The sequence below is a fragment of the Cherax quadricarinatus genome, chromosome 70, assembly GCF_038502225.1.
Source record: "Cherax quadricarinatus isolate ZL_2023a chromosome 70, ASM3850222v1, whole genome shotgun sequence".
NCBI lineage: Eukaryota > Metazoa > Arthropoda > Malacostraca > Decapoda > Parastacidae > Cherax > Cherax quadricarinatus.
The window spans coordinates 10,589,172-10,733,350 of NC_091361.1; the positions used below are offsets into that span (position 1 = coordinate 10,589,172).

At 40.8% G+C, this 144,179-nt stretch overlaps 1 protein-coding gene across 3 annotated transcripts; it reads left to right on the forward strand.

Moving 5' to 3' along the window:
• The first annotated feature begins 1,385 nt into the window (after positions 1–1,385).
• LOC138854801 (gastrula zinc finger protein XlCGF57.1-like) lies at positions 1,386–85,742 on the forward strand. Of its 3 annotated transcripts, none has more exons than XM_070099895.1 (3): positions 1,400–1,492; positions 70,889–71,087; positions 81,080–85,742. In XM_070099895.1, exon 3 carries the CDS (start codon positions 82,686–82,688, stop codon positions 83,670–83,672), a length of 987 nt encoding a protein of 328 aa, XP_069955996.1. In that variant the 5' UTR covers positions 1,400–1,492; positions 70,889–71,087; positions 81,080–82,685; the 3' UTR covers positions 83,673–85,742. The 3 variants fall into 3 exon arrangements, with proteins under 3 accessions (XP_069955994.1, XP_069955996.1, XP_069955995.1); XM_070099894.1 differs by having other exon boundaries at positions 1,406–1,492; positions 70,886–71,087; XM_070099893.1 differs by lacking the exon at positions 70,889–71,087 and having other exon boundaries at positions 1,386–1,492.
• Positions 85,743–144,179: the final 58,437 nt, after the last annotated feature.

Below are 144,179 nucleotides of genomic sequence, written 5' to 3' on the forward strand. Positions count from 1 at the left end.
CCTTTTATTAATTCCCGTTTTCCATTTATACACATCAATAATATCCTTCCCAATTTTACGTCTTTGTAGAGAATACAGATTCAGGGCTCTCAATCCTCATAAGGAAGACTTCTGATACATGGGATCAACTTTGTCATCCTCCTTTGTACATTTTCCAGTGCATTTACATCCATTCTGTAATACGGTGACCAAAAGTGTGCAGCATAATCTAAATGAGGTCTAACCGAAGATATATAGATGGAAGGTCATATATCACCGATGACTTTTTCACCAAGTTATTCAGTTTAAGTAAGTAAGTTGCACATTTTCATGCCTGTTGTCGTGTAAATTACCTACCATGACAACCCCACAAAGTCAAAGTGAGAGTAAAGAAGAGAATAAATCAATTTTCCTGACAGTATCTACGAAGTAGAGTTAAGAAGAAAGATACTCAAAAAGAGTTATAAATGGAGGACAGTTAATAAAATTCCTTCAAGAAAGCCGCAACCTTCCGTACCTCTGGATAACACTTGCTGTCTCCACACACATCCCAGGTACAAATTCATAACACAATTTCCAACAGTTCTTGAAGCATTCCACTAAAATTACTTCCATGTTACTGAGGTCTACAGTGAATTATTACAAATTTATGTGTTCCAGACATATTTTGTGTGACCTTATTCATGTCTGTTTCGTTAATGGATTACACGAAGGTCCATAATAATAATAATAATAAAAAAATCTTTATTTACTACAAGTACATGTACATGGTACACAGTCCTAGCTGACAACAATGACATACTACCGTATAGAAAGTCCCTTGTTATGGTCCGCATTTCGGGCAAATTAGGTCAGTGTCCCAGGATGCGACCCACACCAGTCGACTAACACCCAGGTACCCATTTTACTGATGGGGAACATAGACAACAGGTGGAAAGAAACAGGCCCAATGTTTCTACTCTGGCTGGGAATCGAACCAAGGCCCTCGCCGTGTGAAGCGAGAGCGTTAACCACCAGGCCACCAGAGCCTGTTTACCACCGGTCAAGAATATTTTATTCTCAGATTTACTTAGGCATATTGGGTTTAAAGTTTACAAGAGAAATATACTCATCAGACTGCAAACAAAGTGTGATTTCATTTTTCTTGATTTATCAACATTTTGAAAGGCCCGCCAGAGCTGCTCACCTGCATGGCCGATATTTTGCGGCTTCACGCTACATCCGGTCAACCACAGGAATACGTGATGGCGTCTCTGTCTAAATTTTAAGCTGTGATGTACAACAATTTAAAGGAACAATGTTATTTTTACTAACAATATTTTTCCATTAGTATAACCCTAGAGACGAGGTTAGAGGGAAGAATAGAGAGACAGGAAAAAAATACAGCTCCAGATGCAGAGGACCTTACTGACAACAACAACAACAACAACAACAACAATCTTCAACACTTGTCATCACAGCGGCATCACAACACTTATCACAACTCTTCCTCTTACTATAAGAAACCTCTCAGGTAACTATATCATAACAAAGCCTAGAAGTTAACTTCAAACTTAATAAAGAAACAGATGAAGACACAAGAAGCACATAAATAAGAGAGAACAACAAACAAAATGACATGTAAGGAATTACACCACAAGAACACTGGTAATTAATTTATTCTTAATAACCTAGTGTAGGGCGTGAGACACCAGTGTAGGGCGTGAGACACCAGTGTAGGGCGTGAGACACCAGTGTAGGGCGTGAGACACCAGTGTAGGGCGTGAGACACCAGTGTAGGGCGTGAGACACCAGTGTAGGGCGTGAGACACCAGTGTAGGGCGTGAGACACCAGTGTAGGGCGTGAGACACCAGTGTAGGGCGTGAGACACCAGTGTAGGGCGTGAGACAGCAGTGTAGGGTGTGAGACACCAGTGTAGGGCGTGAGACAGCAGTGTAGGGCGTGAGACAGCAGTGTAGGATGTGAGACAGCAGTGTAGGACGTGAGAGCAGTGTAGGACGTGAGACAGCAGTGTAGGGCGTGAGACCAGTGTAGGGCGTGAGACAGCAGTGTAGGGCGTGAGACAGCAGTGTAGGGCGTGAGACAGCAGTGTAGGGCGTGAGACAGCAGTGTAGGGCGTGAGACAGCAGTGTAGGACGTGAGACAGCAGTGTAGGACGTGAGACAGCAGTGTAGGACGTGAGACAGCAGTGTAGGACGTGAGACAGCAATGTAGGGCGTGACACCAGTGTAGGGCGTGAGACAGCAGTGTAGGGCGTGAGACAGCAGTGTAGGACGTGAGACAGCAGTGTAGGACGTGAGACAGCAGTGTAGGACGTGAGACAGCAGTGTAGGACGTGAGACAGCAGTGTAGGACGTGAGACAGCAGTGTAGGACGTGTGAGACAGCAGTGTAGGATGTGAGACAGCAGTGTAGGACGTGAGACAGCAGTGTAGGACGTGAGACAGCAGTGTACGGCGTGAGACAGCAGTGTAGGACGTGAGACAGCAGTGTAGGGCGTGAGACAGCAGTGTAGGACGTGAGACAGCAGTGTAGGACGTGAGACAGCAGTGTAGGACGTGAGACAGCAGTGTAGGACGTGAGACAGCAGTGTAGGACGTGAGACAGGTGTAGGACGTGAGACAGGAGTGTAGGGCGTGAGACAGCAGTGTAGGACGTGAGACAGCAGTGTAGGACGTGAGACAGCAGTGTAGGACGTGAGACAGCAGTGTAGGACGTGAGACAGCAGTGTAGGACGTGAGACAGCAGTGTAGGACGTGAGACAGGAGTGTAGGGCGTGAGAGCAGTGTAGGACGTGAGACAGCAGTGTAGGGCGTGAGACAGCAGTGTAGGCCGTGAGACAGCAGTGTAGGCCGTGAGACAGCAGTGTAAGCCGTGAGACAGCAGTGTAGGCCGTGAGACAGCAGTGTAGGCCATGAGACCAGTGTAGGCCGTGAGACAGCAGTGTAGGCAGTGAGACAGAAGTGTAGGGCGTGAAACAGCAGTGTAGGCCGTGAGACAGCAGTGTAGGGCGTGAGACAGCAGTGTAGCCCGTGAGACAGGAGTGTAGGGCATGACAGCAGTGTATGGCGTGAGACAGCAGTGTAGGGCGTGAGACAGCAGTGTAGGGCATGACAGCAGTGTAGGGCGTGAGACAGCAGTGTAGGGCGTGAGACAGCAGTGTAGGACGTGAGACAGCAGTGTAGGACGTGAGACAGCAGTGTAGGGCGTGAGACAGGAGAGTAGGGCGTGAGACAGCAGTGTAGGGCGTGAGACAGCAGTGTAGGGCGTGAGACAGCAGTGTAGGGCGTGAGACAGCAGTGTAGGGCGTGAGACAGGAGTGTAGGGCATGAGACAGGAGTGTAGGGCGTGAGACAGGAGTGTAGGGCGTGAGGCAGCAGTGTAGGGCGTGAGGCAGCAGTGTAGGGCGTGAGGCAGCAGTGTAGGGCGTGAGACAGCAGTGTAGGCCGTGAGACAGCAGAGTAGGGCGTGAGACAGCAGTGTAGGCCGAGAGACAGCAGTGTAGGGCGTGAGACAGTAGTGTAGGGCATGACAGCAGTGTAGGGCGTGAGACAGCAGTGTAGGGCGTGAGACAGCAGTGTAGGGCGTGAGACGGAAGTGTAGGGCGTGAGACGGTGATGTAGGGCTTGAGACAGCAGCATAGGCCGTGAGACAGCAGCGTAGGCCGTGAGACAGCAGTGTAGGCCGTGAGACAGCAGTGTAGGCCGTGAGACAGCAGTGTAGGCCGTGAGACAGCAGTGTAGGCAGTGAGACAGAAGTGTAGGCAGTGAGACAGAAGTGTAGGGCGTGAAACAGCAGTGTAGGCCGCGAGACAGCAGTGTAGGGCGTGAGACAGCAGTGTAGGGCGTAAGACAGCAGTGTAGGGCATGAGACAAGTGTGGGGCGTGAGACAGCAGTGTAGGGCATGAGACAGCAGTGTAATGCGTGAGACAGCAGTGTAGGGCGTGAGACAAGAGTGTAGGGCGTGAGACAGGAGTGTAGGCCGTGAGACGGCAGTGTAGGGCGTGAGACAGGAGTGTAGGGCGTGAGACAGGTGTGTAGGCCGTGAAACAGCAGTGTAGGCCGTGAGACAGGAGTGTAGGCCGTGGCCCGGTGTCCTGGTGTCTAGAGCTCTCGCTTCACACACGGAGGGCCCGGGTTCGATTCTCGGCGGGTGGAAGCATTTCGACACGTTTCCTTACACCTGTTGTCCTGTTCACCTAGCAGCAAATAGGTACCTTGGTGTTAGTCGACTGGTGTGGGTCGCATCCTGGGGGACAAGATTGAGGACCCCAATGGAAATAAGTTAAGACAGTCCTCGATGACGCACTGACTTTCTTGGGTTATCCTGGGTGGCTAACCCTCCGGGGTTAAAAATCCGAACGAAATCTTATCTTATCTTAGACAGCAGTGTAGGCCGTGAGACAGCAGTGCACGCCATGAGACAGATGTATAGGCGGTGAAATAGCAGTGTAGGCCGTGAGATAGGAGTGTAGGCCGTGACACAGGAGTGTAGGCTGTGAGACAGGAGTGTAGGGCGTGAGACGAGTGTAGGGCGTGAGACAGCAGTGTAGGGCGTGAGACATCAGTGTAGGGCGTGAAAAAGCAGTGTAAGCCGTGAGACAGCAGTGTAGGGCGTGAGACGGCAGTGTAGGCCGTGAGACAGGAGTGTAGGGCGTGAGACAGCAGTGTAGGCTGTGAGACCAGTGTAGGGCGTGAGACAGCAGTGTAGGGCGTGAAACAGGAGTGTAGGGCGAGAGATAGCAGTGTAGGGCGTGAGACAGCAGTGTAGGGCGTGAGATAGTGTAGGGCGTGAGATAGTGTAGGGTGTGAGATAGCAGTGTAGGGCGTGAGACAGCAGTGTATGGCGTGAGACAGCAGTGTAGGGCGTGAGACAGCAGTGTAGGGCGTGAGATAACAGTGTAGGGCGTGAGACAGGAGTGTAGGGCGTGAGATAGTGTAGGGCGAGATAGTGTAGGGTGTGAGACAGCAGTGTAGGGCGTGAGACAGGAATGTAGGGCGTAAGACAGGAATGTAGGGCGTGATATAGCAGTGTAGGGCGTGAGACAGCAGTGTAGGGCGTGATACAGCATTGTAGTGCGTAAGATGGCAGCGTAGGGCGTGAGATAGTGTAGGGCGTGAGGCAGCAGTGTAGGGCGTGAGACAGCAGTGTATGGCCTGAGTCAGCAATGTAGGGCATGAGACAGGATTGTAGGGTGTGAGACAGCAGTGTAGGGTGTGAGACAGATGTAGGGCGTGAGATAGTGAAGGGCATGAAACAGCAGTGTAGGGATTGAGAGAGCAATGTAGGGCGTGAGAAAGGAGTGTAGGGCGTGAAAAAGCAGTGTAGGGCGTCAGATAGCAGTGTAGGGCATGAGACAGCAGTGTAGAGCGTGAGATAGCAGTGAAGGGCGTGAGACAGGAGTGCAGGGCGTGAGATAGCAGTGTAGGGCATGAGACAGGAGTGTAGGGCATGACATAGCAGTGTTGGCCATGAGACAGGAGTGTTGGGCGTGAGATAGCAATGTAGGGCGTGAGACAGGAGTGTAGGGAGTGAGATAGCAGTGTAGGGCGTGAGACAGCAGTGTAGGGCGTGAGACAGCAGTGTAGGGCGTGAGACAGCATTGAAGGATGTGAGATGGCAGTGTACGGCATGACATAGCAGTGTAGGGCGTGAGATAGCAGTGTAGGGCATGAGACAGCAGTGTAGGGCGTGAGATAGCAGTGTAGGGCGTGAGACAGGAGTGTAGGGAGTGAGATAGCAGTGTAGGGTGTGAGACAGCAGTGTAGGGCGTGAGATAGCAGTGTAGGTCGTGAGATAGGAGTGTAGGGCATGACATAGCAGTGTTGGCCATGAGACAGGAGTGTAGGGCGTGAGATAGCAGTGTAGGGTGTGAGACAGGAGTGTAGGGAGTGAGATAGCAGTGTAGGGTGTGAGACAGCAGTGTAGGGCGTGAGACAGCAGTGTAGGGCGTGAGACAGCATTGAAGGATGTGAGATGGCAGTGTACGGCATGAGATAGCAGTGTAGGGCGTGAGACAGCAATGTAACGAGAGAGACAGCAGTGTAGTGCGTGAGATAGCAGTGTAGGCCATGAGACAGCAGTGTAATGAGTGAAACAGCAGTGTAGGGTATGAGATAGCAGTGTAGGGCGTGAGATAGCAGTGTAGGCCGTGAGACAGCAGTGTAGAGCGTGAGACAGCAGTATAGCCGATGATGACTCTCTTCAGGTCGCTTATTCTTTTTAAGCTGGAATGTTGCTGCACACTAACAGTACGTTTGGAGGCAGGTGAAATTGCTGACCTAGAAAATGTACAGAGAACCTTCACGGCGCACATAACTGAGATATAACACCTCAATTACTGGGAGCCCTTGAAGTTCCTGAACCTGTACTCCCTGGAACGCAGGCGGGAGAGATACATGATTATATACACCTGGAAAGTCCTAGAGGGACTAGTACCAAACTTGCGCACGAGAATCGCTCACTACGAAAGCAAAAGACTCAGCAGACGATGCAACATCCCCCCAATGAAAAGCATGGGTGTCACTAGCACGTTAAGAGACAACACAGTGTCATGGGCCCAAGACTGTTCAACTGCCTCCAAGCATACATAAGGGGGATTACCAGTAGACTCCTGGCTGTCTTCAAGCAGGCACTGGACAAGGACCTAAAGTCGGTACCTCACCAGCCGGGCTGTGGTTCGTACATTGGGTGGTGTGCAGCCAGCAGTAACAACCTAGTTGATCAGGCCCTGATCCACCATGAGGCCTGATCAGAGACCGGGCCGCGGAAGTGTTGACCCCCGGAACTCTCTCCAGCTAATAGGGCGTGAGACTGCAGTGCAAGGAGGGAGGCAACAGTGTAGGGTGTGAGCAGTGTAGGGCATGAGACAGCAGTGTAAAGCATGAGACACCGGTGTAGGGCATGAGACAGCAGTGTTGGGCGTGAGACAGCAGTGTAGGGCGTGAGACAGAAGTGTAGCACGTGAGACAGCAGTGTAGGGTGTGAGACAGCAATGTAGGGTGTGAGACAGCAGTGTAGGGCGTGAGACAGCAGTGTAGGGCGTGAGACAATGTAGGGTGTGAGACAGCAGTGTAGGGCGTGAGATAACAGTGTAGGGCGTGAGACAGCAGTGTAGTGCGTGAGATGGCAGTGTAGGGCGTGAGACAACAGTGTAGGGTGTGAGACAGCAGTGTAGGGTGTGAGACAGCAGTGTAGGGGGTGAGATAGCAGTGTAGGGCGTGAGACAGCAGTGTAGTGCGTGAGACAGCAGTGTAGGGCGTGACACAGCATTGTAGAGCGTGAGACAGCAGTGTAGTGAGTGAGACAGCAGTGTAGGGCGTGAGATAGCAATGTAGGGCGTTAGACAGCAGTGTAGGTTGTGTGAGACAGCAGTGTAGGATGTGAGACAGCAGTGTAGGGCGTGAGATAGCAGTGTAGAGTATGAGACAGCAGTGTTAAGAGGGAGACAGCAGTGCAGGGCATGAGGTAACAGTGTAGGGCATGAGGCAGCAGTGTAGGGCATGAGACAGCAGTGTAGGGCGTAAGACAGCAGTGTAGGGCGTGAGATAGCACAGTAGGGCGTGAGATAGCAGTGTAGGGCGTGAGACAGCAGTGTAGGGTGTGAGACAGCAGTGTAAGGTGTGAGACAGCAGTGTAAGGAGGGAGATAGCACTGTAGGGCATGAGAACATAAGAACATAAGAATGAAGGAACACTGCAGAAGGCCTACTGGCCCATGCGAGGCAGGTCCAAGTCTCCTACCGGCTTAAGCCAATGCACCCAACCTAGTCAGGTCAGGTCACATTGACTTAAGGGAGGAACACGGCAACCGACCTGGTAGCACAAGCTATCACGTCTAACTCACACCCACCCACATCTACTCATGTATTTATCCAACCTATTTTTAAAGCTACACAACGTTCTAGCCTCTATAACGGTACTTGGGAGTTTGTTCCACTCATCCACAACTCTATTACCAAACCAGTACTTTCCTATATCCTTCCTGAATCTGAATTTTTCCAACTTAAAACCATTGCTGCGAGTCCTGTCTAGGCTAGATATTTTCAGCACACTATTTACATCCCCTTTATTTATTCCTGTCTTCCATTTATACACCTCAATCATATCCCCCCTAATTCTACGTCTTTCTAGAGAGTGCAGTTTCAGGGCCCTTAGTCTATCCTCATAGGGAAGGTTTCTGATACATGGGATCAACTTTGTCATCCTCCTTTGTACATTTTCCAGAGAATTTATATCCATTCTGTAATACGGTGACCAAAACTGTGCAGCATAATCTAAATGAGGCCTAACCAAGGATGTATAGAGTTGAAGAACAACCTGAGGACTCCTATTATTTATGCTTCTTGATATGAAGCCAAGGATTCTATTAGCTTTATTGCGAACACTTATGCACTGTTGTCTTGGTTTCAGATTACTGCTAACCAGAACTCCTAAATCTTTTTCGCAATCCGTAATATTAAGATCTACATTATTTAGTTTATATGTGGCATGGTTATTGTCCTGTCCAACATTTAGAACTTTGCATTTGTCTATATTAAACTGCATCTGCCACTTCTCCGACCACTGCATCAGTCTATTCAAATCTTCCTGGAGTGCTCGAATGTCCTCGTCAGAATGAATTCGACGGCCTATTTTGGTGTCATCGGCAAACTTGCCGATGTCGCTCTTAATGCCCTCATCTATGTCGTTTATGTAGATTGTGAACAGCAGGGGGCCCAACACTGACCCCTGTGGAACACCGCTCGTGACACTTCCCCATTCTGATTTCTCCCCATTTATGCAAACTCTCTGCTGCCTATTTGTCAACCATGCCTCTATCCAGGAAAAAATTTCTCCTCCTATTCCATGTGCTTTAATTTTCCTCAACAGTCTCTGATGTGGGACCCTGTCAAAAGCCTTACTGAAGTCCATATACACAATATCATATTCATTACCATGATCTACCTCCTCAAATACCTTAGTGAAAAAAGTTAATAAATTCGTAAGGCAGGAACGCCCCTTTGTAAAACCATGCTGAGATTCGTTGATTAATTTATGCTTTTCAAGGTGGCTACGAACTGCCTCGGCAATTATTGATTCCATAAATTTTCCCACTATGGAGGTCAGGCTTATTGGTCTATAGTTCGAAGCTAAGGACCTGTCACCTGTTTTGAAAATAGGTATCACATTTGCCATTTTCCACTTATCTGGCACCATGCCAGTTTGTAGTGATATGTTGAAAAGATTAGCCAAAGGTGTGCTAAGCTCCTCTTTACATTCCTTTAGAACCCTTGCATACAGTTCATCAGGGCCTGGGGATTTGTTAGGTTTTAATTTATCTATTTGCCTAAGGACCATGTCACTTGTGACCCTAATAGTGCACAGTTTATTATCGTCCTGTTCTACATAATTTATCATTACTGGAATATCGCTGGTATCCTCCTGTGTAAAAACTGAGAGGAAGTATGTGTTAAAAATTCTACACATTTCCTTATCACTGTCAGTGAGCTGACCCGAGGAACTTTTGAGTGGGCCTATCTTGTCCCTGATCTTACTTCTGTATACCTGAAAGAATCCTTTTGGGTTAGTCTTCGATTCTCTTGCAACTTTAACCTCATAATCTCTTTTTGCTTTTCTAATTCCCTTTTTTATTTCTCTCTTTAACTGAATATATCGATTTCTCAATTGCCCCTCTCCTCTTTTGATTTGCCTATATATGCCTCTCTTTTGACCAATCAGATATTTTAATCTATTGTTCATCCATTTAGGATCATTTTTGTTTGATCTGATTTCCCTATTTGGAACATAATTTGACTGAGCAGCTAGAACTATGCCCTGGAAAGCATCATATCGGCAACCATCACCACCTACCTGACCCTTAGTCAGGTCATTCCAGTTCAGCCCACCTAAGTAATTTTTCAGTCCTATGAAATCAGCCAAGCGAAAGTCAGGGACGGAGACTTGATTGCCATTATTAGGGGAATTCCATGATATATTAAAACTGAGTGATTTGTGATCACTTTCCCCAAGCTCATCATTAACCTCAAGATTATTAATTAGTGTTTCCCTACTGGCAAGAACCAAGTCAAGGAGGTTATTTCCCCTAGTTGGCTCTGTCACAAACTGTTTTAAAAAACAATCCTGGATCGTATCAAGAAAGTCACCTGACTCTAAATTTCCTGTCAAATTGCTCCAGTCAATCTGTCTATAGTTGAAATCTCCCATTAGCACAACATTTTCGTATGTAGATGCCTTACGAATTTCGTCCCATAGAAGTTTACTGCACTCCCTATCAAGATTTGGGGCCCTGTAAATCACACCCAAAATTAGTTTTTCTCGGCCCTCGAGAAGCTGTAACCAAACAGATTCAGTGGCTGACGCTTCTAATTTAATATCTTGTCTAACACAACAATTTAAATTGTCTCTGACATACATCGCTACTCCACCACCTTTCCTGTTGACCCTGTCGGTGTGGAATAATTTATAGCCTTGTATGTGACATTCAGAGGGCATCTCTCTATCTTTCAGATTGAGCCAGGTCTCTGTTATAGCAATAATATCTATGTTTCCTGCACTTGCAATTAATCTTAGCTCATCTATCTTATTTCTTACACTCCTGCTATTAGTATAGTAAACCTTAAGGGAGCTAGTCCCTTGCTGCCCTCTGCTGTCCCCCTTTGTTTGCTGACCTGATCTATTGTCTTTATTTATAACTTCATGCTGAATGCCTTTTATACATTTACTGTTTCCAACCCAAGTGTTGCAACCTGCTTGTTTCCCACACACACCCATACCTCTATCTTCCATCAGTTTAAAATCATAGGCATTTCACCAATGGCCTTCTCAATCGAGTCTGCAAGTGCTACCACCCCAGCCCCAGAGAGATGTACCCCATCCCTTGCATACATATCATGTTTGCCATAAAAGTTGTTCCAGTTGTCAATGAATGGGATTGCAAGTTCCTTGCAGTATCTGTCTAGCCAGCAATTTACACCAATTGCCCTAGACAACCATTCATTTCCTACTCCCCTTCTAGCCAAGATGCTACATATGATTGGGATCCCTCCCTTAGACTTAATGAAATCTATAGCTGACCTGTACTTATCTAGCAGCTCTTCTCTCCTACCCTTCCCAATATCATTTCCACCAGCACTGAGACAGATAATGGGCTTGTTCCCATTACCTGACATGATATTATCCAGCCTGTTGAGACAGCAGTGTAGGGCGTGAGACAGCAGTGTAAGGAGGGAGACAGTAGTGTAGGGCATGAGACAGCAGTGTAGGACATGAGACAGCAATGTAAGGAGGGAGACAGCAGTGTAGGGCATGAGGCAGCAGTGTAGAGCGTGAGACACGAGTGTAGGGCGTGAGACAGCAGTGTAGGGCATGAGACAGCAGTGTAGGGCGTGAGACAGCAGTGTAGGGCGTGAGACAGCAGTGTAGGGCGTGAGACAGCAGTGTGAGGCATGAGAAAGCAGTGTGAGGCGTGATAGAGCAATGTAAGGAGGAAGACAGTAGTGTAGGGCGTGAGAGAGTAGTGTAAGGCGTGAGACAGCAGTGTAGGGCGTGAGACAGCAATGTAGGGCGTGAGACAGCAGTGTAGGGCGTGAGACAGCAGTGTAGGGCGTGAGACAGCAGTGTAAGGCGTGAGACAGGAGTGTAGGACATGAGACAGCAGTGTAGGGAGGGAGACAGTAGTGTAGGGTGTGAGACAGCAGTGTAAGGAGGGAGACAGTAGTGTAGGGCTTGAGACAGCAGTGTAGGGCATGAGACAGCAATGTAAGGAGGGAGACAGCAGTGTAGGGTGTGAGACAGCAGTGTTATGGCGTGAGATAGCAATGCAAGGAGGGAGACAGCAGTGTTATGGCGTGAGACAGCAATGCAAGGAGGGAGACAGCAGTGTAGGGCATGAGACAGGAGTGTAAGGCGTGATAGAGCATTGTAAGGAGGAAGACAGCAGTGTAGGGCGTGGGACAGTAGTGTAGGGCGTCAGGCAGCAGTGTAGGGCGTGAGACAGCAGTGCAGGGCGTGAGACAGCAGTGTAGGGCGTGAGACAACAGTGTAAGGCGTGAGTGAGACAGCAGTTTAGGGAGGGAGACAGTAGTGTAGGGCGTGAGACAGCAGTGTAAGAAGGGAGACAGTAGTTTAGGGCGTGAGACAGCAGTGTAGGCATGAGACAGCAATGTAAGGAGGGAGACAGCAGTGTAGGGCGTGAGACAGCAGTGTTATGGAGTGAGACAGCAATGCAAGGAGGGAGACAGCAATGTAGGGCATGAGGCAGCAGTGTAGAGCGTGAGACAGGAGTGTAAGGAGGAAGACAGCAGTGTAGGGCGTGAGACAGTAGTGTAGATCGTGAGACAGCAATGTAGGGCGTGAGACAGCACTGTAGGACGTGAGACAGCAGTGTAGGGCGTGAGACAGCAGTGTAAGGCATGAGACAGCAGTGTAGGGCATGAGACAGCAGTGTAAGGCGTGAGACAGCAGTGTAGGATGTGAGACAGCAGAGTAGGGTGTGAGACACGAGTGTAAAGAGGAAGACAGCAGTGTAGGTCGTGAGACAGCAGTGTAGATCGTGAGACAGCAGTGTAGGGCATGAGGCAGCAATGTAAGGAGGGAGGCAGCAGTGTCTGGTGTGAGACAGCAGTGTAGGGCGTGAGACAGCAGTGTAGGGCATGAAACAGCAGTGCAGGGTGTGAGATATCAGTGTAGGATGTGAGACAGGAGTGTAAGGAGGGAGAGAGCAGCGTAGGGCGTGAGACAGCAATGTAGGGTGTGAGATAGCAATGTAGGGTGTGAGATAGCAGTGTAGGGCATGAGACAGCATTTAGGGCATGAGAGTGCAGTGTAGGGTGTGAGAGATCAGTGTTGGAGGGAGACAGCAGTGTATTGCATGAGGCAGCAGTGTAGGGTGTAGAGACAATAGTGTAGGGCATGAGACAGAAATGTAGAGTTTGAGAGAGCAGTGTAGGGTGTGTGACAGCATTGTAGGGCGTGAGACAGCAGTGTGTTGCATGAAACAGCAGTGTAGGGAGTGAGACAGCAGTGTAGGGTGTGTGACAGCAGTGTAGCACATGAGAGTGCAGTGTAGTGTTTGTGTCACAAGTGTAGGGTGTGTGAGACAGCAGTGTAGGATGTGAGACAGCAGTGTAGGGTGTGAGACAGGAGTGTAAAGAGGAAGACAGCAGTGTAGGTCGTGGTCCAGCAGTGTAGGGCATGAGACAGCAGTGTAGGACATGAGACAGCAGTGTGAGGCATGAGAGAGCAATGTATTTATTTTTTTATTTAATGTCTTTGCAAACAGTACATTGAGATTTTATATTCACAATAGTGGGTTGCAGTGCAAAGAGTTTATTATGCCTAGGCATTATGGGCCAGCTTAACATTATTGGCTTACAGTCTACTTAACACTAAGGAGTATATTATAGTTGTACAGTAGGATAGTAATTATTTCATAGTTGTACAGTAGAATATTAATTATGAATGAATCAAAATTTGTATAATACAAAGATATATTTATATTCGAACAGACTTTTTGAGAACACAATGATTCAATTATATTCCTGTCAACAATGGATAAAAGGTTCAAAGTGATTGTTTCAGTTATGATGTGGGAGTACATAGGTGAGTATGTGTGTACTGAGTATTTAGCATTTAGTCTAGGGTGATTAAGTGGTTTTTGAGAAGTCTTAAATTGATTTTCAGACTGGGTTACTTTAATATCTTCTGGTAATGAATTCCATATTTTGGGGCCCTTTATGTGCAGAGTTTTTACACAGTGTGATATGGACATGAAGTACATCAAAAAGAGATCTGTGTCTTGTGCTGTGGTCATGTGTCCTGTTTAGGATGGTGAGGAGAAGTTTAAGTGGAGGGTTTATATTTGCATGTATTGTTCTGTGTATGTAGTAGGCACATGAATAAGTATGGAAGTTCTTAATGGTGAGCAGATTCAGACTTTTGAAAATTGGTGGAGTATGCTGGCGTGAGTGGGAATTTGTTATCATTCTTACTGCTGCCTTTTGCTGGGTTATTAGGGGTTTTAGGTGATTGGATGTTATTGATCCCCATGCACAAATTCCATATGTAAGATAAGGGTATATGAGTGAATGGTACAGTGCCAGGAGAGCTGATTGTGGAACGTAGTACCTTATCTTTGATAGTATGCCTACAGTCTTGGAGATTTTCTTGGTGATTTGTTGTAAGTGTGTCCAGAACTTAAGGCTACTCTCATGGTGGATACCTAGGAAATTTCCCTCTGTGAGTCTTGTGACTGATGATCCATTTAGTGTTATGTTAATTGGATCATTTGCAGCTTTGTTTCCAAACTGAATGAAATAGGTTTTATCAGTGTTCAGGGCAAGTTTGTTAGTCATCATCCAGGCAGATATTTTCTGTAATTCAGCATTGACTGTGTTTGCTAGTATGACTGTATTTGGGTGGGAAAAGACATAAGTAGTGTCATCTGCAAATAATATGGGTTTGAGTAGCTGTGATGCATTTGGTAGATCATTGATGTAGATGAGAAAGAGGAGTGGTCCAAGGACGCTTCCTTGTGGGACTCCTACTGTAATTGGTTGAGTGGAAGAGTTTGCATCTTTTGCATACACACATAGAGTTCTGTTTCTAAGGTATGATTTTAGGTAGTTGAGGGAGTGGCCTCTGATACCATAGTGCATTAATTTGGAGTACAGCAGTTCATGGTCGACTGTATCGAAAGCTTTACGTAAATCAATGAAAATCCCCAGCGGGACTTCTTTCTTTTCAAGTGCGGTATATATTAGTTCTAGCACGTGTATGATAGCATCATTTGTGCTTTTATTATTCCTGAATCCAAAGTGACAAGGGTTTAATATGTTGTGTGAAACGAGGTAGGAATAGATCCGTCTATGAATTAATTTTTCAAAGATTTTAGAGAGCAGTGGTAAGTTAGATATTGGTCTATAGTTATTCAAGTCAGCTTGGTCACCTCCTTTATGGATTGGAGTGACCCTTGCTATTTTGAGGATTGTTGGGAAGGTAGATGATTCAATGGATTTGTTAAAGAGCATTGCAATAATTGGTGACAATGCTTGAGAAGCTTTTTTGTATATAAAAGCAGGCAAGTTGTTAATGTCTCCTGCCTTGTTTTTAAGGGTGTTTATGATGAGCATAACTTCAATGGGGTTGGTTGGAGCTAGGAATAGCGTATTTGGGTAGGTACCTATGAGGTAGTCTGATGGACGGGTGTTTGTGCTTGGTATTTTGTTTGCTAGGTTTTTTCCTATGGTGGAGAAGAAAACATTAAGTCTGTTTGCTGTTTCAGTTGGAGTTAGTAGGGGTTCATCTGATTTTGTTAGTTTGATTGTTTTGTTTTTGGATAACTTTTTAGTTCCAAGAATTTCAGATAGAGTTTTCCAGGTTTTTTTCATATCACCTTTAATGTTATGTAATCTATTTTCATAATACAACTTTTTTGACCTTATCAGGCTGGTAAGTGCTGACGAGTAACTTTTCGACTGTTCTCTAGTTATTGTGTGTGCAGTTAGTGTATTTTCAATTGCATTATTGCTCAAGGCCCAAAACTATCTTTTGCTAGCTACTACGAACTACCTCATATTATTTTTACTTTTTATAGTACAATAAATTGCTCAACTTATTATATATGTATAACAAATCAGTCGTCACGTGAGGTCACAGACCCTGAGCTGCTTTGGGGATTAGTGTGGACGGTTACAAAGCATGGCTTGCTTCTGCAGTGTTTTAAAAATTGAGGTTGGAGAGTTGAAGGAGGAGGTCTTGCTTCTCCAGGAGGAGATTAGGAGGCTGAAGGACCACTTCAATGGGTCTGGGAGAGAGTGTGAGGTGGCTGGAGTTGGGGGAATGAGGCTTCAAGTGAGGTGCAGTCTGTCTCTCGCTGTGAGGAGGCTGTAGTTGGGGAGGTAGCAACGGCTACCAGCAGTGAGGTGCAGTCCAGCACCTGCTACAAGTGGCGAGTGGTTCACAGTAATGGAAGGCGCATCAGAGTAAGGAAAGTTAAGAGTGAAGATCTGAAGGTAGGAAATCGCTTCTCTGTTCTTCAGGATGAATGTACTTCAGTGGCCAGTGAAGGTAAGGGTACTACTGCCCCTGCTAATGGAGGTAAGCGCATTCTTGTGGTTGGTGACTCTCAGGTAAGATATATTGACCGTGCTTTTTGTAATAGGAATAAGAAGATGAGAGATAGAGTGTGCTTCCCTGGAGCTGGTGTTGGGGACATTGTCAACAGGCTGGATAATATCATGTCAGGTAATGGGAACAAGCCCATTATCTGTCTCAGTGCTGGTGGAAATGATATTGGGAAGGGTAGGAGAGAAGAGCTGCTAGATAAGTACAGGTCAGCTATAGATTTCATTAAGTCTAAGGGAGGGATCCCAATCATATGTAGCATCTTGCCTAGAAGGGGAGTAGGAAATGAATGGTTGTCTAGGGCAATTGGTGTAAATTGCTGGCTAGACAGATACTGCAAGGAACTTGCAATCCCATTCATTGACAACTGGAACAACTTTTATGGCAAACATGATATGTATGCAAGGGATGGGGTACATCTCTCTGGGGCTGGGGTGGTAGCACTTGCAGACTCGATTGAGAAGGCCATTGGTGAAATGCCTATGATTTTAAACTGATGGAAGATAGAGGTATGGGTGTGTGTGGGAAACAAGCAGGTTGCAACACTTGGGTTGGAAACAGTAAATGTATAAAAGGCATTCAGCATGAAGTTATAAATAAAGACAATAGATCAGGTCAGCAAACAAAGGGGGACAGCAGAGGGCAGCAAGGGACTAGCTCCCTTAAGGTTTACTATACTAATAGCAGGAGTGTAAGAAATAAGATAGATGAGCTAAGATTAATTGCAAGTGCAGGAAACATAGATATTATTGCTATAACAGAGACCTGGCTCAATCTGAAAGATAGAGAGATGCCCTCTGAATGTCACATACAAGGCTATAAATTATTCCACACTGACAGGGTCAACAGGAAAGGTGGTGGAGTAGCGATGTATGTCAGAGACAATTTAAATTGTTGTGTTAGACAAGATATTAAATTAGAAGCGTCAGCCACTGAATCTGTTTGGTTACAGCTTCTCGAGGGCCGAGAAAAACTAATTTTGGGTGTGATTTACAGGGCCCCAAATCTTGATAGGGAGTGCAGTAAACTTCTATGGGACGAAATTCATAAGGCATCTACATACGAAAATGTTGTGCTAATGGGAGATTTCAACTATAGACAGATTGACTGGAGCAATTTGACAGGAAATTTAGAGTCAGGTGACTTTCTTGATACGATCCAGGATTGTTTTTTAAAACAGTTTGTGACAGAGCCAACTAGGGGAAATAACCTCCTTGACTTGGTTCTTGCCAGTAGGGAAACACTAATTAATAATCTTGAGGTTAATGATGAGCTTGGGGAAAGTGATCACAAATCACTCAGTTTTAATATATCATGGAATTCCCCTAATAATGGCAATCAAGTCTCCGTCCCTGACTTTCGCTTGGCTGATTTCATAGGACTGAAAAATTACTTAGGTGGGCTGAACTGGAATGACCTGACTAAGGGTCAGGTAGGTGGTGACGGTTGCCGATATGATGCTTTCCAGGGCATAGTTCTAGCTGCTCAGTCAAATTATGTTCCAAATAGGGATATCAGATCAAACAAAAATGATCCTAAATGGATGAACAATAGATTAAAATATCTGATTGGTCAAAAGAGAGGCATATATAGGCAAATCAAAAGAGGAGAGGGGCAATTGAGAAATCGATATATTCAGTTAAAGAGAGAAATAAAAAAGGGAATTAGAAAAGCAAAAAGAGATTATGAGGTTAAAGTTGCAAGAGAATCGAAGACTAACCCAAAAGGATTCTTTCAGGTATACAGAAGTAAGATCAGGGACAAGATAGGCCCACTCAAAAGTTCCTCGGGTCAGCTCACTGACAGTGATAAGGAAATGTGTAGAATTTTTAACACATACTTCCTCTCAGTTTTTACACAAGAGGATACCAGCGATATTCCAGTAATGAAAAATTATGTAGAACAGGACGATAATAAACTGTGCACTATTAGGGTCACAAGTGACATGGTCCTTAGGCAAATAGATAAATTAAAACCTAACAAATCCCCAGGCCTTGATGAACTGTATGCAAGGGTTCTAAAGGAATGTAAAGAGGAGCTTAGCACACCTTTGGCTAATCTTTTCAACATATCACTACAAACTGGCATGGTGCCAGATAAGTGGAAAATGGCAAATGTGATACCTATTTTCAAAACAGGTGACAGGTCCTTAGCTTTGAACTATAGACCAATAAGCCTGACCTCCATAGTGGGAAAATTTATGGAATCAATAATTGCCGAGGCAGTTCGTAGCCACCTTGAAAAGCATAAATTAATCAACGAATCTCAGCATGGTTTTACAAAGGGGCGTTCCTGCCTTACGAATTTATTAACTTTTTTCACTAAGGTATTTGAGGAGGTAGATCATGGTAATGAATATGATATTGTGTATATGGACTTCAGTAAGGCTTTTGACAGGGTCCCACATCAGAGACTGTTGAGGAAAATTAAAGCACATGGAATAGGAGGAGAAATTTTTTCCTGGATAGAGGCATGGTTGACAAATAGGCAGCAGAGAGTTTGCATAAATGGGGAGAAATCAGAGTGGGGAAGTGTCACGAGCGGTGTTCCACAGGGGTCAGTGTTGGGCCCCCTGCTGTTCACAATCTACATAAACGACATAGATGAGGGCATAAAGAGCGACATCGGCAAGTTTGCCGATGACACCAAAATAGGCCGTCGAATTCATTCTGACGAGGACATTCGAGCACTCCAGGAAGATTTGAATAGACTGATGCAGTGGTCGGAGAAGTGGCAGATGCAGTTTAATATAGACAAATGCAAAGTTCTAAATGTTGGACAGGACAATAACCATGCCACATATAAACTAAAAAATGTAGATCTTAATATTACGGATTGCGAAAAATATTTAGGAGTTCTGGTTAGCAGTAATCTGAAACCAAGACAACAGTGCATAAGTGTTCGCAATAAAGCTAATAGAATCCTTGGCTTCATATCAAGAAGCATAAATAATAGGAGTCCTCAGGTTGTTCTTCAACTCTATACATCCTTGGTTAGGCCTCATTTAGATTATGCTGCACAGTTTTGGTCACCGTATTACAGAATGGATATAAATTCTCTGGAAAATGTACAAAGGAGGATGACAAAGTTGATCCCATGTATCAGAAACCTTCCCTATGAGGATAGACTAAGGGCCCTGAAACTGCACTCTCTAGAAAGACGTAGAATTAGGGGGGATATGATTGAGGTGTATAAATGGAAGACAGGAATAAATAAAGGGGATGTAAATAGTGTGCTGAAAATATCTAGCCTAGACAGGACTCGCAGCAATGGTTTTAAGTTGGAAAAATTCAGATTCAGGAAGGATATAGGAAAGTACTGGTTTGGTAATAGAGTTGTGGATGAGTGGAACAAACTCCCAAGTACCGTTATAGAGGCTAGAACGTTGTGTAGCTTTAAAAATAGGTTGGATAAATACATGAGTAGATGTGGGTGGGTGTGAGTTAGACGTGATAGCTTGTGCTACCAGGTCGGTTGCCGTGTTCCTCCCTTAAGTCAATGTGACCTGACCTGACTAGGTTGGGTGCATTGGCTTAAGCCGGTAGGAGACTTGGACCTGCCTCGCATGGGCCAGTAGGCCTTCTGCAGTGTTCCTTCGTTCTTATGTTCTTATGTTCTTATGTTCAATATCATATCATAGTGACTATCTGCCATTTTAACTTTGTTTACCATTATTTAATTTAGTCCCTTATATATTTTCTCCTTTATTTTAGCTTTATTTTAGCTTTACATAACAACCTTAGTTCATATATTCACAATTGTTAAAATAATCAAGGTGCTATTCTCAGGTGCTAAAGCGTAATAAGTTCACTATTTTGCCATTATATTCCCTAGCTCATTTATTTGATTACCATTTTATTTGTTCACAATTTTTTTTAGTCCCCTTTTTTATTGTCTCCTTTATTTTAGCTTTAAAGAACTACCTTAGCTCAAATTTTTACATTTGTTAAAATAATTCAGGTGCTATTTTATAGCTTTAAAATATTTACTTTGTCTTATACTTAATTCTAACTATAGATTCACTATAAATTTTATGATTACAAGCATTGATCCTGATACCAACCTCTTATTGATTGACTTAAATGAATCAAACAGTAACTGTAATTACTACACAGCAAAACAATCAAGACACCCTTCTCCTGCATTATTCTTACTGAGACCTGGCTTAAGCAGGACACAATAGATATCTACCCTCTACCAGGATACACAGCAATTCACAACTGCAGACCAAACTAAGTTGGGGGTGGTATTGCAATCTATTACTCTAACCAGTTATCTTGTATTAGCACCACTTGCTTTAGTGATGAATATGGGGAATACATTTTTGCTAATTTTACTGTAAAAAACCTTAAGACACCTATAACAATCGGTGCCATTTACTGGATACCTCACACAAACATCCCAAATTTCAGTGAGAAATTAAAGTCACTAATAACAAACAGACAAATGAATAAGCACCACCTTCTCTTAGCTGGAGACTTCAACATCAACCTTGGCTTACTAGATGATCAGCCTGTAACTGATTTCATCAACAATATGAACAACACACTTCTCATACCAACAATAACTAAACCAACCAGGCTTACTGAGACAAGTGCAACCATAATAGACCACATATGGACCAATATACTAGCCCCCCTTAAATCAGGGATAATAACAGATAGCACTACAGACCACTACCCTACCTTCCTCCTGACAAACATTAATAAACCACCACTTGAATACAACAAAGTCTCATTTAGACTCCATGACGAGGCCTCAATAAGGAAGTTCACAGCTGACCTAGAGATTGTTGACTGCCCTACAGAATTCTCCAAGGCCAATGGTATTGATGACTGGACAGACATTTTTCTTAACAAATTACTTAGACTATACAACAAACATTGTCCTATAAAAACGAAACAGATCAAAAATAAACGGCTTGGTTGCCCATGGCTAACCAGCACCATTCTGAAATCCATTGACAAGAAACACCAATATGAAAAGCAATATAGACAGGGCTTAATACACAAAGATATTCTTAAACACTATTCATCAGTTCTCACCAAAGTAATAAAGAAAGCCAAACAACTATACTACTCCAGTAGATTCACAGACACTAGAGGAGATATAAAAAAGACCTGGAAAACACTCTCAGATTCTAGGGACCCACAAACTAAAAAAAAACAAGAATATTGTCCTAACTAAACCTAATGAAACACCACTACATCCCACTGACACAGCTAACAAGATAAACGACTTCTTCTCAACCATAGGATCTAATCTCGCCAATAAAATCCCACATACTAATGCCCATGCCGGGGACTACCTAGATGGGAATTTCCCAAATTCCTTCTATCTTGCACCAACTGAGCCCTCGGAAGTCACCGAGATTATAAAGTCACTTAAAAACAACTCGGGGAATCTGTCTAATGTCCCACCATTACTGTACAAGCGAGCGGCCCATATCCTTTCGCACGTTATTTCATTACTTTTTAACAAGTCACTAGAAACTAGCACCTTCCCGAAACTACTCAAGATGGCAAGGGTTACACCAATACATAAAGGTGGTGACCCTACAGACTTAAACAACTATAGGCCAATATCAAACTTACCATTGCTATCCAAAATCTTTGAGAAACTCGTGCACAGGAGACTATATTCATTTATAACAGCACAAAACATACTCAGCCCCTGCCAATTTGGATTTAGGAAAAATAAAAGCACTAATGATGCAATCATAAAAATGCTAGATCTGCTTTACACAGCATTGGAAAATAAGGAATATCCACTAGGAATTTTTATTGACCTAAGAAAAGCTTTTGACACAGTAGACCACAACATCCTACTCCACAAACTTGACCATTACGGTATAAGAGGCCATGCGCTTGCTTATTTCAAATCTTACCTTACTAATAGGTATCAGTATGTTACCATTAAAGACACAGCATCAACAACACGGCCACTTGATACTGGAGTTCCGCAGGGAAGTGTCCTTGGTCCCCTGCTCTTCCTCATATACATCAATGATCTTCCAAACGTATCCCAACACCTGAAACCCATTCTCTTTGCTGACGACACGACTTATATCATCTCTCACCCTAATCTTGCCACCCTCAACACCATTGTTAACGAGGAGCTGATCAAAATATCGACTTGGATGACAGCCAATAAACTTACGCTTAACACTGACAAAACCTACTATATTATGTTTGGTAGCAGAGCAGGAGATGCACAAATTAACATTAAGATCGACAACACTCTAATTACCAGACATAATGAGGGCAAATTCCTAGGCCTATACCTTGACAACAACCTGAATTTCAGCACCCACATCCAACACATAACCAAAAAAGTATCCAAAACAGTTGGGATCCTCTCCAAGATACGATACTACGTGCCGCAAAATGCCCTTCTCACACTATACCACTCACTTATTTATCCATACCTCACCTATGCTATTTGTGCTTGGGGATCAACTGCAGCAACACACCTAAAGCCAATAATAACCCAACAAAAAGCTGCAGTAAGAATAATCACTAAATCCCATCCCTGGCAACACACCCCCCCACTCTTCATAGATCTAAACTTACTCCCTGTTCAGTACATCCACACTTACTACTGTGCAATCTACATCTACAGGACCTTAAACTCCAATATCAACCTTGACTTAAAATGCTTTCTTGATAGTTGTGACAGAACCCACAGGCATAACACCAGACACAAACATCTCTACGACATTCCCCATGTCCGACTAAACCTTTACAAAAATTCAATGTATGTCAAAGGCCCTAAAATCTGGAACACCCTACCTGAGAACTCTAGAACTGCAGACACATTCATCACCTTCAAAACTACCATTAGAAAACATCTTATCTCCCTGATAAACCCCATCAACTAACTACATGAATACCACCTGGTGGTTCACACTTACACTCACTCACCCATTTGACCATAAACAGAAATATTAATCTCAATCTTAAAATAATGAATCCTATGATACTCCAATACTGAAACTATGTACTGTGCCAAAACAAAAGCATTCACATTGCTAAACTCACAAACTAGTATTTAGTCACTTAGCCATAATACCAACTTACCTCATAATTTGTAATATTTTAAAATAAAGAATTAAACTAAGTCTGCCTGAAATGCCTAGCCATGCTAGGCGTTCTAGTGGTACACTCTGTAATCATTATTTAACTACATGTAAACCACACAACAACCAAATTCTGTAAATTCAACATTGTAATCTTTATAGAGAATAAACTTTGAATTTGAATTTGAATTGGAAATTGAGCTCAAAGTAGCGGAAATGTTCGATTTTTGCCAATGTTTAATGAACTGTGTAAGTCAAGTTGGTTAATTTTATTAAGTGTATTCTAACTTAACCACTTTGTAATTCGGCAAACTCAGTAATCCGGCACACTACAGGTCCCAATGATGCCGGATTTGTGATGGAGGACCTGTACTGAATAACTGTATCACATAAATTGTATCTCATAAATGTTTCTCATTATTGTATCTCATAAATGTCTAACCTGTGACCCAATCAAACTTTGTCATTTTTTAATTACATTACCTAACAGAATACTCCATTCTATTGAATGCACAGCAACACAGTAAATGACCATATGACCTGTCTTTGTAATACTGATTTGTGCTAAATTGTTATCTGTTAACAATAATGTTTTACCACTGAATATATCATTGCTTAGTTAATCTTAAGTTAATTTTAAGCCTGCCCATAATGCTCTGCATACAAGGAGCTTTGGCATGTTGCACTGTAATAACTGTATTCCTTTGTACTTCTCTGTATCATGTTCAAATTAATAAATAAATAAATAAATACATAAATAAATTCTATACTGTTTTTAATATTTGTACTTTGTGTTAATGGATTTGAGGTTGCTTGGTGTTAGCCGGGGATTATTCAGTCTCTTTGCTGTCATCTGTTTAGTTTTTCTGGGGCAATGTCTGTTATAGAGTCATTGGGCTTTTTTTAGAAAATTATTTATACATTCATTCATATCTGTATATGTTTCAAGCCCATTTTGCCAATCGATGTTATTCATAGCTGCTATAAAGTTGTTAACTGCTGTCTCGTCATGTAGTTGGAAGGTTACTTTAGTAATGTCTTGTGGCAGTTTGCCCAGATTAGTTATGAGAAAGGCTGGGTAGTGGGCTGTAGTGTTGCCTGTGATTATGCCTGATTTTTAAAGGGGATATGGTGTTTGTCCAGATGTGGTCTATTAAGGAGATGCTTGTCTCGGAGATTCTTGTAGGTTTAGATATTGCTGGTAGCAACAGGCAGTTACTCATTGTGTTTGTGAATGTGGTAACTTGTGGGTCCTGGTCGTGTAGTATGTTTATGTTGAAATCTCCTGTTAGTAGTAGGTGGTCTTTATTCATGTGTGCATCAGTAATCATGTTTCCTAGTTTTTCACTAAAGTGATAAATATTTGACTGTGGTACTCTGTAGTTGTTTACAACTGTGAGGGGTTTTTTGCAGGTCTTTTGACTTAAATTTGGCTATGATATATTCTCCATGTTCGTCCCTTGTGCAAGATTTATTGATGTAAGGAGGGAGACAGCAGCGTAGGGCATGAGAGAGCAGTGTAGGGTGTGAGATATCAGTGTAGGGTGTGGGAGAGCAGTATAGGGCATGAGACAACAGTATAGGGTATTAGACAGCAGTGTAGGGCATGAGACAGCAGTGTAGGATGTGAGACAGAAGTGTACAGTGTGAGACAGCAGTGTAAGGAGGGAGAGAGCAGCATAGGGCATGAGACAGCAGTGTAGGGCATGAGATAGCAGTGTAGGGCTTGAGATAGCAGTGTTGGGCATGAGACAGCAGTTTAGGGCATGAGAGTGCAGTGTAGGGTGTGAGAGAGCAGTGTTGGGAGGGGCACAGCAGTGTATGGCATGAGGCAGCAGTGTAGGGTGCAGAGACATCAGGGTAGGGCATGAGATAGCAGTGTAGGGCATGAGGCAGCAGTGCAGGACATGTGAGACAGTAGTGTAGGGCATGAGACAGCAGTGTAGAGTTTGAGACAGCAGTGTAGGGTGTGTGACAGCAGTGTAGGGTGTGAGACAGCAGTGTGTTGCATGAAACAGCAGTGTAGGGAGTGAGACAGCAGTGTAGGAGGTTGGTGAGACAGCAGTGTAGGGTGTGTGACAGCAGTGTAGCACGTGAGAGTGCAGTGTAGGGTTTGTGTCACCAGTGTAGGGTGTGTGAGACAGGAGGGTAGTGAGACAGCAGTGTTTGGTGTGTGAGACAGCAGTGCAGGGTGGGAGACATCAGTGTAGGGCATAAGACAGCAGTGTAGGGAGGGAGACAGCAGTGTATTCCATGAGACAGCAGTGTAGGGTGTGAGACAGCAGTGTAGGGTGTGAGACCAGTGCAGGGTGTGAGACAGCAGTGTAGGACATGAGACAGCAGTACAGGGCATGTGATAGCAGTGTAGGACATGAGACAGCAGTGCAGGGCACGAGACTGCAGTGTAGTGTGTGAGACAGCAGTGTAGGGCATGAGACAGCAGTGTAGGGCATGTGACAGCAGTGTATGGTTTGAAACAGCAGTGTAGGGTTTGTGACAGCAGTGTATGGTTTGAAACAGCAGTGTAGGGTTTGTGACAGCAGTGTACGGTGTGAGACAGCAGTGTATGGTGTGCGAGGCAGCAGTGTAGGGTGTGTGAGACATCAGTGTAGGGTGTGTGAGACAGCAGTGTAGGGTGTGAGACAGCAGTGTAGGGTGTGTGAGACAGCAGTGTAGGGTGTGTGAGACAGCAGTGTAGGGTGTGTGAGACAGCAGTGTAGGGTGTGAGACAGCAGTGTAGGGTGTGACAACAGTGTAAAGTGTGTGAAGCAACCATTTTTTAATTCATTCTACACTACTGTCGCATCAACACTCAAAAGTAAACTGCCAGTTGCATCAAATTATTTTAACACGGACTCTGATAAATTTGAAACATACAGTGGACCCCGCATACCGTTGGCATCGCATACCGTTTATTCCGCATACCGCTCACTTTAATCGCAAAAATTTTGCCTCGCATACCGCTCAAAAACTCGCTCACCGCTGTTCGTCCGAGACGCGTCCAATGTGCGCCTTAGCCAGCCTCACATGTTCCGCCGGTGGCATTGTTTACCAGCCAGCCTCCGCGGTAGCATCCAAGCATACAATCATAACATTTCTTATTATTACAGTGTTTTTGGTGATTTTTTCTGGAAAATAAGTGACCATGGGCCCCAAGAAAGCTTCTAGTGCCAACCCTACAGCAATAAGGGTGAGAATTACTATAGAGATGAAGAAAAAGATCATTGATAAGTATGAAAGTGGAGTGCGTGTCTCTGAGCTGGCCAGGTTGTATAATAAACCCCAATCAACCATCGCTACTATTGGTGGTACAGCTGCTGCTGCTGCTGCACTGTCAGCTGCTGCTGCTGCTGTAGCATCGTCTGCTGCTGCTGTAACATCGTCTGCTGCTGCTGCTGCTGTAGCATCGTCTGCTGCTGCTGTAGCATCGTCTGCTGCTGCTGTAGCATCGTCTGCTGCTGCTGCTGCTGCTGCTGCTGTAGCATCGTCTGCTGCTGCTGTAGCATCGTCTGCTGCTGCTGTAGCACTGTTGTTGGTGTGGCTTATTGAGAATATACCAAGAAACAATTAACCCCAGAGGATTTGCCACCCAGGATAACCCAAAAAAGTCAGTGTCATCGAAGACTGTCTAACTTATTTCCATTGGGGTCCTTAATCTTGTCTCCCAGGATGCAACCCACACCAGTCGACTAACACCCAGGTGAACAGGGAAAAATGCTCATATTGGTGAATTTAAAGCCAGCAAAGGTTGGTTTGAGAGATTTAAGAATCGTAGTGACATACACAGTGTGATAAGGCATGTTCTGGAAGAAAATACCAAACAGGACCTACAGTACTCAGGAGGAAAAGGCACTCCCAGGATACAGTGTCTCATCAGTTATTGCTGCATCTTCAATAAAGGTAAGTGTCATTTATTCTTCATTTAGTAGACTAGTACATGCACAATATATACTGTGCATGTACTACTCTACTATTGTGCATGTATCCTTCTCTTTGTGTGTAGGAAAATGTATATTTCATGTGGTAAAAATTTTTTTTTCATACTTTTGGGTGTCTTGCACGGATTAATTTGATTTCCATTATTTCTTATGGGGAAAATTCATTCGCATACCGATTATTTCGCATACCAATGAGCCCTCTTGCACGGATTAAAATCGGTATGCGGGGGTCCACTATTACAGTAATATGGGTGTCACTCCAAACAGGTCTCGACTAGTAGGTGTATCTCATGACTTTGTACATAAAGAACTAAGTAAATTAAACTCAACTAAGAGCACCGGTCCCACTAACATCCCGCTTAAGTCCCTCAGAGATGGCGCCTCTGAATTACCAGTTCCCACTGCACACATAATAAATTTGTCCATAGCCACATATGCTGTCCCAGAGAGATTCAAAGAGCCCAGAGTTACTCCTATCTTCAAGAAAAAATAGTAGGTCTGATGTCAGCAACTATAGGCCTGTTAGTATACTCGGTGTGATGTCCAGAATTCTAGAGAAGGCGGTATACTCTCAAGTAGTTTAATATCTTATTGAGAAAAACATTTTCCATAGTTACCAGTCAGGTTTTACGAGATCTCATTCAACCGACACCTCCCTCATTAATTTGATGGACTACCTGAGAAATGAAATGTCGCTAGGAAATTTCATAGGAGTGGTAACCTTAGACTTGCATAAGGCCTTCAACCCAGGTAGTATCCTGGGTCCTTTGCTGTTCTTGTGTTATGTGAATGACATGCCTATCAGTGTCAAATCCAAGCCTCTGCTGTACGCAGAGTTAGTTTCAGGTAAGATTTTAGATTTTGCCACCAAAGTGGCTAGTTTACTGTGCACCCCATATCCATCCTGTGGATGGTAGTGCAAGAGCATTTGGATACACAAAAGGCCTAGAAACTAGGCCCCAAAAAGGGTTAACATGTGTACATATGGGTTTTTTATCTACATATCTACAGTTCACTTATCTGTTACAAGCAAATTTAGGAAATTTGCTTAGTATATTTGGTATCTTATTTTCATTAATAAGATATCTTGACATGTCACATAGGTTATTATACTGTCTGTCTCTGTATTCCTCAATGAGTGGATAATTAAGCACATAGTGTTCAAGACAGTGACCATATGCCTGATCACATAATTTGCATTTAGTTTGATCATCATCTGTGTGTCTCCCAAACTGCCAGAAGTACTTGTAACTAAGCCTAAGCCTGGCCACTACAACATCAGTCAAATCAAATCAAATCAAATCAAGTTCATTCTCTATAAGGAATACAATGCTGAGTTTATGGAATTTGGATATTGTGTGGTTTGCATGTTTTAAAATACTAATTAAAGAGGGGCCACTAGAACACCTAGCATGGCTAGGCATTTCGGGCAGACTTAGATTAATTCTTAACTTTAAAATATTACAAATTATGAGGTAAGTTGGTATTATGGCTAAGTGACTAAATACTAGTTTGTGAGTTTAGCAATGTGAATGCTTTTGTTTTTGCACAGTACATAGTTTCAGTATTGGAGTATCACAGGCCAACTTATGACTAGTTAGGATTCATTATTTTAAGATTAAGATTGATATTTCTGTGTTTATGGTCAAATGGGTGAGTGATACACGTGTAAGTGTGAACCACCAGGTGATATTCATGTAATTAGTTGACGGGGTGTATCAGGGAGATAAGATGTTTTCTAATGGTAGTTTTGAAGGTGATGAATGTGTCTGCAGTTCTAGAGTTTTCAGGGAGGGTGTTCCAGATTTTAGGGCCTTTGACATGCATTGAATTTTTGTAAAGGTTTAGTCGGACACAGGGAATGTCATAGAGATGTTTGTGTCTGGTGTTATACCTGTGGGTTCTGTCACAACTATCAAGAAAGCATTTTAGGTCAAGGTTAATATTGGAATTTAAGGTCCTGTAGATGTAGATTGCACAGTAGCAAGTGTGGATGTAATGAACAGGGAGAAAGTTTAAATCTATGAAGAGTGGGGGGTGTGTTGCCAGAGATGGAATTTAGTGATAATTCTTACTGTGGCTTTTTGTTGGGTTATTATTGGCTTTAGGTGTGTTGCTGCAGTTGATCCCCAAGCACAAATAGCATAGGTGAGGTATGGATAAATAAGTGAGTGGTATAGTGTGAGAAGGGCATTTTGCGGCATGTAGTATCGTATCTTGGAGAGGATCCCAACCGTTTTGGATACTTTTTTGCTCATGTGTTTTATATGGGTGCTGAAATTCAGGTTGTTGTCGAGGTATAGGCCTAGGAGTTTGCCCTCATTATGTCTGGCAATTAGAGTGTTGTCGATCTTAATGTTAATTTGCGCAACTCCTGCTCTGCTACCAATTTGCGCAACTCCTGCTCTGCTACCAGACATAACATACAGGTCCGGTGGCCTGGTGGCTAAAGCTCCCGCTTCACACACGGAGGGCCCGGGTTTGATTCCCGACGGGTGGAAACATTTCAAAGCGTTTCCTTACACCTGTTGTCCTGTTCACCTAGCAGCAAATAGGTACCTGGGTGTTAGTCGACTGGTGTGGGTCGCATCCTGTGTGACAAGATTGAGGACCCTAATGGAAATAAGATAGACAGTCCTCAATGACGCACTGACTTTCTTGGGTTATCCTGGGTGGCTAACCCTCCGGGGTTAAAAATCCGAACGAAATCTTATCTTATCACAAATCCGGTAATCAGTTATTCGGTTCCTTCAGTTATTCGGCACTAATTTTGGCTAGCATAATTTCAAATTTCCAGGGTCGCCACACCAACATGCTGGTACTGTTTGGTGGCGCTACTTGCTGCATAAGTCATTCCAATTTCTTTTTCTCCATTTATTGTTTTAACCTGCTTACTTTTAGCCCTAGCCATGGTTCCAATGAATAAAAGAAATGCTTCTCATTATGTAAAGCACCTACACAGTACATTATCCATTAAAGATAAGGTGGCTTTGAAGCCACTGTCGGTTGCCATGAGCTCAGTCTCATGAAGCAGGAGAATATGCTTTATTATTACGCTAATATCAACATTACAGCTTATTTACCTATCACAATTGATCTAATATGACATAAGAAACAATATAAGTAACATAAAACATGTTAAATACTCCAGAATGAATAATATTTGGCATAACACCGAGCAGTTCGACAGAGTTATGAAGAGGATATGGTAAACAAATACCATTCTCCTATGCTTGTCTTGGTGGCTTATATTAGAGAAAACGGAGTATAGCACAGGGCTAACTATGATATACACTCGTACACCATAAACATGAAACAAAAAAGTTATTTTCTCTCTATAGATTATCACACATAGCAGCATATGTGTAGAGAACCTAGGATAACCCCAAAAAAGTCAACGTGGCTTATTTTTAGTACCTGACTTGGATTAGCCATATATGATTTTTGGTAAATATTCGATTCCCAGCCAGGGTAGAAACATTAGGTGTGTTTCTTTACACCTGTTGTCTATGTTTACCCATCAGTAAATGGGTACCTGGGTGTTAGCCGACTAGTGTGGGTGTTATCCTGGGACACTGACCTAATTTTCTTGAAATACTCAGCATAACAAGTGCCTTTCTATACAATAGTATGTCACTCGTATTGTAGATAGTCTTAATGACCCTCGTGTAGTAGACAGTCTTTTTAGTATGATAGTAAGATGTTATCTTCATTATAGAATAATAAGAAAATATTATAACATTTATATTATAATAATAAGGTAAAAGGACCCCAATGGAAATAAGTCACTCTGTCTGACTTTTTTGGGTTATCCTAGGTTCTCTACACATATGCTGCTTTGTATGATAATTCTATGTAACTGTATTTGTGTATACCTGAATAAACTTACTTACTGATGTCAGCTAGGCCTGTATACCTTGTACATGTACGTGTAGTAAATAAAGATATTATTGTTATCATATTATTATTTTCTCAGTTGTTTGCTGGGTTATTTTATTCAAACTTGGGCAATGTATGATGGAAAGATACTTCTCCACGTACACCAAAAACGAAAGAAATCAGACCATAAATAGCGGAGTTCACTTCTCAGCCATTAGCGGCCGCTTAGCGGTATATTTTTGTATGGTTGTTATGGCTATATTCTCATTTTTTCGGTCTCATTTGATAAAATGAAAGATATATTACAGAAATAGATATGATTTTGATTGCTTTCATGATGAAAAGTACCTTGAAATTGAGCTCACGGTAATGTTCTATTCTTTAGCGAAGCCAAGAGTAAACAAATGACGTCACCGTCCAATACCTGTCCGCCTTCCAGTCCAAATTCCAGTACGGAGTCAAGAATGGATTGACATTATTTATACAATTATTACAATAATGCAGTAGTCTGCATAACAATAAATTTTTATTTTTTTTTTTTGTGAATAAAAATTCCAAATGGTAAGCAAGAGTAATATATGAGAGGCCTGGAGCCATGACTAATGAACAGAGAAAATGTTATTTTAGTGCCAGGAATGTCTACATTGTTTATTCTGGATCCTATTTTGAAATTGGCATCTGTTGAAATTTGTGTGAAATCGGCCAAATTGCCAATTTCTGACCACTTTATTGGGTAGTTGAAATAAATGAATGGGCGGTTTCTTGTACTCAGTTGACAGACTAGAAGTAAATAAGTTTATTCAGGTATACTCAAATACAGTTACATAGATTATCATACATAGCAGTGTATCTATAGAGAACCTAAGATAACCCAGAAAAGTCAAAGTGACTTATTTCCAGTACCTGGCTTGGGCTTGCCATATATGATTTTTGGTAAATTTTTTTTTTTCTTGGTTGTTTGTTGGGCTATCTCATTGAAACTTGGGCAATGTATGATAGAAAGATGCTTCTTAACGTACAACAAAAATAAAAAAGATGGACGATAAATAATGGAGTTCACTTCTCAGATACATAGAATTATCATACATAGCAGCATATGTGTATAGAGAACCTGGGATAACCCAAAAAAGTCAGACAGAGTGACTTATTTCCATTGGGGTTCTTTTACATTATTATTATAATATAAATGTTATAATATTTTCTTATTATTCGATAATGAAGATAACATCTTATTATCATACTAAAAAGACTATCTACTACACGAGGGTCATTAAGACTATCTACAATATGAGGGTCACTATCTACAATACGAGTGACATACTACTGTATAGAAAGGCACTTGAGTATTTCAAGAAAATTAGGTCAGTGTCCCAGTATAACACCCACACTAGTCGACTAACACCCAGGTACCCATTTACTGATGGGTAAACATAGACAACAGGTGTAAACATGCCTAATGTTTCTACCCTGGCTGGGAATCGAATATTTACCAAAAATCATATATGGCTAACCTAAGCCAGGTACTAAAAATAAGCCACCTTGACTTTTTTGGGGTTATCCTAGGTTCTCTACACATATGCTGCTATGTGTGATAATCTATAGAGAGAAAATAACTTTTTTGTTTCATGTTTATGGTGTACGAGTGTATATCATAGTTAGCCCTGTGCTATACTCCGTTTTCTCTAATATAAGCCACCAAGACAAGGATACAAGAATGGTATTTGTTTACCATATCCTCTTTATTTATTTATTTATTTATTTATTTATTTACAATTTGAGCACACATACAGAGGTACAAAGAAATACAGATAAGAGCAGCATGCCAAAGCCACTTATACTATGCATAGCATTACGGGCTGGCTTAAAATTAACTTAAGATTAACTAAGCAATGATGAAATCAGTGATAAAACATTAATGTAAACAGATTACTATAAAGCACAAGTATTACAAAGACAGGTCATATGGTTGCATGCATTGTTGTACATTCAGTCGTATGGAGAATTCTGTTAGGTAGTGTATTTAAAAAATAGTAAAGTTAGATTGGGTTTTAGGTTTAACATTTATGTGATATAATTGTGAGAAACATTTAAGATATACAATTTATAAGGTTCAGTTATTCAGTATTTATTTGGTTTTGGGTGAGTAAGTGATCTTTGAGCAGAGACTTGAATTTATAAACAGGTAGTGTTTCTTTTATATTTACAGGTAATGAATTCCAGATTTTAGGGCCTTTTATGTGCATTGAGTTTTTGCATAGTGTGAGATGGACACGAGGAACATCAAAGAGTGATCTGTGCCTTGTGTTATGGTCATGTGTTCTGTTGAGGTTGGCAAGGAGATGTTTGAGGGGAGGGTTAATATCAGAGTTAAGTGTTCTATGTATGTAATAGGTGCAGTAATAAGTATGGATGTTTTGTATGGTGAGTAGGTTTAGTGTATTGAATATTGGTGGAGTGTGCTGCCTGTAGTGAGAATTTGTTATCATTCTAACTGCAGCCTTTTGTTGGGTAATTAGTGGTCTGAGACGGTTAATTGTTGTTGAGCCCCATGCACAAATTCCATAGGTGAGATAGGGGTAAATAAGAGAGTGATATAGGGCCAGGAGGGCTGACTGTGGAGCATAGTACCGTATCTTCGATAGTATGCCTACAGTCTTGGAAATTTTTTTAGAAATTTGTTGTATATGTGTATGAAATTTGAGTCTATTATCAAGGTGGATTCCTAAGAATTTTCCCTCTGTTAGCTTTGTGATAGGTGATCCATTTATCATTATGTTAAGAGGGACATCTGTAGCTCTGTTACCAAACTGAATGAAGTAGGTTTTGTCAATGTTTAGTGTAAGTTTGTTAGTCCTCATCCAGGTAGATATTTTCTGTATCTCTGTCGAACTGCTCGGTGTTATGCCAATTATTCATTCTGGAGTATTTAACATGTTTTATGTTATTTATATTGTTTCTTATGTCATATTAGATCAATTGTGATAGGCAAATAAGCTGTAGTGTTGATATTAGCGTAATAATAAAACATATTCTCCTGCTTCATGAGACTGAGCTCATGGCAACTGACAGTGGCTTTAAAGCCACCTTATCTTTAATGGATAATGTACTGTGTAGGTGCTTTACATAATGAGAAGCATTTCTTTTATTCATTGGAACCATGGCTAGGGCTAAAAGTAAGCAGGTTAAAACAATAAATGGAGAAAAAGAAATTGGAATGACTTATGCAGCAAGTAGCACCACCAAACAGTACCAGCAGGTTGGTGTGGTGACCCTGGAAATTTGAAATTATGCTAGCCAAAATTAGTGCCGAATAACTGAAGGAACTGAATAACTGATTGCCGGATTTGTGATGGCGGACCTGTATTTATACTATGTAGTATTAGTCAATGTATGAACTTGGTCATCTAGTCTTGAAGTTTTAAGATTTAGGTGATTCTGAGATTTATTGGTAAAGTTAAATATTGAGTATTTAGTTTAGGGTGATCAAGTGGCTTTTGAGAAGAGTCTTAAATTGATTTTCAGACCAGGTTTCTTTGGTAATTTCTGGTAATGAATTCCAAATTTTGAGGCCTTTTATGTGCATAGAGTTTTTACACAGTGTGATATGGACACGGGGTACATCAAAAAGAGATCTGTGTTTTGTGTTATGGTCATATGTCCTGTTAAGGTTGGTGAGGAGAAGTTTGAGTGGAGGATTTATGATTGTATTGTTCTATGTATGTAGTAGGCACATGAATAAGTATGGATGTTCTTTTATGGTAAGCAGATTTAGACTTTTGAATACTGGTTGGGTATGCTGTCGGGAGTAGAAATTTGTTATTCTGACTGCAGCCTTTTGCTCTGTTATTAGGGGTCTTCGGTGATTTAATGTTGTTGATCCCCATACACAAATTCCATATGTGAGATAAGGGTAGATGAGTGAATTATACAGTGCAAGGAGAGCTGATTGTAGAACATAGTACCGTATCTTTGATAGTATGCCTACTGTCTTAGAGATTTTCTTGGAAATTTGTTGCATATGTGTCTGGAATTTGAGGTTACTGTCAAGATGGATTCCTAGGAATTTTCCCTCTGTGAGTCTTGTGATAGGTGATCTGTTATGTGGAACATTTTCAGCTCTGTTTCCAAACTAAATGAAATAGGTTTTGTCAGTATTTGGGGTAAGTGTATTAGTCATCATCCAGGCAGATATTTTTTTGCAATTCGGCATTAACCTTGTTGACGAGTATGACTGAGTTTTGGTGGGATAAGATGTATGTTGTGTCATCTGCAAATAATATGAGTTTGAGTAGCTGTGATGCATTCAGTAGCTCATTGATGTAGACGAGAAAGAGGATTGGTCCAATGGAACTTTGCTGTGGGACTCTTACTGTGATTGGTCGAGTGGAAGAGTTTGCACCATTCATGTACACATATTGGCTCTTGTTACTAAAGTATGACTTTAAGTAGTTGAGGGAGTGGCCTCTTATACCATAGTGTGTTAATTTTGTGTGCAGCAATTCGTGGTCGACTGTATCAAAAGCGTTACGTAAATCAATGAAAATTCCCAGCCAGACTTCTTTCTTCTCGATAGCAGTATATATTATTTTTAGCATGTGTATGATAGCATCATTTGTGCTTTTATTATTCCTGAATCCAAACTGACAGGGGTTAAGTGTGTTTTGTGAGACGAGGTAGGAATAGATCCGTCTTTGAATTAATTTTTCAAAGATTTTAGAGAGCAGTGGTAAGTTAGATATTGGTCTATAGTTATTCAAGTCGGTTTGATCACCTCCTTTGTGGATCATCGCAGAGTTGATGATTGCGAAATATTCAAGGAGTATTTTGTCCTGTCTCTAGACAAACTCTCATCGGCCGCCGACGCCGCCACATATTTTTTTTTATTATCACACCGGCCGATTCCCACCAAGGCAGGGTGGCCCGAAAAAGAAAAACTTTCACCATCATTCACTCCATCACTGTCTTGCCAGAAGGGTGCTTTACACTACAGTTTTTAAACTGCAACATTAACACCCCTCCTTCAGAGTGCAGGCACTGTACTTCCCATCTCCAGGACTCAAGTCCGGCCTGCCGGTTTCCCTGAATCCCTTCATAAATGTTACTTTGCTCACACTCCAACAGCACGTCAAGTATTAAAAACCATTTGTCTCCATTCACTCCTATCAAACACGCTCACGCATGCCTGCTGGAAGTCCAAGCCCCTCGCACACAAAACCTCCTTTACCCCCTCCCTCCAACCCTTCCTAGGCCGACCCCTACCCCGCCTTCCTTCCACTACAGACTGATACACTCTTGAAGTCATTCTGTTTCGCTCCATTCTCTCTACATGTCCGAACCACCTCAACAACCCTTCCTCAGCCCTCTGGACAACAGTTTTGGTAATCCCGCACCTCCTCCTAACTTCCAAACTACGAATTCTCTGCATTATATTCACACCACACATTGCCCTCAGACATGACATCTCCACTGCCTCCAGCCTTCTCCTCGCTGCAACATTCATCACCCACGCTTCACACCCATATAAGAGCGTTGGTAAAACTATACTCTCATACATTCCCCTCTTTGCCTCCAAGGACAAAGTTCTTTGTCTCCACAGACTCCTAAGTGCACCACTCACTCTTTTTCCCTCATCAATTCTATGATTCACCTCATCTTTCATAGACCCATCCGCTGACACGTCCACTCCCAAATATCTGAATACGTTCACCTCCTCCATACTCTCTCCCTCCAATCTGATATTCAATCTTTCATCACCTAATCTTTTTGTTATCCTCATAACCTTACTCTTTCCTGTATTCACCTTTAATTTTCTTCTTTTGCACACCCTACCAAATTCATCCACCAATCTCTGCAACTTCTCTTCAGAATCTCCCAAGAGCACAGTGTCATCGGCAAAGAGCAGCTGTGACAACTCCCACTTTGTGTGTGATTCTTTATCTTTTAACTCCACGCCTCTTGCCAAGACCCTCGCATTTACTTCTCTTACAACCCCATCTATAAATATATTAAACAACCACGGTGACATCACACATCCTTGTCTAAGGCCTACTTTTACTGGGAAAAAATTTCCCTCTTTCCTACATACTCTAACTTGAGCCTCACTATCCTCGTAAAAACTCTTCACTGCTTTCAGTAACCTACCTCCTACACCATACACTTGCAACATCTGCCACATTGCCCCCCTATCCACCCTGTCATACGCCTTTTCCAAATCCATAAATGCCACAAAGACCTCTTTAGCCTTATCTAAATACTGTTCACTTATATGTTTCACTGTAAACACCTGGTCCACACACCCCCTACCTTTCCTAAAGCCTCCTTGTTCATCTGCTATCCTATTCTCCGTCTTACTCTTAATTCTTTCAATTATAACTCTACCATACACTTTACCAGGTACACTCAACAGACTTATCCCCCTATAATTTTTGCACTCTCTTTTATCCCCTTTGCCTTTATACAAAGGAACTATGCATGCTCTCTGCCAATCCCTAGGTACCTTACCCTCTTCCATACATTTATTAAATAATTGCACCAACCACTCCAAAACTATATCCCCACCTGCTTTTAACATTTCTATCTTTATCCCATCAATCCCGGCTGCCTTACCCCCTTTCATTTTACCTACTGCCTCACGAACTTCCCCCACACTCACAACTGGCTCTTCCTCACTCCTACAAGATGTTATTCCTCCTTGCCCTATACACGAAAACACAGCTTCCCTATCTTCATCAACATTTAACAATTCCTCAAAATATTCCTTCCATCTTCCCAATACCTCTACCTCTCCATTTAATAACTCTCCTCTCCTATTTTTAACTGACAAATCCATTTGTTCTCTAGGCTTTCTTAACTTGTTAATCTCACTCCAAAACTTTTTCTTATTTTCAACAAAATTTGTTGATAACATCTCACCCACTCTCTCATTTGCTCTCTTTTTACATTGCTTCACCACTCTCTTAACTTCTCTCTTTTTCTCCATATACTCTTCCCTCCTTGCATCACTTCTACTTTGTAAAAACTTCTCATATGCTAACTTTTTCTCCCTTACTACTCTCTTTACATCATCATTCCACCAATCGCTCCTCTTCCCTCCTGCACCCACTTTCCTGTAACCACATATTTTATTCCTTCTAAAGTATATATCAGGTTTCTATGTTATTTGTATTGTTTATTATATTATATTAGATGAATTGTGATAGATAAATATGCCGTATAGCTGATATTAGCGAAATTATTCAAGAAGTATTTTGTCCGGTCTCCAGACAAACTCTTGTTGGCCGCCAACTCCGCCACATATATAATGACATATTTTATTCATTCCCGAGTAGAGTAGGGCCCCACTTATATGGCAGGTTAGGTTCCAGGCTACCGCCGTAAAGCGGAAATCGCCGTAAAGTGGAACACACCTTTTTTCCCCTTATAAATGCATACAAGTACTAGATAGCAAGTTTACACTAACATATATTAAGTTAGCTATAGAACTAGGCACCAAAAAACAATAAAAAAGTACTATACACACATAGTGCACTCATTACTTACCTTAAAATATTTATAGTCTTAATCTAGGGTGAGACAAGTAGTGTTTATTGTATGAAATCAAGTGTGGTATGTATGGTAGTCATCCAGGCTATCATACCAGGCCATTCCACCCACACATACTATTCTATGAAATTTAAGCATCCCAGAGCGATAAAATGTGTATACAGTTCACTCATTACTTACCTTAAAATATTTGTAGTCTTAATCTAGGGTCAGGAGTGAGTAAATGAGATAAAACGAATAAATGAGAGAGAGAATGAGTACATGAGGGAGGACAGACACAGAGTTATGTAAACAAACCAGGTGAACGTAACTTTTGTAAACAAACAAAGTGTACACGTTTGGTTTGTGTACAACTTACACTGTGTACAAGTTGTCTCTACATTGATACTGTAGAATAAATAAAGAAGAACACTCCCATTCTCATGTAACACCATTTTTAGAAGAAATGAAGCTCTGAGTGAAGGCAATAGAAATAAGTCTCTCTGTCTGACTTTTTTGGGTTATTCTAGGTACTCTACACATATGCTGTTATGTATGATAATCTATGTAACTGAGTATACCTGAATAAACTTACATACATACAAAAGGAATAATTTTCTACAGTTACCCCCAGTAACACATTTTCTCTTATGTTAGACTAGAGAAAATGTTATTCTTGCCGTCACTTCTACAAGTTACTGGCTACGACATCTCATATTTATGTTATTTATTCTACTGTGGAGTGTATTTATTTATGATAATCTATATAACTGAGTATACCTGAATAAACTTACATACATACGAAAGGAATAATTTTCTACAGTTACCCCTAGTAACACATTTTCTCTTATGTTAGACTAGAGAAAATGTTATTCTTGCCGTCACTTCTACAAGTTACTGGCTACGACATCTCATATTTATGTTATTTATTCTACCGTGGAGTGTATTTATAATCTTTTTATGCTATGTATCGTGTTTATTATATAATTTTGAAAAAAATATCATGGATGGATTAATGAAAATGTGTATACAGGGCCTCCATCACAAATCCGGCATCATTGGGACCTGTAGTGTGATGGATTACTGAGTTTGCTGAATTACAGAGTGGTTAGGTTAGAATACACTTAATGTACAACAAAAATAAAAAAGATGGATGATAAATAAGGGAGTTTACTTCTCAGCCATTAGGCACCTCTTTGCAGTATATTTTCGTATCGTTTTTATGGTTGTATTCTCCTTTTTTGAACTCATTTGATAGAATGGAAGATATATTACAGAAATGGACATGATTTTGATTGCTTTCATGACGAAAAGTACCTTGAAATTGAGCTCAAAGTAGCGGAAATGTTCAATTTTTGCCAGTGTTCAATGAACTGTGTAAGTCAAGTTGGTTAATTTTATTAACCCTTTCAGGGTCCAAGGCCAAAATCTGAAGTCACGCACCAGTGTCCAAGAAATTTTGAAAAAAAAAAAAATTATTTTTTCTTACAGAATTAAAGAGCATATTTTTGTGAAGGTAATAAAACAAAAAAAATTAGAATCTGATCATTACTTACCGAGATACAGTGCCAAGAAGTTTATAGAAAATGATGTGGTGGCGGCAACATCGACGAATTCCACATACGCGTATTATATTATTTTGTTGTTTTAGTTGTTTTTTCTTTTCTTTTCCAATTTTTTTTCTATTCCTACTAACATTTGGGGCCTGAGAGACCAATACTGTATATAATTGATATATATATACTCACTGTATTGAACACAATAACCGCACTAAAGTTATTATCATATTATTGTTTACCACTGTTGTTTATTACAATAAACATGCACAAATATTGTATAATACTAATGTTCTATCATATATTTACATATTTACAATCACTGGACATGGTTTTAGAACTGCTGGAGCTTGTGGAACTCCTTGAAACAAGGCACCATGCACAGAGGCACCTTACATTCCTCACGCATAAACCGAGTGTCTTTGCGTCTTTGTTGCCGTCGTTTTGTTTGTGCACAGACAATGCATCTCTTCTGAGCAAATTTCTTTTGAGTTGAAGGAAGCTGTATTATGAAATGATCACCTTCTCTCCTCAAACGCTTGGGTATATTGTGATGAATTCGAGGACCATGTTGTATTGCAGGTGTTGTTACCTGGTACTTCATTATGAGTTGTCTGACAACAGACAAACAAAATTCACCATACGGTGGTCTGTTACCAGTCTTTATTTGGTACATATTATATGCATTCAGCATTGAAATGTCCATGAGATGGAAGAAAAGTTTCATGTACCACTTGTAACTCTTACGAACACAGTCAACAAAACCAATCTGCATGTCACACTTGTCAACCAAGCGCATGTTTTGTGTATAATCAATCACTGACACTGGTTTTCAAATACGTTCATTAGTCACTCGATCAACTTTGCCACTGTCTTGCATTTCATTACGGTGAATGGTTGTCAACAATGTGACATCTCGTTTGTCATGCCACCATAATGCCATGATGTCATTGGCAGTAAACACCTGCACGTCATCACCACGAACACCTGCGTTGAGCCTGGGCATATGTTTACGATTAGAACGCACTGTGCCACACACCTGTCTTGTTCACTCGCATGAAATCACTGAGTAATGGGCTTGTGTACCAGTTATCGGTATATAATGTATGGCCCTTACCAAGATAAGGTGCCATCATGTTTCTCACTACGTCACCTGAGATACCCAATAACATCTTGGTATCTTTCAATGTTTTACTACCCGTGTATACAACAATATCCAACACCAGGCCACTGTCACAATCACAGAGTACAAACAATTTTATACCAAAGCGGTTCCTCTTGCTCGGTATATACTGCTTGAATGACAGTCTACCTTTGAACAAAATCAAAGACTCGTCAATTACAAGATTCTTGAATGGATAAAAGTATATCCTGAACTTTTGTTTGAGATACATGAAAACATTTCTAATCTTGTATAACCTGTCACTTCTGTCAGGCCTGGTTTTGTCAGAGAAGTGCAACATACGTAACAGTAAGATAAACCTGTTCACTGGTATTATTTCACTGAAGGATGGGGTACAAATTAGCCGATCTGTGGACCAGTATGCTTTTATATTATGCTTATAGACGTGAGGCATAAGCATTATTGTTGCAAAAAGCAAATACATTTCTGCAACAGTCGTCTCTTTCCACCTGTGTAGTCTTGACTGTGGTGATAAGATCGTATTTGCCATGGTGTACTGAAAATACTTATTACTTTCCCTGGCAATAATTTCCATCAATGGCTGGTCAAAGAATAATTCAAAGAATTCCAGTTCATTGGCCGTGGTTCCAAGGGGACAGGTAGGTAGAATTTCACTTTGAGAGTCATCAAAGTGGTGAGGGCTGGGAACAAAATTGGGATTTTGCTGCCAATCCCAGATACGGTTTGCTGGTGGATACTGGACATCATAGGCTGGTTGTACGGGTGGTTGTGGTTGTGGCAGGCTGGTGGGTGACACTCCGCTTTGTCCTTGAACTGACGAGTCAGCAGCGTGGGTCCCCGCATGGCACAGTGAGTCACGCATGGCGGTGCCACTACCACCACCAGCACCACTAACACCATCCACTGATGCCTGTGGCCCATCCATGCCAAGTGTAGCCACATCATCCTCACTATCACTGCCTAAAACGGGTGTAGGGCCACAGGATGTACTCCGGGATGTACTCCGTCCCCTGGGCACAGCATAGGGTACACTATCCGAGCGCATGCGGCGGCGAACATACCGACGCTTCACTGGTGAATATGTTTCCTCACTATCACTACTCGAATGATCGTCGAGCGCAATAAAATCACAATCCACGTCAGAATCATCGTCATTACTGAAGTCAGAGGCCTGGCCACGGGAAAATATTAGTTTTCTCTTACGTTTAGGAACACCCGACCGTGAGTCACGAGTGCCCACACCAGAGGTAGAAGGTCGAGGATCGTCGGAGTTTTCTGCACTATTATCGATATCCTGGTCATTATTTTCGGTCACTAACTTATCAAAGCCGTAGAATTCGTCTTCATTTCCACTTCCATCAGTGTCAGAACTATCAGACAGGAAGAGGAGAGTCCCAATTTTCCGGGGAGTGAGAGATGACTTGCGACGAGGCATGGTGAACAAGGGTGAATGAGCCGGCGTTCCCACAATGCTATGCAGGCGCCTAGATTTTTTGTTTACGACGCACACCCACAGCGCAGACCCATTCTCTCACATGTAGGCCTATGAGCGCTTTCGCGCTAAATTTGACGGCGATAGAATTTTGGCTTAGATCTACGGTTTGGACACTCACCGAAAAGCCGTAGATCTACGGGACGGACCCTGAAAGGGTTAATCACCCTAGATTAAATGCTAAATACTCAGTACTCACGTACTCAATTATGTATTCCCATATCATAATTTCAACAATTACTTTGAACCTTTTATCCATTGTCAACAGGAATGTAATTGAATCATTGTTTTCACAAAAAACATTTTTGAATATATGAATATATCTTTTGTCTTATATAAATTAGATTCACTTATATTTGATAATCTACTGTACAACTATGATATAATTAATATTCTACTGTACAACTATGATATAATTCTTAGTGTTAAGTGGTCAGTAAGCCAATAATGTTAAGTTGGCCCATAATGCCTAGGCATAATAGAGGCTCTCTTTGCATTGCAACCCATTATTGTAAATACATAATCTCAATGTACAGGTCCTCCATCACAAATCCGGCATCAGTGGGACCTGTAGTGTGCCGGATTACTGAGTTTGCCGGATTACAGAGTGGTTAGGTTAGAATACACTTAATAAAATTAACCAACTTGACTTACACAGTTCATTGAAGATCGGCAAAAATCGAACATTTCCGCTACTTTGAGCTCAATTTCAAGGTACTTTTTGTCATGAAAGCAATCAAAATCACGTCTATTTCTGTAATATATCTTCCATTCTATCAAATGAGTCCAAAAAATGAGAATACAACCATAAAAACCATACAAAAATATACTGCAAAGAGGCGGCTAATGGCTGAGAAGTTAACTCACTTATTTATCGTCCGTCTTTTTTATTTTTGTTGTACATTAAGAAGCATTTTTTAAACATACATTGCCCAAGTTTCAATGAGATAGCCCAACAAACAACCAAGAAACAAAAATATTTACCAAAAATCATATATGGCAAGCCCAAGCCAGGTACTGGAAATAAGTCACTTTGTCTGACTTTTCCGTATGATAATCTATGTAACTGTATTTGTGTATACCTAAATAAACTTATTTACTTCTAGTCTGTCAACTGAGTACAAGAAACCGCCCATTCACTTACTTCAACTACCCAATAAAGTGGTTAGAAATTGGCAATTTGGCCAATTTCACACAAATTTCAACAGATGTCAATTTCAAAATAGGATCCAGAATAAACAATGCAGACATTCCTGGCACTAAAATAGCATTTTCTCTGTTCATTAGTCACGGCTACAGGCCCCTCTTATATTACGCTTGCTTTTCATTTGGAATTTTTATTCACAAAAAAATAGATTTACTGTTATGCAGACTGCTGCATTATTGTAATAACTGTATAAATAATGTCAAGCCATTCTTGACTCTGTACTAGAATTTAGACTGGCAGGCGGACAGGTATTGGACAGTGACGTTATTTGTTTACTCTTGAGCTTCGCTAAAGAATAGAACATTTTCGCTACTGTGAGCGCAATTTCAAGGTACTTTTCGTCATGAAAGCAATCAAAATCATATCTATTTCTGTAATATATCTTTCATTCTATCAAATGAGACCGAAAAAATGAAAATATAACCATAACAACCATACAAAAATATACCGCTAAGCGGCCGCTAATGGCTGAGAAGTGAACTCCGCTATTTATGGTCTGATTTCTTTCATTTATGGTGTACGTGAAGAAGTATCTTTCCATCATACATTGCCCAAGTTTGAATAAGATAACCCAACAAACAACTGAGATAATAATATAATAATAATAATAATAATAATATCTTTACTTACTACACGTACATGTACAAGGTATACAGTCTTAGCTGACATCAGTGACATACTACTGTATAGAAAGCCGCTTGTTATGCAGAGTATTTCAAGAAAATCAGGTCAGTGTCCCAGGATAACACCCAACGTAGTCGGCTAACACCCAGGTACCCATTTACTGATGGGTAAACATAGACAACAGGTGTAAAGAAACACACCTAATGTTTCTACCCTGGCTGGGAATCGAATATTTACCAAAAATCATATATGGCTAACCCAAGCCAGGTACTAAAAATAAGCCAGGTTGACTTTTTTTGGGTTATCCTAGGTTCTCTACATATATGCTGCTATGTGTGATAATCTATAGAGAGAAAATAACTTTTGTTTCAGGCTTATGGTGCAGAACGAGTGTACAGTATATCACAGTTAGCCCTGTGCTATACTCCGCTTTCTCTAATATAAGCCCCCAAAACAGGGGATAGGAGAATGGTATTTGTATACCATATCCTCTTCATACCTCCGTCGAACTGCTCGGTGTTATGCCAAATATTATTCATTCTGGAGTATTTAACATGTTTTATGTTATTTATATTGTTTCTTATGTCATATTATATCAATTGTGATAGGCAAATAAGCTGTAATGTTGATATTAGCATAATAATAAAGCATATTCTCCTGCTTCATGAGACTGAGCTCATGGCAACCGACAGTGGCTTCAAAGCCACCTTATCTTTAATGGATAATGTACTGTGTAGGTGCTTTACATAATGAGAAGCATTTCTTTTATTTATTGGAACCATAACTACCTGGAGTTTACCTGGAGAGAGTTCCGGGGGTCAACGCCCCCGCGGCCCGGTCTGTGACCAGGCCTCCTGGTGGATCAGAGCCTGATCAACCAGGCTGTTGCTGCTGGCTGCACGCAAACCAACGTACGAGCCACAGCCCGGCTGATCAGGAACTGACTTTAGGTGCTTGTCCAGTGCCAGCTTGAAGACTGCCAGGGGTCTGTTGGTAATCCCCCTTATGTGTGCTGGGAGGCAGTTGAACAGTCTCGGGCCCCTGACACTTATTGTATGGTCTCTTAACATGCTAGTGACACCCCTGCTTTTCATTGGGGGGATGGTGCATCGTCTGCCAAGTCTTTTGCTTTCGTAGTGAGTGATTTTCGTGTGCAAGTTCGGTACTAGTCCCTCTAGGATTTTCCAGGTGTATATAATCATGTATCTCTCCCTCCTGCGTTCCAGGGAATACAGGTTTAGGAACCTCAAGCGCTCCCAATAATTGAGGTGTTTTATCTCCGTTATGTGCGCCGTGAAAGTTCTCTGTACATTTTCTAGGTCGGCAATTTCACCTGCCTTGAAAGGTGCTGTTAGTGTGCAGCAATATTCCAGCCTAGATAGAACAAGTGACCTGAAGAGTGTCATCATGGGCTTGGCCTCCCTAGTTTTGAAGGTTCTCATTATCCATCCTGTCATTTTTCTAGCAGATGCGATTGATACAATGTTATGGTCCTTGAAGGTGAGATCCTCCGACATGATCACTCCCAGGTCTTTGACGTTGGTGTTTCGCTCTATTTTGTGGCCAGAATTTGTTTTGTACTCTGATGAAGATTTAATTTCCTCATGTTTACCATATCTGAGTAATTGAAATTTCTCATCGTTGAACTTCATATTGTTTTCTGCAGCCCACTGAAAGATTTGGTTGATGTCCGCCTGGAGCTTTGCAGTGTCTGCAATGGAAGACACTGTCATGCAGATTCGGGTGTCATCTGCAAAGGAAGACACGGTGCTGTGGCTGACATCCTTGTCTATGTCGGATATGAGGATGAGGAACAAGATGGGAGCGAGTACTGTGCCTTGTGGAACAGAGCTTTTCACCGTAGCTGCCTCGGACTTTACTCTGTTGACGACTACTCTCTGTGTTCTGTTAGTGAGGAAATTATAGATCCATCGACCGACTTTTCCTGTTATTTCTTTAGCATGCATTTTGTGCGCTATTACGCCATGGTCACACTTGTCGAAGGCTTTTGCAAAGTCTGTATATATTACATCTGCATTCTTTTTGTCTTCTAGTGCATTTAGGATCTTGTCGTAGTGATCCAATAGTTGAGACAGACAGGAGCGACCTGTTCTAAACCCATGTTGCCCTGGGTTCTGTAACTGATGGGTTTCTAGATGGGTGGTGATCTTGCTTCTTAGGACCCTTTCAAAGATTTTTATGATATGGGATGTTAGTGCTATTGGTCTGTAGTTCTTTGCTGTTGCTTTACTGCCCCCTTTGTGGAGTGGGGCTATGTCTGTTGTTTTTAGTAACTGTGGGACGACCCCCGTGTCCATGCTCCCTCTCCATAGGATGGAAAAGGCTCGTGATAGGGGCTTCTTGCAGTTCTTGATGAACACAGAGTTCCATGAGTCTGGCCCTGGGGCAGAGTGCATGGGCATGTCATTTATCGCCTGTTCGAAGTCATTTGGTGTCAGGATAACATCGGATAGGCTTGTGTTAATCAAATTTTGTGGCTCTCTCATAAAAAATTCATTTTGATCTTCGACTCTCAGTCTGGTTAGCGGCTTGCTAAAAACCGAGTCATATTGGGACTTGAGTAGCTCACTCATTTCCTTGCTGTCATCTGTGTAGTACCCATCTTGTTTAAGTAGGGGCCCAATACTGGACGTTGTTCTCGATTTTGATTTGGCATAGGAGAAGAAATACTTTGGGTTTCTTTCGATTTCATTTATGGCTTTTAGTTCTTCCCGCGATTCCTGACTCTTAAAGGATTCTTTTAGCTTAAGTTCGATGCTTGCTATTTCTCTGACCAGTGTCTCCTACGCATTTCAGATATATTGACCTCTTTTAGCCGCTCTGTTATTCTTTTCCGTCGCCTGTAAAGGGAGCGCCTGTCTCTTTCTATTATACATCTGCTCCTCCTTTTTCTTAGAGGAATAAGCCTTGTGCATACATCAAGTGCCACCGAGTTAATCTGTTCTAGGCATAAGTTGGGGTCTGTGTTGCTTAGTATATCTTCCCAGCTTATATCGGTTAGGACTTGGTTTACTTGGTCCCACTTTATGTTTTTGTTATTGAAGTTGAATTTGGTGAATGCTCCCTCGTGACTAATCTCATTATGTCGGTCTGGGGCTCCGCGCAGACATGACTGAACCTCAATTATGTTGTGATCTGAGTATATTGTTTTTGATATGGTGACATTTCTTATCAGATCATCATTGTTAGTGAAGATGAGGTCTAGTGTATTCTCCAGTCTAGTAGGCTCTATTATTTGCTGGTTTAAATTGAATTTTGTGCAGAGATTTAAAAGCTCGCGTGAGTGTGAGTTTTCATCAGAGCTGCCTCCTGGTGTTATTACTGCAACAATATTATTTGCTATATTCCTCCATTTTAGGTGCCTTAAGTTGAAATCCCCCAGGAGCAAGATGTTGGGTGCAGGAGCTGGAAGATTTTCCAGACAGTGGTCAATTTTTAACAGCTGTTCCTGGAATTGCTGGGATGTTGCATCCGGAGGCTTGTAGACTACCACAATGACTAGGTTTTGGTTCTCGACCTTTACTGTTAAAACTTCCACTACATCATTTGAGGCATTTAGCAGTTCTGTGCAAACAAGTGACTCTGCAATGTACAGGCCAACTCCCCCCTTTTGCCTGTTCACTCTGTCACATCTGTATAGGTTGTAACCTGGGATCCATATTTCGTTGTCCAAGTGATCCTTTATGTGGGTCTCAGTGAAAGCCGCAAACATTGCCTTTGCCTCTGCAAGCAGTCCACGGATGAAAGGTATTTTGTTGTTTGTTGCTGGCTTTAGACCCTGTATATTTGCCAAGAAGAATGTTATCGGACTGGTGGTATTGTTGGTACTGGGGGGGGATTTTTTTTCCGGCATTAGTATCTGTATCTGTTGGTTTGGTGTGGAGGCCATCGACTGTGGTTCCACTCCAGGAATGACTGGATTTGGTGTACGATTTCTGCCATTTCCTGCCAGTTTTTTTTCCTTCCTGGCACTAAAAAACCTCTCCCTCTTGAGTGGCTGTGGCTACCCAGGTTTTCCCATGGCCTGGATCTTTTGTATCTTTTTGTCCCCTTTAGATGGTATGCCTGGCAATTTAAGTTATAGCACAGTCTTTCCTGTACTGAAGAGGTACACAGTTCAGGGTGAAAAAGCTTACAGGAAGGGAGTTTGCATTTTCCTGTTGTCATATGGGCATGGCATTTTCTAGGGTGGTCATAGTTGCACGTCCCATCTGTTTTTCCAGATTTCCCATGCCAGCAGATACCAAGTGCATAGTATGTGCACAGGCTTGGTTTCCGTTTGCCTTGGGTTTCTGTGACTGTATTCCCTGTTGGTGCATGTTTCCCTGTCTTACTTCTATCCTCCCTAGCACCAACAATGGAGCTCCCACCAGTTGTTTTTGGTAATATATCCTCACTATTGCTAGTGGAGTCTTCTTGTTTGCTATTTCCTGTGGCATTTCTAGTTTGCAATACTGGTTTTATCTTATCTTTGACTACACTTGTTTCCCTACTATGGCTCCTGTCCCCTTCCTGCGTATAATTCCCGACTACCTGGACAAAATCTCCTGCTTCACCATTACTGTCTCCCAGGACAGCACCTCCAGCTTCACCATTACTGTCTCCCAGGACAGCACTATCAGCCCCACATTTACTGACTACCAGGACATCATCTCCAGCCTTACAGTTTCTGACTACATGGCCAGTATCAAGGGCAGTACCATTCAGCCCAGACTTTTTATGTTCCCATCTGTTGTAGAAAGCTTCCAGGTTTTCTATGAAAGCAGCTTTGATGTTGACCTCTTTTAATAAACTTGTGATTTTAGTCCACAGATTTATCTCATTTGGGCATACCCAAAAACACTTCCCGGTTTTAATACTGCTTGTAGCTAGTTCTTGGATATCTGCACAAGGGGCGTGACACCAATTTCCACAAAAATGACAATTTATGCATGTGGAAGCCCGTTTGTTTGACTGACCACAGACTACACACAGCTTCGTAATGATTTGAATGGTTGATTTACTGCAATTCTACTAGCAACCTCTTGAATATTCTATTAATAACCTCCTTAAATTAAGCTCTAGCTATTTGTATTTCTGTTTCTAACTGTTTTTGTATATTGGACAGCTTACCGTGCACGTTCCTGGTATATATTTAATGTTTGTGTTTATAAGGGCACCTACAACCCCATCCGTTTACAGTCTGCTTTATTGTCCAACGAAACCGTTTGAAACCAGTCAAGGGTTCGGACCAGTCAAGGGTTTGGACCAGTCCAGGGTTCGGACCAGTCAAGGGTTCGGACTAGTCCATGGTTCGGACCAGTCAAGGGTTCGGACCAGTCGATCTGATCTGATCAGTGGGTCACTTATTTAAACCATACTGGTCGGTGATTTGAGCTAACACATGAAGGATCTACTGGAAATTATCTACCCGAGTAATCTGTGATTTGATTGATACAAAAGTATAACTTGCGTGTTGAAGAGCCGGTGACTGCTGGCAACTCCTACAATGACGAACGGTCGACCTCCACCCTTGTTTATCAATCGCTGTATCTAGCTTTTCTATTTTTTTCCGTCTCCACTACAATAAATGCTATATTATCACTATAGTTGACTGGTGCAAATTTTGGAGGAAGGACGCTTGTTCTGTAGTAATAATTGCTTCTCATTGTGTATGTTGCGACCGCTGGTAACTACAGGTTATATGAAATTCACAGTATATGTCTGGTATTTCAAGAAAAAAGAAACTAATGAAAGTCACTCCACTCCACTAAGTACCATTATAATACTGGTTAGTTGCTACTACAACACTGTATTCTGCTATTCACTGGTATCACTAGATTATATGCGAGTACACTAGCAGGCCAGGAAGATTATTAAAAACAGCTGACCTGTGGTAAGTTTCTGGCGACTTCTGGCACCTGCCTCTATAGGCTTATCACTTCATTTACAAATTCACCTGTTTTCAAATGACACTTTAGCCTTTATCATCAATATACTAGGGAGCCACTGTAGTATACACTATACACTATGTATACTCATTGTTATCAGGGAGACTTTCTTTCCTCTGACACGAAAAGTTCAATTATTATTATTTTTTTCACATGGGACACAGGCCTATGATTCCCCTCTGGCAGTAAACTCTGCTAGGTAGTGCACACTAATTCTCCTTTTTTGACTCAGTATATAATGTTTTCCGCCCAAGATTGGTTCCAGGCGCTAGAGGGATGTATCGTATAGGATTGATGACACAAATTAAAGTTCTAGCATGTAAGAGCGACCGTGAAAACACCAGAAAACCCGGAGCACAACGAGGCACGCTGACACTGTCACACTGCTCAGTGAGGATGCTCTAGGGCTAAAAGTAAGCAGGTTAAAACAATAAATGGAGAAAAAGAAATTGGAATGACTTATGCAGCAAGTATTGCCACCAAACAGTACCAGCAGGTTGGTGTGGTCACCCTGGAAATTTGAAATTATGCTAGCCAAAATTAGTGCCGAATAACTGAAGGAACCGAATAACTGATTGCCTGATTTGTGATGGCGGACCTGCACTATTTGTAAAGACATAAATAAATAAAAATAAAAAATAAAAAATAAAAGTGTTACGTGTCTGTAGTGTAAGCTGGAACAATCAGGGCCGGATTAAGAAGTCTCCGGGCCCTAGGCTATTCAGATTGGCGGGGCCCCTTTGAGTTACAGATAAGCGAAGCGACCCCTTCCAGCTTGGGGGGGGGGGTCGGTGTGAGCCTGTTTAAGGTCTAATTAAATACATTCTGGCTATTTAGATTAAATTTAATAGGGAAATTACATCAAGACAACCAAAACCATTTACCAACAGCCATTATAACTATCTTGTTAAATCATGCATTTTAAAGAGAATAAACTCAAGACAGCATAGTATTACTAGATTAGGCTATTAAAGTAGTGACATCATGTACCTATTATATTCAGCATAACCACTACAGCACTATTATTCCCTTTATAAATCACTGACCATTATTGTTATCATTGCATCATGCATAAGACTATCAAATCATATAAACTCAACAAAGTAAAGAATTGTTTATATTCACAGGCACTTCTTAAATAAACTTTTTTCTGGATTTCGTATTGGCAAAATCATCAATTATATTCTGAAAATCAATATTTCTTGTTAGATCAGACTCAATGGTCAACAAGGCTAGGTTACACAATTTGTCTTGGCTCATTGTTGAACGGAGCTGGTTTTTCACTCTTTTCAAAACAGAAAATGAACGTTCTCCTTCACAGTTAGTAGCTGGAAGTGTTAGGTAAAGGCGATACACTATGTCAACATTAGGGAAGGTTTCTGAGATACCTGCATTTCTTAAATGTTTCAAAGCAGCTGAGGGCACACATTTTTCAGGTGGAGCTTTAATCTGATTCATATACCCAGAAAAATAAACTATTTCTTGAACAAATGTGTCCTGAACATCTGCTGAAAGGTGTTGTTGCAACTTTAATGCAGCTTCTCTCAATTCTGCATCTGGCATAGTAATAATTTTGAACAGAAATCCAAACTTGTCATTGAGATTCTGGTAGATTTCTTTTCTTTTCACCAATTCTGTAATCAGTGAATCCAGAATGACGAAGTATGTAGCTGTCTTACATTTCTGCCTTGGTAGCAACACAATTTCATTGTCTGGCTCTTCAAAATTGCGTTTCCTCTTCCTTGACCGCTGATGATCAGCCCGGTAACTGTAGTCTTTCACCAGCAGTTTAGCTTTCTCTTCAAACATTTCGAAAGCTTCATCATCGCGAAGTGAGCTTACAAATTCCACTAAGCCTGCGTAGAGGTTAGCACAAGCAGCCATTTCAATTTCAATTTTCTGAAGTGTCTTGTTCGTGGCATTTAACCGTTCCAATATGCAGTCCCAAAGCACACAGAGTAAGGCCAATTCAAAATCTTCCAATTTTGATGCTAAGTTGGCTGCTTCGCTTCTTGTAGTTGCTGTCTGGTCTTCATCCTCTGCTATTTGGATCAAAGCAGAACGTATTTCAGCAAAGCTGTCTTTCAAAGCATGTGTTGCATCATGCTGCGCTGACCACCTTGTTGTTGATAATGATTTGATGACATCTCCATGAATGGTTGACTTGAGTATACTCCACTGATGTGTTGAAGCAGAGAAAAAATTAAAGAGTGCTTGTAAAAGTCCAAAAAATGAAACTGCAGCGACACAACACTCCGCAGCACATGACCCAACAAGATTAAGAGAATGTGCTGAGCAGGGCACATATTCAGCAAGTGGGTTGATTTGCTTGATACGGGCTTGCAATCCATTATATTTACCCGACATGTTACTTGCATTGTCGTAGCTCTGGCCATGGCAATCCATAATAGAGAGATCATGTTCAAGCAGAGTATCCAGTACTACATTCATCATTGTTTCTCCATCATGGCCTGAAAGAGGAATGAATTTTATAAAGCGCTCTACAGGCTTACCACTGGAGTCGACAAAGCGAACAATGAATGTCAATTGATCTGTATGTGAAATATCTGGTGTTGAATCTACACTTATTGCAAAGTATTTTGCCGTTTTCACAGCTGCTATGATGTTATTGAGGACCTTCTTAGTCATCAGTTCAATAAATTCATTGCATATAGTAGATGACATGTAAGATACAGTGCCTCTTCCTGCATTCCCAAGGCGTGACACATGATTTGCTAAGAATGGATCGAATTGTGCTAACAGTTCTATGATCCCTAGGAAATTGCCATTGTTTTCCGAACCAAAAACCTCATTTTCACCACGGAAAGCAAGTCCTCTTAGAGCTAAGAATTTTACAACAGCAACAACTCTTTCTAGAACTTTTCTCCAATAAGTGCGCTCTTTTTCAGTTTGATTTTCCAAATGAGAATCCAATAAGCCTTTTTTCTGTGCACGAAATACACTGGCTAAAATGCAGCTCCTGTGAGTGGTGCTGTTTTCATGTTCCTCGAAACGCTTGAAATTTTTCCAGTCATTGAACCCCTGTGTGAAGGTATTTTCTTTGGTAGAAAATAGCTTGCATGCTGAACAGTACACTTTTCCTGAGCTTTCAGAGTATACCATCCATGATCTCTTCACAGTTTCTGAATTTGCAAGCTTCCTATAAAACATAGATGACTTTAAATGACGACGACTTCCATCATCATAAATCCTTGCTGATTTCCTAAAGTCAATGTTCAGAGTTTGACTGAAGTTTTCTGCAATGAAAGCATTACGTAGAGAATCTGGGATTACATTTGGCCATGAGGCAGGATCTTTTAAGACAAATCCTGTGGATGAAATGTCCGTTGAGACATTGAGAGGAGACACAAAAGAAGTAGATGCTGGCTGAGAAATAATGGAGGGAGGGCTTCCTGTATGATCTGACATATCTGCAGATTCAACTGTACAGTGGACCCCCGCATACCGTTGGCCTTACATAACGTTAAATCCGCATACCGATACATTTTATCGCTAAGATTTTGCCTTGCATACCGCTAAAAAACCCGCTCAACGCTGTTCGTCCGAGACGCGTCTAATGTGCGGCCTGAGCCAGCCTCACATGTTCCACCAGTGGCATTGTTTACCAGCCAGCCTCCGCGGTAACATCCAAGCATACAATCGGAACATTTTGTATTATTACAGTGTTTTTGGTGATTTTATCTGCAAAATAAGTGACCATGGGCCCCAAGAAAGCTTCTAGTGCCAACCCTACAGCAATAAGGGTGAGAATTACTATAGAGATGAAGGAAGAGATCATTGATAAGTATGAAAGTGGAGTGCGTGTCTCCGAGCTGGCCAGGTTGTATAATAAACCCCAATCAACCATCGCTACTATTGTGGGCAACAAAACGGCAATCAAGGAAGCTGTTCTTGCCAAAGGTTCAACTGTGTTTTCGAAACAGAGATCGCAAGTGATGGAAGATGTTGAGAGACTCTTATTGGTATGGATAAATGAAAAACAGATAGCAGGAGATAGCATCTCTCGAGTGATCATAAGTGAAAAGGCTAGGAAGTTGCATGAGGATTTAATTAAAAAAATGCCTGCAACTAGTGATGATGTGAGTGAATTTAAGGCCAGCAAAGGTTGGTTTGAGAGATTTAAGAAGCATAGTGGCATACATAGTGTGATAAGGCATGGTGAGGCTGCCAGTTCGGACCACAAAGCAGCTGAAAAATATGTGCAGGAATTCAAGGAGTACATAGACATTGAAGGACTGAAACCTGAACAAGTGTTTAATTGTGATGAAACAGGCCTGTTTTGGAAGAAAATGCCAAGCAGGACCTACATTACTCAGGAGGAAAAGGCACTCCCAGGACATAAGCCTATGAAAGACAGGCTTACTCTGTTGATGTGTTCCAATGCTAGTGGTGATTGCAAAGTGAAGCCTTTATTAGTGTATCACTCAGAAACTCCCAGAGCGTTCAGGCAAAAGAACATCCTCAAGGCTAATTTGTGTGTGCTGTGGAGGGCAAACAGTAAGGCATGGGTCACTAGGGACTTTTTCTATGACTGGTTACACCATGCATTTGCCCCCAATGTGAAAGATTACCTAACTGAAAAAAAATTAGACCTTAAGTGCCTCCTGGTGTTAGACAATGCCCCTGGTCATCCTGCAGACGTGGCAGAGCGACTTTATGGGGACATGAGCTTCATTAAGGTGAAGTTTTTGCCTCCTAATACCACTCCTCTCCCGCAGCCCATGGACCAGCAGGTTATTGCAAACTTCAAAAAACTGTACACAAAAGCTCTGTTTGAAAGGTGCTTTGTAGTGACCTCAGAAACTCAGCTGACTCTAAGAGAGTTTTGGAGAGAGCACTTTAATATCCTCAATTGTGTAAACCTTATAGGTAAGGCTTGGGAGGGAGTGACTAAGAGGACCTTGAACTCTTGCTTGGAAGAAACTGTGGCCAGAATGTGTAGACCAAAGGGATTTTGAAGGGTTTCAGGCTAACCCTGAGAGGAGTATGCCAGTTGAGGAATCCATTGTGGCACTGGGAAAGTCCTTGGGGTTGGAGGTTAGTGGGGATGATGTGGAAGAGTTGGTGGAGGAGGACAATGAAGAACTAACCACTGATGAGCTGCTAGATCAACTTCAACAGCAAGAGGCCAGACCTGAGGAAACTGGTTCGGAGGAGGGGAGAGAGAAATTGAAGAAGTTGCCTACTACAAAGATTAAGGAAATCTGTGCAATGTGGCTGAAAGTGCAAACCTTTATGGATGAAAATCACCCTCACACAGCTATTGCAAGCCGTGCTGGTGACTATTACACTGACAATGTTGTGAAACACTTTAGGGAAGTCATAAAGGAACGAGAGGTACAGGCCACTGTGGACAGATATGTTGTGCGACAGAAGTCCAGTGACTCTGAAGCTGGTCCTAGTGGCATTAAAAGAAGAAGGGAAGTAACCCCAGAAAAGGACTTGACACCTCAAGTCGTAATAGAAGGGGATTCCCCTTCTAAACACTAAGACTCTCTCCTCCTCCCATCCCATCAATCATCACCAGATCTTCAATAAAGGTAAGTGTCATGTAATTGTGCATGCCTTTTTCAGTTTGTGTGTATTAAAATTAATATTTCATGTGGTAAATTGTTTTTTTTTCATACTTTGGGGTGTCTTGCACGGATTAATTTGATTTCCATTTTTTCTTATGGGGAAAATTCATTCGCATAATGATAATTTCACATAACAATGAGCTCTCAGAACGGATTAATATCGTTATGCGGGGGTCCACTGTACTGGTAACATCAGAAATTGTTTTCGTGAGCATGTCTGTGATCTTTCTGCAGCTTCCTACATCTTTCTTTTTCTGTACTTCTTGAATTTTCTTCTTTCTTTTCTGTGACCCACTCGCATAAGAACGTCCAACATCACATTCACGAGATGCCATAATGAGGATGTATCACTGTCTGTAATCATGCAAATACAAATTTTTCATTATCAATTATTATTAATTTTTTAATTGTTATTAAAGTTTTTTTTTCTGTCAATTGGGGGATATGGCCCTTGTAGCCCCCTTTCCTCTGGCTGCACATCTAAAAATTCAAAACGTTACCAGAAAGGAGTCATATACAGAACTTTTATTTTATTTCTCAATTTGAAATTCTCTACTATCCTGTTAGAATTTTCTTCAAGAAAAACTAGTCTGATAAAATTGGTTAAAAAATTAGTAAATTGATACCTACTTGCAATTCAGATAAATAGGTGTTTAGGGTTTGAAGCCAATCAGAAGATGCATTCTCTAGTTATTACCTTTGAAATGGTTTATTTAATAAAATGGGTAAATTGAAATTTATACAACTCAAAGTGAACACCAAGCTTTTTTTCTTATAAAGCCCTCAAAAAATGAAAATTTGATGCCAGTCTGAAAAGGCATTGTTTAGTACATAATATGATTCCAGACATTCCAGTTTTTTTTTTTTTTACAATTACAATTTCAGTAAAATTTCGAGTTTTCACCTACTCAGACTAATATAGTATGGTAATATTTGAAATTAAAATAGAATTCCTCATATTTGTAAGATGTCTTGCCGAGAGATGTGGTATAAAGGATACATACATTTATTTTTTTAACATGTCGGCCATTTCCCACCGAGGCAAGGTGACCCAAAATTAAAGAAAAACTTTCATCATCGTTCAATACTTTCACCATCATTCATACATAATCACTGTCTTTGCAGAGGCTCTCAGATACAACAATTTAGATGTCCCTCCAAAAAGTCAATATCCTAAACCCCTCCTTTAAAGTGCAGGCATTGTACTTCCCACCTCCAGGACTGAAGTCCAGCTAACCAGCTTCCCTGAATCCCTTCACAAAATGTTAACTTGCTCTCACTCATCAGGTCCCAAAAACCATTCGTCTCCATTCACTCCTATCTAACACACACACTCACGCACACTTGCTTGAAGTCCAAGCCCTTTGCCCACAAAACTCCTTTACCTCCTCCCTCCAAACTTTCTTAGGACAAACTCTATCGCGACTTCCTTCTCCTACAGATTTATATGTTCTCCAAGTCATTCTACTTTGTTTCATCCTCTCTAAATGACCAAACCACCTCAACAACTCCTCTTCAGCCCTCTGATTAATACTTTTAGTAACTCCACTCCTCCTAATTTCCTCACTATGAATTCTCTGCATAATATTTACACCACACATTGCCCTTAGACACGACATCTCCACTGCCTCCAGCTCCTTGCTGCAGCATATACAACCCATGCTTCACACACATATAAGTGTGTTGGTACCACTATACTCTCGTACATTCCCTTCTTTGCTTCTATGGATAACATTTTTTGTCAACACAGATACCTCAATACACCACTCAACTTTTTTCCTTCATAAACCCATCTGCTGACAAGTCAACCCCCAAATATCTGAACATATCCCACTGGAGGGAGGAAGTATGGATACTTCCTCCCTCCAGTGGGATATCTAATTTTTCTTTATCTAAATCATTTGATACCCTCATCACCTTACTCTTATCTATGTTCACTATATAATTATTTATTTATATTTATATGTATTTATTTTAGCCATGTTAACCTGTAGTTAGTGTAGCATGCATGGTAGAATTAAGTTACCATAGTGTGTGATGATATAACCATATTAACTTGCAGTTAGTGTAGCATGCCTTCCTTATATTTCCAGTCTTTCTAATCTCAACAACTCTCTCCATTCCTTAGACATTGAAGTTACTTTTTGCCAAACTAATACCCTTTGCAGTAATCTAGTCCATACCTCTCCTCCCGCTATAGATGCCCCTGGTGTCTACTCAATCTCATGTTCCTTTTGTCATCTCCAGTACTTTGGAGAGACTGGCCACTCTCTTTCTGACACTCAAAACACACAAAAGAAGTGTTAGGCTTACTGACACCAGTAATGCTCATTTCTGTCATGATGGAGATCACAGTCATCGTATTGACTGGTCCTCTGCTATAACTGTCTACCCTACCTCTAGCTTTCACAGACACTGTCTTTGTGAAGCATCCCTTATACACAACTTTCTCTTTATGAATCTTAGTCCTGGCTTTGTCTCTGTAGATGTCTTACTTTCTCGTTACATTGTCAAATGCTCCAAACTTCAGAACACTTGTGACTCTGACTTGATCCTTTCATCATCTCCTTGCTCTACTTCTTCTCCTTTCCTATTTTTTCCTTTTTTGTTTTCCTTTCTTCTGCCTAAGTGTGTTCTGTCTGTCAGTTTTTTCCCTTTATTTTTGGTCCCACCCTAAATGGGCTCTTAGCTCTCCTGCAATGCTCCTTTTTCTTGTCTTTAGACTGACTCCACTTCTACTATTACATCTTTTCCTCTATTCCAATAATATTGCCACTATGTTTTCTATTGCCTCCCTTCACCATTCATTTCCCTTTCTCTTTTGTACCACTAAACTATTTTATCTACTTTCTACTACCACTATTACTTCTGCAATTACTTCCATTACCAGCCTTACCACTACCTCTGCTTCCTTTTCTGCCTATCTTGGTACCATCTTTCCCCTCCCCCTCGCGTGTATACAGTGGAACTTCTGGTCACGAACGCTTCCGAACACAAACAAATCAGTTCATGACCAAAAAATTTGCCAAATTTTTGCATCTGGTCACAAATACATAATCGGTTATCGAACAAACACAGCCGTGCCAATTTTCACATTCCGCACCATTTTTTTTTACACGCCAATTTTCCTCACTTTCAGTTTTTTGTGTACACTTAACAAAGACCCTCGCCTTGTAGTCGGTCTCGGTCAGACGTGCGTTCATTTGCTGTGAACTCCTTGTTCTGTATTTCATGTGTTTTTGAATTCATTTTGTTTTCTTGGTTGTTTATGGTATACAGTAGGGCCCCACTTTTTTTGGCGTTCTGCTAATACAGCACTTTCAAATTATGACCAAAACTCTCTATACAGCTCCCTGACTTTCTAATATGGCATGCACCACCTGGTTTGTTTACATTCTTTGTGAGCACCATGTCTCTCCATTATGTATGGAAACATAATGTGTACCTGTACCTAAGTAAATTTACGCACTGTGCTGGCGTGCAGGTACACATTAAATTCATTAAGTATCTAATAGCACCACAGTAGAATAAATTAACATAAATATGAGATGTTTTTCCAGGTGGCTTGCAGGAATGAACTAAAAAAATACATGTTTGGCTGGTTTGTTTACAAAACTTACAAACTTACTACTCTCTCATGTACTCATTCTCTGTCATTTATTCGTTTAACCCTTTGACTGTCGCAACCCCCAATCCTGAGGTGTCTCCTGGTGTCGCAAAATTTAAAAAAAAAAAATTATTTTTTCTTATGAAATGATAGAGAATCTTTTTCCAATTGTAATGATACCAAAAAAAAACGAAATTTGATGGAAAACTGACGGAATTATGCTCTCGCGAAGTTAGCGACCTCGGCGCTGTTTACAAATCGCCGATTTCTCCCACTTTGAGCCCTATTTTCGGCTAATTCCATTGTTCCAGTCGCCCAAACTCATAGCTATTTCTTTAGAACTCCATTTTTTCTTTCGATTGAGTACAAGAAACTGACCATTTACCGATTTCAACTACCTAATAATGTGGTCAGAAATTTGCAATTTGGCCAATTTCATGAAAACTAAAAAATATGACAATTTCAAAATAAGGTCCAGAATGAACAATGCAGACATTCCTGGCTCTAAAATAACATTTACTTTGCTCATCAGTCATGTCTCCAGGCCCCTCTGATATTACTCTTGCTTTCTATTTTGAATTTTTATTCAAACAAAAAATAGAAGACTTACTATTATGCAGACTACTGCAATACTGTAATAATTGTATAAATAACATCAACCCATTCATGACTGCATATTAGAATGGCTAGTTGGACATTTATTGGACAATGGCATCATTTGTTTACTTTTGAACATTGGCAAAAATCAAACATTTCCCCTACTTTGAGCTCCATTTCAAGGTTCTTTTTATAGTAAAATCAATCAAAATCACCTCTATTTCTATAATATGTTTTCCATTCTATCAAATGAGACCAAGAAAACGAGAATACAACCATAAATACTATACGAAAATAGACCACAAAGTCGGCATTTTAATTAAAAAAAACGGTCGGAGTTTTTTTTTCTTGTTATGCACTGCGTGCTCCAGGATTTTTTTTATATGGTGCACACTGACCACACAGACCCATTCTCTCACATGTGGGCCTACCAGCTTTCTCCTGCTTGATTTGAAGCCGCTAGAATTTGAGTATATATACGTCAAACACGGTACCTCGTAAGACGTATATATACGGCCGTGACAGTCAAAGGGTTAAACGGTCTAAACGTATATATATGTTCACTCGTGTAGCACCCCAAATTTTTTGAGAAAAAAAAAATCTTTTTTTTTTAATAGGAAAAAAGAGCATATGGTACCCAGGTGTCCCCAATTATTTTAATATGGTGCACAGTGAGTGCACACACCCATTCTCTCATCTCTAGGCGACTCAGGCAATGTTGAATGAATGACAAAGAAAACGTATATACAGTAGGGCTCCACTTATACGGCTGGTTAGGTTCCAGGCTACCGCCGTAAAGCGGAAACCGCCATAAAGTGGAACACCCTTTTTTTCCACTTACAAATGCATACAAACACTAGATAACAAGTTTACACTAACATATATTAAGTTAGCAATAGAACCAGGCATCAAAAAACAATAAAAAAGTACAATACACACATAGTGCACTCATTACCTACCTTAAAATATTTATAGTCTTAATCTAGGGTGAGACAAGTAGTATTTATTGTAAGAAATCAAGTGTGGTATGTATGGTAGTCAGCCAGGCTACCATACCAGGCCACCTCACCCACACATACAATTCTATGATATTTAAGCATCCCAGAGCGATAAAATGTATATACAGTTCACTCATTACTTACCTTAAAATATAGGGTGAGATGAGTAGTATTTATTGTAAAAAATCAAGTGTGGTATGTATGGTAGTCAGTCGGGCTACCATACCAGGCCAACCCACCTACACATAATATTCTATTACATTTAAGCATCCCAGAGCGATAAAATGTATATACAGTTCACTCATTACTTACCTTAAAATATTTGTAGTCTTAATATAGGGTCAGGAGTAAGTAAATGAGATAAAACGAATAAATGAGAGAGAGAAAGAATGAGTGCATGAGAGAGTACAGGCGCAGAGTTATGTAAACAAACCAGGCGAAGGTAAGTTTTGTAAACAAAGTGTACACGTCTGGTTTGTGTACAAGTTACATTGTGTACAGGTTGTCTCTACATTGATACGGTAGAATATATAAAGAAGAACACTCCCATTTTCATGTAACATCATTTTGAGAAGAAATGATGCTCTGAGTGAAGGCAATGGAAATAAGTCACTCTGACTTTTTTGGGTTATCCTAGGTTCTCTACACATATGTTGTTATGTATGATAATCTATGTAACTGTATTTGTGTATACCTGAATAAACTTACATACATACGAAAGGAATAATTTTCTACAGTTACCCCCAGTAACACATTTTCTCTTATGTTAGATTAGAGAAAATGTTATTCTTGGCATCACTTGTACAAGTTATCTGGCTCCCACATCTCATATTTATGTTTATTTATTCTATTGTAGGGTGTATTTATCATCTTTTTATGCTATGTATCGTGTTTATTATATAATTTTGAAAAAAATATCATGGATGGATTAATGAAAATGTGTATATTAACGTAATATACAACATTTAATGAGACTCGGTGATTATTATTATTATTATTATCATTTCTAATATGGCATCACTTGTGCAAGTCGTCTGCTACCACATCTCATATTTATGTTTATTTATTCTATTGTGGGGGTGTATTTATCATCTTTTTATGTTATGTATCATGTTTATTATATAATTTTGAAAAAATATCATAGATGGATTAATGAAAATGTGTATTTAACGTAATATACGACATTCAAATGAGACTCGATGATTATTATTATCATTATTAATATGACGTCTGGAGACATAAGACACTCTTACTGATTTTAATGTGTACCTGCATGCCAGCACAGTATGTAAGTTTATTTAAGTACAGGTATACATAAGTATAATTATCAGAGTATATATAAAATATGAAATAACTTTTAAAAACATTTGAAATTTTGGAGTTTCCAGACAAAATGGAGAGACTTAGTGCTTACTGAGCTCACGAAGAATGTAAACAAACAGGGTGGGGCGCGGTGACCGTATTAGAAAGTCAGGTGGGGGGAGCCGTATAGCGAGTTTTGGTCATAATTTGAAATGACCGTATTAGCGGAACGCCGTAAAGTGAAATGCCATAAAGCGGGGCCCTGCTGTATACGTTTGGGGCGCTACGCGAGAGAACGTATATATACGTTTGGACCGTTTAGGGGTTAATCTCATTTACTCACCTCTCATCCTATAAATATTTTAACCCTTTCAGGGTCCAGAGGCCAAATTTCAAAGTATGCACCAGTGTCCAAGAATTTTCAAAAAATAATTTTGTTATTTTTCTTATGAAATGGTAGAGAATCTATTTCTGAAAGTAATAAAACAAAAAGTACGAAACTTGATGGAAAATTCACAAAAATATGCTCTCATGAATTTTGATGTGTCAGCGATATTTATGCATCGGCGATTTTGCGGGCTTTGACTCCCATTTTAGGCCAATTACATTATTCCAGTCGACCAAATTCTTAGCTATTTCACTATTATTACTTCTATTCTATCGATTGAGCACAAGAATTCACCAAGTCAACTGTTTCAACTACAAAATAAAGTGATTGGAAATTGGTAATTTGGCCAATTTAATGCAAAGTTCAAAATACTCCAATTTCAAAATAGGGTCCAGAATAAACAATGCAGGCATTCCTGGCACTAAACTAACATTTCCTCTGTTTATTAGTTACGTTTTCAGGCTTTACAAATGAATTCCATTTTGATTTTTTATTCACATAATGAATTTTTATTCAAACCAAAAAATAGAAGATTTACTGTTATGCAATATTGTAATAATTGTATAAATAATATCAGCACATTTGATAATAATTAATGATAATAATAATACTCAATAATAATCACCAAGTTAGTATAAATGCCGTATATTACTTTAACCCTTTCAGGGTTGTTGCCATACTAGTACGGCTTGCATGCCAGGGTTGGTGCCATACTAGTATGCATAAATTCTAGCGCCTTCAAATCTAGCGAGAGAAGGCTAGTAGGCCTACATACGAAAGAATGGATCTATGTGGTCAGTGTGCGCAGTATAAAAAATCCTGCAGCACACAGTGCATAATGAGAAAAAAAAAACTCCGACCGTGTTTTTGGTTTAAAACAGCGACTTTACAGTGTATTTTCGTATGCTATTTATGGTTGTATTCTAGTTTTCCTGGTCTCATTTTATAGAATGGAAGACATATTACGGAAATTGAGATGATTTTGATTGGTTTCACAATGAAAAGTACCTTGAAATTGAGCTCAAAGTAGCAAAAATGTTAGATTTTTGCCAAAGTTAAACAAATCATGCCATGCGTCCAATACATGTCAACTGGTGAGTCTAATATTCTTTCACAAGTGTGCTGATATTATTTATACCCTTTCTACACCATTTCTATGCTAATGCAGTAGTTTGCATAACATAAATTTTCTATGTCATATAAATTTTCTATTTTTTGTGAGAATAAAAATTCAAAGTGGAAAGCAAAAGAAATGTAACAGAAGCCTGGGGACGTGAGTAATGAACAGAGGAAATGTTATTTTAGTGCCAGGAATGTCTGTCTTGTTTATTCTGGACCCTATTTGGAAACTGGCATCTTTTGAAATTTGTGTGAAATTGGCAAAATTGCCGATTTCTGACCAATTTATTGGATAGTTGAAATCGGTAAATGGTGGTTTCTTGTACTCATTTGATAGAAAAACTGTAGTTCTAGCAAAATAGATATGATTTTTGTCAACTGGTACATTGGAATTGGCTGAAAATATGGCTCAAAGTGGGTGAAATCGCTGATGCGTAAACATCATCAAGACCGCTAACTTCGCAAGAGCATAATTCCATAAGGTTTCCATCAAATTTCATACTTTTGGTGTCATTACAATCGGGAAAAGATTCTCTATCATTTCATAAGAAAAAAAAATTATTTTTTTTTTTTTTAATTTCTGATCCTGAGAACAAGTTTAGGAGATGGCCTGCCAACCCTGAAAGGGTTAATATACACATTTTCATTAATCCACCTATGATATTTTTTCAAAATTACATAATAAACATGATACATAACATATAAGATGATAAATACACCCCACAGTAGAATAAATAAACATAAATATGAGATGTGGTAGCCAGATGACTTGTAAGAGTGATGCCATATTAGTAATAATGATAATAATAATAATCACTGAGTCATTGAATGTCGTATATTACATTAATATACACATTTTCATTAAGCCATCTATGTTTTTTCAAAATTATATATTTATTATTTATTATTTATTATCACACTGGCCGATTCCCACCAAGGCAGGGTGGCCCGAAAAAGAAAAACTTTCACCATCATTCACTCCATCACTGTCTTGCCAGAAGGGTGCTTTACACTACAGTTTTTAAACTGCAACATTAACACCTCTCCTTCAGAGTGCAGGCACTGTACTTCCCATCTCCAGGACTCAAGTCCGGCCTGCCAGTTTCCCTGAATCCCTTCATAAATGTTACTTTGCTCACACTCCAACAGCACGTCAAGTATTAAAAACCATTTGTCTCCATTCACTCCTATCAAACACGCTCACGCATGCCTGCTGGAAGTCCAAGCCCCTCGCACACAAAACCTCCTTTACCCCCTCCCTCCAACCTTTCCTAGGCCGACCCCTACCCCGCCTTCCTTCCACTACAGACTGATACACTCTTGAAGTCATTCTGTTTCGCTCCATTCTCTCTACATGTCCGAACCACCTCAACAACCCTTCCTCAGCCCTCTGGACAACAGTTTTGGTAATCCCGCACCTCCTCCTAACTTCCAAACTACGAATTCTCTGCATTATATTCACACCACACATTGCCCTCAGACATGACATCTCCACTGCCTCCAGCCTTCTCCTCGCTGCAACATTCATCACCCACGCTTCACACCCATATAAGAGCGTTGGTAAAACTATACTCTCATACATTCCCCTCTTTGCCTCCAAGGACAAAGTTCTTTGTCTCCACAGACTCCTAAGTGCACCACTCACTCTTTTTCCCTCATCAATTCTATGATTCACCTCATCTTTCATAGACCCATCCGCTGACACGTCCACTCCCAAATATCTGAATACATTCACCTCCTCCATACTCTCTCCCTCCAATCTGATATCCAATCTTTCATCACCTAATCTTTTTGTTATCCTCATAACCTTACTCTTTCCTGTATTCACTTTTAATTTTCTTCTTTTGCACACCCTACCAAATTCATCCACCAATCTCTGCAACTTCTCTTCAGAATCTCCCAAGAGCACAGTGTCATCAGCAAAGAGCAGCTGTGACAACTCCCACTTTGTGTGTGATTCTTTATCTTTTAACTCCACGCCTCTTGCCAAGACCCTCGCATTTACTTCTCTTACAACCCCATCTATAAATGTATTAAACAACCACGGTGACATCACACATCCTTGTCTAAGGCCTACTTTTACTGGGAAAAAATTTCCCTCTTTCCTACATACTCTAACTTGAGCCTCACTATCCTCGTAAAAACTCTTCACTGCTTTCAGTAACCTACCTCCTACACCATACACTTGCAACATCTGCCACATTGCCCCCCTATCCACCCTGTCATACGCCTTTTCCAAATCCATAAATGCCACAAAGACCTCTTTAGCCTTATCTAAATACTGTTCACTTATATGTTTCACTGTAAACACCTGGTCCACACACCCCCTACCTTTCCTAAAGCCTCCTTGTTCATCTGCTATCCTATTCTCCGTCTTACTCTTAATTCTTTCAATTATAACTCTACCATACACTTTACCAGGTATACTCAACAGACTTATCCCCCTATAATTTTTGCACTCTCTTTTATCCCCTTTGCCTTTATACAAAGGAACTTTGCATGCTCTCTGCCAATCCCTAGGTACCTTACCCTCTTCCATACATTTATTAAATAATTGCACCAACCACTCCAAAACTATATCCCCACCTGCTTTTAACATTTCTAACTTTATCCCATCAATCTCGGCTGCCTTACCCCCTTTCATTTTACCTACTGCCTCACGAACTTCCCCCACACTCACAACTGGCTCTTCCTCACTCCTACAAGATGTTATTCCTCCTTGCCCTATACACGAAATCACAGCTTCCCTATCTTCATCAACATTTAACAATTCCTCAAAATATTCCCTCCATCTTCCCAATACCTCTAACTCTCCATTTAATAACTCTCCTCTCCTATTTTTAACTGACAAATCCATTTGTTCTCTAGGCTTTCTTAACTTGTTAATCTCACTCCAAAACTTTTTCTTATTTTCAACAAAATTTGTTGATAACATCTCACCCACTCTCTCATTTGCTCTCTTTTTACATTGCTTCACCACTCTCTTAACCTCTCTCTTTTTCTCCATATACTCTTCCCTCCTTGCATCACTTCTACTTTGTAAAAACTTCTCATATGCTAACTTTTTCTCCCTTACTACTCTCTTTACATCATCATTCCACCAATCGCTCCTCTTCCCTCCTGCACCCACTTTCCTGTAACCACAAACTTCTGCTGAACACTCTAACACTACATTTTTAAACCTACCCCATACCTCTTCGACCCCATTGCCTATGCTCTCATTAGCCCATCTATCCTCCAATAGCTGTTTATATCTTACCCTAACTTATATAATCTTACCCTAAATTATATAATAAACATGATATATATAAAGATGATAAATACACCCCAGAGTAGAATAAATGAACATAATTATGATATGTGGTAGCCAGACAATTTGTACAAGTGATGGCAAGAATAACGTTTTCTTTAGTCCAACATAAGAGCAAATGTGTTACTGAGCGTAACTGTAGAAAATTATTCCTTTTGTATGTCTTCACTCAGAGTGCCATTTCTTCTAAAAATTGTGTTACATGAGAATGGGAGTGTTCCTCTTTATTTATTCTGCCATATCAACTTAGAGACAACTTGTACACAATGTAACTTGTACACAAACCAGATGTGTACACCTGGTTTTTTTACAAAATTGGTGTTCGCTTGGTTTGTTTACATAACTCCGCGCCTGTCCTCTCTCAAGTACTCATTCTCTCTCTAATTTATTCATTTTATCTCGTTTACTTACCTCAGACCCTACATTAAGACTACAAATATTTTAAGGTAAGTAATGAGTGAACTGTATATGCATTTTATCGCTCTATGATGCTTAAATGTCATAGAATATTATGTGTGGATGGGTTGGCCTGGTATGGTAGCTTGGCTGGCTACCATATGCACCACACTTGATTTCTTACAATAAATACTACCCTAGATTAAGACTACAAATATTTTAATGTAAGTAATGAGTGTACTATATGTGTATTTTACTTTCTGATTGTATTTTAATACCTAGTTCTATTGCTAACTTAATATATGTTAGTGTAAACTTGTTATCTAGTATTTATATGCATTTATAAGTGGGAAAGAAGGTGTTCCACTTTATGGTGATTTCTGCTTTACGGCGGTAGCCTGGAACCTAACCTGCCGTATAAGTGGGGCCCTACTGTACATACATACAGTGGAACCTTGACTTACGAGTTTAATTCGTTCCATGACCTAGCTCGTAACTCAATTCACTCGTATATCAAATCAATTTTCCTCATTTAAATTAAATGAAAAGCCATTACAGTGGATCCTCGGGTAATGCCATTAATCCGTTCCAGATAGCTAGCCTTTAACCCTTTGAGGGTTTTGGACGTACTAGTACGGCTTAGGCGCAGGGGTTTTTGACGTACTAGTACACATAAATTCTAACGCCGTCAAATCTCGCGGGAAAAGGCTGGTAGGCCTAGATGTGAGAGAATGGGTCTGTGTGGTTGGTGTGCGCAGTAGAAAAAAAATCTGGGACCCAGTGGTGCATTGTGGGAATGCCATCTTAGTACACAATGTCCACCATGCCTTGCGGTAAGAAGTTCCTCACTCCTCGGCGAATTGGGACACTTTTGTTTCCCAGTGACAGTTCTAATACAGATGGAAGTGCCAGTGAAGATGAGTTTCAAGGTTTTGGTGAGGTTTTGACTGAAACTAATGACCATAATATCGGTAATAGTGAGGGAAACCCAGACGACCCTCACCCTTCCACCTCTGGTGCTGGGCCGTCTTGTTCACATTCAGTTGTACCAGAATCAAAGAGGAAACTCCTATTTTTTCAAATCCCAGACTCAGATGTGAGCATTTGTGATGATAGTGATAGTGATTATGAACTACAAGTTCTTGAAAACAGTTCCAGTAGTGATAGTGAAGTGCAATATTCCCCAGTGAAGCGTTAGTATATACGACAATATATGCGCTCTGGTAGTGTGCCATATGCTATTCCAAGGGGAAGGAGTACATCTCGGAATACATCTCGTGGCTGTACAACAGGAACAGACAGTGAAAATGACGATGATAGTGTTGCAATTGGGATGGAAAATGTGCATGGTGGTGGTAGTGGTGGTGACGGCCGTGAGGCACCAGCAGTGGGCCATGCTGCCACCCACGCTGCCACCCACGCCGCTGCCTCAGCTGATCTACAACAAAATCCACCATCCCCCACCCACCCACCACACCAGCCTCCACAACCACAACCTCCACAACCACAACGTCCACAACCACAACCTCCACAACCACAACCTCCACAACCACAACCTCCACAACCACAACCTCCACAACCACAACCACCTGTCATTGTCCAGTATCCACCAGCAGACCGCACCTGGGATTGGCAGGAAGCTAGCAATTTTGTTCCAAATGCCCACCAGTTTGATGACAGCCAAAGTGGAATACGGCCATCTTGTACACTTGGGAACAATGCCACTGAACTGGAATGTTTCGAGTTATTCTTTGACAAACCCCTGATCGAAAGTATGTCATGGAAAGCAACACATACTATGAGTACACCATGGCAAACACAATACTTTCACCAAAATCACATCTACACCAGTGGAAGGAGGCAACTGTGGCTGAGATGTATCTTTTCTTTGCCACAATAATGCTTATGCCACATGTGTATAAGCACAAAGTGAAATCATACTGGTCAGCAGACCGCCTGATTGCAACCCCAGGTTTCAGTGAAATAATGCCAGTGAATCGATTTGTGCTAATGTTACGTATGCTTCACTTCTCAGACAAAACCAGGCCTGACAGAAACGACAGGTTATATAAGATTAGGCATGTGTTTGTGTATCTGAAAGTGAAATTCAATATGTATTTTTATCCCTTCAGGAAGCTTGTAATTGATGAGTCTTTGATTCTGTTCAAAGGAAGACTCTCTTTCAAGCAGTACATACCAAGCAAGAGGAAACACTTTGGTATAAAGTTGTGTGAGGGAAAAGTTCAACAGATAGGAGTAGCGAGCGAGTATATGGTAACGATAGTTTGATTGCCGGCTGCTTGTTAAGGTAGGGTAAGTCTAGCTCCCGCTATCCCCCCCCTTCTCCCCACCCCGAAAGGTGACGTGTGGGGCTCCGGCCAAACAGTAATCACTCGACTCACAGCTCCCAGCACAACTGTAAGTAAAAGCCTGCTCCTATTCTAGTGGATATTGGTTGAAAGCTTCACTTTTGACCAATAATAAACTTAGTCCTTTCAGTTTTAAGCTCCACATGAGACTTTTAAGATAATCACCACCTTTTTTAAGTATCTTACACTTATCATGGAGAGTGATTTCTTAAGCAGTGGGTAACCTGTCTCTCTTTCCAGCTTGGAATGACAGATCGGGTCACCTGCCAACCAACGAGAAGTGTTGAAGGAGAAGGACTTTTGCAAAAGTCCGGAGACGTCACTTTTTGATCTACCTACCTGATTAACTGTAGGCGACAGCAAACTACCCCTCATCTTTGCAGTGGTAAAGAACCTGCATTCCTGTCATCTGGACAGACTATTCAAGACTATAGACTCTGAAGAACTAGTTGTTGGGTTGTCTCTCAGCATCTGCAACCCCCCCTTCCCCATCATTAACGGCTACAATTTCTACAAGACGGTGTCAACATCAACCAGACACCCCAGTTTACTTATACATATTAGCATTGAATTCTAATGTCATTTTTCATTTTTCTTTCAAATAGGATACACCTTCATGTTTCACTGTTTTATCTTTGCATTACTAAATAATAAAGTGTTTATCTTTGTGAATTATTATTTCTTTTTCTATTCATTAATTTTCCTGAGGAGAAGCCAGCCTTGGTAATACTGTCTGAAGTTGCTACAGGGCTGAGTAAGCCTTCACAAGTGGCGACCTTGCCAGGATCAACTCTACTGAATCAAGATTCAACTCCATCTCGAATCTACCATTGAAACTTCAACGCCGAATACCACAGACGGTTACCACCAGCCATGAGTAATCATTCTCTATGGTAGGACTACAGTACAGGTATTTAAAAGATTTGGTGATTGTTATAGTCTCAATTTATTGTAAGTCAAGTCAAGGCAGGATATACTAGTTAATTCTGTCACCTTTATTTTTTGAGCTTGAAACGATTTGGAGGAATAGACTCTAGGGACCTGAGATTTTCCAGTGACAAATTGTTTCATTGAGCTCTTTATTATATCAAGGGAACTGTTGTAGGGCACTCTTGATTTTTTGTTGGTGAGAAGATTGGATGGTCAAGGGACCCCATTCTACTTACTGTTTGCTCGGAGCAGGCATAGAACCCTCCGTTTTCATTCACACATACTGTTTAATCGAAGCAGGGATCGAACCCTTCGATTTATTTACAGTTTGAGTGGAGCAGGAATTGAACCCTCCATTTTCTTTGATATATCCGTTTCATTTTCCCCTGGTAGTTTAAGTTATTCTTGCAAGTATGGAGGAATACCAGTTTTGGATGAATACTGGGAGTAAGTTAGGAATAACGGGGAAGAATTTAGAAGCTTTCATTAGCGCTAAGATCCAGGAAAGAGAAAGAAAGGAGAGAGAGAACCTTGAGAGAGAGGAGAAAAAGGAGAGAGATCGAATTGAAAGAGAAAATCAAGATAGACAGTTAGAAAGAGAGAGAGAAGTCAAAAAGGAGCATGATAGACCTGATCATGAGGAGAGAGCTAAAGTACGTGAGGAACAAGCTAAAATACGTGAGGAACAAGTTAGGTTAAGAGTACTTGAGGAAAGAGCAAAAGATAGAGAAGTTGAGGAAAAAGCTAAAGAACGTGAGGAAAAAGCTAGAGAGAATGAACTGCGAGACAGAAAGATCGTGAGCTTGAAAAATCTCGCCTTGAATTAGAGAATAAAAAGTTAACTTTTACACAACAACAATTAGAGGAAGGAGTAATTGAACATCATGCAGCTAGTGCACATATTCCAACACCTAATTTACCTCTCTTCACAGAGGGTGAAGACATTACTTAATACATTATTAGGTTTGAAAACACCGCTACCCTCTGTGAATGGCCTGCTGACACCTGGGCTACCAGGTTAGGTATGTTATTTTCTGGTACAGTTTTGAATATCTATGCAACTTTGTCGCAGGATACCATATGTAATTATTACCTACTTAAGAAGGCAATCCTTATAGCATACCAAAAAAAACACAAATTCTTATAGGAAAGATTTCAGGTATGCCACCTTACAGCATGGCCAAAACTTTCAGCAGTTACAGGTAACACTCTTTCGTTTGTTCGATTTTTGGATAGAGAGCTCAGGAATTGATCACAGTTATGAATCTCTTAGAGACTTCATGGTTGCTGACCAGTTCCTGACAGCTCTTTCCCACCAGATATGAACATTCATTAGAGAACGTAATGTGATTAAAGCTGAGGAAGTTGCTGAGGCCACTGACTTGCATGCTGAGGCTCACAATTCCTATAAAGACCTAAAGGGATCGAACCTTAAGGGCAATGGTTCACCTGAACCAAAGATTAAGAAGCCTACAGTAGAAAAAGTCACCAGCTATTATACCAACATGTCATCGGTGTGTTGGTATCGCACATAAACGTCCAGATTGTCCTTCCAAGAAAATAGAGAAAGTTGGTAGATGTTTTGTTGACGGTAATGACCAAGCACCCATCTGTTCAGGAGCAGTTAATGGTATAAAAGTCTCAGACATATTACGTGACACTGGATGTACGTGCATCGTAATTTCGGACAAACTGTTCCCTTACTTTAAAACTTCTCGTGTGTCCTCTATTCTTTCAGATTACTTGGGTCGTGAAAATACTTTCCTTACAATACGTTGTTACTTGAAAACTAAATGGTTCACCGGTTGGACTAATGCAGTACTAGCCCCAATTACTTGTTCTATAATAGTGGGTAACATTAAAGGTGCCATTCTTCCTTCAGAGGCGGATCTTTCGTCACCACCCGTGGATCTAAGTTTTCCAGCTCCTCTTCCTTGCAAGTTAAATAAGCCCCTTAACAATTCCACACCAGAAGCTGCAGTGTCTCGTACTGTTCATTTGGGGGTGGAAACAGATGATACTGCTCTCGATAGTGAGGTAGCAGGATCATCTGTCCACTTGTCAGGTGAAAGTAAGGGTATTGTCTCCGGCACTCTCATTGTCTTGACTAGGGCTCACACCATAACCCCAGCTTCTCCTACCTCCTCTTCTCCCACCGTAAGTCCTTTTATTTCCCCAGATTTTAGGTCCAAGGATGACTGTCAATTTACAGCGCGATTGCCCTTCACTTCGGGATTGTCATAATCAAGCTTTTAACAACAAAGTTATCCACGGGAGATACGTATCTCATAAGTTCGAATATATTAATGGTATCTTATATAAATCTGTATTTAAATCTCATTCTTCAGCGATAGATTATTCCCTCCTTGTTCTTCCTAAACCATGTCGAGAGACTGTTCTTCAAATGGCTCATGATTTGCCAGTGACCGAACACTTGGCTCATCGTAAGACGTGGCATAAACTCAAGCACATTTATTTTTGGCCAAGCATGTACTCTCAGGTTACAAAGAAGCATAGTTCTTGCAATAGGTGTCAGGTGCTTACTGCACAAAATACACACACTCCTAGTTCCTGTATATTTATTAAATCTAAAACTTCCCTCCTGCAGAAACGAGATACTCCACCATAGAAAAGGAATGTTTGGCCCTTGTGTGGGGTATCTCCAAACTTAAATTTTATTTACTGGGAAAAGAATTTATTTTAGAAACGTAAAGTAAAAGGACACAAATGCAACTAATGTGACATTTTATAGTGGCAATGTTTCGCTCTCCAGGAGCTTTATCAAGCCATTAGGCTTGATAAAGCTCCTGGAGAGCGAAACGTTGCCACAATAAAATGTCACATTAGTTGCATTTGTGTCCTTTTACTTTACATATTGTCGGTAATTCTACCAACTTTATTACATTTTAGAAACGGATCACAGACCTTTGATATACCTAGAAACTTTTAAGGGAACCAACAGTCGCCTCTTAAGGTGGACATTGGCACTTCAAGCTTTTAAGTTTCATATTGTGTATATCAATGGTTCATCCAATTATTTCTCTGACTGGTTAAGTCGTGACAGTCAGTAGATTTGTTGCCTTACGCGACTTCGTATTAGATCTTTTTCCTCGCCTATTCTTCTTATACTCCTTGACTAGAAGTCTTGGTATGGGGGAGTGTGAGGGAAAGTTCAACAGATAGAAGTAGCACGCTAGTATATGGTAACGATAGTTTGATTGCCGGCTACTTGCTAAGGTAGGGTAAGTCTAGCTCCCGCTATCCCCCCCCCTTTCTCCCCACCCCGCAAGGTGACGTGTGGGGCTCCGGCCAAACAGTAATCACTCGACTCACAGCTCCCAGCACAACTGTAAGTAAAAGCCTGCTCCTATTCTAGTGGATATTGGTTGAAAGCTTCACTTTTGACCAATAATAAACTTAGTCCTTTCAGTTTTAAGCTCCACATGAGACTTTTAAGATAATCACCACCTTTTTTAAGTCACTTTTTGATCTACCTGCCTGATTAACTGTAGGCGACAGCAGACAACTAGCCCTCATCTTTGCAGTGGTTAAGAACCTGCGTTCCTGTCATCTAGACAGACTATTCAAGACTATAGACTCTGTGAAGAACTAGCCGTTGGGTTGTCTCTCAACATCTGCGACCCTCCCCCCCCCATCATTAATGGCTACAATTTCTACAAGACGGTGTCAACATCAACCAGACGCCCCAATTTACTTGTACATATTAGCGTTAAATTCTAATGTCATTTTTTTTTCATTTCATTTTTCATTTTTCTTTCAAATAGGATACACCTTCATGTTTCACTGTTTTATCTTTGCATTACTAAATAATAAAGTGTTTATCTTTGTGAATTATTATTTCTTTTTCTATTCATTAATTTTCCTGAGGAGGAGCCAGCCTTGGTAATACTGTCTGAAGTTGCTACAGGGCTGAGTAAGCCTTCACAAGTTGCTTGTGTTTTGTGATTGTTACAGTGGTTTAGTATTCGATATTATTGTGTACACTGGAAGTTACACATTGCAAAATACCAGGAAGTTATTGGGCATCTCTGGTGATGTGGTTAGAACAATGATAGAACCATACCTTGGTAAGGGGCATATATTATATACTGATAACTGGTACACAAGCCCCTCACTCAGTGATTTTTTGCGAGTGAACATGACAGATGTGTGTGGCACAGTGCGTGTAAATTGGAAACATGCCCAGGTTTGACACTGGCACTCGTAGAGGTGAGGTGCAGGCGTTTGCTGCCATTGACATCATGGCATTTCAGTGGCATGACAAACGAGATGTCACACTGTTGTCATCAGTTCACACTGATGAAATGGCAGACACTGGCAGGCAGCATAGAGAGAGCAATGAACCCATTCTAAAACCTGCAGCTGTGATTGATTACACCTTCAATATGCGTTCAGTGGACAAATGTGACATGCAGATTGGGTTTGCTGATTGTGTTCACAAGAGTTATAAGTGGTACATAAAACTCTTTTTTCCATCTTCTGGACATTTCCATGCTCAATGCTTATAATATGTATAAGATGAGGACCAGAAACAAACCACAATACGGCAAATTCTGTTTGTCTGTCATCAGACAAATAGTATTCAAGTACCAAGGAAGAACACCTGCAATAGACCGCCCACCAAATTATCAACAACTACCTTCTCGTCTGAAGCATGGTGATCACTTCCTGGTAAAACTGCCTGCTACTGCATTCAAGGAAAAGGCTCAGAAGAGGTGTTACATCTGTGCCATACAAAAAACGCCCACAACAACACAGAGACACTCGTTTTATGTGTGAGGAGTGTAAAACACCACTGTGCATGACACCATGTTTCAAAGACTTCCACAGGCTGCAGAACTTCTAGAAGCATTCCCTGTGGCTGTATATGTGTATATAAAATATAGAAAAATAGTAATAAAAAACATTTCATATTGTTTGTGTAAATCTTTTTTATAAACAAAACAATGACAAGAGTGTTTATGCCCTTATTGTGTAGTATTGAAAAAGAAAAAACTTACAAAATACTGATCATATTGGTCTCACAGGCCATAAAAGTTACTGGAAAAAGAAAAATTAAAAAATAATAGAAATTAGTACATGAAGTAAATAAAAGAATACCGGGAGACGGCAATCGGCGGTGTTGCCACATTGTCCCCCTTTTTCATCACTTCACGCCTCCATATCTCTAAGTATTGATGGTAAAAAAATTTTGTTTAGCCTATAATATTTAAAAAAAAAAACTATTTTTTCATAAGAATTTTTTTTTTTTTTTTTAAGTTTGGCCGACCCTGAGAACGAGTTTCTGAGAGGACCTGTCGACCCTTAAAGGGTTAACCGATTTAGCCTTTAGCTGAATTAATTTTCCCAATAAGAAATACTGGAAATCCAATTAATTCATTCCATACACCCAAAAGTATTAAACAAAATAATTTTTTTACATGAAATATACATTTCCCTACACAGAAAACAATGAGACATGCACAATAAACAATACTGAAATGACACTTATCTTTCTTGTGGACTTATTGATGAGTGATGAGATAGGAGGAGGGAAGAGGATGTAGGTGTACTATTGTTTGGAAGGGTAATCTCCTTCCATAAAGACTTCAGGTAACAAGTCCTTTTCTGGGGTTACCTCCCTTCTTTGTTTTTTAATGCCACTAAGACCAGCTTGAGAGTCACCGGACCCCTGTTGCACAAAATATCTGTCCAGAGAGCTCTGTTTCTCATGTCTCTAAGATTTCCCTAAAATGGGACACAGGAGTGTCATTGTACACTTGTTGGGGTTTTAATTTTTCAGTGTCTATGTACTCTTTAAAGTCCTGCACATATTTTTCAGCTGCTTTTTTTGTCAGAACTGGCAGCCTCACCATGCCTTATCACACTGTGTATGCCACTACAATTCTTAATTCTCTCAAACCAGCCTTTGCTGGCCTTAAATTTACCAGTATCAGCACTAGTTGGAGGCATTTTCTCAAAGAGATCCATATGCAGCTGCCTTGCCTTTTCACGTATTATTGACTGAGAAACACTATCTCCTGATAATTGTTTCTCGTTTATCCACACCAACAACATTCTCTCCACATCTTCAAGTATCTGCGATCTCTGTTTTGTAAGCATACTTGCACCTTTCACAACAACAGCTTCCTTGATTGCCTTTTTGTTGGCTAAGATAGTAGTGATGGTTGAATGGGGTTTATTATATAACCTTTCCAACTCCGAGATACACGCTCCACTCTTGTACTTTGCGATTATCTCTTTCTTGAATTCAATAGTATTTCTAATCCTTTTTACCACAGGGTTGGCACTAGAAGCTTTCTTGGGGCCCATGGTGGCTTATTTAGCAGTTACAAGCACTAAAAACAATGGAATAATACAAAATATGTCGCATGTACGCTTGTAATTGCCCTCACTGGCTTTGTAAACAATGGCACACTGGCTGTACACAGAGTCATGGAGTGGCTGGGCCCACTCAGGCCGAGCGGACACAATCGGGACGAAAGCCCTTAACCGAGTTACAGTGGACCCTCAGCCAACGGCAGCATCGAATAATGCCAAAATTGACTAACGGTGCTCTTTGGCGTCAAAAAATTGGCTCTACCAATGACAAAAAACTCGTCTAATGGCTTTTGTCCCGAACGTGTCCATGTGGCCGGAGCACAGCATGAGCGGGCCCAGCCACTCCAAGACTCCATGTACAGCCAGCATCACAGTGTTTACAAGCCATTTCGGTCGATCCCACATGTACCTGAGATATATTTTGTATTATTCCAGTGTTTTTAGTGCTTGTAACTGCTAAATAAGCCACCATGGGCCCCAAGAAAGCTTCTAGTGCCAAGCCTGTGGTAAAAAGGGTGAGAATTACAATGGAAATGAAGAAAGAGATCATTGAAAAATATGAAAGTGGAGTGCATATGTCCAAGTTGGAAAGGCTATATACCAAAGCTCATTCAACCATCACTACTATCTTGGCAAACAAAGGCAATCAAGGAAGCTGTTTTTGCGAAAGGTGCAAGTATGTTTTCAAAACGGAGATCACAAATAACTGAAGAGGTGGAGAGACTGTTGTTGGTGTGGATAAACGAAAAACAGTTATCAGTCAATGATATGTGAAAAGGCAAGGCAGTTGCATGATGATCTCATTAAGAAAATGCCTCCAAATAGTGATGATATTGATGAATTTAAGTCCAGCAAAGGCTGGTTTGAGAGATTTAAGAATCATAGTGGCATACACAGTGTGATAAGGCATGGTGAGGTTGCCACTGCAGGTGGTTGAAAAATATGTGCAGGACTTTTACCCTTTCATGGTCGGCAGGCCCTCTCCTAAACTTGTTCTCAGGGTTGGAAATTTTTCTGAAAAAAAAAAAAAAATTCTTATGAAATGATAGAGAATCTTTTCCTGATCATAATGACACCAAAAGTATGAAAGTTGATGTAAAACTTACGGAATTATGTTCTCGTGAAGTTATCGGTCTCGACAATGTTTACACATCGGCGATTTCGCCCAGTTTGAGCCCTATTTTTGGCCAATTCCAATGTACCAGTCGACAAAATCATAACTATTTAGCTATAACTCCATTTTTTTCTATTGAATGAGTACAAGAAACCACCCATTTACCGATTTCAACTATCCAATAAAGTGGTCCGAAATTGGCAATTTTGCCAATTTCACACAAATTTCAAAAGATGCCAATTTCCAAATAGGGTCCAGAATAAACAAGACAGACATTTCTGGCACTAAAATAACATTTCCTCTGTTCATTAGTCACGTCCCCAGGCCTCTGTTACATTTCTTTTGCTTTCCACTTTGAATTTTTATTCTCACAAACAATAGAAGATTTACTGTAGAAATGGTATAAATAATATCAGTGCACTCTTGAAAGAATATTAGACTCATCAGTTGAAGTGTATTGGACACATGCCTTGATTTATTTACTCTTGAACTTTGGAAAAAATCGAACATTTCTGCTACTTTGAGCTCAATTTCAAGGTACTTTTCATTGTGAAACCAATAAAAGACATCTCAATTTCCATAATATGTCATCCATTCTATAAAATGAGACCTGGAAAGCTAGAATACAACCATAAATAGCATACGAAAATACACTGCAAAGTCACTGTTTTAAACCAAAAACACGGTCGGAGTTTTTTTTTCTCATGCACTGTGTGCTGCAGGATTTTTTTTTATACTGTGCACACTGACCACATATGTAGATCCATTCTTTCATATGTAGGCTTACCAGCTTTCTCTCACTAAATTTGAAGGCACTAGAATTTATGCGTACTAGTACGGCACCAACCCTGGCGTGCAAGCCGTACTAGTACGGCACCAACCCTGAAAGGGTTAAGGAGTACATAGAGACTGAAAACTTAAAACCCGTATAAGTGTTTAATTGTGACGAAACAGGCCTGTTTTGGAAGAAAATGCCAAACAAGACCTACATTACTCACGAGGAAAAAGCACTCCAAGGAAAGACAGGCTCACACTTATGTTATGCAGTAATGCTAGTGGTGATTGCAAAGTGAAACCTTTACTCGTGTATCACTCTGACACTCCCAGAGTGTTCATGAAAAACAATATCATCAAGGGTAATTTGAGTGTAATGTGGAAATCAAACAGTAAGGCATGGGTCACCAAGGAAATTTTCCTGGACTTCTTTTATGGTGTATTTGGCCCCACTGTGAAAAATTACCTCCTGGAAAAGAAATTGTGGTAAATAAGGAGTGTACTTTGTGTGTATTTTACTTTTTGTTGTTGTTTAATGCCTAGTTCTATTGTTAACTTAATACATGTTAGTGTAAACTTGTTATCTGGCATTTATATGCATTTATTAGTGGAAAAACTGGCGTTCTGCTTTCTGGTGATGTTTATTTTGTGGTGGTAGCCTGGAACCTAACCTGCCATATAACAATACAATACTTTATTTAGACATGATACATTGTTGTACAAGGAATTATAGTTGGGTGTACATGCCAAAAGCCCCTTGTATGCAGAGCATTATGGGCAGGCTTAAAATTAACTTAAGATTAACTAAGCAATGATATATTCAGTGGTAAAAATTACAATAAACGAAGTACAACATGAAGTACAAATAAGTATTTTAAACAATAAAATTTGAACCTTTCAATTAAGAGGCATTATAGTTTTACAAATTTGTAGCATAACAATGTATAATATAACAAAATGATCAATATACTATATCAAGTGGGGCCATACTGTATTTTTTCTCTGTTTTGTAAGTTTTTTCTCTATTAAACTGTACATTATTCTGCATAATTAAAGATTTTCCAAACTTTATTTTTTTTGTGTTAAATCTCTTAAAAAAATAAAAATGTTTACAGCAAACGGTTCGTAGGAGTCTAGAATGGACTCATGCAATCTTAATGTTTTCTCTGTTGTTCAAGGTTTTTCTAAGTGTTATTCAAGGTTTTTACATTTAGTTTACTATTACACTGTGCATTCTATGGTATAATTAACTATTTTTGTGCTTAAATATCTTAAAAAAATATTTACATACAGTTCATAGGGGTCTGGAATGGATTAATTGTATTTACATATAATCCATTGAGGAAATTAGGTTCGGGTCATGACCAAATCAGGTCGCGACCAGAGTTTTGGAATGAATTATGGGCATGATCAGAGGTTCCACTGTATACTGGCTGCCTCACTGTGTTAGTGTGACTCTGTAAATGGTCCAGGTCAGACCAAAATGTCAACGTAAGCTCTTCTCTCCTATGTGTGGGTCATTTGTGTATTGTATGTACAATTTAACATGGTTATATATCACGCACCATAGTGCATTAAATATAATCATGTTAAATAGTAGTTAGTGTAGCATTCATGGTAGAATAAAGTTACCATAGTGTGTGGTAATCTGGATATTTTAGCAGGATATGTTTAACATTTCTTATGTACTTTACATGAAATATAATCAAGCCTTACTTATCAGTCATTGTCTTCCATTACAGCTCATCATTACTCTGTAATGCCATCGATTCACAAGTGAAGGGCCTGGATTCAATTAAGGGCAAGTAGAAATGTGTGGAGCAAGTCTCCTCCACTTGTTGCCCCTGTTCACCATCAATAAATTGGTACCTGGTTGTTGACTATTGAGGGTGACTCCATAGGGAAAAGGGGCAATGGTATACCTTAGATAGCTCTGGCATTTTTAAAGGAGCTGAGGTACAATGACAGTTCTTTATCTGTAAATTACTAGTTTAAAAAAGCAGATTGCAGTGCCATTCACCCAGCATCTTAAAGTTTAAGTGTTATGGATAATGCAGTGTGGCAACACTTTGTAACCATAAACTCATCTCTGTGAATTAACTTTTCCAGACAATGCACTTAACAGCCAGTGTGTGTGTGTATGTATATATCACTTCTTTAATTCAGATTCGGTCATGCACAGCAGACATTGACATATTCATGAGAAGTTCTACACATGAAGTTTGAGTATCTAGTTCAGTGATGTTCATCCTATCATCTGAGTCACTGATGACACAGTGTATCCCTGTCTCGTTAACACAGTGTATCCCTGGTTGTAATTACTAGACTAATATTGTTCACCTTAGGTATTTTCAAATTTGATTAAGTAATTTGGCCACCTAATGCCATGGAAGAAATTTAGATCACCATTTCATTAACCATAATGAAAAATTTTAATAAAATCATAAAGCAAGTGTTTAATAAAATATGTTATAGCGACATGCAAGAAAATTAACACAAAATCACATCATTTTCCAAAGTGCTGTCAAAAATTTTATTCTACATTTTTATTCCATAGAGTATTTTATGGTATAATGGAAGAGTAAAACTTCTAGCGTTTCATTTTTTTCACATAACTCTACTTTTCTATAAATTAAATCATTATTTCTAAATAAGTCTTCTGTTGTTATGCCTTATTTTGTTCCACAAGGATGAGTTTTAGTGTATAACCAGAAAGTGTCTCAATATTCTGTTTCCTAATATACAGATATTTTATTAGAGAATTAATAACTTGTTTAATATTTCAGATGTAACTAAAATCTTTAAGCGAAATGTGTATTTGAGAGCTACAATATAGTGACCATATTAATGTGGTTATATTGTTTAATTAGTGTGTTAATTTTAAACCTCAGTACTTTAGGAGTATTATTAAGTGTGTTTAACACCTATACACCATTAGTAAAGAAAATTTTCCTATCTATATAAGGATTAGAGTAAACTTTCGAAACTCATCAAAGGGATATATACTGTTTTACTCACTTCTTTGACTATATATCCTGTTAATTTTGTGCAAAATCTTCACTAAGCAGTAGCATATATACTCATGAGATTAATCTTTCTAATGTTTGATGTTTAGCAGTGTATATTATTATATTAAAATATAGAAAATGGTTCACTGAAGGTAAAACATACCAGTTTAATGTTTAAAATATCCTTCACAATTATTTCTATGTTAATGCTTGTAATATAGAAAAAAGAGTGAACATACTGAAATAAGTTTTCATTATATAATTGGTTTTAAATGAATAACTATCTTATAATGTTTGAGATTTTTATGTGAGAATTATTGTATTTTTTTAAATAAGCTAAATGAATTCACATGACATAGATGTAGCAAGAAATATGGAACTTCATTCGAGGAAAAGGAAGCATGTGTGTTCAGTGTGCCTAAGAAATTTTTCCAAAAAATCGACTCTTGTAACGCACGTGAGACGTCACAATGGTGAGAAACCATTCCAGTGTTCTGAGTGTCTCAAAAGATTCTCACACAGATCTGATCTGATAAAACATGTTAGGGTCCATACAGGAGATAAACCGTATCACTGTCCGGAGTGTCTTCAAGTGTTTTCCGACAAGTCGAACCTAGTAACACACATGCGAAGTCATAGCGGGGAGAAACCGTATCAGTGTTCCGAGTGTCTCAAGAGGTTTTCCCGAAAGAATTGCCTAGTAAAACACATGAGAATACATACAGGAGAAAAACCATTCAAGTGCTCCGAGTGTCTTAAAAACTTTTCAGAGAAACATAATCTTGTAAGACATATGATGATTCATACAGGTAAGAAACCTCATCAGTGTTCTGAGTGTCTCAGAAATTTTACAGACAAATCTTGTTTATTGAAGCACTTGAGGGTTCATACTGGGGAGAAACCCTTTCAGTGTTCTGAGTGTTTAAAGCATTTTTCATGCAAACCCAACCTAATAGCACATATGGCAATTCATACAGGAGAGAAGCCACATGAGTGCACAGAGTGTTTAAAAAGATTTTCACAGAGATCTGATCTACTAAAACATATGAGGATTCATTCAGAAGGTAAACGGCATCAGTGCTCTGAGTGCCCCAAAAGATTTTCAACCAAACCTGAACTAGTAAGACATTTGAGAGTTCACACTGGAGAGAAACCATTTCACTGCTCTGAGTGTTCAAAAATGTTTTCACAGAAAGGTAACTTATTAAAGCATTTAAAGGTTCATACAAGAGAAAAACCATTTAAATGTTCTGAATGTCTAAAAGGTTTTTCATGCAAATTCAACTTAGTAAAACATACTAAAATTCATGAAAAAGAGAAAATATAATGTTTAGATTATCTAAGAGCCAGTATACCATATTATACATTAATTTAAACTATATTATTTGTACAGCATAAAGAAATACACGTAAACATTATTATTATTTTTATTATTTATGAGGTGGACAGGTAAACCAGCAGAAGGCCAAAATCCCCTGTCCAGAAACTCCATTTTCCTTGATGAGTAAAATATCACTGCCTCTGTAAGATATATAAATATTAATATATTTAGATGTATAGGTAGTAGGTTGGTAGACAGCAACCGCCCAGGGAGGTACTACCGTCCTGCCAAGTGAGTGTAAAACGAAAGCCTGTAATTGTTTTACATGATGGTAGGATTGCTGGTGTCCTTTTTTCTGTCTCATGAACATGCAAGATTTCAGGTACGTCTTGCTACTTCTACTTACACTTAGGTCACACTACACATACATGTACAAGCACATATATACACACCCCTCTGGGTTTTCTTCTATTTTCTTTCTAGTTCTTATTCTTGTTTATTTCCTCTTATCTCCATGGGGAAGTGGAACAGAATTCTTCCTCCGTAAGCCATGCGTGTTGTAAGAGGCAACTAAAATGCCGGGAGCAAGGGGCTAGTAACCTCTTCTCCTGTATATATTACTAAATGTAAAAGGAGAAACTTTCGTTTTTCCTTTTGGGCCACCCCGCCTCGGTGGGATACGGCCGGTGTGTTGAAAGAAAGAATATTTAGATGTCAGCACATAGCAGGTTTAGTTACATAAATGTTTAAAGTGCATAGTTTAACATGTGTACAGTGGAATCTCAGTTGTTGACTGCATTGTCAAACAAATCGCTTTTCAAATGAGGAATTTGAAAAAAAAATCAAATGGTTTTCACACGTTCTCTTGGTTGTTGACTGACTACACAAACGGCTCGATTCACGTGCTCACAGAATGTGCACTGGACAATGAGTCGACAGCATGGGACAGGCCTCTTCTGGAAGAAAGTGCCCAAGAGGATCTACGTAATCAAAGAGGAAAAGTCAGTGAAGAAATTTTGGCCTGACTTTGTGACAGCCAGGGATTCCGAAGACTTTGAAAATGAGCCCGAGTTGGTAGAGGATATTGTATTCCTGGCTTAGAGGTGACTGAAGATGATGTGGAGGGATTGGTAGAGGAGCATAGAAATGGCCTCACCACAGAAAAACTAGTAGACCTTCAGAAGGAGCAGCAGCAGATTGCAGCGGAGAGGCTGTCATCAGAAGAAGAGGAGGGAAGGGATGATGTGCCCATTGCACTTATCAAGGAAATGTGTGCTAAATGGTGTGAAGTGCAGGAGTTTGCTGAAAAATGCCATCCAGACAAAGCAGTGGCCATCCATCTCTCTAATATGTACAATGACAGTGTAGTGTCACAATTTAGACAGGTGTTAAAATAGAGCCTGAAACAAACCTCACTGGACAAGTTTTTTGTGACACACAGAACCAGTGAGCCAGAACAGGGTGTTAGTGGTGAAGGGAGACAAAGAAGAGAAACTACATCACAACAGTTGCCTGATATATTAATAAAAGGTGACTCTTTCCAAGCAGTAACATACCCCTTCCTGTCCTGTATGCTATTAGCTCTCCTCTGACAGGTAAGAGGCAGCTACCAATATTTCACGGCTTATTAGATACATTTTTTTTTCCATAAAATGTCTCCAAAAACCACTCTGTGTCCTATAAATTGAAGGTCAGTGATGGGAGCTATAAGTTTGGAGTGTGGGGAGGGCTGTAGCTCTCCCAGTTACGTCCAATACTGAGCCATTGAAACTAAAACAAGTCTTAAAAGCCATGAAATATGGTAAATTTTCATGTACTGTACAGTATTTCAGTTAGTTTCTTTTCATGTTCATTTTTACAATTTTATGTAATAGTACATTTTTAATAAATTATATTGTCATTTGGGGTCTAGAACAGATTAATTCTATTTACATTATTATTTATGGGAAAAATTGCTTTGGTTGTTGTCCATTTTGGTTGTCGAATCGATGTCTGGAATGAATTAAATTCAACATCCGAGGTTCCACTGTATTTGTTATATTAGTAAATTTATATATTAATAAACATGAGAAATCATATAGTGTTTTAAGTGTTTAAATTACTTAAATTTATTAATTTAACATGCATGAGAAAATTACAGCTAAGGAAGGAGTAGCAGTAATATTAAATTATCAATTTTGGAATGAAAAGAGGGAATGTAAGTGTATAAAATCAAGAATTATGTTCTTCTTTCAACAAACTGGCTGTATCCCACTGAAGCAGGGTGGCCCAAAAAGAAAAACGAAAATTTCTCTTTTTAAACATAATAATATATACAGGAGAAGGGGTTACTAGCCCCTTGCTCCCGGCATTTTAGTCGCCTCTTACAACACGCATTGCTCACAGAGGAAAAATTCTGTTCCACTTCCCCATGGAGTTAAGAGGAAATAAACAAGAACATAAGCTAGTAAGAAAATAGAAGAAAATCCAGAGGGGTGTGTATATATATGCTTGTCTATGCATGTGCAGTGTTACCTAAGTGTAAGCAGAAGTAGCAAGACGTACCTGAAATCTTGCATGTTTATGAGATAGCAAAAAAGACACCAGCAATCCTACCATCACGTAAAATAATTACAGACTTTTGTTTCACATTCACTTGGCTGGCTGGACAGTAGTACCTCCCTGGGTGGTTGCTGTCTACCAATCTACTACCTAGGAAGAATTATGTATATGAATTAAAATAAGGTTGGCATGTTAAAAGTGGGTAATAGTACATGTTTATTCACTTGGGAAGGGAGAAGTGTAGAGGGGGGAGAGAAATTTTGACAAATGTTAAGCTAGTGTGTAGTGAGTCTTGAATCAAATGAGAAAATAATTGTTGTGGGGGACCTAAATGCTAAAGCTGGAGAGACTGTTGTAAAGGACATAGTTGGTAAATGTGGGGTACCAGGAGTAAATGATACGGGGGGTCTTAACCCTTTGACTATCGAGACCCCAAATCCTGAAATGTGTGACTGTTGCAAAATATTCGAAAAAAAAAAAAAGTTTTTTCTTATGAAATGATATAGAATGGCTATGACACCAAAAGTACAAAATTTGATGGAAAACTTGGGGAATTACGCTCTCGCAAAGTTAGCGATCTTGGCGAAGTATACGCAGCGAAGATTTCAACCAATTTGAGCCTTATTTTTGGCCAGTTCCATTGTTCCAGTCGACCAAAGTCATAGCTATTTCTTTATAACTCCATTTGTTCTATCAATTGAGTACAAGAAACCACCCATTTACCAATTTCAACTAGCCAATAAAGTGGTCAGAATTTGACAGTTTTGCCAATTTCACGCAAATTAAAAAAATGCTAATTTCAAAATAGGGTCCAAAATGAACACCGCAGACATTCCTGGCACTAAAATAACATTTTCTCTGTTCATTAGTCACATCTCCAGGCCCCTCTTTTATTACTTTTGCTTTTTATTTTGAATATTTGTTCACACAAAAAAATAGATTTACTGTTATGCAGACTACATTATTGTAATAATTGTATAAATAATGTTGACCCATTTGTGACTATGTATTAGACCAGCCAGTTAGACAGGTATTGTTCATTAGTCATGTTTCCAGACCCCTCTTAAATTACTTTTGCTTTACATTTTGAATTTTTATAAAAAAAAAAAAAAAAAAAAAAAAAAAAAGATATACTGTTATGCAGACTACTGCATTATTATAATAATTGTATAAATAATGCCAACCCATTCATTACTGCATATTAGACTGGCTAGTTAGAAATGTATTGAACAGTAACATCATTTGTTTGCTCGAACATCGGCAAAAATCGAACGTATCTGCTACTTTGAGCTCAATTTCAACGTACTTTTCATCATGAAACTAATCAAAATCATCTCTATTTCTGTAATGTATCTTCCATTCTATCAATTGAGACCAAGAAAACGAGAATACAACCATAAATAGTATACAAAAATACACCTCAAAGTCTGCATTATAATCCAAAAAACACAGTCGGAGTTTTTCTCATGCACTGCATGCTGCAGGATTTTTTTATACTGTGCATACTGACCACACAGACTCATTCTCTCACATGTGAGCCTACCAGCTTTCTCCCGCTTGATTTGAAGCCCCTAGAATTTTGGCATATTAATGCATCAAAAACACTGGCTCGTAAGATGTATATACAGAGGACCCTCAGCTAACGATAGCATCAGCTAACATTAAATCCAGCTAACAATACATTTTAACGCAAAAATTTTGCCTCAGCTAACACTAAAAAACTCACCCAACGCAATCCGTTCGAGAAACGTCCACGTGTGGCCTGAGCGCGCCTCAGTTGTCCCGTGGGTGCCAGTGTTTACAATCCAGCCAGTGCAGTCGCATCCATGCATACAATCGGAACATTTCATATTATCACAGCGTTTTTAGTGATTGTACCTGCAAAATAAGTCACCATGGGCCCCACGAAAGCTTCTAGTGCCAACCCTATGATAAAAAGGGTGAGAATTAGTATGGAAATTAAGAAAGATTTTGAAGGGTTTGGGGCTAACCCTGAGATGCCTATGCCAGTTGTGGAATCCATTGTGCTTACTTCAAAGGTTAAGGAAATGTGTGCAAAGTGGGTTGAACTGCAAACCTTTCTGGATGAAAATCACCCTTACACAGCTATTGCAAGCCATGCTGGTGACTTACATAACAATGTTATGGCCCATTTTAGGCAAATCTTAAAGGAACGGGAGGTACAGACCTCTATAGACGGATTTGTTGTGCGACAGAGGTCCAGTGACTCAAGCTGGTCCTAGTGGCATTAAAAGAAGAAGGGAAGTAACCCTGGAAAATGACCTGATACCACAAGTCCTAATGGAAGGGGATTTCCCTTCTAAACATTAACAACTTCCACACTCTCCCCTTCTCCCATCCCATCAATCATCACCAGATCTTCAATAAAGGTAAGTGTCAGTTTGTGTGTATTAAAATTAATATTTCATGTGGTAAATTTTTTTTTTTTTTCATACTTTGGGGTGTCTTGCACGGATTAATTTGATTTCCATTATTTCTTATGGGGAAAATTAATTCCGCTAACAATAATTTCAGCTAACGATGAGCTTTCAGGAACGGATTAATATCATTAGCTGAGGGTCCACTGTATATATATGAGACCAGCAGTCAAAGGGTTAACCCCTTGACTGCCACAACCCCAAGTCCTGAGGTGTCTCCTGGTGTCATAAAATTAAAAAAAAAAAAAAAAATTCTTATGAAATTATAGAGAATCTTTTCCCGATTGTAATGACACCAAAAGAATGAAATTTGATAGAAAACTGACGGAATTACTCTCTCGCAAAGTTGGTGACCTCGGCGATATTTACAAATTTTCGATTTCGCCCACTTTGAGCCCTATTTTCTGCTAATTCTATTGTCCCAGTTGACCAAACTCATAGCTATTTCTTTAGAACTCCATTTTTTCTATCAATTGAGTACAAGAAACTGCCCAATTTCAACTACCCAATGACGTGGCCAGAAATTTGCAATTTGGCCAATTTCACGAAAATTAAAAAATATGAAAATTTCAAAATAGGGTCCAGAATGAACAATGCAGACATTCCTGGCTCTAAAATAACATTTTCTTTGTTCATCAGTCACATCTCCAGGCCCTTCTGATATTACTCTTGCTTTCTATTTTGAATTTTTCTTCAAACAAAAAATAGAAGATTTTCTGTTATCCAGACTACTGTAATATTGTAATAATTGTATAAATAATGTCAACCCATTCATGACTGCATATTAAAATGGCTACTTGGACATTTGTTGGAAAATGACATCATTTGTTTACTTTTGAACATTGGCAAAAATCAAACATTTTCCCTACTTTGAGTTCTTTTCATAGTAAAACCAATCAAAATCACCTCTATTTCTATATGTTTTCCATTCTATCAAATGAGACCAAGAAAACGAGAATACAACCATAAATACTACACAAAAATAGACCACAAATTCGGCATTTTAATTAAAAACACGGTTGGAGTTTTTCTTCTCATTATGTACTGCATGCTGCAGGATTTTTTTTTATATGGTGCACACAGATCACACAGACCCATTCTCTCACATGTGGGCCTACCAGCTTTCTCCTGCTTGATTTGAAGCCACTAGAATTTATGAGTATATATGCATGTCAAAAACGGTGACTCATAAGACATATATATATGACCAAAACAGTCAAAGGGTTAAGCTATGTATAGAAAGATGTTTGGTAATAGTTAATACGTATTTTAAGAAGGGGATAAGTACAGTAGGTCCCCGCTTTACGGCGTTTCGCTGTACGGTGTTCTGCTAATACAGTCATTAACAATTATGACCTAAACACTCTATACGGCTCCCCCACCTGACTTTCTAATACGGTCACCACACCCCACCCTGTTTGTTTACATTCTCTGTGAGCTCCGTAAGTACCACGTTAGTACCACGTCTCTCCATTGTGTCTGGAAACTCCAAAATTTCAAGTGTTTTTAGAAGTGATTTCATATTTTATATATACAGTGGTCCCTCAATAATCGTCCAGCCTGAAAGTCGTCCATTTCGGAAATAGTCCTGTTTTTTCATCAAAATATTGGCTCGCAAATGGTCCGGTAACTCACTAATAGTCCTAATAGCCCTTCGTCCCGGACACATACTCACGCTCTGAGCCGCCTCGGCCTTTCCTTCCCAGCCAGTGTGCCCTTGTTTACCAGTGAGTGACGGTCCCCTCACATGCTCCTACGAAATATTTCATAATATTCCATTGATTTTAGTGCTTGCAAGTGCTAAATAAGCTACCATGGCTTCAAATAAAGCTTCTAGTGCCAGCCCTTTGGTAAAGAATGTGAGAAACACATAATTTATGAAAAAGTTTGTAGAAAAATACAAAGATGGTGGTGGTAGAGTGGAAGCAGTTGTGATAGTGGTTGATGAACATAAGAAAGGAGGATCACTGCAGCAGGCCTGTTGGCCCATGCTCGGCAGGTCCTTTACAATTCATCCCACTAACGAAACATTTTCCCAACCGAGTCCTCAATGCTACCCAAGAAATAAGCTCTGATAACTCTATCCACTCATTTGCAAGTCCCAAATGAGTGGATAGAGTTATCAGAGCTTATTTCTTGGGTAGCATTAAGGACTGAGTTGGGAAAATGTTTCGTTAATGGGATGAATTGTAAAGGACCTGCCAAGCATGGGCCAACAGGCCTGCTGCAGTGATCCTCCTTTCTTATGTTCTTATGTTCATCAACCACTATCACAACTAAGAGGAAATGGTATGGTGATACCGACAAGATGTGGAAAAAGACACTTCTTCAGTCCTGAAGAAGCCACCATTTTAATGTTGTTGGAGTTATATAGGGCTACAAAAACCACCGCCGCCTCAGCTGCTGTTTCACCACCATTATGAACGGATACGATACGATAGGACTCACGAGGGGTGAGGGGCAAGTGGGGACAGTGCAAAGAATAGATGGTGAGAGGAATGTCTTGAGTTGAAGAGAGAAGAGTCAGGACTAGACCCAACTGCTAAGCCTGGATAAACAATAACGAAGACGACATAAAAGACAACAGGGACTCTGCGGGTGCTGACTGCAACTGACTGGAAGCACTTCAACTTGCAATGACTGGATATGGTTCAGGGACACGTTGTTGCAAAGGCGACGCAAAACGCACATCACAAGCACTTCAGCCCTAAAAACGCACAAAGACACAGCTATACGGCAATGGCACTTTTAAGTTATTTGAATTTTTAAGCAAAAGTCAGATAATTTATGTGTATTGTGGTGGAGGTGCCGGATCATTCAATGATTGAAAAAGATTTACATCATTGTAAGGACGTCTGAGAGTATCAGCTAAGTATGTAGTCCAGTAGTCATGATATGTTTCAAGTCTGTCAAGTTGTTTGTCACTAAGTGTCTTCCAGTATACGTTCAAAGCTGGTGTGTTTGTCGTGAGGTGGAGAGATTCACTGGTGGCAAATTCGTCCCACCTCACTCCCAACACCCAACGTAATGCACGATTCTGGATACGTTGAAATTTTAGTGCGTTTGTCTTGGCAATTAACGTCAGAGCGAGTGGAAAGTAAGAGAGTAGAGGACGAATGAGTGCTTTTTATGAACGGCTTACGCTCAGTGGCCCTTATATACCCAACAACAACACAACATAACACCTCTCGTGACATATGTAATGACTTATTTTATTCATTCTAGAGTATATTCCATGTTTCTATGTTATTAATATTGTTTATTATGTCATATTAGTTGAATTGTGATAGATAAATAAGCCATAGAGTTGATATTAGTGTCATATTCTCCAACAATAAACTTGCCATCCCTCCTTCACACAAAAATAGCCAATAAGAACATAACAATGGAAGAACACTGCAGGTCTACTGGCCCATACAAGGCAGGTCCTTATCAAAATGACCTCCACCCAAAGCTACCCAAGAATTTACTCTCATACCCAATGACAAATCAAACTCCGCTCCTCCAACTCGTATATTTGTCCAATCTCTTCTGAAAGCTACCTAAGGTCCTAGCCTCGATCACCCTACTGGTAAGTGTGATGTTAAATAAGAACTTAAAAAAGTAGGAACACTGGAACAGGCCTGCTGGCCCATACTAGGCCGGTCCTTCACAAATCCAACCCACTAACAGAACAAATGCTACCCCAGCAATAAGCTCAGGTGCAAGTCTGACTCAAATCCAACCCCTCTCACTCGTGTATTTATCCAACCTAAATTTGAAACTACCCAATCTTTTAGCTTCGATCACCCTACTAGGCAGACCGTTCCACTCATCAACTACCCCTATTACCATAAGAACATAAGAAAGGAGGATCACTGCAACAGGCCTGCTGGCCCTTACTAGGCACGTCCTTTACAATTCATCCCACTAACATAACATTTGCCCAACCCAATTTTCAATGCTACCCAAGAAATAAGCTCTGATGCACAAGTCCCACTCAAATCCAACCCCTCTCACTCATAAGAACATAAGAAAGGAGGATCACTGCAGCAGGCCTGTTGGTCCATACTAGGCAGGTATGTTCATTTATACATTTTATTAGTGCCCTAGAGTCCTTACGGAGGGGGATTCCCCTTCCAAATAACCTCTCTTCCCTCTCTCCTCCTCCATGTCTTCCATTCATCAACAACAGCCTTCAATAAAGGTAACTGTCATGTTGAATGTTCATTCTTTTGTGCATGTAAATCTATCTTTTAGGTAAAAAAAAATTGTTGTTAATACTTCTGGGTGTCTGGAACGAATTAATTGGATTTACATTATTTCTTATGGGAAAAATTGATTCGAAAATCGTCCATTTCGATAATAGTCCCACTTCCAGGAACAGATTATGGACGATTATTGAGGGACCACTGTACTACTCAGATAATTATACTTGTGTATACCTGTGCCTAAATAAACTTACAGACTGTGCTGGCATGCAGGTACACATTAAAATCAGTAAGAGTGTCTTATGTCTCGAGATGCCATATTAGTAATGATAATAATACTCAGTAATAATCATCGAGTCTCATTAAATGTCGTATATTATGTAAATATACACATTTTCATTAATCCATGTATATTTTTTCCAAAACTATAATAAACACGATACATAACATATAAAAATGATAAATACACTCCACAGTAGAATAAATAAACATAAATATGAGATGTGGGAGCCAGATGACTTATACGAGTGACACTGTGGAAAATTGCATTTATCTGAATGTAGCTAATTATGTACATAACAGTAAATGATAACAAAGATAATTATTATTTATCAATGTTACATAGACAAGTAGGAATTTGGGACACCTAGGTCGCAAAAAATGTCCCCCTTCGATACCTACCACTGTCATAACCACAAGTTGCTCTGGACTTATTAATTAAATGAAATATACATACACCAGGAATACTGGTAAATATATAAATTTGTGGACTGTATATTAAAAATTGATTATACAGTGGACCCCCAGTTAACGATATTTTTTCAATCCAGAAGTATGTTCAGGTGCCAGTACTGACCGAATTTGTTCCCATAAGGAATATTGTGAAGTAGATTAGTCCATTTCAGACCCCCAAACATACACGTACAAACGCACTTACATAAATACACTTACATAATTGGTCGCATTCGGAGGTGATCGTTATGCGGGGGTCCACTGTATATAAATTCACATATACATAACAGAAGGAAAATATATCTTAATATCACTCACCAATTTGACTGGATATTAAGTTGTATCATACTCAGAAAAACCTCACTAACTAAATTTATGAAAACATTGGCCAGAATTATACACAAATCTGAGGTTCCTGGAGCTGTCTTGTCCAGTCGTCTGATATCTCAAGTTATGCAGGAATGCACATCTAACAATTTCGCCTCCTATTTGAGAGGTGTCAATCCAATTTTAACCTCTAGAGCACGAAAAATTCTTCCCATTATATTAACGTTGTATCCAATTCAAAACCAAGATGGCGAGTCCTCTTCTGCGCAGGCACAGGCTCAGTTTCCCATTTTCCATAATATAATTTTTATTAAATACAATATAGGCCATCTATTTACCTATAAATTACAGTATTTACGGAAAATATATATTTTCCACACTGCGGCCAGGCGGAGGTCATTGCTAAACGACTCAAATTGCTGATTTGGCAACGGTGGAGGACCTGGGTACATATAGGATCTGGCATCCACACGGCGACATATTACACAAGATTTAATCACCCTTTTTACACTTTACCATCCTTGTGGAATCCAGAAAGTTTCCCTAATACAATTTAAGGTATCTTGTACCCCACCATGCATTACATTTTTATGGGCATTTAGAACAATTACATTGGTTAGATGATGAGTTTTGGGCAGTAAGATAGGGTGTTTAGCATAATCATCCAATTCAGCATTTTGTAACCTACCTCTGCACCTAATTACATTGTTCTCTAAATACAGCCCCAATTTCTCTATTATAGAACCTTTCACAATTTTTCTTTAAATCATCAATTTAATCTCACTTCCATAGATTTCCTCCTGTACCCTGTTTATTCAATATTCAGAGGATGTGAAAACTTAAATGAAATATTCATCTTGTTTAGAAATTTAAACACCAATTTAGTTACATTGATTAGTTTGGGTAAAGAAGAATACCTATTTATATCAATGGCTAAGGGAGGACAAACTATTGGAGCGGTGGTCACAATAATTTCAACAGGAGCAATATACGCCTTTTGTACAGGCCAATTAGCTTTATTTACCAACCAGCTTGGTCCTTTAAACCATGATACAGCATTTACAAATTTAGCATAAGGTAAACCTCGAGGCAAGAAATCAGCTGGATTCTCCTCACCAGGTATATGATTAAATGGTAACACATGCTGACCCAAACTATTATACTTTTCTTGCATCTGATTAATTTCAGCGACTCTGTTTTGTACGTACACAATTTTACTGTTTCCATTACGAATCCATTGTAAGGATACCTCATTATCAGACCAAATTACAGTGTCGCTAATATTTATCTCCTGCAACTTATTTCTTACATAATTAGCTAATTTGACACCTACATAAATGGCTGTTAATTCCAACTGAGGTAAGGTACGTGATTTAATTGGAGGCACTTTAGCCTTAGACATAACAAGAGAAATAACACTATTACATTGAAGGTAAGCAACTGCTCCATATGCCAATTTTGAAGCATCACAAAAAAATGTGGAGTACATTTTTCCCATTTGGATTGGCCACCTGGCGTGGGAACTCCAACATTGGAATTTTCTCATAAGCGCCAATTAATTCATCCCACCTGTTAATGAATTCCTCAGGTAGAATTTCATCCCACGCACATTTAAGTTTCTATGCTTCCTGAATTAATAATTTCCCTCTTATAGTAAGGGGTGACACTAAACATAGTGGATCAAAACATTTGGAAACTTCAGCAAGCAAAACTCTCTTAGTTAATTTATTGGGCATACTGTAATTATTAGGTTTTAACATTAACAAATCTCTCTCAGTATCCCAATTTAAACCCAGTACAGGAGGGCCCTGCTGTACGGCGTTTCGCTTTACGGCGTTCCGCTAATACGGACATTTCAAATTATGACCAAAACTCGCTATACGGCTCCCCCCACCTGTCTTTCTAATACGGTCACAGCGGCCCACCGAGTTTGTTTACATTCTCCCTGAGCACATCTCCTTATTATGTCTGGAAACTTTCCAAAATTTCAAGTGTTTTAAAGTTATTTTATATTTTATATGTATTGTACTTGATAATTAAACTTGTGTACACCTGTACCTAAATAAACTTACACACTGTGCTGGCATGTAGGTACACATTAAAATCACTAAGAGTCTCTCTACTCTTGATGCAATAATAATAATAATAATAATAATAATAGTAATAATAATAGTAATAATAATAATCTCTTGGGTGCATTAATGTCGCATATTACGTTAATATAGACATTTCCCTTAATCTATCTATGATATTTTTTTCAAAATTATATAAGAAACACATTATGTAACACACAAACATGATACATGCACCCACAGTATAAAAATTTATACAAATATATACGAGATGTTTACCAAACGGTTTGTAGAAGTGTCGGAAGAATTACGTTTTCTCTAGCCCGTCACCTGTTACTAGGGATAACTGTAGAAAAATATTCCTTTCGTATGCCTTCACTTTATAGCTATAATTCTGTACTAACTTGTACACAGTGTAAGAGTATTTGTTTCGTGATTTAATTATTATAATAATAATAAAAATATTATAAGGTAAAAGTTTCACAAACTCTTACAAATGTACATGAATGAACTAAAACTGGACACGTATTAATACCGTCTATTTCGCCTGACCGAGTGATCGTTCACAACCTGTTTAGTTTGTTTACGCTTTCTGAGCTCGGTGTATCATTAAATGTTGTATATTACGTTAATATACACATTTTCATTAATCCATCCGTGATATTTTTTTTCAAAATTATATAATAAACACGATACATAACATAAATACATAACATATGTGTAGAGAACCTAGGATAACCCAAAAAAGTCAGAGTGACTTACTTCCATTGCCTTCACTCATCATTTCTTCTCAAAATGATGTTACATGAGAATGGGAGTGTTCTTCTTTATTTATTCTACCGTATCAATGTAGAGACAACCTGTACACAATGTAACTTGTACACAAACCAGACGTGTACACTGTTTACAAAACTTACCTTCGCCTGGTTTGTTTACATAACTCTGCGCCTGTCCTCTCTCATGCACTCATTCTTTCTCTCTGGTATGGTAGCCTGGCTGACTACCATACATACCACACTTGATTTTTTACAATAAATACTACTCATCTCACCCTATATTTTAAGGTAAGTAATGAGTGAACTGTATATACATTTTATTGCTCTGGGATGCTTAAATATCATAGAATAGTATGTGTGGGTGGGTTGGCCTGGTATGGTAGCCTGGCTGACTACCATACATACCACACTTGATATTTTACAATAAATACTACTCATCTCACCCTATATTTTAAGGTAAGTAATGAGTGAACTGTATATACATTTTATCGTTCTGGGATGCTTAAATATCATAGAATAGTATGTGTGGGTGGGGTGGCCTGGTATGGTAGCCTGGCTGACACCATACATACCACACTTGATTTCTTACAATAAATACTACTTGTCTCACCCTAGATTAAGACTATAAATATTTTAAGGTAAGTAATGAGTGCACTGTGTGTGTATTGTACTTTTTTATTGTTTTTTGATGCCTGGTTCTATTGCTAACATAATATATGTTAGTGTAAACTTGTTATCTAGTGTTTGTATGCATTTGTAAGTGGAAAAAAAGGGTGTTCCACTTTACGGCGGTTTCCGCTTTACGGCGGTAGCCTGGAACCTAACCCGCCGTATAAGTGGGGCCCTCCTGTACATTACTACATTTTGGCACTTCATCTCCAGGGTAATCTTTACTTATTTTGTCCTTCAATTTGGACGAATTACTATTCCATTCTCTCAGAGGCATATTTGCACTTTGCATTATTTTATTAGCCTCTCTATAAGTCATTAACAGTTCCTCTTCAGTTGACGTCACACCCAGGAAATTGTCCACATAAAATTGTTTGCTCATTACTTTACTCAATGGACTTTCCATATGTTTAAGGTGTGCATTTATCGTCGCTTGAAGTAGGAACGGACTGGATGTAGCACCAAATAATACGCTCCTAAAGCGAAAGGTTTTCAGAGGGCTAAGTGGGTCAATAGGATTCTCAAGCCATAAGAAGCGAGTACAATCCCGGTCAGCCTCTTGTAAACCCACTCCTAGGAAAGCTTTACTTATGTCAGCCGTAAAGGCATAATTTTTCATCCTGAAATTTAATAAAATATCTCCTAATTTTTTTGTCAACGACGGACCTATCATCAGTCATTTAAACTAGGTACATTTTTGTTACTCCTGGCACTACAATTAAATACAATTCTCAGAGGAGTGGTCTTAGAATCTTTCTTCACTCCGTGATGTGGCAAATAGTGACCATAAATTTTGACTTTCTCATGAGGTACCTCTTCTATAAATTTATTAATTAACTGCTCAGCAATTATATCATTATAGGCAGTTAACAATTCTGGTGTCTTACTCAGTTCGCGGAGCTGAGCCTTTAATTGTCCATATGCCATTCTGTAATTAGTGGGCAATTCTGGATGGTTCAGTCTCCACGGAAGTCGTACCCAGTATTGTCCAGATTCAAATTTTACATCTTTCAAGTACTGCTCCTGAGTAAAAGAATCGTCTGGATTTTCTTCATTTACATTTATTCCAATGCTGTCTAATTCCCACAATTTATGCACTGGCTCAACACCATCCTCTATGGAAGAATTATACTGGGGTACGATTTCATGAGTAAGACACACAGTTATGTTATTTGTAGTTTCCTCTAGTCATGAATTATTATTACGAGGAATCCTACCATACATTACTTGACCTCCTGCAGTCTTCAAAAGGATGACACCACATTTCTTTACCATACCCTTTACAAAGGAGGCATAATAGTCACTACCTATCAAAATATTTATTGGGCCTACAGAATCATCACTTACACCAGAAGGTGCTAAATTTACATTATGTGAAAGTCTTTCTGTAGCTTTACTAAGCCCTACTGTAGATAATTTCTCTGGAAGTCTATCTACAATTACTGCAGTAACACGCTTTTTCTCATTGCCCAACCTGACAGTTACATAAACAGTGTCATACAATTGAGACCTTTTATCTGAGAGAAAACCAGATAATTTTAAAGTTGTGGGATCTCCCATCTGTACTTTCATACCATCAAGACATTTACGTTTAATGAAAGTACGCTGGGATCCCTGGTCTAATAATGCATTTACATTTTTTGATTTATGCCTTTTATCATCAATTTTTACCTGTAACACAGGTAAGGCTACTTCAGCAAAACCATCATTATTAACATTAGCAGCAATTTTTACATTCGCTACTGTTGTGTCAGGATTGTCAACATTATCATTATTATCAACATTGTCATATAGACCCTTACACATGACTATATGGTGTCTTCCTTTGTGACATTGATAACAGTTGTTTAATTTAGCATGACAATCCTTTACATTGTGATTACCTGGAGTTTACCTGGAGAGAGTTCCGGGGGTCAATGCCCCCGCGGCCCGGTCTGTGACCAGGCCTCCTGGTGGATCAGAGCCTGATCAACCAGGCTGTTGCTGCTGGCTGCACGCAAACCAACGTACGAGCCACAGCCCGGCTGATCAGGAACTGACTTTAGGTGCTTGTCCAGTGCCAGCTTGAAGACTGCCAGGGGTCTGTTGGTAATCCCCCTTATGTGTGCTGGGAGGCAGTTGAACAGTCTCGGGCCCCTGACACTTATTGTATGGTCTCTTAACGTGCTAGTGACACCCCTGCTTTTCATTGGGGGGATGGTGCATCGCCTGCCAAGTCTTTTGCTTTCGTAGTGAGTGATTTTCGTGTGCAAGTTCGGTACTAGTCCCTCGTCTAGGATTTTCCAGGTGTATATAATCATGTATCTCTCCCTCCTGCGTTCCAGGGAATACAGGTTTAGGAAGCTCAAGCGCTCCCAGTAATTGAGGTGTTTTATCTCCGTTATGCGCACCGTGAAAGTTCTCTGTACATTTTCTAGGTCGGCAAATTCACCTGCCTTGAAAGGTGCTGTTAGTGTGCAGCAATACTCCAGCCTAGATAGAACAAGTGACCTGAAGAGTGTCATCATGGGCTTGGCCTCCCTAGTTTTGAAGGTTCTCATTATCCATCCTGTCATTTTTCTAGCAGATGCGATTGATACAATGTTATGGTCCTTGAAGGTGAGATCCTCCGACATGATCACTCCCAGGTCTTTGACGTTGGTGTTTCGCTCTATTTTGTGGCCAGAATTTGTTTTGTACTCTGATGAAGATTTAATTTCCTCATGTTTACCATATCTGAGTAATTGAAATTTCTCATCGTTGAACTTCATATTGTTTTCTGCAGCCCACTGAAAGATTTGGTTGATGTCCGCCTGGAGCCTTGCAGTGTCTGCAATGGAAGACACTGTCATGCAGATTCGGGTGTCATCTGCAAAGGAAGACACGGTGCTGTGGCTGACATCCTTGTCTATGTCGGATATGAGGATGAGGAACAAGATGGGAGCGAGTACTGTGCCTTGTGGAACAGAGCTTTTCACCGTAGCTGCCTCGGACTTTACTATGTTGACGACTACTCTCTGTGTTCTGTTAGTGAGGAAATTATAGATCCATCGACCGACTTTTCCTGTTATTCCTTTAGCACACATTTTGTGCGCTATTACGCCATGGTCACACTTGTCGAAGGCTTTTGCAAAGTCTGTATATATTACATCTGCATTCTTTTTGTCTTCTAGTGCATTTAGGACCTTGTCGTAGTGATCCAATAGTTGAGACAGACAGGAGCGACCTGTTCTAAACCCATGTTGCCCTGGGTTGTGTAACTGATGGGTTTCTAGATGGGTGGTGATCTTGCTTCTTAGGACCCTTTCAAAGATTTTTATGATATGGGATGTTAGTGCTATTGGTCTGTAGTTCTTTGCTGTTGCTTTACTGCCCCCTTTGTGGAGTGGGGCTATGTCTGTTGTTTTTAGTAACTGTGGGACGACCCCCGTGTCCATGCTCCCTCTCCATAGGATGGAAAAGGCTCGTGATAGGGGCTTCTTGCAGTTCTTGATGAACACAGAGTTCCATGAGTCTGGCCCTGGGGCAGAGTGCATGGGCATGTCATTTATCGCCTGTTCGAAGTCATTTGGCGTCAGGATAACATCGGATAGGCTTGTGTTAATCAAATTTTGTGGCTCTCTCATAAAAAATTCATTTTGATCTTCGACTCTCAGTCTGGTTAGCGGCTTGCTAAAAACTGAGTCATATTGGGACTTGAGTAGCTCACTCATTTCCTTGCTGTCATCTGTGTAGGACCCATCTTGTTTAAGTAGGGGCCCAATACTGGACGTTGTTCTCGATTTTGATTTGGCATAGGAGAAGAAATACTTTGGGTTTCTTTCGATTTCATTTATGGCTTTTAGTTCTTCCCGTGATTCCTGACTCCTAAAGGATTCTTTTAGCTTAAGTTCGATGCTTGCTATTTCTCTGACCAGTGTCTCCCTACGCATTTCAGATATATTGACCTCTTTTAGCCGCTCTGTTATTCTTTTCCGTCGCCTGTAAAGGGAGCGCCTGTCTCTTTCTGTTTTACATCTACTCCTCCTTTTTCTTAGAGGAATAAGCCTTGTGCATACATCGAGTGCCACCGAGTTAATCTGTTCTAGGCATAAGTTGGGGTCTGTGTTGCTTAGTATATCTTCCCAGCTTATATCGGTTAGGACTTGGTTTACTTGGTCCCACTTTATGGTTTTGTTATTGAAGTTGAATTTGGTGAATGCTCCCTCGTGACTAGTCTCATTATGTCGGTCTGGGGCTCCACGCATACATGTCTGAACCTCAATTATGTTGTGATCTGAGTATATTGTTTTTGATATGGTGACATTTCTTATCAGATCATCATTGTTAGTGAAGATGAGGTCTAGTGTATTCTCCAGTCTAGTAGGCTGTATTATTTGCTGGTTTAAATTGAATTTTGTGCAGAGATTTAAAAGCTCCTGTGAGTGTGAGTTTTCATCAGAGCTGCCTCCTGGTGTTATTACTGCAACAATATTATTTGCTATATTCCTCCATTTTAGGTGCCTTAAGTTGAAATCCCCCAGGAGCAAGATGTTGGGTGCAGGAGCTGGAAGATTTTCCAGACAGTGGTCAATTTTTAACAGCTGTTCCTGGAATTGCTGGGATGTTGCATCCGGAGGCTTGTAGACTACCACAATGACTAGGTTTTGGTTCTCGACCTTTACTGCTAAAACTTCCACTACATCATTTGAGGCATTAAGCAGTTCTGTGCAAACAAGTGACTCTGCAATGTACAGGCCAACCCTCCCCTTTTGCCTGTTCACTCTGTCACATCTGTATAGGTTGTAACCTGGGATCCATATTTCGTTGTCCAAGTGATCCTTTATGTGGGTCTCAGTGAAAGCCGCGAACATTGCCTTTGCCTCTGCAAGCAGTTCACGGATGAAAGGTATTTTGTTGTTTGTTGCTGGCTTTAGACCCTGTATATTTGCAAAGAAGAATGTTATCGGACTGGTGGTATTGTTGGTACTGGGGGGGGATTTTTTTCCGGCATTAGTATCTGTATCTGTTGGTTTGGAGTGGAGGCCATCGACTGTGGTTCCACTCCAGGAATGACTGGATTTGGTGTACGATTTCTGCCATTTCCTGCCAGTTTTTTTTCCTTCCTGGCACTAAAAAACCTCTCCCTCTTGAGTGGCTGTGGCTACCCAGGTTTTCCCATGGCCTGGATCTTTTGTATCTTTTTGTCCCCTTTAGATGGTATGCCTGGCAATTTAAGTTATAGCACAGTCTTTCCTGTACTGAAGAGGTACACAGTTCAGGGTGAAAAAGCTTACAGGAAGGGAGTTTGCATTTTCCTGTTGTCATATGGGCATGGCATTTTCTAGGGTGGTCATAGTTGCACGTCCCATCTGTTTTTCCAGATTTCCCATGCCAGCAGATACCAAGTGCATAGTATGTGCACAGGCTTGGTTTCCGTTTGCCTTGGGTTTCTGTGACTGTATTCCCTGTTGGTGCATGTTTCCCTGTCTTACTTCTATCCTCCCTAGCACCAACAGTGGAGCTCCCACCAGTTGTTTTTGGTAATATATCCTCACTATTGCTAGTGGAGTCTTCTTGTTTGCTATTTCCTGTGGCATTTCTAGTTTGCAATACTGGTTTTATCTTATCTTTGACTACACTTGTTTCCCTACTATGGCTCCTGTCCCCTTCCTGCGTATAATTCCCGACTACCTGGACAAAATCTCCAGCTTCACCATTACTGTCTCCCAGGACAGCATCTCCAGCTTCACCATTACTGTCTCCCAGGACAGCACCTCCAGCTTCACCATTACTGTCTCCCAGGACAGCACCTCCAGCTTCACCATTACTGTCTCCCAGGACAGCACCTCCAGCTTCACCATTACTGTCTCCCAGGACAGCACTATCAGCCCCACATTTACTGACTACCAGGACTTCATCTCCAGCCTTACAGTGTCTGACTACATGGCCAGTATCAAGGGCAGTACCATTCAGCCCAGACTTTTTATGTTCCCATCTGTTGTAGAAAGCTTCCAGGTTTTCTATGAAAGCAGCTTTGATGTTGTCCTCTTTTAATACCCTTGTGATTTTAGTCAACAGATTTATCTCATTTGGGCATACCCAAAAACACTTCCCTGTTTTAACACTGCTTGTAGCTAGTTCTTGGATATCTGCACAAGGGGCGTGACACCAATTTCCACAAAAATGACAATTTACCCATGTAGAAGCCCGTTTGTTTGACTGACCACAGACTACACACAGCTTCATAATGATTTGAATGGTTGATTTACTGTAATTCTACTAGCAACCTCTTGAATATTCTATTAATAACCTCCTTAAATGAAGCTCTAGCTATTTGTATTTCTGTTTCTAACTGTTTTTGCATATTGGACAGCTTACCGTGCTGATTTATATTTAATGTTTGTGTTTATAAAGGCGCCTACAACCCCATCCGTTTACAGTCTGCTTTATTGTCCAACGAAACCGTTTGAAACCAGTCAAGGGTTCGGACCAGTCAAGGGTTCGGACCAGTCGATCTGATCTGATCAGTGGGTCACTTATTTAAAACATACTGGTCGGTGATTTGAGCTAACACATGAAGGATCTACTGGAAATTATCTACCCGAGTAATATGTGATTTGATTGATACAAAAGTATAACTTGCGTGTTGAAGAAACTGGTGACTGCTGGCAACTCCTACAATGACGAACGGTCGACCTCAACCCTTGTTTATCAATCGCTGTATCTAGCTTTTCTATTTTTTTTTTTTTTCGGCTCCACCACAATAAATGCTATATTATCACTATAGTTGACTGGTGGAAATTTTGGAGGAAGGACGCCTTTTCTGTAGTAATAATTGCTTCTCGTTGTGTATATTGCGACCGCTGGTAACTACAGGTTATATGAAATTCACAGTATACGTCTGGTATTTCAAGAAAAAAGAAACTAATGAAAGTCACTCCACTCCACTAAGTACCATTACAATACTGGTTAGTTGCTACTACAACACTGTATTCTGCTATTCACTGGTATCACTAGATTATATGCGAGTACACTAGCAGGCCAGGAAAATTATTATGGGCTCTGGTGGCCTGGTGGCTAACGCTCTCGCTTCACACGGCGAGGGCCTGGGTTCGATTCCCAGCCAGAGTAGAAACATTGGACGTGTTTCTTTCCACCTGTTGTCTATGTTCCCCATCAGTAAAATGCGTACCTGGGTGTTAGTCGACTGGTGTGGGTCGTATCCTGGGACACTGACCTAATTTGCCCGAAATGTACCGAAATGCGGAGCATGACAAGGGACTTTCTATATAGTAGTATGTCATTGTTGTCAGCTAGGACTGTATACCTTGTACATGTACTTGTAGTAAATAAAGATATTATTATTATTATTATTATTATTATTATTAAAAACAGCTGACCTGTGGTAAGATTCTGGCGACTTCTGGCACCTGCCTCTATAGGCTTATCACTTCATTTACAAATTCACCTGTTTTCAAATGACACTTTAGCCTTTATCATCAATATACTAGGGAGCCACTGTAGTATACACTATACACTATGTATACTCAATGTTATCAGGGAGACTTTCTTTCCTCTGACACGAAAAGTTCAATTATTATTATTTTTTTCCCACGGGACACAGGCCTGATTCCCCTCTGGCAGTAAACTCTGCTAGGTAGTGCACACTACATCTGTCAAGTTCCTCCAATCTTTCAACTTTATCATTCCATGAATTGTATGCATTGCAATTCTTAGAAAAATGAGTACCCTTACAGAAGAGACAATCTCTCCTTTCTTTGACTGGGTTTTTATCAAATAGGCTACTCTTAGGAGTGTACTTATTCTTCTTACCTTGTGGAGAATCATTATTTCTGATTCCTGCTCCTTGATATGCCCCTATGTAACTCCTTTTAGGAAATGAATTTTTATTATTAACATTAGGATAATTTTTCCCTTTGTGAAACTTGGCAGATACCTCAGAGTTATCATGTGTTGCATCTTTAAAATGAGTTAGTTGGCTGGTCTGCAACTGCACAATCAATTCTTGTAGACCTAGTCTTATTTCCTCCAGACCAAAATAACCCTTGTGATATTTGTTTGAGATCCATTCAAGTGTTTTATAGTTTAATTTATTCTGTATCATGGCACTCGATAACCAGTCTGAATCCTTCAGATTATATTTATTACTTAAAATTTTGAGAGTGCTCTCCAGTTTAACTCTAAACTGCTGTAAACCTTTGTAAGTGTGATCTGGGGATTTTAAATTAACAATGATATTCACTAGATCCAACCTACTTTGTTCTATATTACCATAAGTGACCTTCAACAAGTCAACTGCTTCCTTGTAAGAGTCATTTACATTGGGAAAGGCTTGTATGAGTATGTGAGCATCTCCTCTTACCTGTCCTTTGAGGTAAAATAATTTAGTTACACAGGCTAGGTCACTCCTGTCATGCACAGCTGCTTTAAAAATTGACCAAAATTCCTCCCAATTTTCTCCAGGATTAAACACAGGCAAACACAATTCTGGGAGTTTTGGCAAAGACATATTATTTGTTGGAACAGACTGACCAACTGTCTGATTTACACATTTTAATTTATTCAAGGCCTGACTTTTACAAGAAAGAATCTTTTCCTCTAATTCATAATACTGATTAATCATGAGATCTATTTCAGTCTCATCTACAGTTTACTAATAAATCTCCTTCATATTTGTTGTAATATAATTTGTATGAATCATATCTATTCCCTAAAGCATCTAAATACAATTTTAAATCATCAGTATTCACAGTTTCTTGATTCATTAATTCCAAGCACTTATTATATGCCTTGGTTACATGAACTTTTCTAGCCTGTATTGATGCTTTCTTTACTCTATATTCCATATGTTTGTCTCCTATATTAATTTCCTCATTTTCAGTCATGATGCAATATATTAAATTCAACTTAATAACACTGATTATGTACTAAATTATGCACTTTATAAAGGTAAATAGTACAACTTACCTTTAAATAAATTCTAGCTACTTAAGCTTAGCAATTACATGTAAAAATTTGTAATATAAATTTTAAATACACATTAATAATGTTAGCTACACTTGAGCTTAGCAATTACACATGTAAGAAATTTATATATAAATTTTAAATGTACATTAATACAAACCTTTAGCCAGCCTTGGCTTATCAAAATTATTATACAAATTAATATAAATCCTTGCCAGAATTTGGCATAGCAAAATTAATATTATACACAATATAATTAGCAACACTTGCCTTATCAATTACACATACATTGAAATAAATCTTGGCCAGAATTGTCTTATCAAATTAATATTGTAATAATTATAATCCACTACACATTAAGTAAAATTAATATTATAAACATTAATATAATTAGCAACACCTGGCTTATCAATTACACATACACTGATATAAATCTTGGCCAGAATTGTCTTATCAAAATTAATATTGTAATAATTATAATCCACTACACATTAAATAAATTTGTGAACTTAACATCCACCTCCTTCTGTCATTTCACATAATTATTAAGTAATTAACCAATTAATGACTTCACTAATTACCTCCGGTTCAAGGACCAACTGGCAGATTAAATGTGGAAAATTGCATTTATCTGAATGTAACTAATTATGTACATAACAGTAAATGATAACAAAGATAATTATTATTTATCAATGTTACATAGACAAGTAGGAATTTGGGACACCTAGGTCGCAAAAAATGTCCCCCTTCGATACCTACCACTGTCATAACCACAAGTTGCTCTGGACTTATTAATTAAATGAATTATACATGCACCAGGAATACTGGTAAATATATAAATTTGTGGACTGTATATTAAAAATGATATATAAATTCACATATACATAACAGAAGGAAAATATATCTTAATATCACTCACCAATTTGACTGGATATTAAGTTGTATCATACTCAGAAAAACCTCACTAACTAAATTTATGAAAACACTGGCTAGAATTATACACAAATCTAGAGAGCTTATCTGAGGTTCCTGGAGCTGTCTTGTCCAGTCGTCTGATATCTCAAGTTATGCAGGAATGCACATCCAACAATTTCGCCTCCTATTTGAGAGGTGTCAATCCAATTTTAACCTCTAGAGCACGAAAAATTCTTCCCATTATATTAACGTTGTATCCAATTCAAAACCAAGATGGCGAGTCCTCTAATGCGCAGGCGCAGGCTCAGTTTCCCATTTTCCATAATATAATTTTTATTAAATACAATATAGGCCATCTATTTACCTATAAATTACCGTATTTACGGAAAATATATACAGTATTTTCCACAGACACCATATTAGTACATAATGATAATAATAATAATCACCGAGTCTCATTAAATGTCGTATATTACGTTAATATACACAGTTTTATTAATCCAGCAATGATATTTTTTTCAAAATTATATAATAAACACGATACATAACATATAAAGGTGATAAATACACCCCACAGTAGAATAAATAAATATGAATATGAGATGTGGGAGCCAGACAACTTGTACAAGTGATGACAAGAGTAACATTTTCTCTAGTCTAGCATAAGAGAAAATGTGTTACTGCGGGTAACTGTAGAAAATGATTAATTTTGCATGCCTTCACTCAGAGCGTCATTTCTTCTAAAAATGGGGTTACATGAGAATGGGAGTGTTCCTCTTTATTTATTCTACCGTATCAATGTAGAGACAACTTGTACACAGTGTAACTTGTACACAAACCAGATGTGTACACTTTGTTTACATCACTCACACACACACACACACACACACACACACACACACACACACACACACACACACACACACACACACACACACACACACACACACACACACACACACACACACACACACACACACACGCGCACTTGGAAAGAAGTGTGTGGAAAATTTTTTGATTTTCCGAAGCTTTAGCGCCTAATAGGGTGTGACGTCAACTGAAGAGGAACTAATGAGGATATGTGTAAGTAGTAAGTAAGTAAATTTATTCAGGTATACACAAATACAGTTACATAGAATTATCATACATAGCAGCATATGTGTAGAGAACCTAGGATAACCCAAAAAAGTCAGACAGAGTGACTTATTTCCATTGGGGTCCTTTTACCTTATTATTATAATATAAAGGTTATAATATTTTCTTATTATTCTACAATGAAGATAACATCTTATTATCATACTAAAAAGACTATCTACTACACGAGGGTCATTAAGACTATCTACAATACGAGGGTCATTAAGACTATCTACTACACGAGGGTCATTAAGACTATCTACAATACGAGGGTCATTACTAGGGATAAGGTAAAATTTACACGTATTTTAGCTAAAAAATAGAAAATCATTCCCCTCCCTTTCTGTAGCTTCATTCATCAGACACTTTGGCAGTCTTCTTGAACTGGTTCAAGCTATGACTGGCCTTGACATGTGTGGGTAGTCTGTTCCATTCCTTTATTGCTGTACAATAAAAGGTGTTTGACGCCTGGCCACTGACTGTGGGTACTACGAAGTTGTGCTCTCTCCCCCTAGTACTATGATTGCTTTGGTTCCCAACCTTGACAAAATTGACAGCAAGATATTCTGGACACTGTTCGTGAGCAATTTTATAAACATGATTTAGCTTCAGTTGTTTTACTCTGTCTTCAACATTCAGTATATCCAACTGCTGTAATTCATCCTGGCCTACATGTTCTCTTGGTCCCAGCCCCAGGATGAATCTTACGATTTTGTTCTGGGTGATTTGCAGTCTATCTTTCAGTTTTTTTGTCAAGGCAGAGTACCAAGAAGAGCAAGCGTAATCCATATGGCATTGTATAAGGGCTATGCCATATGGATTACGCTTGCAGGGGTTAATGAAATAATGCAGTAAGGTGCTGGGACTGACTTGGGATACTGAGAGAGACTTGTTATTGTTAAAGTCTCATAATTCCAGTATGCCCAATAAATTAATCCAGGGAGCATAGGCTTATGCCCCTGAGAGAATGGAACAGTAATTAGTCCATTTTGAGGGATCAATAAATATGGATGGCCATGGAGTTGGTGCCTATATGCAGCAATGTGCTGGGGCTGACTTGGGATACTGAGAGAGACTTGTTATTGTTAAAGTCTCATAATTCCAGTATGCCCAACAAATTAACCCAGAGAGCATAGGCTTAGTGTCACACCTTACAATAAGAGGGAAATTGTTAATACCAGAAGCATGGAGGCTTGAGTGTGCTTTGGGTGGAGCCCTACCTGAGGAGTTAACAGGTGGAAAGAATTAATGGGTGATTATGTAAATATCAATGTTGGAGTTCCTAAGCCAGGTGGCCAGTGAAGATGGGAAAATTGTACTCCACATTATGTAAGTCGTCTAGCAACGACCTCCGCCCGGCCGCAGTGTGGAAAATTTTTTGATTTTCCGAAGCTATAGCGCCTAATAGGTGTTTAATGTGTCGATATGAGTCAAAAATGTATTTGACAATAGGACAGAACCAAGAGTTCCCTTTGCGCATGCGCAGATGTGCAGGGGTATAGGTCGAGCTGGGGCACGGGGGGGCGGCAGTGTTTTGAATGTAGTGAGGAGGCTGTGAAAACATGGGATCAGGAAATTGGCGTTCACGGCAGCCTAAGGATTAATATGGGCCTCACTTCATAATAGGAAGTGTCGTAACTGTTCCTGGTGAAGAGTGAAGGAACGTGATTTACGGGACCACCGTAAAAAGGTGGTAAAATTAGTGACTGGTGCGCGGCCATGGTGTGTGTCCAGGGGAAATACCCGTGAGTTAATCCTCACTCATCGGCCTCAGATCTTAATGGAGTGACCTCTAATGTGTATAATAATTATGAGACGTTAAATCGTCTTGTGAATGGTAATGTAATCAGTGATAATAACATTAAGTTAAAAGAATGCGGGATGTGAAATAGATCGCCCTGCTCCGAGTGAACGCGTGATTCTCGTACCGAGGATAGTGAAGTTTTATGGAATCACGACTTCTAAACCGGGACAAACCAACAGATACCTCGTCCTGCTGGAATAAGAACCGTGTCGGTGTAGCAGGACATCGAAATGAGATGGTGAATGGAGGAAATATGGAGTAACAATCACCCACAGTTAAGTAACCCTTCTAGTTATAGCAGACTGATACTGGCCAGTTAGGTATGTTGTAATTGGATAGGTTATGGGTGATCCAGCTATCTTATCAAGTGACCACCAGAGAATATCTGGTAAGTGGTGAGATTATGTACAAGTGTTTTTCCTTGATGGATATATCCATGTGTAACCTACCCCACTCCCCCCTTCATTCAGTTAAACTAATATAATCTATACAGTCCACAATTAATTAGTAGCACCGTACTTGTGGGTGCTATCCAATCCATACTGGTCTCGGATAGATATGGATAAGATTGTGAGGTCGAAGGAACCACTTGCCGTGACCAGGGGTGGTTAAGTTTTCTCACATGTCGACACGGGGTGACTACGGTAAACAATATGGTTGTCTCCCAATGAGTTTACTTGTAAGCATGCAATGTTGAGGTACATAAAGGTAATCACCCCTAGAAAATTTTCCATAAAGTGTATAATTGACATCCAGCACGGTTTCAGGGAATTAAAATCCTGTGTCACAAACCTACTAGAGTTTTATGACAAGGTGACAGAAGTAAGACAAGGGAGAGAGGGGTGGATCGACTGCATTTTTTTGGACTGCAAGAAGGCCTTCGACACAGTTCCTCACAAGAGGTTACTGCAGAAGCTAGAGGATCAGGCACACATAACAGGAAAGGCAATGCAATGGATCAGAGAATACCTGACAGAGAGGCAACAACGAGTCATGGTACGTGACGAGGTGTCAGAGTGGGTGCCTGTGACAAGTGGGGTTCCACAGGGGTCAGTCCTAGGACCTGTGCTGTTCTTGGTAGGTTTGCAACAAGACTAGTCCCAGAGTTACGGGGATTGTCCTACGAAGAAAGGTTGAGGGAAATCGGCCTGACAACACTGGAGGACAGGAAGGTCAGGGGAGACATGATAATGACATATAAAATACTGCACGGAATAGACGAGGTGGACAAAGACGGGATGTTCCAGAGATGGGACACAGACAAGAGGTCACAATTGGAAGTTGAAGACTCAGATGAATCAAAGAGATGTTAGGAAGTATTTCTTGTCATAGAGTAGTCAGGCCGTGGAATAGCCTAGAAAGTGACGTAGTGGAGGCGGGAACCACACATAGTTTTAAGGCGAGGTATGATAAAGCTCATGGGGCAGGGAGAGAGAGGACCTAGTAGCAATCAGCGAAGAGGCGAGGCCAGGAGCTATGAATCGACCCCTGCAACCACAAATAGGTGAGTACAAATAGGTGAGTACACTCACACACACACACACACACAAACACACACACACACACACACACACACAAAAACTAAGTGCAACAGAGAATGGAAAAGGTACAGGAGGCATAGGACCCAGGAAAACAAGGAGATTAGTAGAAGAGCCAGAAACGAGTATGCGCAGATAAGGAGGGAGGCCCAGCGACAGTATGAAAACGACATAGCATCGAAAGTCAAATCTGACCCGAAACTGCTGTATAGCCACATTAGGAGGAAGACAACAGTCAAGGACCAGGTGATAAGGCTGAGGAAAGAAGGTGGAGAACTCACAAGAAACGATCAAGAGGTATGTGAGGAGCTCAACACGAGATTTAAGGAAGTATTTACAGTAGAGACAGGAAGGACTCTGGGGGGACAGACCAGATGGGGACACCAACAAGGAATACACCAACAAGTGTTGGATGACATACATACAGATGAGGAGGAGGTGAAGAAACTGCTAAGGGACATCGATACCTCAAAGGCAATGGGACCGGACAACATCTCTCCGTGGGTCCTTAGAGAGGGAGCAGATATGTTGTGCGTACCACTTACAACAATCTTCAACACATCCCTGGAAACTGGGCAACTACCTGAGGTATGGAAGACGGCAAATGTAGTTCCCATTTTCAAAAAAGGAGACAGAAAAGAGGCACTAAACTATAGACCTGTGTCATTGACGTGTATAGTATGCAAAATTATGGAGAAGATTATCAGGAGGAGAGTGGTGGAGCACCTGGAACGGAACAGGAGTATAAATGCCAACCAGCACGGATTCACGGAAGGCAAATCCTGTGTCACAAACCTTCTGGAGTTTTATGATAAAATAACAGAAGTAAGACAAGAGAGAGAGGGGTGGGTTGATTGCATCTTCTTGGACTGCAAGAAGGCCTTTGACACAGTTCCTCACAAGAGATTAGTGCAGAAGCTAGAGCATCAGACGCATATACCAGGAAGGGCACTGCAATGGATCAGAGAATACCTGACAGGGAGGCAACAACGAGTCATGGTACGTAATGATGTATCACAGTGGGCACCTGTGACGAGCGGGGTCCCACAGGGGTCGGTCCTAGGACCAGTGCTATTTTTGGTATATGTGAACGACATGACGGAAGGGTTAGACTCAGAAGTGTCCCTGTTTGCAGATGATGTGAAGTTAATGAGGAGAATTAAATCTGATGAGGACCAGGCAGGACTTCAAAGAGACCTGGACAGACTGGACACCTGGTCCAGCAAATGGCTTCTCGAATTTAATCCTGTCAAATGCAAAGTCATGAAGATAGGGGAAGGGCACAGAAGACCACAGACAGAGTATAGGCTAGGTGGCCAAAGACTGCAAACCTCACTCAAGGAGAAAGATCTTGGGGTGAGTATAACACCGAGCATGTCTCCGGAAGCACACATCAATCAGATAACTGCTGCAGCATATGGGCGCCTGGCAAACCTGAGAACAGCATTCCGACACCTTAGTAAGGAATCATTCAAGACACTGTACACCGTGTATGTCAGGCCCATACTGGAGTATGCAGCACCTGTTTGGAACCCGCACTTGATAAAGCACGTCAAGAAACTAGAGAAAGTACACTCTGTATAGTCCTTGTGGCTTAGCGCTTCTTTTTGATTATAATAATAGAGAAAGTACAAAGGTTTGCAACAAGGTTAGTTCCAGAGCTAAGGGGAATGTCCTATGAAGAAAGATTAAGGGAAATCGGCCTGACGACACTGGAGAACAGGAGGGTCAGGGGAGACATGATAACGACATATAAAATACTGCGTGGAATAGACAAGGTGGACAAGGACAGGATGTTCCAGGGAGGGGACACAGAAACAGGAGGCCACAATTGGAAGTTGAAGACACAAATGAGTCAGAGAGATAGTAGGAAGTATTTCTTCAGTCATAGAGTTGTAAGGCAGTGGAATAGCCTAGAAAATGACGTAGTGGAGGCAGGAACCATACACAGTTTTAAGACGAGGTTTGTTAAAGCTCATGGAGCGGGGAGAGAGAGGGCCTAGTAGCAACCGGTGAAGAGGCAGGGCCAGGAGCTAGGACTCGACCCCTGCAACCACAAATAGGTGAGTACAAATAGGTGAGTACACACACATGGAGCGGGGAGAGAGAGGGCCCAGTAGCAACCGGTGAAGAGGCGGGTCCAGGAGCTAAGACTCGACCTCTGCAACCACAAATAGGTGAGTACACACACACAAACACTCATACACACACACTCATACACACACACACACACTCATACACACACACTCACACTCATACACACACATGGCGTAATAGCGCACAAAATGCGCGCTAAAGGAATAACAGGAAAAGTCGGTCGATGGATCTATAATTTCCTCACTAACAGAACACAGAGAGTAGTCGTCAACAGAGTAAAGTCCGAGGCAGCTACGGTGAAAAGCTCTGTTCCACAAGGCACAGTACTAGCTCCCATCTTGTTCCTCATCCTCATATCCGACATAGACAAGGATGTCAGCCACAGCACCGTGTCTTCCTTTGCAGATGACACCCGAATCTGCATGACAGTGTCTTCCATTGCAGACACTGCAAGGCTCCAGGCGGACATCAACCAAATCTTTCAGTGGGCTGCAGAAAACAATATGAAGTTCAACGATGAGAAATTTCAATTACTCAGATATGGTAAACATGAGGAAATTAAATCTTCATCAGAGTACAAAACAAATTCTGGCCACAAAATAGAGCGAAACACCAACGTCAAAGACCTGGGAGTGATTATGTCGGAGGATCTCACCTTCAAGGACCATAACATTGTATCAATCGCATCTGCTAGAAAAATGACAGGATGGATAATGAGAACCTTCAAAACTAGGGAGGCCAAGCCCATGATGACACTCTTCAGGTCACTTGTTCTATCTAGGCTGGAATATTGCTGCACTCTAACAGCACCTTTCAAGGCAGGTGAAATTGCCGACCTAGAAAATGTACAGAGAACTTTCACGGCGTGCATAACGGAGATAAAACACCTCAATTACTGGGAGCGCTTGAGGTTTCTAAACCTGTATTCCCTGGAACGCAGGAGGGAGAGATACATGATTATATACACCTGGAAAATCCTAGAGGGACTAGTACCGAACTTGCACACGAAAATCACTCACTACGAAAGCAAAAGACTTGGCAGACGATGCACCATCCCCCCAATGAAAAGCAGGGGTGTCACTAGCACGTTAAGAGACCATACAATAAGTGTCAGGGGCCCGAGACTGTTCAACTGCCTCCCAGCACACATAAGGGGGATTACCAACAGACCCCTGGCAGTCTTCAAGCTGGCACTGGACAAGCACCTAAAGTCAGTTCCTGATCAGCCGGGCTGTGGCTCGTACGTTGGTTTGCGTGCAGCCAGCAGCAACAGCCTGGTTGATCAGGCGCTGATCCACCAGGAGGCCTGGTCACAGACCGGGCCGCGGGGGCGTTGACCCCCGAAACTCTCTCCAGGTAAACTCCAGGTAAACACACTCACACACACACTCACATGCACGCACACACACTCACGCAGGAAGGCAGGAGGGGCACTGCAATGGATCAGAGAATACCTGACAGGGAGGCAACAACGAATCATGGTACGTAATGATGTATCACATTGGGCACCTGTGACGAGCGGGGTCCCACAGGGGTCGGTCCTAGGACCAGTGCTATTTTTGGTATATGTGAACGACATGATGGAAGGGGTAGACTCAGAAGTGTCCCTGTTTGCAGATGATGTGAAGTTAATGAGGAGAATTAAATCTGATGAGGACCAGGCAGGATTTCAAAGAGACCTGGACAGACTGGACACCTGGTCCAGCAAATGGCTTCTCGAATTTAATCCTGCCAAATGCAAAGTCATGAAGATAGGGGAAGGGCACAGAAGACCACAGACAGAGTATAGGCTAGGTGGCCAAATACTGCAAACCTCACTCAAGGAGAAAGATCTTGGGGTGAGTATAACACCGAGCATGTCTCCGGAAGCACACATCAATCAGATAACTGCTGCAGCATATGGGCGCCTGGCAAACCTGAGAACAGCATTCCGACACCTTAGTAAGGAATCGTTCAAGACACTGTACACCGTGTATGTCAGGCCCATACTGGAGTATGCAGCACCTGTTTGGAACCCGCACTTGATAAAGCACGTCAAGAAACTAGAGAAAGTACAAAGGTTTGCCACAAGGTTAGTTCCAGAGCTAAGGGGAATGTCCTATGAAGAAAGATTAAGGGAAATCGGCCTGACGACACTGGAGGACAGGAGGGTCAGGGGAGACATGATAACGACATATAAAATACTGCGTGGAATAGACAAGGTGGACAAAGACAGGATGTTCCAGGGAGGGGACACAGAAACAAGAGGCCACAATTGGAAGTTGAAGACACAAATGAGTCAGAGAGATATTAGGAAGTATTTCTTCAGTCATAGAGTTGTAAGGCAGTAGAATAGCCTAGAAAATGACGTAGTGGAGGCAGGAACCATACACAGTTTTAAGACGAGGTTTGATAAAGCTCATGGAGCGGGGAGAGAGAGGGCCCAGTAGCAACCGGTGAAGAGGCGGGGCCAGTAGCTAAGACTCGACCCCTGCAACCACAAATAGGTGAGTACGCACACACACACATACACACACACACACACACACACACACACACACACACACACACACACACACACACACACACACACATACACACACACACACACAGGAATAGGGTGGGAAAAACCAAACTACAAAAGGGGGAACTACTCAGGCTTGAGGAACTTCTTTCAAGACATTCAGTGGGAGAGGGAACTGACAGGAAAACCAGTACAAGAAATGATGGAGTATGTGGCAACAAAATGCAAGGAGGCAGAGGACAGGTTTGTTCCCAAGGGAAACAGAAATAATGGGAAGAACAGAACGAGTCCTTGGTTCACCCAAAGGTGTAGGGAGGCAAAAACTAAGTGTACTAGAGAATGGAAAAGGTACAGAAGACAGAGAACTCAGGAAAATAAAGAGATTAGCCGAAGAGCCAGAAACGAATATGCACAGATAAGAAGGGAGGCTCAGCGGCAATACGAAAATGACACAGCATCGAAAGTCAAGACTGACCCGAAGCTGTTGTACAGCCACATCAGGAGGAAAACAGCAGTCAAGGACCAGGTAATCAGACTGAGGAAGGGTGATGGGGAATTCACAAGAAACGACCGGGAGGTATGTCAGGAGCTCAACACAAGATTTAAAGAAGTATTTACAGTGGAAATCAGTAGGACTCCAGGAAATCAGAGCAGGGGGGTGCACCAGCAAGTGCTGGATGAGGTACATATAACCAAGGAGGAGGTGAAGAAGCTGCTATGCGAACTTGACACCTCAAAGGCGGTGGGACCAGACAACATCTCTCCATGGGCCCTTAAAGAGGGAGCAGAGATATTGTGTGTACCGTTAACAAAGATCTTCAACACATTATTTGAAACTGGGAAACTCCCCGAGGTATGGAAGATGGCAAATGTAGTCCCAATTTTTAAAAAGGGAGACAGACATGAGGCACTAAACTACAGACCTGTATCACTAACGTGTATAGTATGCAAGGTCATGGAGAAGATCATCAGGAGGAGAGTGGTGGAGCACCTGGAAAGAAACAAGTGTATAATTGACAACCAGCATGGTTTCAGGGAGGGAAAATCCTGTGTCACAAACCTACTAGAGTTTTATGACAAGGTGACAGAAGTAAGACAAGAGACAGAGGGGTGGATCGATTGCATTTTTTTGGACTGCAAGAAGGCCTTCGACACAGTTCCTCACAAGAGGTTACTGCAAAAGCTAGAGGATCAGGCACACATAACAGGAAAGGCACTGCAATGGATCAGAGAATACCTGACAGGGAGGCAACAACGAGTCATGGTACGTGACGAGGTGTCAGAGTGGGTGCCTGTGACAAGCGGGGTTCCACAGGGGTCAGTCCTAGGACCTGTGCTGTTCTTGGTATATGTGAATGACATAACAGAAGGGATAGACTCAGAAGTGTCCTTGTTTGCGGGCGATGTGAAGTTAATGAGAAGAATCAATTCGGATGAGGATCAGGCAGGACTACAAAGAGACCTGGACAGGCTACAAGCCTGGACCAGCAACTGGCTCCTTGAGTTTAACCCTGCCAAATGCAAAGTCATGAAGATTGGGGAAGGGCAAAGAAGGTCGCAGACACAATATAGTTTAGATGGCCAAAGTCTGCAAACCTCACTCAAGGAAAAAGATCTGGGGGTGAGTATAACACCGAGCATATCTCCTGAGGCGCACATCAATCAGATAACTGCTGCAGCATACGGGAGCCTGGCAAACCTACGGATAGCGTTCCGATACCTCAGTAAGGATTCGTTCAAGACTCTGTATACCATTTACGTCAGGCCCATACTGGAGTATGCAGCACCAGTTTGGAATCCACACCTAGTCAAGCACGTCAAGAAATTAGAGAAAGTGCAAAGGTTTGCAACAAGACTAGTCCCAGAGCTACGGGGATTGTCCTACGAAGAAAGGTTGAGGGAAATCGGCCTGACGACACTGGAGGCAAGGAGGGTCAGGGGAGACATGATAACGACATATAAAATACTGCGTGGAATAGACGAGGTGGACAAAGATGGGATGTTCCAGAGATGGGACACAGACACAAGAGGTCACAATTGGAAGTTGAAGACTCAGATGAATCAAAGGGATGTTAGGAAGTATTTCTTCAGTCGTAGAGTAGTCAAGCCGTGGAATAGCCTAGAAAGTGAAGTAGTGGATGCGGGAACCATACGTAGTTTTAAGGCGAGGTATGATAAAGCTCATGGAGCAGGGAGAGAGTGGACCTAGTAGTAATCAGTGAAGAGGCAGGGCCAGGAGCTATGAATCGACCCCTGCAACCACAAATAGGTGAGTACAAATAGGTGAGTACACTCTCTCTCTCTCTCTCTCTCTCTCTCTCTCTCTCTCTCTCTCTCTCTCTCTCTCTGTCTCTCATTTACAGTGAAACCTCTACTTGCAAAAATAATGGAGTTCACTTCTCAGCAATTAGCCACCCCTTAGTGGTATTTTCGTATGGTTTTTATGATTCTCGTTTTCTTGGTCTCATTTGATAGAATGGAAGTTATATTACAGAAACAGATATGATTTTGATTGCTTTCACGACGAAAAGTACCTTGAAATTGAGCTCAACACAGGAGAAATGTTCGATTGTTTTGGCTATTGAAGAGTAAACAACTGACCATTCCAACATCAACAATATGAACAATACACTTCTCATACAAACAATAACTAAACCAACCAGGCTCACTGAGACAAGTGCAACCATAATAGACCACATAAGGACCAATATACTAGCCCCCCTTAAATCAGGGGTAATCATAGATAGCACTACAGACCACTACCCTACCTTCCTCTTGACAAACATTAGTAAACCACCACTTGAATACAACAAAGTTTCATTTAGACTCCATGACGAGGCCTCAATAAGGAAGTTCACAGCTGGCCTAGAGACTGTTGACTGGCCTACAGAATTCTCCAAGGCCAATGGTATTGATGACTGGACAGACATTTTTCTTAACAAATTACTTAGACTATACAACAAACATTGTCCTATAAAAACGAAACAGATCACAAACAAACGGCTTGGTTGCCCATGGCTAACCAGCACCATTCTGAAATCCATTGATAAGAAACACCAATATGAAAAGCAATATAGACAGGGCTTAATACACAAAGATATTCTCAAACAATATTCATCAATTCTCACCAAAGTAATAAAGAAAGCCAAACAACTATACTACTCCAGCAGATTCACTGACACAAGAGGAGATATAAAAAAGACCTGGAAAACACTCTCTCAGATTCTAGGGACCCACAAACTGAAAAACACCAAGAATATTGTCCTAACTAAACCTAATGAAACACCACTGCATCCCACTGACACAGCTAACAAGATAAGCGACTTCTTCTCAACCACAGGATCTAATCTCGCCAATAAAATCCCACGTACCAATGCCCATGCCTGGGACAACCTAGATGGGCATTTCCCAAATTCCTTCTATCTTGCACCAACTGAGCCCACGGAAGTCACCGAGATTTTAAAGTGACTTAAAAATAACTCAGGGAATCTGTCTCATGTCCCACCATTATTGTACAAGCGAGCGGCCCATGTCCTTTCGCATGCTATTTCATTACTTTTTAACAAGTCATTAGAAACTAACACCTTCCGGAAGCTACTCAAGACGGCAAGGGTTACACCAATACATAAAGGTGGTGACCCTACAGATTTAAACAACTATAGGCCAATATCAAACTTACCATTGCTATCCAAAATCTTCGAGAAACTCGTGCACAGGAGTCTATATTAATTTATAATGGCACAAAACATACTCAACCCCTGCCAGTTTGGATTCAGGAAAAATAAAAGTACTAATGATGCAATTGTAAAAATGCTAGATCTGCTTTACACAGCATTGGAAAATAAGGAATATCCACTAGGAATTTTTATTGACCTAAGAAAAGCTTTTGACACAGTAGACCATGGCATCCTACTCCAAAAACTTGACCATTATGGTATAAGAGGCCATACATTTGCATACTTCAGATCCTACCTTACTAATAGGCATTAGTATGTCACCATTAAAGACACAGCATCATCAACACGTTAGTTTAATATGTTTATTATGCACCCCATACCCATCCTGTGGGCGGTAGTCAAAAGATTACAGAGGTACATAATTGGTCCAGGGACTGGACTCCAAAGTTTTGATAGCTGAGCAAGTTACAGAGGTAATGAATTCACAATTTACAAAGGTAATGAACTCACAATTTACAAAGGTAATGAACTCCAGGTAGGTCTAGTCACAATCATGACAAGTTACAAAGGTATTTACAGATTGCAGAGGTACGTAATGGGTCCAGGGACTGGGCCCCAAAGTTTTGATGGCTGAACTAGGTACAAGGTAATGAACTCACAAGTTACAAAGGTAATGAATACTGTAAGAATGGTTACTTACGTTTATACACGGCTACAATCATGAACAAATTATAGAGTAATGAGCAATTCACACTTCCACACCCGGTCACAACTGTTGTGAGTTATTGGTGCAAATATTGATTGTTGAGACACACACACACACACACACACACACACACACACATATACAAATTCATACACACACACACACACACACACACACAAACACACACACACACACACACACACACACACACACACACACACACACACACACACACACACACACACACACACACACATACACAAACTCATACACACACACGCACACACACTCATACACACACACACACTCATACACACACACACACACACTCATACACACACACACACTCATATACACTCATACACATACACACGCACACACAAACACACACACAAACACACACACACACACACACACACACACACACACACACACACACACACACACACACACACAAAGAAGACCGCAGACGGAGTACAGTCTAGGGGGCCAGAGACTACAAACCTCACTCAAGGAAAAAGATCTTGGGGTGAGTATAACACCAGGCACATCTCCTGAAGCGCACATCAACCAAATAACTGCTGCAGCATATGGGCGCCTAGCAAACCTCACAACAGCATTCCGACATCTTAATAAGGAATCATTCAGGACCCTGTACACCATGTACGTTAGGCCCATATTGGAGTATGCGGCACCAGTTTGGAACCCACACCTAGCCAAGCACGTAAAGAAACTAGAGAAAGTGCAAAGGTTTGCAACAAGACTAGTCCCAGAGCTAAGAGGTATGTCCTACGAGGAGAGGTTAAGGGAAATCAACCTGACGACACTGGAGGACAGGAGAGATAGGGGGGACATGATAACGACATACAAAATACTGAGAGGAATTGACAAGGTGGACAAAGACAGGATGTTCCAGAGATTGGACACAGTAACAAGGGGACACAGATGGAAGCTGAAGACACAGATGAATCACAGGGATGTTAGGAAGTATTTCTTCATCCACAGAGTAGTCAGTAAGTGGAATAGTTTGGGAAGTGATGTAGTGGAGGCAGGATCCATACATAGCTTTAAGCAGAGGTATGATAAAGCTCACGGCTCAGGGAGAGTGACCTAGTAGCGATCAGTGAAGAGGCGGGGCCAGGAGCTCGGACTCGACCCCCGCAACCTCAACTAGGTGAGTACAACACAGGAGCTTGGACTCGACCCCTGCAATCTCAACTAGGTGAGTGCACACACACACACACACACACACACACACGCACACATGCACACATGTGGTAAAGCTTTATTTACAGCTAGCAAAGTCAGGGTATTTCTCCAGAATGGTCTGCAATATACCACTGTGGATAAAGTACTTTGCCATTTCTTGAACATTTCTGAGTGAGTTGTTTCTAAATTCATTAATTTTATCACACTCCAGTACATAATGACGCAGGGTGTGACAATAGTCCATCTGGCAAAGTTTACATTTCGTTTGGTCTACATCTGGTGGTGGTGATTTAACCTGCCAAAGATACTTGTAACCCAGCCGGAGCCGGGCAGTAGTGACATCCAAGAGTCTGCTTATTTTGTTGGATGCACCGTAGACATGTGGCTCCTCCTGCATGATAGAATTATGATAGATGGACTCACTGGTGTCAATCTCCCTGAGCCTTAAGTCCATAAAATTCAGTTGAAGTTCTTTTCGTATTATTGTTCTCAAACTACTACCTGACAAGCCAAGATTGTAATCTACTCCCTCTTTGAAAGCATACAGCTTAGCCAATTTATCAGTTCTATCATGCATCTGAAGACCAATGTGAGATGGAATCCACAGCATGTGCACTCTGACTCCACTGTCCACAATCCTGCCATACCTGTGTCTGGCTTCTGACACAAGCATGCCACAATTTATGCTTAATGAGTTGAGAGCATTTATGGATGACAGAGAATCAGTTACAATTAAACTGTCAATCTTTGATACATAGATGCATTTCAGTGCAAGGAGTATGGCAAACAGTTCTGTCTGAAGGGTAGAGGCCCAATTATTGATGCGTGCTCCAATTTCTTTAAGAGAGCCATCACTCTGTACGACAACAGCAGCACTACCAGCTGCACCAGTGGATCAACACGGCCACTTGATACTGGAGTTCCGCAGGGAAGTGTCCTTGGTCCCCTGCTCTTCCTCGTTTACATCAATAATCTTCCAAATGTATCCCAACACCTGAAACCCATTCTCTTTGCTGACGACATGACTTATGTCATCTCTCACCCTAATCTTGCCACACTCAACACCATTGTTAGTGAGGAGCTGCTCAAAATATCGACTTGAATGACAGCCAATAAACTTACACTTAACACTGACAAAACCTACTATATTATGTTTGGTAGCAGAGCAGGTGTTGCGCAACTTAACATTAAGATCGACAACACTCTAATTGCCAGACATAATGAGGGCAAATTCCTAGGCCTATACCTCGACAACAACCTGAATTTCAGCACCCATATCCAACACATAACAAAAAAAGTATCCAAAACGATTGGGATCCTCTCCAAGATACGATACTATGTGCCGCAAAATGCCCTTCTCACACTACACCATTCACTCATTTATCCATACTTCACCTATGCTATTTGTGCTTGGGGATCAACTGCAGCAATACACCTAAAGCCAATAATTCAACAAAAAGCCGCAATAAGAATAATCACTAAACTCCATCCCTGGCAACACCCCCCCCCCACTCTTCAATCTACATATACAGGACCTTAAATTCCAATATTAACCTTGACCTAAAATGCTTTCTTGATAGTTGTGACAGGACCCACAGGCATAACACCAGGCACAAACATCTCTACGACATTCCCCATGTCCGACTAAACCTTTACAAAAATTCAATGTATGTCAAAGGCCCTAAAATTTGGAAAACCCTTCCTGAAAACTGCAACTGCAGACACATGAATCACCTTCAAAACTACTGTTAGAAAACATCTTATCTCTCTGATACACCCCGTCAACTAACTACATAAAAACCATCTGGTGGTTCACACTTACACTCACTCACCCATTTGACCATAAACAGAAATATCAATCTTAATTTTAAAATAATGATTCCTAACTAGTCATAAATTTGCCTGTGATATTCCAATATAGAAACTGTATTGTGCCAAAACAAAAGCATTCACATTTCTAAACTCACAAACTAGTATTTGTCACTTAGTATTTATTCACTTAGTGTGGAAATTTATTTGGTCCTTAAAGTTCCACAGGACAGATACGGCATACAAAGGGGTCCCAGCCTAGCCGTAATGGAACGGCTGAGCTGGGTGGCCCTTAAACCCACCCAAACAAAAAGCGTTCTCCCCAAACATAAACACATTTCTTTCCCCAGGTTGGTGCGGTTGGTAAGCTTATTTAAGTTATAGATTTACCCTTCAGGGAAGGAGTAGGTAGTTTTGCTGGTAGTACACTAATATTAGGATCATTGAGGCAACTGTAGATAATAATAATGTAGACCTAAGACCTTAACATAGGTATATAGGTAGTAATAGGCCGATAATGTAGGCAAACACTAGGTTAAGTTAGCTAGGGAGAACTGGCAGCCCTTGCTTGAATGACGAGGCGCTGGTCTCAAAGACACAATAGCGTCCTTCTTAAGACAGACACCAACTGGACAAGACATGCCGTGATCAGCAGACAGCACCCCCATGTGTCTTCACATTTCAGACCTAGGGAAATCTGGTAGAGGCACCTCGATGTACCGTAGATGACCTCCGTCAGGCCCATACAGTAAGACAAGACCTCCACTTTATCTCATAGATTTCTGGCCAGTGTCTGGGGAGAATTGTGAGTGAGTTTGATCTGTGGGCCCGGTGTGCAGCAGGCAGTGCATGCCCAGTAAGTACCAGTGTCTCTTGGAAGTCTGGAAGCTAGTGTCCATGTCTGCATAGTTATACTAGGGAATACATACCCTCTTGGATATAGGAATTTCTGAGGTGCAGGCAGGTCACTAATAACGATTGAATATTGCAAGAATTAAGGCTCCCGGTTGCACGTGGTTTCTGAGGGGAAGTCCAAAGTGGCTAAGGCTAAGCTTAGGGAAGTTGAAGAACAGGATATATGCTGCAACACCAAGTAAGTTAGTCCCTTATACGTGCATGCAGGCGAGTTTCTTGCAACATCAATCATTTGTGAAAATCTGTCCTATAAGCCACTTGTGAGGCTGAGGTACCCACCTCAGAACTCGGTGTCAACAGAGTTTGCCAGGGTAGGCGACTCACTTGGAGGCAGTCCACACAAATTTTCACACTTAGTATTTAGTCAACTTACTCCACAATTTGTTATAATTTAGGGTTACGAATTAATAATCTAAGTTTGCCCGAAATGCCTAGCCATGCTAGGTGTTCTAGTGGCCCCCTCTGTAATTAGTATTTTACTATATGTAAACCACATGATAACCAAAATCTGTAAACCCTGCATTGTAATCCTTATAGAGAATAAACTTTGATTGATTAATTGATTGATTGATAGAACCGCAGACACATTCATCACCTTCAAAAGTACCGCTAGAAAACATCTCCCTGATACACCCCGTCAACTAACTACATGATAACCACCTGGTGGTTCACACTTACACTCACTCACTCACCCATTTGACTATAAACACAGAAATACGAATCTTAATCTTAAAATAATGAATCCTAACTAGTCATAAGTTTGCATGTGATACTCCAATATAGAAACGATGTATTGTGCCAAAACAAAAACATTCACATTACTAAACTCACAACTATGAAAGGGTCCTAAGAAGCAAGATCACCACCCGTCTAGAAACCCATCAGTTACACAACCCAGGGCAACATGGATTTAGAACAGGTCGCTCCTGTCTGTCTCAACTATTGGATCACTACGACAAGGTCCTAAATGCACTAGAAGACAAAAAGAATGCAGATGTAATATATACAGACTTTGCGCAAAAGTCTTCGACAAGTGTGACCATGGCGTAATAGCGCACAAAATGCGTGCTAAAGGAATAACAGGAAAAGTCGGTCGATGGATCTATAATTTCCTCACTAACAGAACACAGAGAGTAGTCGTCAACAGAGTAAAGTCCGAGGCAGCTACGGTGAAAAGCTCTGTTCCACAAGGCACAGTACTCGCTCCCATCTTGTTCCTCATCCTCATATCCGACATAGACAAGGATGTCAGCCACAGCACCGTGTCTTCCTTTGCAGATGACACCCGAATCTGCATGACAGTGTCTTCCATTGCAGACACTGCAAAGCTCCAGGCGGACATCAACCAAATCTTTCAGTGGGCTGCAGAAAACAATGTGAAGTTCAACGATGAGAAATTTCAATTACTCAGATATGGTAAACACGAGGAAATTAAATCTTCAGAGTACAAAACAAATTCTGGCCACAAAATAGAGCGAAACACCAACGTCAAAGACCTGGGAGTGATCATGTCGGAGGATCTCACCTTCAAGGACCATAACATTATATCAATCGCATCTGCTAGAAAAATGACAGGATGGATAATGAGAACCTTCAAAACTAGGGAGGCCAAGCCCATGATGACGCTCTTCAGGTCACTTGTTCTATCTAGGCTGGAATATTGCTGCACACTAACAGCACCTTTCAAGGCAGGTGAAATTGCTGACCTAGAAAATGTACAGAGAACCTTCACGGCGTGCATAATGGAGATAAAACACCTCAATTACTGGGAGCGCTTGAGGTTCCTAAACCTGTGTTCCCTGGAACGCAGGCGGGAGAGATACATGATTATATACACCTGGAAAATCCTAGAGGGACTAGTACCGAACTTGCACACGAAAATCACTCACTACGAAAGCAAAAGACTTGGCAGACGATGCAACATCCCCCCAATGAAAAACAGGGGTGTCACTAGCACGTTAAGAGACCATACAATAAGTGTCAGGGGCCCGAGACTGTTCAACTGCCTCCCAGCATACATAAGGGGGATTACCAAGAGACCCCTGGCAGTCTTCAAGCTGGCACTGGACAAGCACCTAAAGTCGGTTCCTGACCAGCCGGGCTGTGGCTCGTACGTTGGTTTGCGTGCAGCCAGCAGCAACAGCCTGGTTGATCAGGCTCTGATCCACCAGGAGGCCTGGTCACAGACCGGGCCGCGGGGGCGTTGACCCCCGGAACTCTCTCCAGGTAAACTCCAGGTAATACCAACTTACTCCATAATTTGTAATAATTTAGAGTTAAGAATTTATCTAAGTTTGCCCGAAATACCTACCCAAGCTAGGCGTCCTAGTGGCCCCCCTCTGTAATTAATATTTTATAACATGTAAACCACACTATATCCAAAATCTGTAAACCCCGCATTGTAATCCTTATAGAGAATAAACATGATTGATACAGGTTACATAAGAACAGAAAGGATTGTAAGTATGCAGTATGAGCTTTACCTTGCACATTTACACTGAAAATAACACTGCTATTTAGCTATGTTGCAATGACAGTGAGATAAATCACTCTGCACGACTTCCTTGGGCCATCCTAGGTAACTCACACGTTACTATGTATGCATGCATGTAGACAAGCATGAGTGTGCAGCTGTACGTAGATGAACCGGTACCCAAACACTCACTTACACACATGTTGCCATGTACGACAACTGTTATTATGTACACCAAGTGCACAAACTATCACTTAGAATGCACTTCTGCTGACGGAATATGGGTGAAAGTGGCACGCCGGTCGTATAGAGCCACTCTCAACTTCTCAAGGTCAATCACTAGGCCAAGCTTCAGGAGAGTTTGTCAGTGCGAGTCTGCATTCATTCACTCACTAGGTGTGTGAAAAGGTGAACACTCCAGTCCACTTGCCCAAATAATCAAAAACAATTTACACAATGTATAGGAAGAAATATAATGATTGCAAATTGTTGCTGTTACAATCTCAACTAAGCGCTAAACTCACTAGATAGATGGCAAGGAAAATATATATTAATAGGCTGACTCCTGCGTATGACAGTTAAAAGGTTACCAAATTACTCAAGAGGAAGTATTCAGGAAACTGAACATCATGCAGGAGTAAGCTTGTTCACAATAAAAATGCAATAATCTCAGTAAAAATGACAGTGGAAGTAATCATCTTGTTTGACTCACCCGGGCTATCCCAGGCAATCCACACACACTGCTATGCATGGCAACTCATGCAGCTGCACCTATGTACATGTACCCAAACAAAATTTACTTTATGTTATAAAAATAGTATAAGTTACACACTCACACTACAGATGAACAGTGCAATTTGAAATAGTACTGGGAATTTAGCAGTAAAGTTTGTCTGAACCGGAAAATGTATTAGAAAGCACAACAACGACACTAGGACAAGCAACTTCGTTGTATAACAGTATTTAATAGTTCAGTTACACGGAGAGGAGCATGCATTACACTGAGTTAATAAATGTAAGGAGTCACTGCACTGAAATACAATCTGAGCCTTTTAAAAAGTCTTAATACAGGCTTACAGCCGCAGCCGCAACACGCAGCCGCAGCAAGCAGCAACAAGGCTGCTCCTATATCTTGCCGTCCCCTGGGCCTATCCGAACTCCAGTGATGGCCAAATTTGCAAGTACTGCTGCAACAACATGCAAGGAACCTATAGTGACATAAAAACTGACGGTGACGACAACGAAATGGACTAAATATAACAAAAGAGGGACCGGCATTCAAGTACCAGACCTGATGCCAGACGTGAACCAGACATGAGACGTTTTTCACTACAATGAAATAACTGACCTCCATATCAACTGCACCAGTGTTTAACGGGAAGACAACATGGCAGAAAACCTGATCAACTAAATCTCCAAGGAAATGACAGGTCTGTAGGACTTTTTTCTTCAGTGCCAAACGAGGGAAAGAATTGAGCATTTAAACATGGCTGACCGGCATCCAAACAGCCGCTACTGCCAGACGTACAACTAGCGAAGTGAAATTCTCATCATTACTGACGTTCATCTGTTGACAGTAGCATCATATCTGTACCACCATCATATCACCTGTACCAGTGCTAACGAGAGGGAAACATAGGAGACATCGTCAAATCAACAGTACAAAACTCCAAGGTTATAGGTCGAATATCCCTCAGTGCCAGTCGTGAGAAAGAAGTGAATAGTTAGACAGTCAAGGTTAATGTTTTAGTAGCTGACCTATATTCAGCTGACCAGTGTACAGTGAGAGAATCATAGCAGAAAACGCCAAATATATCTATAAACTCAAGGAAAGTCAGGTTGTAGGTGGCGTTACTCCCCTCAGTGTTTTAAAAATGGCTGAGTCAGCAGAACAGGTCAGGAGACAACAACACCACACAACCCCCGATAAATGGAATTGAGGGGGATTTGGAAGGATAAAACCATGGATTAAACCTTTCTGATCTACCAGAATGGAAAGGAGTTAGAAGTTAATTGAGGAAGCCAGACTGTGAAGTGAGATGGGAAGGGGAGTGTGTGATAAGGGGTTAACTGTAAGGGTTTTGTGAAGTTAAGGGAAAAGTGAGCAGTGAAGAGGGTTTTGAAGAGGAAATTTTACTAGTAATTCAGTGGTGATTGCTAAAGCAGATACTAAGTGTACTAGGGACTGGAAAAGAGAAATAAATATTATTGTATATGAGTAAAAGAGCGAAGAGTGAAAATGGCAGGCATTAGGGGGGTACAGGCTGCGATAATTATATTTATATTTCTTCTTCAATTCCATGAAGAAAGAAATCAGTCATGGGGGTTGGAAAAGGTGAATGGAGTAACAGCACCCTGGACAGTAAAAGCCCAACAGTTGCCATCCTACCAGAAAAGTAAATGTCACTATTGCCGCAAGGTATGGCAACACCACATGCCCAAACAAAAACAGTGGCACACAGCGCTTATTGTAGCGCTCTTAAGTGGTGATATCCAAATTAATCCAGGACCTCAAACTATTGTGCAGAGGCAAAACAGACAGATAAATGATGGCGATAATGACGGTCTAGTAGCTAGGAATGATAACCTTAACTCCATATGTAATGCATACATAGGTCAATGTGAGACAATACAGCCATTATTATCTCAAACACTACCAAACAGGTGCATACACTGTACTAAAGTACGCATGAAAAACAGAAAAGGCACCTTATGTAAAATGTGTAAGGGGTGGGTGCATGATGGATGTATGTACAATTATAACAATGGTGCCAGAATTCATTTTGTGTGTAACAAATGCACTTTGGCACAGTTACCCTTTAGCAGTGATGACATTGATTTACCTAAATTTAATACAAATGACCCATTGCCATATATTGATGATTATGATTGTTTTATGAAAACAGGCCTTCACTTTATTCATGTCAATGCAAGATCACTTCTTCCTAAATTGGCAGAGATTAGGATTCTAGCTAACAAAATTAGGGCGGCAGTTATAACCATCTCTGAATCTTGGTTGGATGATACGGTGACTGACGACGAGGTCAAAATAGATGGTTACAATATAAAACGCTTAGATAGGAACAGAAAGGGTGGTGGAGTATGTGCCTACATTAGAAATGACTTAGCTTACAACCCAAGACCTGATTTAAATAACAATAAACTGGAGATTCTATGGTTTGAAGTGCTGCTTCCTAAGACCAAACCCATCTTAGTAGGAACTAGTTACCGCCCTCCTACCCAGGACCAGTTCTTAGAAGACTTTTCCAGAGTCTTGTCCGGAGTTGAAAACAATTGCGAGACAATAATACTGGGCGACTTCAGTATCTGTTTTCAGCAGCAAAATAACGGGCTATGCAAAAGGTATAAGCAAATTCTAGGATTAAATAGTTACACTCAACTAATTAATACTCCAACCCGGATCACACAGTTCTCAGCCACCCTAATTGACCACATACTTTGTAACCGCTCTGAGAACATTAGTCAGTCAGGCGTCATTACCACAGAGAGAGAGAGCCACAAAATTTGATTAACACAAGCCTATCCGATGTTATCCTGACGCCAAATGACTTCGAACAGGCGATAAATGACATGCCCATGCACTCTGCCCCAGGGCCAGACTCATGGAACTCTGTGTTCATCAAGAACTGCAAGAAGCCCCTATCACGAGCCTTTTCCATCCTATGGAGAGGGAGCATGGACACGGGGGTCGTCCCACAGTTACTAAAAACAACAGACATAGCCCCACTCCACAAAGGGGGCAGTAAAGCAACAGCAAAGAACTACAGACCAATAGCACTAACATCCCATATCATAAAAATCTTTGAAAGGGTCCTAAGAAGCAAGATCACCACCCATCTAGAAACCCATCAGTTACACAACCCAGGGCAACATGGGTTTAGAACAGGTCGCTCCTGTCTGTCTCAACTATTGGATCACTACGACAAGGTCCTAAATGCACTAGAAGACAAAAAGAATGCAGATGTAATATATACAGACTTTGCAAAAGCCTTCGACAAGTGTGACCATGGCGTAATAGCGCACAAAATGCGTGCTAAAGGAACAACAGGAAAAGTCGGTCGATGGATCTATAATTTCCTCACTAACAGAACACAGAGAGTAGTCGTCAACAGAGTAAAGTCCGAGGCAGCTACGGTGAAAAGCTCTGTTCCACAAGGCACAGTACTCGCTCCCATCTTGTTCCTCATCCTCATATCCGACATAGACAAGGATGTCAGCCACAGCACCGTGTCTTCATTTGCAGATGACACCCGAATCTGCATGACAGTGTCTTCCATTGCAGACACTGCAAGGCTCCAGGCGGACATCAGCCAAATCTTTCAGTGGGCTGCAGAAAACAATATGAAGTTCAACGATGAGAAATTTCAATTACTCAGATATGGTAAACATGAGGAAATTAAATCTTTATCAGAGTACAAAACAAATTCTGGCCACAAAATAGAGCGAAACACCAACGTCGAAGACCTGGGAGTGATCATGTCGGAGGATCTCACCTTCAAGGACCATAACATTGTATCAATCGCATCTGCTAGAAAAATGACAGGATGGATAATGAGAACCTTCAAAACTAGGGAGGCCAAGCCCATGATGACACTCTTCAGGTCACTTGTTCTATCTAGGCTGGAATATTGCTGCACACTAACAGCACCTTTCAAGGCAGGTGAAATTGCCGACCTAGAAAATGTACAGAGAACTTTCACGGCACGCATAACGGAGATAAAACACCTCAATTACTGGGAGCGCTTGAGGTTCCTAAACCTGTATATATATATATATATATATATATATATATATATATATATATATATATATATATATATATATATATATATATATATATATATATATATATATATATATATGTATATATATATATATATGTATATATATATATATATATATATATATATATATATATATATATATATATATATATATATATATATATATATATATATATACCTGTGGAGAAATTTTCTCCAGGAGGGGGGTATCAGCCCCCTTCAGCCCATTCAGCCCCTTTCAGCCCTGAGGGGACCAGACCTCTCAGAAGGGGCAAGCGTCTTGTTTACTGCTACAGTGAGTAATTGATCACAGATGCCGTATGAGTATGAGACCTGTGGTCAACCGACCATTGCTCCTTGCAGTCCAGTGTTGCAGAGTGTATTTTAATAAGAGACAGTACATCTCTTACTTTAGCAGGACAATTAAGGAAAATCCTGCTCCCACTTCGTTACCATAGTAAAGATAGTGGACATTGTTGTCTATGCTTAAGACAGCAAGAATCAAACCTTCTGCTTTGCTTCATCGAGGACGTGGCAAGGAAGCAAAAAGTACTAGGTCAGCTTTTTTTTTGTGCAAGGGGCAGTGACGGAATGGGGCGCTGTGGCGTCTTCAGATTACTTTTGACTCTACTGAGAGTGACACTGACGCCAGGATAACCAACAAAGAACACTGATCCGTGCGTTAGTGTGAACAAAGTGTCTCATAAAACACAATAAACACTTAAGAGAAGTGTGATCAGCTTCTTCAGTGATAACATTGTGAACAATAAAGACAAATCTTGTGGAACATAGTGTACCAGTGTGCGTTTTCTAGACAGTGGAAGACGTGGACATCCAAGGACACTTCAGCTTCTATCAAGTCACCGATATCTGTCGAAGGTGTGAAGAACACCATAGCTCACGTTACAAGAGCAAGGTATGTTACGAATTTCTTGTAGAACGGGGGACTGCGCAGTTCTTGAGTCGCAAGGAGTTTGTAATCAACCTATAGTCGGCACAAAGATGTGGACTTTTGAGTCCAAACAAGTATGTATTTTGTCAGCCATCAGTGAATGAAACATGCTGACATAACACCCCCTAGGGGTAATTTATAATCTTACAAATTATAATTCTTGACAGCCCGTTGTGAGATGGTTTCAACAGCTTCTAGATCTCGTCTGCAGGGGCGGCTGTGCAGGCGATGAGTTGTCTTTAAGTTAAGTTTTCACTGTTTAAGCTTAGCTGGTAATGCCATTTCTCAACAATACCTATATATATATATATATATATATATATATATATATATATATATATATATATATATATAGCTATATATATATATATGTCTATATATAACTATATATATATATATATATATATATATATATATATATATATATATATATAGGTATATATATATATATAGGTATATATATACCTATATATATATATATATATATATATATATATATATATATATATATATATATATATATATATATATATACATATATATATATATATACATATATATATAGGTGTGTATATATATATATATATATATATATATATATATATATATATATATATATATATATATATATATATATAGGCATATATATATATATATATATACCTATATATATATATATATATATATATATATATATATACCTATATATATATATATATATATATATATATATATATATATATATACACCTATAAATATATATATATATATATATATATATATATATATATATATATATATATATATATATATATATATATATATATATATATATTATATATACACACGTATATGTATATATATATATATATATATATATATATATATATATATATATATACCTATATATATATATATATATATATATATATATATATATATATATATATATATATATATATATATATATATACCTATATATATCTATATATATATATATATATATATATATATATATATATATATATATATATATATATATTATATATATATATATATATATATATATATTTCTTTCTTTCAACACACCGGCCGTATCCCACTGAGGCAGGGTGGCCCAAAAGGAAAAACAAAAGTTTCTCCTTTTACATTTAGTAATATATACAGGAGAAGAGGTTACCAGCCCCTTGCTTCCAGCATTTTAGTTGCCTCTTACAACACGCATGGCTTACAGAGGAAGAATTCTGTCCCACTTCCCCATGGAGATAAGAGGAAATATCAAGCCCTGATCTACCGGGAGGCCTGGTCACAGACCAGGCCATGGGGGCGTTGACCCCCAAAACCTCTCTCCAGGTGTAAGGTACCGAACAACTCTGAGTAAATTACTGTACATGACAAATGAAGCAACAATAGTTGTCTGACTATCAATGTCTTTCACAATTCTGTATGGATATGTGGCAAAGCATAGATTACTAGTCTTATTAAGTATAATGAACAATGAACCATTACAAAGAAGAGTATTTAAAAAAATTAATCTTTCTTTCAACATACCAGCCATATCCCACCGAGGCGGGGTCGCCCAAAAGGAAAAACGAAAGTTTCTCTCTTTTTTTCTTTTTGTTTTTCAACAAACCGGCCGTATCCCACTAAGGCAGGGTGGCCCAAAAAGAAAAAGCGGGAAATGCTCTGCATAACAAAGGTATTTCTATAAGTAGTATGTCATTGATGTCAGCCACGACTGTACTTGTAGAAATATAAATTATTATTATTAATATTTTTAATAAGAGGTTTCAAGTCTGTCTACTCGATGAGGGTCATTAAGGCTGATTGGTTGGTTAGTGGGGTTTAAAGTCTATCTACTCCGCCAGGGTTATCAGGGCCACAAGTCACCTGTATACCTACCGGGTATATACCCTGACAGCTGCATATCTCTCCAGGTATTTATGTTAAGAATTTGTTTGAATTCTTTGGGTATTAATAAATTCTTGTCTGGCGGTGGATAGGTAACCGCGCAACCCTTGTGTAGTCAATAGGCATCAAACTCTATTAACAAACCCGTATCCCACCAGTCAGGAATACTTTAATACTTTTAATGGGAATCAAATTCTCGGTGTATACATCGAGAAACATACACCTCTCGGTGTATCAGTCCCGTGTTCATGAAGAGGTTAGAAACTCCGTGAAGAAACGACTCATCCGAAGGGTTCATGAGAAGCTTCAAAGCTTCGAAGCCTCGAAGCCTCGAAGCCTCGAAGCTGAGCTTGACGAAGCTTGTTTTCCCTTACTGTGGTTGGAGCAGCTACAACAGGATGGTCACTTCACTGCACTCTCCTGCCTACAGGTAAAATATACTGAAATGTGTATATCCTTCAGTACATATACATCCAAAGATGTTTATCTGTGTATACACACATCGGTGTGTAACTAAGTGTATATCCTTTAACATCAGTTTCAGGTATCAGAGCATATACATTGAGAAGTGTATACCTCTCACTGTATATACTGAGATATACGGGAGATATGCGGGAGTGTTACGGCGGGAGTGTTACGGCGGGAATGTTACGGCGGGAGTGTTACGACGGGAGTGTTACGACGGGAGTGTTACGGCGGGAGTGCTACGACGGGAGTGTTACGGCGGGAGTGTTACGGCGGGAGTGTTATCGCGGGAGTGTTACGGCGGGAGTGTTACGGCGGGAGTGTTACGACGGGAGTGTAACCGCGGGAGTGTTACGGCGGGAGTGTTACGGCGGGAGTGTTACGGCGGGAGTGTAACCGCGAGAGTGTTACCGCGGGAGTGTTACCGCGGGAGTGTAGCCGCGGGAGTGTAACCGCGAGAGTGTTACCGCAGGAGTGTTACGGCGGGAGTGTAACCACGGGAGTGTAACTGCAGGAGTGTTACGGCGGGATTGTTACGGCGGGATTGTTACGGCGGGATTGTTACGGCGGGAGTGTTACGGCGGGAGTGTTACGGCGGGAGTGTTACGGCGGGAGTGTTACGGCGGGAGTGTTACGGCGGGAGTGTTACGGCGGGAGTGTTACCGCGGGAGTGTAACCGCAGGAGTGTAACCGCAGGAGTGTAACCGCAGGAGTGTAACCGCAGGAGTGTTACGGCGGGAGTGTTACGGCGGGAGTGTTACGGCGGGAGTGTTCTCAGAAAACAAACAAATTAACTTTGCATCAAAACTGTTGAGGATAGAACAGGTGGCTTGGCTCCAGCACCAGCTGCCTACCCCAGCACCAGCTGCCTGTCCCAACACCAGCTGCCTACCCTAGCAATAGCTGGCTGCCCCAGTACTAGCTGGCTACCCCAGCGCAAGCTAGCTACCCCAGCACCAGCTGGCTACCCCAGCACCAGCTGGCTACAGTCATCCAGACACCATCTTCCATCATGCAAGGTCAGTTGCAGTTCTACAATTGATGATAATCTCACCTCCATCTCATCATAATAATTTTTTCCTTAGTTGTTTAATGAAGGTCTAAGATTTTACGATATATTGTGAGGCTACTTACAGAAGGTGTGTGTGTGTGTGTGTGTGTGTGTGTGTGTGTGTGTGTGTGTGTGTGTGTGTGTATACGTGTGTGTGTACGTGTGTGTGTATATATGTGTGTGTATATGGCCCCAAATCTTGATAGGGAGTGCAGTAAACTTCTATGGGACGAAATTCGTAAGGCATCTACATACGAAAATGTTGTGCTAATGGGAGATTTCAACTATAGACAGATTGACTGGAGCAATTTGACAGGAAATTTAGAGTCAGGTGACTTTCTTGATACGATCCAGGATTGTTTTTTAAAACAGTTTGTGACAGAGCCAACTAGGGGAAATAACCTCCTTGACTTGGTTCTTGCCAGTAGGGAAACACTAATTAATAATCTTGAGGTTAATGATGAGCTTGGGGAAAGTGATCACAAATCACTCAGTTTTAATATATCATGGAATTCCCCTAATAATGGCAATCAAGTCTCCGTCCCTGACTTTCGCTTGGCTGATTTCATAGGACTGAAAAATTACTTAGGTGGGCTGAACTGGAATGACCTGACTAAGGGTCAGGTAGGTGGTGATGGTTGCCGATATGATGCTTTCCAGGGCATAGTTCTAGCTGCTCAGTCAAATTATGTTCCAAATAGGGAAATCAGATCAAACAAAAATGATCCTAAATGGATGAACAATAGATTAAAATATCTGATTGGTCAAAAGAGAGGCATATATAGGCAAATCAAAAGAGGAGAGGGGCAATTGAGAAATCGATATATTCAGTTAAAGAGAGAAATAAAAAAGGGAATTAGAAAAGCAAAAAGAGATTATGAGGTTAAAGTTGCAAGAGAATCGAAGACTAACCCAAAAGGATTCTTTCAGGTATACAGAAGTAAGATCAGGGACAAGATAGGCCCACTCAAAAGTTCCTCGGGTCAGCTCACTGACAGTGATAAGGAAATGTGTAGAATTTTTAACACATACTTCCTCTCAGTTTTTACACAGGAGGATACCAGCGATATTCCAGTAATGATAAATTATGCAGAACAGGACGATAATAAACTGTGCACTATTAGGGTCACAAGTGACATGGTCCTTAGGCAAATAGATAAATTAAAACCTAACAAATCCCCAGGCCCTGATGAACTGTATGCAAGGGTTCTAAAGGAATGTAAAGAGGAGCTTAGCACACCTTTGGCTAATCTTTTCAACATATCACTACAAACTGGCATGGTGCCAGATAAGTGGAAAATGGCAAATGTGATACCTATTTTCAAAACAGGTGACAGGTCCTTAGCTTCGAACTATAGACCAATAAGCCTAACCTCCATAGTGGGAAAATTTATGGAATCAATAATTGCCGAGGCAGTTCGTAGCCACCTTGAAAAGCATAAATTAATCAACGAATCTCAGCATGGTTTTACAAAGGGGCGTTCCTGCCTTACGAATTTATTAACTTTTTTCACTAAGGTATTTGAGGAGGTAGATCATGGTAATGAATATGATATTGTGTATATGGACTTCAGTAAGGCTTTTGACAGGGTCCCACATCAGAGACTATTGAGGAAAATTAAAGCACATGGAATAGGAGGAGAAATTTTTTCCTGGATAGAGGCATGGTTGACAAATAGGCAGCAGAGAGTTTGCATAAATGGGGAGAAATCAGAGTGGGGAAGTGTCACGAGCGGTGTTCCACAGGGGTCAGTGTTGGGCCCCCTGCTGTTCACAATCTACATAAACGACATAGATGAGGGCATAAAGAGCGACATCGGCAAGTTTGCCGATGACACCAAAATAGGCCGTCGAATTCATTCTGACGAGGACATTCGAGCACTCCAGGAAGATTTGAATAGACTGATGCAGTGGTCGGAGAAGTGGCAGATGCAGTTTAATATAGACAAATGCAAAGTTCTAAATGTTGGACAGGACAATAACCATGCCACATATAAACTAAATAATGTAGATCTTAATATTACGGATTGCGAAAAAGATTTAGGAGTTCTGGTTAGCAGTAATCTGAAACCAAGACAACAGTGCATAAGTGTTCGCAATAAAGCTAATAGAATCCTTGGCTTCATATCAAGAAGCATAAATAATAGGAGTCCTCAGGTTGTTCTTCAACTCTATACATCCTTGGTTAGGCCTCATTTAGATTATGCTGCACAGTTTTGGTCACCTTATTACAGAATGGATATAAATTCTCTGGAAAATGTACAAAGGAGGATGACAAAGTTGATCCCATGTATCAGAAACCTTCCCTATGAGGATAGACTAAGGACCCTGAATCTGCACTCTCTAGAAAGACGTAGAATTAGGGGGGATATGATTGAGGTGTATAAATGGAAGACAGGAATAAATAAAGGGGATGTAAATAGTGTGCTGAAAATATCTAGCCTAGACAGGACTCGCAGCAATGGTTTTAAGTTGGAAAAATTCAGATTCAGGAAGGATATAGGAAAGTACTGGTTTGGTAATAGAGTTGTGGATGAGTGGAACAAACTCCCAAGTACCGTTATAGAGGCCAGAACGTTGTGTAGCTTTAAAAATAGGTTGGATAAATACATGAGTGGATGTGGGTGGGTGTGAGTTAGACCTGATAGCTTGTGCTACCAGGTCGGTTGCCGTGTTTCTCCCTTAAGTCAATGTGACCTGACCTGACTAGGTTGGGTGCATTGGCTTAAGCCGGTAGGAGACTTGGACCTGCCTCGCATGGGCCAGTAGGCCTTCTGCAGTGTTCCTTCGTTCTTATGTTCTTATGTTCTTATGTATATGTGTGTGTGTGTGTGTGTGTGTGTATATATGTGTGTGTATATGTGTGTGTGTATATGTGTGTGTGTATGTGTGTGTGTGTATATGTGTGTGTGTGTGTGTGTGTGTGTGTGTGTGTGTGTGTGTGTGTGTGTGTGTGTGTATGTATGTGTGTGTATATATATGTGTGTGTGTGTATATGTGTGTGTGTGTGTGTATGTATGTGTGTATGTGTGTGTGTGTGTATATATGTGTGTGTATATATATGTGTGTGTGTGTGTATGTGTGTGTATGTATGTGTGTGTGTGTGTGTGTATGTATGTGTGTGTGTATGTGTGTATGTATGTGTGTGTGTGTGTATATGTGTGAGTGTATATGTGTGTGTGTGTATGTGTGTGTGTGTGTGTGTGTGAGTGGGTGTGTGTATATGTGTGTGTGTGTGTGTGGGTGTGTGTATATGTGTGTGTGTGTGTATATGTGTGTGTGTGTGTATGTATGTGTGTGTGTGTATGTGTGTGTGTGTATGTGTGTATATGTGTGTATGTGTGTATGTGTGTGTGTATATATATGTGTGTGTGTGTGTATATATGTGTGTGTACTCACCTCACCTATTTGTACTCACCTATTTGTGGTTGCAGGGGTCGAGTCCTAGCTCCTGGCCCCGCCTCTTCACCGGTTGCTACTAGGCCCTCTCTCTCCCCGCTCCATGAGCTTTATCAAACCTCGTCTTAAAACTGTGTATGGTTCCTGCCTCCACTACGTCATTTTCTAGGCTATTCCACTGCCTTACAACTCTATGACTGAAGAAATACTTCCTACTATCTCTCTGACTCATTTGTGTCTTCAACTTCCAATTGTGGCCTCTTGTTTCTGTGTCCCCTCCCTGGAACATCCTGTCTTTGTCCACCTTGTCTATTCCACGCAGTATTTTATATGTCGTTATCATGTCTCCCCTGACCCTCCTGTCCTCCAGTGTCGTCAGGCCGATTTCCCTTAATCTTTCTTCATAGGACATTCCCCTTAGCTCTGGAACTAACCTTGTCGCAAACCTTTGTACTTTCTCTAGTTTCTTGACGTGCTTTATCAAGTGCGGGTTCCAAACAGGTGCTGCATACTCCAGTATGGGCCTGACATACACGGTGTACAGTGCCTTGAATGATTCCTTACTAAGGTATCGGAATGCTGTTCTCAGGTTTGCCAGGCGCCCATATGCTGCAGCAGTTATCTGATTGATGTGTGCTTCCGGAGACATGCTCGGTGTTATACTCACCCCAAGATCTTTCTCCTTGAGTGAGGTTTGCAGTCTTTGGCCACCTAGCCTATACTCTGTCTGTGGTCTTCTGTGCCCTTCCCCTATCTTCATGACTTTGCATTTGGCAGGATTAAATTCGAGAAGCCATTTGCTGGACCAGGTGTCCAGTCTGTCCAGGTCTCTTTGAAGTCCTGCCTGGTCCTCATCAGATTTAATTCTCCTCATTAACTTCACATCATCTGCAAACAGGGACACTTCTGAGTCTAACCCTTCCGTCATGTCGTTCACATATACCAAAAATAGCACTGGTCCTAGGACCGACCCCTGTGGGACCCCGCTCTTCACAGGTGCCCACTGTGATACATCATTACGTACCATGACTCGTTGTTGCCTCCCTGTCAGGTATTCTCTGATCCATTGCAGTGCCCTTCCTGTTATATGCGCCTGATGCTCTAGCTTCTGCACTAATCTCTTGTGAGGAACTGTGTCAAAGGCCTTCTTGCAGTCCAAGAAGATGCAATCAACCCACCCCTCTCTCTCTTGTCTTACTTCTGTTATTTTATCATAAAACTCCAGAAGGTTTGTGACACAGGATTTGCCTTCCGTGAATCCGTGCTGGTTGGCATTTATACTCCTGTTCCGTTCCAGGTGCTCCACCACTCTCCTCCTGATAATCTTCTCCATAATTTTGCATACTATACACGTCAATGACACAGGTCTATAGTTTAGTGCCTCTTTTCTGTCTCCTTTTTTAAAAATGGGAACTACATTTGCCGTCTTCCATACCTCAGGTAGTTGCCCAGTTTCCAGGGATGTGTTGAAGATTGTGGTAAGTGGCACGCACAACATATCTGCTCCCTCTCTAAGGACCCATGGGGAGATGTTGTCCGGTCCCATTGCCTTTGAGGTATCGATGTCCCTTAGCAGTTTCTTCACCTCCTCCTCATCTGTATGTATGTCGTCCAACACTTGTTGGTGTATTCCTTGCTGGTGTCCCCATCTGGTCTGTCCCCCCAGAGTCCTTCCTGTCTCTACTGTAAATACTTCCTTAAATCTCGTGTTGAGCTCCTCACATACCTCTTGATCGTTTCTTGTGAGTTCTCCACCTTCTTTTCTCAGCCTTATCACCTGGTCCTTGACTGTTGACTTCCTCCTAATGTGGCTATACAGCAGTTTCGGGTCAGATTTGACTTTCGATGCTATGTCGTTTTCATACTGTCGCTGGGCCTCCCTCCTTATCTGTGCATACTCGTTTCTGGCTCTTCTACTAATCTCCTTGTTTTCCTGGGTCCTATGCCTCCTGTACCTTTTCCATTCTCTGTTGCACTTAGTTTTTGCCTCCCTACACCTTCGGGTAAACCAAGGACTCGTTTTGGTCTTCCTATTATTTCTGTTTCCCTTGGGAACAAAACTTTCCTCTGCCTCCTTGCACTTTGTTGCCACATATTCCATCATCTCGTTTACTGATTTTCCTACCATTTCTCTGTCCCACTGAACCTCCTGCAGGAAGTTTCTCATACCTGTGTAGTCCCCCCTTTTATAGTTTGGCCTGTCCCCTTCAGCTCCTGTTACCTTCTCCACTTGTAACTCTACTATATAGTCAAAACTCAGAACCACATGATCGCTAGCTCCAAGGGGCCTCTCGTAAGTGATATCCTCAATGTCTGAACTGCTCAGGGTGAACACAAGATCCAGTCTTGCTGGCTCATCCTCCCCTCTCTCTCTGGTTGTGTCCCTGACATGTTGATGCATGAGGTTTTCAAGTACCACATCCATCATCTTGGCTCTCCATGTTTCGGGACCCCCATGTGGCTCCTGGTTTTCCCAGTCGATCTCCCTGTGGTTGAAATCGCCCATTACCAGTAACTTTGCTCTGCTCGAGTGAGCTCTTCTTGCCACCTCAGCCAGTGTGTCCACCATCACCCTGTTGTTTTCTTCGTACTCCTCTCTTGGCCTCCTGCAGTTCTGTGGTGGGTTATACATCACTCCAATGACTACTTTATGTTCTCCGGACTGAATTGTACCTACAATGTAGTCTCTTTCTCCAATCATGTCCATGCCTTCCATTTCCTCAAATCCCCATCGGTGTTTTATGAGCAGTGCAACCCCTCCTCCCCCTCTACTCCTTCTATCTTTCCTCAGGATCTGGTATCCTGTTGGGAAGATTGTGTCTGTTATTGTCTCAGCGAGTTTTGTTTCTGTGACTGCTATGATGTCTGGGGATTTTTCACTGATTCTTTCATTCCACTCCTCATGTTTATTCGTTATTCCATCCGCGTTTGTGTACCAAACCTTTAGTTTCTTTTCTATCATTGTGGTCATGCAAGAATATTGGGGTTGGGGGAGCGAGAGCCTTGGTGGGGGCCTATATGGGGCTGTGGTGTAGGTGGGGTTTGTGTTGATGGGGGTGGGGTCAGAATGCCCATAAGGGACAGCTGTTGGGGTGAGGTTTGTGATATGGGGGTTGGTGGCAGAGGGAACAGTGAGTGGGTTGTAGTATAGGTTGCTCAGTTGCGTTGGGAATGTCGCGGGTGGAGTCTTTTGGTGGGAGATTCTGTGGGGTGTGTTTGCCCTTCCTCCTGTGTCTGGGTCCTGCTCATTTTCATTGCTTCTCGTTCCTCCTTGCGTCTCTGTACCCTCTCTTTCAGTGTAGTCCTTTCTTCTTGTGTTCTGTCGCGGTCGAGGTATACTCTCTGGTACCCCTCTTTGTCCCTCAGTCTTGCTTTCTCTTGCAGAATCCTGGTTCGAACTGATTCTTCCTTGAAAGTTACTCTGACAGGCCGTATCCTTCCACTCGCAAACCACCCTATTCTCTGAAAATTTGTCACCTGGGTCATATTGCCCTCCCCTATTGTTTTCATGATGCCTTCAATCATTTTATTCTCCTCCTGTTTTATTTCTTCAAAGTTGGCCCCCTTGGCTTCTTGGAGCCCGTACACAAAAACTGACCTCGCCCTTTCCTCCTCCCACTGAGTCTCCATCTGCATCCTCTGAGGCATTTTATTTCTTTCCATTGATATGTTCTTGCCTTCAGTCCCTGTCATATCTGAAACTTCTATTCTCAGTGAACTGTCTTTCCTGACCAGCTGTCCCTTGCTACTGCAGTTGGCTGTTAGAATCTCTGCATATAGCATACCTTCATTGTCTTCGGACCTGTCGTTTGATCTTAGTGTGCTCATCGTCTTTTCCCTGGCCCCACGTGGGTCTGATAGGGCCTTCGTGTACGGCATGTCTCCGTTGTTGCTTACCATCCCCTTGTCTGCGCCTGACTTTGAATTTCCTGATGTCACATCTGAATTGTCATTTGTCTCTCTAATCTGTTTCAGGCTTTGCAGTTTCTCTTCTAAGCACTGTATCCTAGCTTCTGCTGCTAAGACCTGTACTTCCCACTTCCTGCACTCTTCAGCTATCCGCTCCTCCATTTTCTTACCAAGCTCTACTATCTTCCTTCCCCACTCTTCCTCCCTTTTTTGGAGCTCTAACTCCCAGTCTTTCCTCCCTGGTTCGTCTTCCAGATCTCTGGTTTTCCGTCCTCTAAGGCCACCCATTTTTTTTTTTTTTTTTTTTATTACCACAGACAGAAGGCTAGAGGAGGGAGAGGGTGTGGGGGGAGAGAGAAAGGGTAGAAAGAGGGAGAGAGAGGAGAGAGAAAGGGTAGAAAGAGGGAGAGAGAGGAGGGAGTATGGGGGTGAGGGATAAGACTAAGGGGGAGAGAGAGGAGGGATGTGATGGGGGTGAGAGATAAGACCAAGGGGGAGAGAGAGAAATGTGAGGGGGGAGAAAGAGGGAGAAAGAGAGGGAGAGGGAGAG

Coding starts and splice junctions, on each gene's coding strand:
- LOC138854801 (XM_070099893.1), top strand. CDS start 82,686: ATGAATTCACATGACATAGATGTAGCAAGAAATATGGAACTTCATTCG.